The sequence below is a fragment of the Heterodontus francisci genome, chromosome 39 (genome assembly GCF_036365525.1).
Source record: "Heterodontus francisci isolate sHetFra1 chromosome 39, sHetFra1.hap1, whole genome shotgun sequence".
NCBI classification, from domain to species: Eukaryota; Metazoa; Chordata; class Chondrichthyes; order Heterodontiformes; family Heterodontidae; genus Heterodontus; species Heterodontus francisci.
In genome coordinates this window covers 17,156,796-17,300,974 of record NC_090409.1, presented here as the reverse complement: position 1 = coordinate 17,300,974, position 144,179 = coordinate 17,156,796, and the positions used below count along the sequence as shown (strand labels likewise).

The 144,179-nt window shown below is 43.5% G+C and overlaps 1 protein-coding gene across 1 annotated transcript; it reads left to right on the top strand.

Moving 5' to 3' along the window:
- Positions 1 to 63,432: 63,432 nt before the first annotated feature.
- LOC137352825 (probable G-protein coupled receptor 139) lies at positions 63,433 to 122,263 on the top strand. The gene is made up of 2 exons (XM_068018680.1): positions 63,433 to 63,445; positions 121,332 to 122,263. The coding sequence occupies exons 1-2, from the start codon at positions 63,433 to 63,435 to the stop codon at positions 122,261 to 122,263; spliced, it is 945 nt and encodes a 314-aa protein (XP_067874781.1).
- Positions 122,264 to 144,179: the final 21,916 nt, after the last annotated feature.

The window sequence follows — 144,179 nt, the reverse complement described above, 5'->3', positions numbered from 1 at the left end:
GCTGCAGCTCGACGTGTACCTCACCACTCCACCTGCTGCAAATTTATCTCACCATTGAGCCTGCAGTAGCTCTAGGTGTTCCTCGCCATTCTATCTGCTTCAGACCAAAATGACACTCACCATTCTATATGCTGTAGTTCGACGAGTGCCTTGTCATTCTTTTTGCTGCAATTACCTCTGCCCCTCACCATTCTGGCTGTTGACATCTTCAATCATTCAGTTTCTTGCAACACTATCCATCCCTCACTATTTTGCCTGCTGCAGTCCAATCTTCCCCTCACGATTTTACTTCCTGCAACACCTCACCAGTCTACCTTCTCCAAATGTATGTGTCCCTCGCCATTCTACCTGCTGAATATCATACATTTATACGCGTCCTGACAATTCTGCCTGCTGCCAATGTAGCTATCCTTCAAAATCTGGCATGCTGCATGTCGAATTTCACATAACGTTCTACATGTTGCAGAACTATCTGTTCCTCACTCTACCGCCAGCTGTATTCCATCTGCTCCACGCCATTCTAAGTGCGGCTGATTCATCTGTCTTTCAACCATCTACCTTCTCTAGACCTGCCTGCCCCACACCATTCTACTGCTGCAGTTCTATCTTTCCCTCATCTTTCTATCTGCTGCAGTGCATCCTGTCCTTCACCATTCCGGATGCTGCAGCTCTAATTGTCCCACACCATTCTACCTTCTACAGTTCCACCTGTTCCTCACTATATCTGCTGCTGCAGCTCTATCCGTTCCTCTTCTTCCTATTTGTTCCTGCTATATCTGTTCCTCGCCATTCTACCTGTCTCAGATCCAGCTCTCCCTGACCATTCTACCTGGTGCATATCTATCTGTCCCTCGCCATTCTACCTGCCGCAGTTCTATCAGTGCTTCAAGATATTGCCTGCAGCAGTTCTATGTGTCCCAAACCATTGTCCCAGAAGAAGAGTGGCCTGTGCCTCATTATTCTGCCTGCTGGACAGTTATCTCAACTCTCATAATTTTAACTGCCGTGGATCCTCCTGTCCCTCAATATTCTACCTTTGTAAATCTACCTGTACTATGTCAATTTCCCTACTGAAGCTAGGCCTGTCCTTCACAATTCTGCCTTGTGCAGATTTACGAGACCCTTACCATTCTCCCCCTGCAGACAAACCTGCCCCTCCCATTCCCCCAGCTGCAGTTAAACATTTTCATTACCATTGCCTCAGCTGCAGTTCCATCTGCCCTGCACCACACCTCCAGCTGCAATACTACCGGTACCTTAAATGCTACTTGCAGCAGTTCTATCTGTACCATATTACATCAGCATTGCTGCAGCTCGATTTATTCCTCACCACTCTACCTGGTTCCATTATATCTGTTCTTCACGATTGCACTTACTGCAAGTCCATCTGCCCATCAGCATTCCATCTGCTGCCTCTGTGTCTTCTGTCCCTCAACATTCTACCTGCTGCTGTTCTATTTGTCCACAACTATTCTGCCTGCAGCAATTCTATCTCTGCCTTTGCTGTTTGTAGTATATATAAATGATTTGGAGGAAAATGTAGCTGGTCTGATTAGTTAGTTTGCGGATGACACAAAGGTTGGCGGAGTTGTGGAAAGTGATGAGGATTGTCAGAGGATACAGGAGGATATAGATCGGTTGGAGACTTGGGCAGAGAAATGGCAGATGGAGTTTAATCCGGACAAATGTGAAGTAATGCATTTTGGAAGGTCGAATGCAGGTGGGAGGTATACAGTAAATGGCAGAACCCTTAGGAGTATTGTCAGGCAGAGAGATCTGGGCATACAGGTCCACAGGTCACTGAAGGTGGCAAAGCTGGTGTTTAAGGTAGTCAAGAAGGCATACGGCATGCTTGCCTTCATCGGTCGGAGCATAGAGTATAAAAACATGCAAGTTATGCTGCAGCTGTACATAACTTTAGTATGGCCACATTTAGAATATTGCGTGCAATTCTGGTCGCCACACTACCAGAAGGACGTGGAGGCTTTGGAGAGGGTACAGAAGAGGTTTACCAGGATGTTGCCTGGTCTGGAGGGCATTAGCTATGAGGAGAGGTTGGTTAAACTGGAATTGTTTTCACTGGAACGACGGAGGTGGAGGGGCGACATGATAGAGGTTTACAAAGTCATGAGCGGCACGGACAGAGTGGATAGTCAGAAGCTTTTTCCCAGGGTGGAAGAGTCAGTTACTCGGGGGCATAGGTTTAAGGTGAGAGGGGCAAAGTTTAGAGGGGATGTTCATTACACAGAGGGTGTTGAGTGCCTGGAACTTGTTGCCGGGGGAGGTGTTAGAAGCAGGTACCATAGAGACGTTTAAGAGGCATCTTGACAAATACATGAATAGGATGGGAATAGAGGGGCACGGACCCCGGAAGTGCAGAAGGTTTTAGGTTAGGCAGGCATCAAAATCGGCGCAGGCTTGTAGGGCCGAATGGCCTTTTCCTGTGCTGTACTGTTCTTTGTACTTTGTTCTTTGTTCATCATTCTCCCTTTTGTAGTTCTATCTGCCCTTCACCTTTCTACAGCACGTCAGTCTGTCTCTTACCATTCTACCAGTATCAGATCTATGTGACCCTTACCAGATAACCTTCTGCAGAACTACCTTTTTTCTCCATGCTCCCTGTTAGGTAAAGCTTTCTCGAACCATTCTGCCGGCTGAAGAACTATTTCTCCCTCAAAATGCTGCTTCCAGTAGTTCTGCCAGGCCTTCATCATTTTAGCTATTGCCATTGAAACTATCCTTGACCATTCTGCCTGCTGCAATTATAGCATGCCTCACCATTCTACCTATTGCAGTTCTATCTGGCAATAATCATTCTGCATAGCTGTCGATCGATCTGTCTGCTACCATTCTATCTGGTGCAGTTCTATTTGTCCATCACTATTCTAGTTGCTGAAATTCTGCCAGTCCTTCACCATTCTACTATTGCATTTCTATCTGTCCATTATCATTGAATCTGCTGTAGCTGTCACTAAATCTTAAACACTATTTAGATAAACCTATGTCTAAGGACCGTTTGACTTCTTATTTTAATCTAATTTGCCCGCTCACACACATAAACTCATAAATAACAGAATTGAACAGGTTTTAAAAGTGGTCTTTTTAAAAATTAGCTGTTTCTTAAGAATAAATAAACAAGTAAGTCTTTGTGGGTTACCTTCCTAATGGATGAGATATTCCAATTGTGGAAATAATCAAATGCTACTCGAAGTAGCATTTGGATGTGCTGAAATTGTCTGTTATTAATAGGCACTCAAAACACTTCAGTTGCAACAGGAATCAACACCGATGAATTCCAGAAAACGCAATCAGCCAAGAGGGATGCAATCTTTAAGCAAATACTCCGAACATATATCCGTACAAACATACGAATTAGAAGCAAGAGTAGGCCCCTCGGCCCCTCGAGCCTGCTGCCCCCTTCAATAAGTTCATGGCTTGAACTGATTTCTCCATATTACCACCTACACCCTTGCTTAACAAGAATATAACTATCTCTGCCTTAAACATAGTCAAATACTCTGCTTCCACCGCCTTTTAAGGAACAGAGTTCCAAACTTCACAAACTTAGCAACCATACCTTTGGACTCTTCATCTAAGTCATTTATATAAATGAATAATATAATTATATCGTTATATCATTTATATAATATTCCTGCTTGGAAGTAAAGAAAGCGAGTTCTGTTCTGTTCAGCAACACAGAAGTGGTCTCTTTTTAAAAAAAGGCGTTTTCTTTCTTCAGGCCATTAACACGGTTGTGTTGTGTGGCACTACCACTGTGCAAAATGAGATAGATTTGGAACCGATCGAGCAACTCAAAACTGGGCATTCATGGGGTGCTGAGCGCCATCAGCCGCAGCAGCATTGTATTCAACCACAATCTGGAACCTCATGACCCAGCAGATCCCCCACTCTACCATTAACAACATGCCGGGGGAGGAATCCTTGTGCAATGACGAGTGCAAGAGGACAGTGCCAGGAGCAGCACAGGCATACCTAAAAATGAGACGTCAGCCTGGTGAAGCTACAACACAGGACTACTTACATGCCAAACAGCGGAGGTAGCATGCAATAGACCGGGTAAGCAATCGGATGAGATCTGAGCTCTGCAGTTCTGCGACATCCAGTCGTGAATGGTGGTGTAAAATTAAACAACTAACATGAGGAGGAGTCACCACAATTATCCCGATCCTCAATGACAGGAAGCCAAAAACGTCAGTGCAAAAGGCAAGCCTGAAGCATGTGCATCCATCTTCAGCCAGAAGTGCCGTGTGAATGATCCATCTTGGCCTCGTCCTGAGATCCCCAGCATGACAGATGCCACTCTTCAAACAATCCGATTCACTCCAGGTGATATCAAGAAACGACTGAAGGCACTGGACACTACATAGGCTATCAGTCCTGACAACATTATGGCAAAAGTACTGAAGACCTGTGATCTAGATCTAACCACACCCCTAGCCAAGCTGTTCCAACACAGCTACAACACTCGCGTCTACCCGGCAATTTGGAAAATTGCCCTGGTATGACCTGTGCACGAAAAGCAGGACAAATTCAACCTGGCCAATTACCATCCTCTCAGCCTTCTCTCGATGATCAGCAGAGTAATGGAAGGGGTCGTCGATATTGCTATGAATCCGAAATTGCTCAGCAATAATCTGTTCAAAGACTGGCAGTTTGGCTTCCGCCAGGGCCACTCAGCTCCTGCCCTCAGCAACGCCTTGGTCCAAACATAGAGACAAGAGCTGAACTCAGGAGGTGTGGTGGAGAGTGATTGATCTTGATATCAGGGCAGGATTTGACCGTGTGTGGCAGCAAGCGGCCCTAGCAAAACTGGAGTCAATGGGAATCTGGCGGGAAACGCTCCGCTGGGTGGAGTCATACTTAGCACAAAGGGAGATGGTTGTCATTGTTGGTGGTCAATCATCTTAGTCCCAACGCAGAAATGCCGGAGTTCCACAGAGTAGTGTACTCGGCCCAACCATCTTCAGCTGCTTCATCAATGACCTTCCTTCAATCATAAGGTTAGAAGTTGGGATGTTTACGGATTATTGCATAATGTTCAGCACCATTCACGCCTCCTCAGATACGGAAGCAGTCCATGTTGAAATTCAGCAAAACCTCGACAACATCCAGACCTGAGCTGATAAGTGGCAGGAGTCATTTGTGTCACACAACTGCCCGGCAATAACCATCTCAAACAACAGGGAATCCAACCATCTCCCCTTGAGTTTCAATGGCATTAACATTGCTGAATCCCCTACTATCGCCATCCTGGAGGTTTCCATTGACCCGAAACTGAACTGGACCTGTCACATAAATGACCTGACTACAAGAGCAGGTCAGAAATTGGGAATTCTGCGGCGGTTAATTCAACTCCTCTCTCCCCTAAGTCTATCCACTATCAACAAGGCACTCTTTGGGAGTGCGATGGACCTCTCTCCACTTGCCTGGATGGGTGCAGCTCCAAAAACACTCAAAAATGCTCGACACCAACCAGGAAAAAGCAACCCGCATGATTGGCAGCCCATCCACCACCTTCAACATTCACTCCATCCACCACTGACGCATTGCTGTGCAGCAACTCGCCAATGTTCCTTCGATAGCAGCTTTCAAGTTCTCTTCAAAGCCACGCACCATCCTGGCTCGGAACTATATCACTGTTCCTTCACTCTCGCTTGGTCAAAATCCTGGAACTTCCTTCCTATTAGCACGATGGGTGTACCTACACTGCAAAGACGGCAGGGGTTCAAAAAAGGCAACTCACTACCACATTCTCAAGGCCAATGAGGTGTGAGCAATAAATGCTGGCCGAGCCAGCGACGCTCACATCCTACGAATGAATATATCAAAAAACGTGGGTTTATGATATTATAGCTCTTACTGAGAGATAGCTGAAAAAAGAGTAGGAAGAACAACTCAATAATCGTGTTTACAAAGTATTTGGAGGAGATCGATAGTGGGATAAAAAAAAGAAGGAATCGCAATCGTGATTACGCAAGCGATTATCGCTCTTTGGAGGTAATGATATAGCAGAATGATCATCAAATCTAGCCATATGGGTTGAACTAAAGAGTAAACAAGGGGAAAATACATTACAGGGCGTTTACCAAAGACCCCAAACAGTTCGAGGAAGACAGGAGAGTGACCAAATGTCTGAGAAGTGCAAAAAGTAATGGAGCAGTGATAGTGGAGGATTTCAATAACCATAATATTAACAGGAATAAAATTAATGTTAAAGGAGCAGATCGAGAAGAATGTTTTCAATGTATTCAGAAAAACACTTATTTTAGCCAGTTAGTACCAAGCCCAACAATTCTGGGCTTAGTTTTGGTGAATGAAGCCAGGCAGGTGGAAGGCTTATCAGTTGGGGGAACTTTGGTGGAAGTGATCATAATTCAGTTAGATGAAGGGTAGTTTTGGAAAAGGACAAAGATGAACCAGGAATAAAGGTTTTCCGTGGCTGCAAACTTAATTTTACTCGGCTGTTATGTGATTTAGCTAATGTTGACTGGAAACAGCTACTTGAATTGAAATAAGTGCCAGATCAGTGGGAAGCATTCATGGAAGAGATAGTTCGAGTTCAGAGCAGGTATGTTACCTTAAAAAGACATGGACTAACAAATTAAGAGGCCACTTGATGTCATGGGGCTTAAACGGGAGGATCAAGAAACAAAGGAAAGCGTATGACTGATACTGAGGGCTCAATATTGCAAAGCAAAACCTGGAGGAGCATAAAACAGTGTTGGGGTGAATTTTAAAAAAGCACATTTAAAGAATTGCAAACAGAGGGCATGAAAACATTGTCAAGCAAAATCAAGGAAGCCCCAAACTCGTTTCTATATAAATACACAAAAAACAAGTGGATAATTAGAGAAAGAATGTCGTCTATCAGCGACCATGAGGGTAAAACGTATGTGGAGGCAGAGGGATTTGATATGGTTCTTAATGAATACTTTGCATGCATTTGCAGAAAAGAAAGGGACGATGCAAGTATTGTAATTTGGGAGGAGGCATGTGAAACATTAGATGAAATTATCATAGCAAGAGAGAAGTTATAAAGAGTGTTAAAATCTTTAAACGTGGACAAATCCCTCGGCCCGGACGAAACGTATCACAGGTTGTTTAGTGGAGAAGGAGAACAATAGCAGGATGCTGGTCATCATTTTCCAGTAGGCTCTGGCTGCAGATGTGGCGAAAGTGGAACGGAGGACAGTTAACGTTGTACTATTGTTTAAAAAAAAGATAGAAAGGGATAGACCATTAATTATAGTCCAATCTGCCTAATTTTGGTGGTGGAAGCATTATTGAAAAAATTCTGAGGCACAGAATAAATCATCATTTAGTAAGAAACGGGTTAATCAAAGACAGCCAGCACCCAGTCATAGAGTCATAGAAATATACAGCACAGAAACAGGCCCTCTGGCCCAACGTATCTGTGCCGGCCATCAAGTACCTATCAAGCATCCCATGTTCCAGCAGTTGATGCGTAGCCTTCGGTGTGATGGCGTTTTAATTGCTCATCTAAATACTTCTTAAATGTTATGAGGGTTCGTGCCTCTACCACCCCTTCAGGCAGTCAGGTTTCAGATTCCAAACACCCTCTGGGCGATTTTTTTCCCTCACGTGCCATTTAAACATCCTGCCCCTTAGCTTAAATCTATGCCCCATGGTTATTAACACCTCCGCTAAGGGAAAAAAGCTTCTTCCTATCAATGTCCCTCAGAATTTTGCATACCTAAATCTGGTCCCCCCTCAGCCTTCTCTGCTCTAAGGAAAACAGCCATAGCCTATCCAATCTGTCTTCATAGATGAAACGCACCAGCCCCAGGCAACACCCTGGTGAATGTCCTCTGCACCCTCTCCAGTGCGATCACATCCGTCCTATCTGTTAAGAAAAGGTGGTGTCTGACCAATATAACTGAATTCTCAGGTAATGGTTTTGGCAAAGGCTAACAAGACAATACAATACATGATAAATGGTAGGAGTCTGAGAAGTATAGACAAAAAGGGGACCTTCGAGGAAGCAGCGCTTCTTCTTTCTTGAATTGGTCTCCCAAACGGTTTCTGCAGCAACTACACAAAGACCAGTACTATATCGTGTAATGCAGACTTATTTAAGTATGAAAGTCTACTAATATAGTGCAATAAAATCTACAAGGTTTTTTAAAGCTTTTGAGATAATCTTAAATGCCAGTAACAATAACACTGATTCACCTGCAACAAACAGAATCACCAGCCCACTGAGATGTTACGGCTGATTTGAAAGATTCCTGTCTGTGCCTTAAGCATCACTATGTTTGAGAGCAGAGAGGAAAATATGGTAATGGAGGATTCCACTCTTTTAACAGAATATACCATTATTTTCATCGGATCAAAAGTCGTTCCTATGTCTTAAGGGATGAACGACCCTGCCTGGCACAATTTTCCCTCTGTGTTTTGGCCAGATGATGTGGAGTGCCAAGGCAGTAAGTTGGTAGATATAAACCAACTGTGCACCAATTTTATCCGACCAGAATTCCTTTCTGGAGCAAGACAGCTGGAAAGGGCAGAATTCTTTCAAAACCAAATTTGTAATTCGGTCCCTGACAGTGCTGCAACAGACAACGATGGTGTTCAATAAGATCAGCGCAGACTTGGAGGACCGAATGACCTGTTCCTGTGCTGTACTGTTCTTTGTTCTTTGACATTGTAAGTGAAATAATTACCCGAAAGTAAGAAGGAAATCTCAGTAGATTGTGCAAAATTAAAATGTGCCAGGATAATACTGAATTAAGTGAAATCCAAATGGCTATCGGGTTTCTCGGCACTGAATCTCTTGACGGAGGAGTGCCACTCGGTGCCCAGGAGTTCTGTTGATATTCTACAACGTCTCCATTGTGTGAATGCCCGAGCCCTCACAGATGGTTCGGAACTTATCTCGCTGACCTTGTAATAAACATGCCACAAAGTCAATCAAAGAACAAAGAACAGTACAGCACAGGAACAGGCCATTCGGCCCTCCAAGCCTGCGCCGAACTTGATGCCTGCAGAGACTAACACCTTCTGCACTTCCGGGGCCCATATCCCTTTATTCACTTCCTATTCATGTATTTGTCAAGATGTCTCTTAAACGTCGCTATCGTATCTGCTTCCACCACCTCTCCTGGCAGCAAATTCCAGGCACTCACCACCCTCTGTGTAAAAAACTTGCCTCGCACATCACCTCTAAACTTTGCCCCTCGCACCTTAAATCTATGTCCCCTAGTAATTGACTCTTCCACCTTCTGACTATCCACTCTGTCCATGCTGCTCATAACTTTGTAAACCTCTATCATGTCGCCCCTCCACCTCCGTCGTTCCAGTGAAAACAATCCGAGTTTTTCCAACCTCTCCTCATGGCTAAAGCCCTCCAGACCAGGCAACATCCTGGTAAACCTCCTCTTTATCCTCTCCAAAGCCTCCACGTCCTTCTGGTAGTGTGGCGACCAGAAGTGCACGCAATATTCCATGTGTGGTTTAAATCAATCGGCTTAAAATCTAATCATTACTCGGAGAATTTATACCAGAAGATCAATGGCAATGGAAGTGCAAAATTTCGAAAGCAACGTCGTTCCAGTGGACTTCCGTTAACTTGAAAAACTGCAGCATTTAAAAGATTTTGAATGCCTGTTAATAGTTCCCTTTTCAGAGGCGGTTATCAGCTCATCGAACTGTTACTTTTGGATGAACGGGTAACAGCTTAGAAGTAGCATCAGAGAAACAGGTGATGCCAGAGACACGGAGCCGGTAAAATTTTCCATTTCTGCGAGGCGAAACACAGTCAAAGCATTAACATTGATAGAAAGGTAAATCTGAAGGTTGAACAATGGGCGCTCGAAGACGTTGTGCCAAGATTAAGCACCAGTCCAGCTGAAAATATCCATTCCTGTTCCACCATAGCTGAAAGAAACATCTACTACTGAACACTCCAGGTGAACGACAAAGATGGCAGGTGTAAAAGATGGAAAACAATTTATCTTTGCGAGGGGATAAAGCAATCTCAAATACTGAAAACATTCCCGTGCTGCTCATGGCAAAGCTATATTGTTTCATTGGTTAAATGGGCGAACGAGAATATTGGCCTCTTTTCAGAACAATGTTCTGCAAATTGCATCAATACGCCAGGACCAGTATCTCCATTCCTCTATAATATCTAGACTAGTTTGTGCACTGTATATTTCCACATGTACAGCTCCAATTGTGGTAGTAAACTGTTATTTCCATGCCATCGACGATATTTCAAACGTTGACAAGGGGGGAGGGTGTGTTTGTGTGGGGGGGGTGGGGTTGGTGGGGGTGGTGGTGGTGGTGCGTGCGTCTTCACCCTTCGAAGATTTGGGTTCTATTGATGATCAGTTGTTCAATACTCTGACAAAACACGAGTCCGTTCACCTTCCTCCATTGCAACCTTTTATGTCCCTGTTTCCAGACATATTAAAATGTGATTGCATATGGGTTTCTTCCGATGAAAATTGACTTAGATGAAAGGCAATTGCGAGGCTAAAGAAGAACAAGATGTTCCTCAACGAATGCGACATTAGATTTGATGCTTCCTTCCAGGAGCATGAAAGAGTAAGATAAAATACAAAATGTATGGTGACTGAATAAAGACCTTGTGCATTTATATTTTGCATTCTTTCTCCTGGCCAGTGTTTTGAAATTGAGGACAACGTCTACCTAAAAATGAGGTCGTCGAGGAGGGTTTGTCTACTGAGTCAGTATGGGTGGAAGTCAGAAACAGGAAAGGAGCAGTCACTTTATTGGGAGTTTTCTATCGACCCCCCAATAGCAACAGAGACACGGGTGAACAGATTGGGAGGCAGATTTTGGAAAGATGCAGAAGTAACAGGGTTGTTGTCATGGGTGACTTCAACTTCCCTAACATTGATTGGAACCCCCTTAGTGCAAATAGTTTCGATGGAGCAGATTTTGTCAGGTGTGTCCAGGAAGGTTTCCGGACTCAATATGTAGGTAGGCCGACTAGAGGGGAGGCTATGTTGGATTTGGTGCTTGGCAACGAACCAGGCCAGGTGGCAGATCTCTCGGTGGGAGAGCATTTCGGTGATAGTGATCACAACTCCCTGACCTTTACTATAGTCATGGAGAGGTTTGGAGCAGACGGGATGGGAAAATATTTAATTGGGGGATGAGAAATTACAATGCTATTAGGCAGGAACTGGGGAGCTGAAATTGGGAACAGATGTTCTCAGGGAAAAGCACGACAGAAAGGTGGAGGTTGTTTAGGGAGCACTTGCTGCGACTGCAGGATAGGTTTTTCCTGATGAGGCAAGGAAGGTATGGTAGGGTGAAGGAACATTGGATGACTGGAGATGTGGAACAGCCAGTCAAGAGTAAGAAGGAAGCTTACTTAAGGTTGAGGAAGCAAGGATCAGACAGGGCTCTAGAGGGTTACAAGGTAGCCAGGAAGGAACTGAAGAATGGACTTAGGAAAGCTAGAAAGGGGCATGAAAAAGTCTTGGCGGGTAGGATTAAGGAAAATCCCAAGGTGTTCTACACTTATGTGAGGAACAAGAGGATGGCCAGAGTGAGGGTAGGGCTGATCAGGGATAGTGGAGGGAACTTATGACTGGAGTCGGAGGAGGTAGGGGAGGTCCTAAATGAATACTTTGCTTCAGTATTCATTAGTGAGAGGGACCTGGACGTTTGTGAGGACAGCGTCAAACAGACTGATATGCTCGAACAGGTTGATGTTAAGAAGGAGGATGTGCTGGAAATTTTGAAAGACATGAGGATAGATAAGTCCCCAGCGCCAGAATGGATATACCCAAGGTTATTCCGTGAAGTGATGGAAGAGATTGCCGCGCCTTTGGCGATGATGTTTGCGTCCTCACTGTGCACTGGAGTAGTACCAGATGATTGGAGGGTGGCAAATGTTATTCCCTTGTTCAAGAAAGGGAATAGGGATTACCCTGGAAATTACAGACCAGTTAGTCTTACGTCGGTGGTGGGTAAATTATTGGAGAGGATTCTGAGAGACAGGATTTATGATTATTTGGAAAAACATAGTTTGATTAGAGATAGTCAGCATGGCAATGTGAGGGGCAGGTCATGCCTCACAATCCTTCTTGAATTCATTGAGGATGTGAAAAGACACATTGATGAAGGAAGAGCAGTGGATGTGGTGTATATGGATTTTAGCAAGGCTTTTGATAAGTTTCCCCATGGTAGGCTTATTCGGAAAGTAAGGAGGCATGGGATACAGGGAAATTTGGCTGTCTGGCTACAGAATTGGCTGGCCCATAGAAGACAGAGGGTGGTAGGAGATGGGAAGCATTCAGCCTGTAGCTCGGTGGCCAGTTGTGTTCCGCAGGGATCTGTTCTGGGACCTCTGCTCTTTGTGATTTTTATTATTGACTTGGATGAGGAAGTGGAAGGCTGGGTTAGTAAGTTTGCCGATGACACAAAGGTTGCTGGAGTTGTGGATAATGTGGAAGGCTGTTGTAGGTTGCAACGGGACATTGACAGGATGCAGAGCTGGGCTGAGAAGTGGCAGATAGAGTTCAACCTGGAAAAGTGTGAAGTGATTCATTTTGGAAGGTCGAATTTGAATGCAGAATACAGGCTTAAAGACAGGATTCTTGGCAGTGTGGAGGAACAGGCGTATCTTGGTGTCCACGTCCATAGATCCCTCAACGTTGTCTCCCAAGTTGACAGGGTTGTTAAGAAGGCGTATGGTGTGTTGGCTTTCATTAACAGGGGGATTGAGTTTAAGAGCCGTGAGGTTATGCTGCAGCTCTATAAAGCCCTGTTTAGACCACACTTGGAATATTGGAATATTCATTTTTAGTTATTTTTTCTGCCTTTTTTTTACATTCCTTTTTACATTTTTTACAATCTTTTTTTGCATTTATCTCATTTCATCTTAGTTTGTTCAGTTTGTTTACCCACTATTTTTTTCAGGTTGTTTTTCTTCAGGTTTGCACTTGCTGCTGCTCAATATTCAGTGTATTCACACCTAATCTGTACTAATGCTTTGTCTTTCAACACACCATTGACATATTGTTTGCCTTTTCTCCGTGACCTTTTGGTCAGCTATGTGGCCCGGTCCAATCTGCACCTTCTCCTTTGTTATCTCTTGCCCCACCCCCACCTGACTTGTTTATAATCTGTGACTTTTCTAATATTTGTCAGTTCCGAAGAAGGGTCACTGACCCGAAACGTTAACTCTGCTTCTCTTTCCACAGATGCTGCCAGACCTGCTGAGTGATTCCAGTATTTCTTGTTTTTGTTTGTCTTGGAATATTGTGTTCAGTTCTGGTCGCCTCATTCCAGGAAGGATGTGGAAGCTTTAGAGAGGGTGCAGAGGAGATTTACCAAGATACTGCCTGGACTGGAGGGCATGTCTTATGAAGAAAGGATGAGGGAGCTAGGGCTTTTCTCATTGGAGCGAAGAAAGATGAGAGGTGACTTGATAGAGGTTTACAAGATGATGAGAGGCGTAGATAGAGTGGATAGCCAGAGACTTTTTCCCAGGTCCAAAAGAGCTATCACCAAGGGGCATAATTTTAAGGTGATTGGAGGAAGGTTTAGGGGAGATGTCAGAGGTAAGTTCTTTACACAGAGAGCGGTGGGTGCGTGGAATGCGCTGCCAGCGGTGGTAGTAGAAGCAGATCATTAGGTACATTTAAGCGACTCTTGGACAGGTACATGGATGATAGTAGTATGAAGGGTATGTAGGTAGTTTGATCTTAGAGTAGGTGAAAGGGTCGACACAACATCGTGGGCCGAAGGGCCTGTACTGTGCTGTACTGTTCTAAAAGGAAACACAGAGACGAATGCGCCACATTTTAAACACTTAAAACCTTTTGCTCTTTCACTAAGTAGTTTTATTCCTTTGGGCAGTCTCTCCTGCAGAAATAGTTTTATTAAATCACCATATGATGGGACACTCTATCTACTGACCCGAATCTTTAACTCTGCTTCTCTTTCCACAGATGCTGCCAGACCTGCTGAGTGGTTCCAGCATTTCTTGTTTTTATTTCTGGAATGGCTGGGTTGTCTTACGAGGAAAGATTGCACAGGCTAGGCGTGCATCCGCTAGAGTTTTGAAGAGCAAGAGGCGAATTGATTGAAACATAAAAGATCCTGAGGCATCTTGATAGGGTGGACGTGGAAAGGATGTTTCCTGTTGTGGGAGAATCTATAAATAGGGGTCACTAGTAAAAAAGAAGGGGTCTCCTATTTAAGACATAGATGAGGAGTCTTTTTATCTCAGAGGGTTGTGGGTCTTTGGAATTCTCTTCAGCAAAAGATAGTGGATGCAGAGTCTTTAAATATTTTAAGGCAGAGGTAGATACATTCTTGAAATCAAGGTGTGAAAGGCCATCAGCAGTATATTGTTAAGCTGAGGTTACAATCAGATCTGCCATGATTTCATTGAAGGGTGGAGCAGACTCGAGGGGCTAAATGGCCTACTCCTGCTCCTATTTCTTCTGTTCGTATGTTTCAAATTCCTCAAAATCTGATCCAAAATTGTCTCCTTCCTGGTTATATCAGAAAATACGTATGTAGCAAATTCTCCTGAGCACACTTCAGAAAACCCATCTGTCATATGATGCCTAACATTATCATCAATATGATGGAATCTACAGCTTGTGCAACGAGTGAAGAAGTGGGCGCCATCTCTTTTCTGAACAAGTAAATCAAAGAATCACAGAATCAAACAATTGTTAAAGCTAGTGGTGTTCCGCAGGGATCAGTGCTGGGACCTTTGCTGTTTGTAGTATATATAAATGATTTGGAGGAAAATGTAGCTGGTCTGATTAGTAAGTTTGCGGACGACACAAAGGTGGTGGAGTTGTGGATAGTGATGAGGATTGTCAAAGGATACAGCAGGATATAGATCCATTGGAGACTTGGGTGGAGAAATGGCAGATGGAGTTTAATCCGGACAAATGTGAGGTAATGCATTTTGGAAGATCTAATGCAGGTGGGAAGTATACAGTAAATGGCAGAACCCTGAGGAGTATTGACAGGCAGAGAGATCTGGGCGTACAGGTCCACAGGTCACTGAAAGTGGCAACGCAGGTGGATAAGGTAGTCAAGAAGGCATACGGCATGCTTGCCTTCATCGGTTGGGGCATAGAGTATAAAAATTGGCAAGTCATGCTGCAGCTGTACATAACTTTAGTCAGGCTACACTTAGAATATTGCGTGCAATTCTGGTCGCCACACTACCAGAAGGACATGGAGACTTTGGAGAGGGTACAGAAGAAGTTTACCAGGATGTTTTCCTGGTCTGGAGGGCATTAGCTATGAGGAGAGGTTGGATAAACTCGGATTGTTTTCACTAGAACGACGGAGATGGAGGGGCGACATGATGGAGGTTTACAAAGTCATGAGCGGCATGGACAGAGTGAATAGTCAGAAGCTTTGTCCCAGGGTGGAAGAGTCAGTTACTAGGGGACATAGGTTTAAGGTGAGAGGGGCCAAGTTTAGAGATGATGTACGAGGCAGGTTCTTTACACGGAGGGTGGTGAGTGCCTGGAACTTGCTGTCGGGGGAGGTGGTGGACGCAGGTACGATAGCGACGTTTAAGAGGCATTTTGAGAAATACATGAATAGAATAGGAATAGAGGGATGTGGTCCCCGGAAGTGCAGCAGCTTTTAGTTCAGGCAAGCATCAAGATCGGCGCAGGCTTGGAGGGCCGAATGGCCTGTTCCTGTACTGTACTGTTATTTGCTCTCTTTGTTCTTTGTTCAGAGAAGGAAACCAATCAGTCCAACAGTCTCTGCTAACTGATTGAAAGAGCAATATACCTAGTGCCACTTCCCCAGCTTCTCCCCTTAACCAAGGATATTATTCCTTTCCTGATAACAACCCAATTCCCTCTCGAATGCCACGATTGAGAAGGCCTCCACCATACTCTCAGGTACTCCCTTATGTTTTGATGACTGACAAGTTTCTTTTTCTTACCGACAAGATATGTTAAAAGTTAACACTCAGTCAGCTGCGGCTGTTACTTGCACTTTTTTTTATTCACGCATGGATGTGGACGTCGCTCCCTCGGCCAGCATTTGCGGCCCATCCTTAATTGCCCTTGAGAATGTGGTGTTGAGCTGCCTTCCTGAACTGCTGCCATCCTCGTGGGTTCGGTACACCCCCAGTGATGCTCGGGAGGGGGTTCCAGGTTTTTCAACAGCAACAATGATGGGCCAGCGATATAGTTTAATGCATGTGGCTTGGAGGGGATTTCGCAGGTGGTGCTGTTCTCATGCATCTGATGCTCTTGTCCTTCTACGTGGTAGAGGTCGAGCGTTTGGAAGATGCTGTCGAAGGAGCCTTGGTGTGTCGCTGCAGTGCATCGTCTAGATGGTACACACTGCTGACACTCTGTGCCGGTGGTGGATGGAGCGAATGTTTGTAGATGGTGCGCCAATCAAGTGGGCTGCTTTGACCTGGATGGTGCCGATTTTGTTGAGTGTTGTTGGAGCTGCAACCATCCAGGCAAGTGAAGATTATTCCATCACACTCCAGACTTGTGCATTGTTGATGGTGGACAGGTTTTGGGGAGTCAAGAGGTGAGTTACTCGCCGCAAGATTCCCAGCCTCTGACCTGCTCTTGTAACCACGGCTTTTGTATGGCACTCCAGGTCAGTTTTTGACCAATGGCAACCGCCAGGATGATGATTGTGGAGGATTCAGCGATGGTAATGCCATTGAATGTCAAGGGGAGATGGTTAGACACCCTGTTGTTGGTGATGGTCATTGCCTGGCACTTGTGTGGAACGAATGTTACTTGGCACTTAACAGCCCCAAGCCTGCATATTGTCCAGGTCTTGCTGCACTTCTACACGGACTGTTTCAGTATCATAAGAGTGCGGATAGTTCTGAACATTGTGCAGCCATTGGCGGACATCAATACGTCTCACCTTATGATGGAAGGAAGGTCATTGATGAAGCAGCTGAAGAAGGTTGGCACTAGGACTCTAATGTTCTGAGACTGAGATGGTTGATCAGGGAGAAGACTCAGAGAATGGAGTACTGGAGTGGTGAGTGTAAAAACCTTAACCTCGGGGATTCGCAGCCTAGTTCCAGGTAGAAGACTCAGAGGGCGGAATACCGGAGTGGTGAGTATAAAAACATTACCCCGGGGATTCGCGGCCAAGTACCAGGAAGAAGACTGACGGTGGAGTACCGGAGAGGTGAGTGTAAAAACCTTACCTCAGGGATTCGTGGCCTCATTCCATGGAGAAGACTCAGAGGGCGGAGCACCGGAACAGTGACTATATAGAGTAACTTACCTCGGGTGGAAAGAAAACCTGTAAACGTGACGTTACAGGAAAGCTGTGACCTGATCTGCTGGGAGGGAATCTGCACTCAATTTGAAAACAAAACATCGATAAACTAATTAACTCTAATTAACTAATTTATTAATAAGTAGAGGAGTAACTAAACCGGAGGGAGGAAATTACTGTATTTAGCGTTTAATATTTATAGTAGAAACCTAGCGCTCGGGACCATATAGTTAAGTATAACTTAATGTATTAAGGATTTAATAAACATTTATTTGAAATTATTTTATTAATTAGTGCTAGAAATGTCAGTGAGAGGGGTACAGTGCTTCACCTGTGAGATGTAGGAGGTCCTTGATGCTTCCAGCGTTCCGGACAACTACATCTGCATGAAGTGTATCCAATTGCATCTCCTCACAGACACATGGATCGGTTGGAGCAGCAATTGGATGCACTTAGGAGCATGCAGGTGGCAGAAAGCATCATAGGCAGGAGTTTTAGAGACGTGGATACACACAAGGTTCAGGCAGATAGATGGGTGACCGTTAGAATGGGCAGGCAGTCAGTGCAGGAATCACACCACCCCCCACTCCGCCCCGTGGCTGTCCCCCTCTCTAGCATGAATACCATTTTGGATGCTTTTGGTGGGGATGGCCTCCCAGGGGAAAACAACAGCAGCAGCCAGAGCAGTGGCACCACGGCTAGCTCTGTTGTTCGGCATGGAGGGACAACGCGCAGAAGAGCAATAGTTATAGGGGACTCTGTAGTCAGGGGCACAGATAGGTGCTTCTGTGGACGTGAAAGAGACTCCAAGATGGTATGTTGCCTCCCTGGAACCAAGGTCAAGGATGTCTCTGAACGGGCAGAAGGCATGCTGAAGGGGGAGGGTGAACAGCCAGAGGTTGTGGTGCATATTGTTACCAACGGCATAGTCAGTAAGAGTGACGAGGTCCTGCAGGGGGAGTTTAGGGAGTTAGGTAGAAGTTAAAATACAGGACCTCTAAGGTTGTACTCTCGGGATTACTCCCTGTGCCACTTGCCAGTGAGGCTGGAAATAGGAAGATAGTGCAGCTAAACACGTGGCTAATCAGCTGGTGTTGAAGGGAGGGTTTCAGATATCTGAATCAAAGAGATCTCTTCCGTGGCCGGAGGGACCTGTACAAGAAGGATGTGTTGCATCTAAACTGGAGGGGCACAAATATCCTGGCTGCCAGGTTTGCTACCCTCTCTCAGGAGGGTTTTAACTAGTGTGACAGGGGGGTGGGAACCAGAGCAATAGCCAGCAGGTGAAATAACTGATGGGAAAATAGTGAATAAGGCCAGTAAGACTGAGAGGAAGAGCAGGCAGGGAGATGTTGCTGAGCAAAGCGGGACTGGTGGTCTGAAGTGCATATATTTCAATGCGAGAAGTATAACAGGTAAGGCAGAGGAACATAGAGCTTGGATTAGTACTTGGAACTTTGATATTGTTGCTATTACAGAGACTTGGTTGAAGGAAGGACAGAATTGGCAGCTAAGCATTCCAGGATTACGATGCTTCAGGCAGGATACAGGGGGATGTAAAATGGGTGGTGAAGTTGAATTACTGGGTAAGGAGAATATCACAGCTGTACTGTGGGAGGACACCTCGGAGGGCTCATGCAGTGAAGCAATATGGGTAGAGCTCAGGAATAGGAAGGGTGCAGTCACGATGTTGGGGGTTTACTACAGGCCTCCCAACAGCCAGCAGGAGATAGAGGAATGAGATATGTAGACAGATTTTGGAAAGATGTAAAAACAACAAGGTTGTTGTGGTGGGTGATTTTAACCTTCCCTGTAGTGACTGGGACTCACGTAGTGCTAGGGGCTTGGATGGGGCAGAATTTGTAAGGAGCATCCAGGAGGGCTTCTTGAAACAATATGTAGATAGTCCAACTAGGCAAGGGGCCGTACTGGACCTGGTATTGGGAAATGAGCCCGGCCAGGTGGTCGAAGTTTTTGTAGGGGAGCATTTCGGGAACAGTGACCATAATTGGGCGGCACAGTAGTGCAGTGGTTAGCACTGCAACTTCACAACTCCAGTGACCCGGGTTCAATTTTGGGTACTGGCTGTGACCGTGTGGGTTTTCACTGGGTTCTCTGGTTTCCTTCCACAGCCAAAGACTTGTAGGTTGATAGGTAAATTGGTCATTATAAACTGCCCCTAGTGTAGGTAGGTGGTAGGAGAATGGTGGGGATGTAGTCGGAAAATAGGATTAGTATAAATGGGTGGTTGTTGGTCGGCAGAGACCCAGTGGGCCGAAGGGCCTGTATCTCTGAATAATTAAATAGAATAAATAAATTCTGTAGGTCTTCAGATACTTGTGGATCAGGATAAAAGTAATCCTTGGGTGAAGGTGCGAAATTGGGGGAAGGCTAGTTATAGCAATATTAGGCAGGAACTGAAGAATTTAGATGGGGGGGCGGCTGTCTGAGGATAAATCAACATCCGACATGTAAGAGTCTTTCAAACGTCAGTTGATTAGAATCCAGGACTGGCATGTTCCTGTGAGGAAGAAGGATAAGTTTGGCAAGTTTTGGAAATCTTGGATAACGAGGGATATTGTGAGCCGAGTCAAAGGGAAAAAAAGAAGCATTCATAAGGGCTAGAAGGCTGGGAACAGTCTAAGCCCTTGAGGGATATAAAGAAAGTAGGAAGAATAAAGTATAAGAATAAGTATAAAGAAAGCAAGGAGTCAGGAGGGCGAAAAGTGATCATGACAAGTCATTGGCAAACAGGATTAAGGAGAATCCCAAGGCTTTTTATACTTATATAAAGAGCTAGAGGGTGGCCAGGGAAAGGGTTGGCCCACTCAAGGACAGAGGATGGAATCTATGCGTGGAGCCAGCGGAAATTGGCGAGGTACTAAATGAGTACTTTGCATCAGTATTCACCAAAGAGAAGGACTTGGTGGATGATGAGTCTGGGGAAGGGTGTGGAAATAGTCTGGGTCCTGTCGCTATCAAAAAAGAGGAGGTGTTGGGCGTCTTGAAAAAAATTAAGGTAGATAAGTGCCCAGGGCCTGATGGGTTCTACCCCAGAATACTGAGGAAGGCGATGGAGGAAATTGCTGTGGCCTTGACAGAAATCTTTGTATGCTCATTGGCTATAGGTGAGGTCCCAGAGGACTGGAGAATAGCCACTGTTGCTCCTTTGTTTAAGAAGGGGAGCAAGGATACTCCAGGAAATTATGGGCTGGTGAGCCTTACGTCAGTGGTAGCGAAGTTATTGGAGAGGATTCTTCGGGACAGGATTTACTCCCATTTGGAAACAAATGGACTTATGAACGAGAGGCAACATGGTTTGGTAAAGGGGAGGTCGTGTCTCACTAAATTGATCGAGTTTTTTGAGGAAGTGCCGAAGATGATTGATGAAGGAAGGACAGTGGATGTTGTCCACATGGCATTCAATAAAGACTTTGACAAAGTCCCTCGTGGCAGACTGGTACAAAAGGTGAAGTCACACGGGATCAGAGGTGAGCTGGCAAGATGGATACAGAACTAGCTCGGTCATAGAAGACAGAGGGTAGCAGTGGAGGGGTGCTTTTCTGAATGGAGGGCTGTGACTGTTGGTGTTCCGCACCACTCAGTGATGTGACCTTTGCTGTTTGTAGTATATGCAAGTGCTTTGGAGGAAAATGTCGCTGGTCTGATTAGTAAGTTTGCGGATGGCACAAAGATTGGTGGAGCTGCGGATAGTGATGAGGATTGTCAAAGGATACAGCAGGATATAGATCGGTTGGTGACCTGGGCGGAGAAATGGAAGATGGAGTTTAATCCGGACAAATGTGAGGTAATGCATTTTGGAAGGTCGAATACAGGTGGAAAGTATACAGTAAATGGCAGAACCCTTAGGAGTGTTGGCAGGCAGAGAGGTCTGTGCCTACAGGTCCACAGATCAATGACAGTGGCAACGCAGGTGGATAAGGTTGTCAAGAAGGCATACGGCATTCTTCCCTTCATTGGTTGGGGCATAGACCATAAAAATTCGCAAGCTGTACAGAACCTTAGTTAGGCCACACTCGGAATATTGCATACAATTCTGGTCGCCACACTACTAGAAGGATGTCGAGTCTTTAGAGAGGTTACAGAAGAGGTTTTCCAGGATGTTGCCTGGTCTGGAGTGTGTTAGCTGTAAGGAGTGGTTGGATAAACTTGGATTGTTTTCACTGCAACGACGGAGGTGGAGGGGCGACATGATAGAGGTTTACAGAGTTATGAATGGCATGCATAGAGTGGGTAGTCAGAAGCTTTTTCCCAGGGTGGAAGAGTCAGTTACTAGGGAACATAGGTTTAAAGGGAAAAGTTTAGAGGGGATGCGTGAGGCACGTTTTTTACACAGAGGGTGGTGAGTTCCTGGAACTTGCTGTTGGGGGAAGTGGTGGAATCAGGTACGATAATGACGTTTAAGAGGCATCTTCACAAATACATGAGTAAGATGTGAATAGAGGGATACGGACCCCAGAAGTGCAGAAGATTTTAGTTTAGACAGGCATCATGACCGGCGCAGGCTAGGAGGGCCCAATGGCCTGTTCCTGTGCTGTACTGTTCTTTGTTCTTTTTTTGTTCTTTGACCTCCAACAACCACTATCTCCTTCATTTGTGCTTGGTACGACTCCAACCAGCTGAGTGTTTCCCCCCAGTTCCCATTGACTCCAGTTTTACTATTGCTCCTTGATCCACACTCGATCAAATGCTGTCCTGATATTAAGGGCAGTCACTGTAACCTCACTTCTTCTGTTCTGTTCTTTTTACCCAAGACTGTAATAATGTCAGGAGCTGAGTGACCCTGGTGGAACGCAAACTGAGCGTCACTGAGCACGTTATTGCTGAGCAGGTGCCACGTGCATGCACTTTCACCACCTTCCATCATTTTACTGATGGAGCAGTGATTGGCCGAGTTGGATCTGTTCCACTTTTTGTGTACAGGACATACCTGGGCAATTTTCCACATTGCCGGTAGTTGTCAGTGTTTGTAGCTATACTTGGACAGCATGGCTAGTGACACGGAAAGCTCTGGAGCACTGGTCTTCAGTGCTATTGCTGGAATATTGTCAGGGTCCATAGCCTATGCCAATGCCTTCAGTTGTTGCTTGCTGAGAATTTGAGTGAATCGAATTGGCTGAAGACTGGCATCTGTGATGCTGGGGCCTTCAGAAGGAGCCCGAGATGGATCATCCACTCGACACTTCTGGCTGATGATGGTTGCAAATGCTTTCGCCTTATCTTTTGCACTGATGTGCCGGGCTCCCCCATCATTGTCGAAGCTTTTTGTCTTTCACTCATCAGGACAATCTGAAAGAATACCAATGTAAGGGAAAACAATAACTTACACTGAATGAAAAGACAGTGCTAATTGTTGGCAAGTAAACTCTGATTGGTAGAGGTGTTGCCATGGAGACTGCTCCAGTTTACAGTGACTGACAGTTATGCGTCAAGCCCTGTTTGAAATTTAAACCAGGCAGCTTGACTTTGATTGATCAAGGCATTACACTGAAGAATGAACCAGCGAATGTATGCCACTTATTTTGTTCAGTTGAAAAATGAGCAATAATTGTACATATCATTTCTGTCTGCAAAGAACAGGGCTCTGAGTATTAATATATGTAGCTCCCAGTACACGCAAATGGTTGTCAGCTTAATTATTAGCACACTGAATTATTTAGCAAATGTTGTCAAATCATGGCATTACATCACATGTTGTGCACTGTGTTTTGATTGTTGCAAGCACGGGCTGGTTGGGTAAGGCCCGACTTTGCCTGTTGCGAACAGCAGAGGGGACATATAAACTGGTGCAGTCTCCTCTAATAATCAAAGTTCACTTGCCAACAAATCAGCACTCTCTTCTCTCTTGTTTTCCCTTACATTGGTTATTCTGACAGATGTCCTGATGAGTGCAAGACAAAAAAGCTTCGACAACATGTCTCTAATTTGAGCAATACTTAACTTTTATGTAACGATGGCTGACACATTTCAATTTCTTAACGACAAGATCATAAATCATTGAACCACAGTGTTAGACCGGCACATGAAAAGGCCATTAGAGCCATCGAGTCCATGCCAACCCTCTGTAGAACAATCAAATCTGTGCCATCCCCAGTATTATCCTGGTCGTATCCCCATGGCCCTGTAAGTTTATTTTCCTCAACTGCCCATCCAAGATTTTTTTTGGAAAACTTTTCTGATCTCTACTTCCACCATTCTGTTACGTAGAGAGTTCACCTGCTTGAAGGAGAACAATCCCAGAATCTCCAATCTAACCTTGGAGCTACATTCTCTGTATCGCTGGTCCTTCGCTGTCATTGGGTCAGCCATTGAACTCACTTTCTAACTGCACTATCGGCGTTCCTACACCACACAGATTGTGCAGTTCAAGAAGGCGGCTCACCAACACCTTCTCAAGGGCAATTAGGAATTGGCACTAAATTCTGGCCTAGCTAGCGACGCCATGAAATAATTAAACCAAAATATTTGTTTTTAATTTAGAGTCAGTTTTATACCTTTGAACAAACCGTCTTCATCCTGAACTTCTCGATGGCTGTGGTCAGGGGTGGAGAGTGCTGTTAAAGCAAGAATGGTGAATTACTGCAGTGCCTCTTGTATATGGGATATAATGCGACCACGTTGTATCAACTGGACTATCCTGCTCCCATCGGCAAGAATATTTTCTGTTTTTCAATAAATCATATACTGGTACAGCTGAAAATAGTTCTTTATGTCCCATCACGCCATAGACCAGTTCTATGAACAACTCCATAACATCATTAGCAGCATCCCCAACACCGAACACCTATTCCTGCTGGGGGACTTTAATGCCAGGGTTGGGGCCGACCATGACTCATGGCCCTCCTGCCTTGGGCGCTATGGCGTTGGAAGGATGAATGAGAACGGGCAGAGACTGCTTGAGTTGTGTACCTATCATAACCTCTGCATCACCAACTCGTTCTTTCACACTAAACCCTGTCACCAGGTTTCATGGAGGCACCCAAGATCACGTCGTTGGCACCAGCTAGACCTCATTGTCACAAGGCGAGCCGCCTTAAACAGTGTTCAAATCACACGCAGCTTCCACAGTGCGGACTGCGACACCGACCACTCCCTGGTGTGCAGCAAGGTTAGACTCAGACCAAAGAAGTTGCATCATTCCAAGCAGAAGGGCCACCCGCGCATCAACACGAGCAGAATTTCTCACCCACAGCTGTTACAAAAATTTCTAAATTCACTTGTAACAGCCCTTCAAAACACTCCCACAGGGGATGCTGAGACCAAGTGGGCCCACATCAGAGACGCCATCTATGAGTCAGCTTTGACCACCTACGGCAAAAGTGCGAAGAGAAATGCAGACTGGTTTCAATCTCATAATGAAGAGCTGGAACCTGTCATAGCCGCTAAGCGCATTGCACTTTTGAACTACAAGAAAGCCCCCAGCGATTTAACATCCGCAGCACTTAAAGCAGCCAGAAGTACTGCACAAAGAACAGCTAGGCGTTGCGCAAACGACTACTGGCAACACCTATGCAGTCATATTCAGCTGGCCTCAGACACCGGAAACATCAGAGGAATGTATGATGGCATGAAGAGAGCTCTTGGGCCAACCATCAAGAAGATCACCCCCCTCAAATCTAAATCGGGGGACATAATCACTGACCAACGCAAACAGATGGACCGCTGGGTTGAGCACTACCTAGAACTGTACTCCAGGGAGAATGCTGTCACTGAGACTGCCCTCAATGCAGCCCAGCCTCTACCAGTCATGGATGAGCTGGACATACAGCCAACCAAATCGGAACTCAGTGATGCCATTGATTCCCTAGCCAGCGGAAAAGCCCCTGGGAAGGACAGCATTACCCCTGAAATAATCAAGAGTGCCAAGCCTGCTATACTCTCAGCACTACATGAACTGCTATGCCTGTGCTGGGACGAGGGAGCAGTACCCCAGGACATGCGCGATGCCAACATCATCACCCTCTATAAAAACAAAGGTGACCGCGGTGACTGCAACAACTACCGTGGAATCTCCCTGCTCAGCATAGTGGGGAAAGTCTTTGCTCGAGTCGCTCTGAACAGGCTCCAGAAGCTGGCCGAGCGCGTCTACCCTGAGGCACAGTGTGGCTTTCGTGCAGAGAGATCGACTATTGACATGCTGTTCTCCCTTCGTCAGATACAGGAGAAATGCCGTGAACAACAGATGCCCCTCTACATTGCTTTCATTGATCTCACCAAAGCCTTTGACCTCGTCAGCAGACGTGGTCTCTTCAGACTACTAGAAAAGATCGGATGTCCACCAAAGCTACTAAGTATCATCACCTCATTCCATGACAATATGAAAGGCACAATTCAACATGGTGGCTCCTCATCAGAGCCCTTTCCTATCCTGAGTGGTGTGAAACAGGGCTGTGTTCTCGCACCCACACTTTTTGGGATTTTCTTCTCCCTGCTGCTTTCACATGCGTTCAAATCCTCTGAAGAAGGAATTTTCCTCCACACAAGATCAGGGGGCAGGTTGTTCAACCTTGCCCGTCTAAGAGCGAAGTCCAAAGTACGGAAAGTCCTCATCAGAGAACTCCTCTTTGCTGACGATGCTGCTTTAACATCTCACACTGAAGAATGCCTGCAGAGTCTCATCGACAGGTTTGCGTCTGCCTGCAATGAAATTGGCCTAACCATCAGCCTCAAGAAAACGAACATCATGGGGCAGGATGTCAGAAATGCTCCATCCATCAATATTGGCGACCACGCTCTGGAAGTGGTTCAAGAGTTCACCTACCTAGGCTCAACTATCACCAGTAACCTGTCTCTAGATGCAGAAATCAACAAGCGCATGGGTAAGGCTTCCACTGCTATGTTCAGACTGGCCAAGAGAGTGTGGGAAAATGGCGCACTGACACGGAACACAAAAGTCCGAGTGTATCAGGCCTGTGTCCTCAGTACCTTGCTCTACGGCAGCGAGGCCTGGACAACGTATGCCAGCCAAGAGCGACGTCTCAATTCATTCCATCTTCGCTGCCTTCGGAGAATACTTGGCATCAGGTGGCAGGACTATATCTCCAACACAGAAGTCCTTGAAGCGGCCAACATCCCCAGCTTATACACACTACTGAGTCAGCGGCGCTTGAGATGGCTTGGCCATGTGAGCCGCATGGAAGATGGCAGGATCCCCAAAGACACATTGTACAGTGAGCTCGCCACTGGTATCAGACCCACCGGCCGTCCATGTCTCCGTTATAAAGACGTCTGCAAACGCGACATGAAATCGTGTGACATTGATCACAAGTCGTGGGAGTCAGTTGCCAGCATTCGCCAGAGCTGGCGGGCAGCCATAAAGACAGGGCTAAATTGTGGCGAGTCGAAGAGACTTAGTAGTTGGCAGGAAAAAAGACAGAGGCGCAAGGGGAGAGCCAACTGTGCAACAGCCCCAACAAACAAATTTCTCTGCAGCACCTGTGGAAGAGCCTGTCACTCCAGAATTGGCCTTTATAGCCACTCCAGGCGCTGCTTCACAAACCACTGACCACCTCCAGGCGCGTATCCATTGTCTCTCGAGATAAGGAGGCCCAAAAGAAAGAAGACGCCTGTGCTGTTTTTGGGAGAGCTACTCAATTAATCCCCTTGTTCTGCTCCTTCCTTATACAGTGTAAGTCTTTATTCCTTTGCAGTATATACCAAATGCTCTTTTGAATGTTAACATTCAACTTCTGCCACCACTCTTTCAGGCAGTGAATTCAAAAGCACAACAACTCGCTTCCTCTGGTTAATTCATCTATCAGCTTAAATCGGTGCCCACTGGTTACAGTCCCTTTTTCCACTCGAAATAATTTCTCAATATTTACTATGCAAAAACGTTCATGATTTTTAACATCTCTATCCGTTAACCTTCTCTACTCAAAGAAGAACAATCCCGTGCAAATGTGCCAAATATTCTTTGTATTCTCATTGACATGATTCCTGAAGTGTGGAGCTGGTAACTGAAGCAGAGTTAACGTTTCGGGTCACTGACGTTAACACTGCTTCTCTTTCCACAGATGCTGCCAGACTTGCTGAGTGGTTCCAGCATTTCTTGTTTTTATTTCAGATTTCCAGCATCCGCAGTACGTTGCTTTTACTTTAAAGATTCTTGACCCTATCAGTTCACTCATGTCCTTCCGGGATAATAACTTTCCTCCCCTCCAGTCCCACACTAAATGGTTGATTTGTGACAGTACTCTGCAACTCCTCCATTCTTACAAAATATGGTTGATCCCTGAATGCAGTTTGCATTCTAGACATCGAGCAAGGCTCTGAAATGCATTTGTGCATTAGCGTAGTGGCTGGTGGCTGGAAACCAACTCTAATGCACGATATGCAGCAGATTAATTCCTCTATGTCAAGTGATCTCTTTGTACAATGGCAGCAGTCACAATTTGGAGCAGCTTTTTAATTTTTGATTTGCAAATAGGTTGCAGACCGACAATGGTATAAAGGCAATAATTGTTGGACATGTCAGTGATGCTCAACCACCCACACCCCAAAAAATACAAAAAGGTGTTCAATTTCGAGGGGAGGATGAATGTTGCGAATGATCAGGAATAATAGATATTTCGGAGTGCTAAATCTGTGCAAATCACCTGAGAACAAATGTCCTCCGTCCACCAATAAGGTCACATTTCCTATTCTAATCAGAACGGCTCTTTCAAAATGAACTGCAAGTACCTCTTCTCGCGTATTCCATTCTAACAGATGGACTGCAGCACTTCAAGTGAACAATTTACCACCAAATTCACAAGGCAAATTAGGGATGGGCATTAAATGCTGACGTTGCCAGCAGCGCCCACATCTCATGAAATGAATAAGAAATCCCTTGCTCTCACATATCCCATTCTAGTTTTCTATTCACAACTTGAGTTCTCTCTCTCTCCTCACATCCCAATGAATCCCTCTTCACATTCGTCCCATTCTACACAGACTGTTCGCCCTCTTTCCCAACAAAAAGTCTCACAATTTCAGGAGAGGTAATAATGTGAAAGGAGCAGAGGCTTCACACAATTTAAATGTTAGGGCTTCGCTTGTAAACGACCTTAAACATCCACTCATCTCACCAAATAGTGAAAGTAAATTATATGATAGGCTTCGCATCAATTATACATTAAGCACGGCGCTTCAATTAACCTGCAATTTTCAATCTGGTTCAGTTAATGACAAAGGAAGATTGTCATGCTCCGTTTGCATGATAAATAAACAAAGTTCCACTTTAAATCTGCCCTTCACAATGCATTAGATGATCATTAATGATGTATTAGATAAATCCATTAATTAAAACCCACAAGTCTATGTGTGTTGATCTGACTGTGATGCGTCATGCCCACATATTTTCCCTTTAATTGCTGTGGGCCTTTCTGGACCATTAGACTCCAGTTTGAACACTGGCCCATTGGGAGCTGTTTAAATGGGAGCGCTCCAGTCCTGCACTCGCGGCCAAGGTCAGCCATTAGATCCTCCACAGTCCCGATCATGTTCTTTTGGCTCAGCTCCTCTTTACTCCCCCATGGACCCGTCAGCCACAGGGAGCTTTTTTCTGAGGCTCAGCCCCCTCCTACGACCCTTGGCCGATGAATCCAGAGCTCAGTTTCTCCAGAGCTCTAAGTTATTGACTGGCTCCTCACCTCCTGCCTCCCTCGATCTGTATTGCTTAGTTCAGAATACGTCCTTCTTCCACCTGGTCGATTTCGCTACATGTCCAATAACAGCTTTGTATCTCTCCCTCGTACGCTGCTTCTCCAATAGCATCCGTATGTTCTCCACTCCCTCTCCAGATCCCTGCTCTTATGCTGGTAGCGTTTGACATTCAATCCCGCCCCGCCCCCGCCTCGCCCCCCCGCCCCCCCCCCACAATCGAATACCTTGTGAGCAAAAGGGTTATTTCAATGCGAAATACATTCCGAATTGCTAGGCAGCTGCATTGAAAGGATCATTTTGAAGCTAATAACCACCCATCAAAATTACCGAAGCAGATGAATAGTGGCAGAATGGCAAATTTCCAAATGTGGCGCCATTCCAGTGAGTGGTCGTTACTGGGATTTATTGCAGCAGACAGCCAGTTACCAGTTATATTTTTAGGTTCGTCCTTTGAAATGAAGCTGATATTGAACATTTTTATCTCATGGGGCAGCGGATTGTCAGGGGCAGCCATGTCGAAAGTACACTTTTTTACTTCTCACATCAGTGCTACTCTTCACTGTGGGTGTTGTTCAGTGATACAGTACATGAGTTGCTTGCATATCTCCAACATGTAAGCATCTTGAAATATTTGTGGAAAGGTTTGCTTGAACTCGCTTTACATTTACACAATGAAAAGGCAATACATCCTTTGCTTAACACTATGCACAGGACATAATTTCACTGAAGAACAAACGGGCTATTTGCATTGCTCCCTACTGCAGTTCGTCAAGGTGCTTTCAGTGAATTTAAATTTAATCACAGAACTCTATTCGCTGCACCCCTCATTAGCAAAAGGAAAACCTCTCTCTTGGCTTAGATCCATGGCATTTCGCTAGGTCTGCATTGAGAATGGATTCTGGTGTTGTGAAATGATGCTGTTGCATTTTGACAAACATTAAAGACACCCAACGTTGCCTTTACCTGCAAAACAAAGCCTATCACTCAGCCTAGCAGGTAACTCAATGGGAGGCGCAAGCATAACTTGAATTACTGGAAGTGCCTGCCTATCATGGCTTTTTAATCTTTCTCCGCAAAATCCAAGCTGGCTCGATTCTGCGTTCAGACTTTGTGAAATTAGATTGGATTACTCTCTATTTATCATGTTGCTTCTTTGCTCGTTCAAGGAATTATTCAGCGACTGCTGCCTAATGAAGCACACATTAAAAATCGCTGCACCTTTGGGTGATTTGGGATGACTGCTGTTTTGAAAACGAAGAGAACATTACCTAAACAGAGGAAAAAATCTACATTGGCAGTTACCATGTGCACAGAAGGCAGTTCAGTATCTCTATGAACAATAGGAAAAAAAGACGGAGGGAGCAGATCGTGGTTGCTAAAGACGAGATAAGTTTCTGGAGTGAATAGAATATCATCAGAGGGAAAGTAAAGAAGGACATGGGTTTCCTCCGTGTGCTCCTGTTTAATCCCACATCACAAAGACTTGCGGGTTGATAGGTAAATTGGCCATTGTAAAAAAAATTGTCCCTAGTGTAGGTAGGTGGTAAGAGAATTGAGGGAAGGTGGGGATGTGAGAGTGAAAAAATGGGATTAATGTAAGATCAGTACAAATGGGTGGTTGGTGGTCGGCGCGGACTCGTTGGGCCGAAGGGCCTGTTTCGGTGCTGTATCAATCTATGATTCTATTACTCGATGGGATTCAGATTAGGTTCGCCCTAGTGGGCAACGAGAATGCACAATTTGATGGACGTAGCGGATTGCTTCCATGTGTGTGGCAAAGATCAAAAGAAGCAATGGGATATTTTTGCTGTCCTCGATGATCACGGTGTGATGAATAGTTTGGGACATGAGAGCTCGGCCTGAAAGTGCTGATATAGTCCAGACAGATCTCCTAATGCATGCATAAATCAGTTTTGTGCTGAATGCGCTCCAGTATGTTCCACTTGAACGTGAGGAAGGTAAAATTGTGCAAAAGCTTCACAAAAACAGCATTTTGGTATTTGATTCCCCATTCAAATGCTTACTATTAATGGCTGCCACAAGTGTGAAGTCTCATTGCTACAGATTTAGCATTAATGTTGGGAATTTAAAATAATAAAATATGTAATGTGAACAGAAAGTGCCAGAAATTCTCAGCAGGTCTAGCAGTATCTGTGTGGAGGGAAACAGAGTTAACTTTGATGGTCTGCGACCCTTTATCAGAAATGGTGAAAGTTAGAAATGTAACAGTCTTTGAACAATTGAAAGAGGGAAGGAATCAGAAGGACAAGAAGGGAGGATTGTGATAGGACGGAGGTGGAGAGATTAAATGACAGACGTAATGGAACAGAATAGGGGGCTAAATAGTTGTTGCGAAAGACAAAGCACAAGGCCAGAGAGAGTGATAATTGCAGAATAATGAACAGATCTGTACGGAAGCAAAAATATGAAAACTAAGTTAGAGACCAGCACATGGTTAAAACTTGAATAAATATATAACAAAAATAATATATAAATAATAAAGAAACAAAAATAATAGCGGGACTCATGGTCTGAAATTATTGAACTCAATATTGGGCCCAGAAGGCTGTAGAGTGCCTAATAGGAAAATGAGGTGACGTTTCTCGAGCTTGTGTTGATGCCCACTGAAACACTGCAGCAAGCCGAGGACAGAAATATGGGCAAAGGAACAAGGTGAAGAAATAAAATGCCAAGCAATCGGATGTTCAGGATACTGCTTGTGGATCGAGCAGAGGTGTTGTGCAAAGCCGTCAGCCAACCTTCATTTGGCCTCGCCAATGTAGAGAAGACTGCACCGTGAGCAGCGAATAGAGTATAAGAAATTGAAAGAAGGACAAGTAAATCGCTGCTATATCTGGAAGGAGTGCTTGGGGCCTTGGATGTTGAGGAGAGAGGAAGTAAAAGTATTGCACTTCCTGCGATTGCATGGGAAGGTGCTGTGGAAAGGGAAGAAATGTCGTGGGTGCTGGAAGAGTGGACCAGGGTGTTGCAGAGGGAGGGTTCCCTTCGGAATGCTGATATGGAGGTGAGGGGAAGATGTGTTTGTCGGTGGCAGTACGCTGGAGGTGTCTGAAATGGCAGAGAATGCTTCTCCGTATTATTGTTTATTTATCATTGTATATATATATATATATATATGTATATATATTCTTTTAAAATTATTTATGCATTTAATTTTTAATTTTTTAATTTTTAAGAATGTGCCAGTCTCCAACTTAATTTTCATGTTGTTCCTTCGGTTTAGAGTTATTTATTATTCTGCCATTAGCACTCTGTCTGGACTCATGCTTTGTCTTTCACTACAAATATATTGTACTCCATTTGCATTCTGTTCCCTGACACCTGTCACTTAATCTCTCCCCCTCCCTCCTATCATAATCATTTCTTCTTGTTGTTATTCCCGTCTCCCCTTGCCCACTTGCTCAGAGGCTGTTATATTTCTAACCTTTGCCAGTTCTGCCGAATTGTTAACTCTGTTTCTCTCTCCACAGATGCTGGCAGACCTTTGATTATTTCTGCTGTTTTCTGTTCTCATTTCAGAGTTTCAGCCTCTGTAGTATTTTGTTCTTATTATAATAAAATATGTTTTTTTTTTTACCTTTCTGTCACTTTTATACCTCGATCTTAAGTCAGACTGTCTTTGCCACTAGCTAGTTCAATTTTTGTACCTACCTCGACACAGGCTCAACAACTATTCTTCAATCTAATTGATTCAGAAGATGCACAGTTTGTTATCCTGGTTACTGATGCCTTGCCGAAAGAGCTGTGCTTTTGGATGGTTAGCTGATAGGATCCTGCAGTACAAATCCCATAGAAAATCCCCGGGCAAGAAAAAGTGTACCACCACGCAGAATAATATCTGCCCCATTGCAAGTTCCTTCTTTATTCTTCGGAGGCAGAGGGATCAATTTTTTTGAATCACACAAACACACGTTGCAGAAACTCAATGAACAGTTGGACTGTGCCCATATTAGTCAGTAAAACTGCAAAACTTTTATTCAAAAGGTGCACTTATTCGAACTGTACAAATAAACAATCATTAATAGATAAAGGTTTAACACCTCTTTAAAGCCCAGTAGAAACAATTCTCGAGCAACAAGCAAACAAGCATCTTGAGGTGCATTTCTTCTTTCATCTCTGAGCTTGAACCATCACATGATGCAGCAGGAAAAAATAGTGGAAATGGGATGTCACTTTTTAATCAGAATAGAAGACAATTCTTTTCCATCGAAGGATAATCAATCTTGTTCCCACGGATTTTCCTTTCTGTGGTCCGATCAAGCGAATTTATGAAAGCTCAGGTGTTAAATTTGAAAATCTACCCCCGATATCCAAATTACCCTGAGCAGAATTTACTTTCTGAGAGAAAAGTAATTTGAAAGAACGGGACAAAGATGTTCAATGCAATTTCCTAATCTATTACAAGTCTGGATATATACCTCAAGTGCCATAAACTGCAGGGCTATGGACCAAATGCTGGAAGGTGGGATTAGAATAGGTGGATTTTTTTTTCGGCCGGCACAGACACTATGAACGAAATAGCCTCTTTCTGTGCCTTAGAATTTCCATGACTCTAAGTTTTCCACACGTAGATTTCGGTGTTAAATTGTTAGTTTATTAAGACAGTGTATTTTATCAAAACGGGCTTCTAACACTTTCGACAGGGTCTGGAGCCAATGACATTGCCCATCCCAAAATCGCTTGATCAATGGAACAGTAAGACTCATTGCCTGGGGCCGAATATTTCGATTTCTTCCTGGACTGCAAAGAAGTAGCAATTCATCCAAAACAAAGGCCATTTACGAAACAAAAAAAACAAAAAAAACGAGGAAGGTATCTCTATATAATCCTATTTGCAAACGTGCAGTCTATGTGGATAATGTTGAATTAGGTGAAATGTTAATAGCCATCATGTTCCTTGGCTTATTGAGATGGGCATGTACTGTGCCTGGTAGATGTGCAAGCGCTGTGCAGTGGCACCATTCCAAAGATGGTGATATCCTCATGGAAGGTCTGTAAGGTAGCTCGCTGGTCCTGAAATAAACGGTGAAATTGGTCAGGTAGTCTAACATTCGGCTTAAATCAAGTCACAGATCAGCGAAATTATTGCAACAGATAAACTGTCACAGAAGGGCCTAATTCCAAATATGATAGCATTCCAGTAGGTGCTGGTTAATAGGCGATATTGCAAAGCACGAAAGGATTTTGAAACCTGCTAAGCTATATTCTCACCTCAAGATACTTTTTGTTTAAAAAAAGGAGTGTCCTGTCACAGCCTTCATAGGGAAGCAAAACGTACAGGAAACATAGGAAGATAATTTCAATTCAGTATATACTTAAAACTGTCATTTCCCACCCATCTATAGAGAAAAGACAGCTAAATATTCCAGGCAGAATGCAAATTTGATGGGTGTAAGACATGGAAAACGTGCTCTGCTTCAATAAGGGATGAAAATATGGTTTATTTGCCGAACATTGTTCTACATATTCCACACATAATTCGACAGCTAAACCTTCACTGCGGTATGCTCTCGTGATTCGGCAGTAGATACTACCATATCTGCTATCATAGCGATTAGACTCTGATATTGCACTTAATTTCCTGTAGACAGATCAACTCTACACGTGTTCTAATGAGAATCTCTTCTTCAAACCGCTTTGCACACGTAGACACATTTATATCATTTTTTTATTTCCATTACAGTTCCAGGACATACTAAAATGTGATTGGAAATGTATTTTTCTCATTGATATTAAGTGACAGGACAAGACAATTGCACTGTTCAAAAAGGGTAAAGACATGCTGAGAGAATACAGCTAAACAATATGCAGTCTCCTCCCAGAAGTATGAATTGATGAGATAATGGACAGCATCGAAATAAATCCCAGGTCCCATTATAACTCACATTTCCTTTATTCGGAACTTGGAAGCTCTTTCCTCGGCTTTCTTAGCAGGTGACGGACAGCGCCTAAATAAACGAGAGAAAGAAAGTGCATTTATATTCAAATACGTAAGCAATCTCTATTTCACTAAAGGTTCTATTTCTATGGTTATTTTCTCATCCAGTGAAAGATTTATTAAACCATACGATTACATCATTATCTCTGCTACGCATATTGGAGAACAGCCAGTCCTTGACAACCACCAATATACCTCTGCCTTTCACTAGGACAGGAATGTACCTCCTATGCTAGGTTTCTTTCCCGTTTCCTCAATTTTCCTAGGAAAAGGATTGGATATCCAAGTTTTTTCGGGGAATCTGGAGCAGCTTTGCACGGTGTCACTTTGCTTTTAGAAATAGCAGTGTCAGTCTGCCAGGTTTTGAGTTGTTCAATGGCCGCAATCATTTTTTAAACTTATTACTTTCCACTTTCGTCTCTGAATGCATATTTAGCCATGATTAATATTGTTGGCATTTCCCTGGAAGTGTGTATTTCTTCCCTTTACCATGTGTCATTTCCATATGAGTTCAGTTATTTACTTCCTTTCCAAAAAATGAAATCTTCGGCTTGCATCCGTTTGTTATGATTTTCACTTTTTTTCCATTATATTATCTTGATTACTTACATATAACAACACACTGCTGATGGCTTATTTGCATACTGTAATTACACCCTCACACTTCAATATTCTTCTTCAACTCGTGCTGTAGAAAGCTGCAGTTCTCGAAGCAATTCTCCATGCTTCACAAATTGACAACTATACTGCTATTTAATTCTGAGTGTAGAACAAGAATCTTACATATACATAGGCTTCCTCTCCGCAAATCAAAAGAAATAAACAAGTAACGTGCATTTATATACCAAAATTCAAAATAGCGGTGAATGGTAACGTACTGGCCATGTTATGGGGCGAATAATCCAAAGGCCTGGATGAATAATCCTTAGACATGCTTTAAAATCCGACCATGAAAGTTCGTTAAATTCAGTTCAATTAAATGAATCTGGAATAAAACTCTGGCATTTGTTACGTTGACCATGAAGGTACTGGATTGCTGTAAAAGTTCAACTGATCCACTAATTTCCTTTAGGGAATGAACCTTGCCCTCCATATGTTGCCTTTCCTACATTTTACTCAAGGCCACGGTAATGTGAATTGTTCTCAACTGCCCTCTGGAATGGCCGAGCAAGTTGTCACCTCTATCTTCTCATTGTCAATTCGGGATAAGCTGTTGCCTTGAAACTGTGTCCCCACTCCATGAATAATAATAATAATAATAATAATAATAATAATAATAATAATAATAATAATAGTAATAGTAATAATAATAGAATATTTTAAGGATCTCATTACATTCCAGCATTGGAGTGCTTTTGAATATTAGCCACTGCTGTAATGTAATGTAACATTTTTTGAGCAGAGCAAGGGTCAGTAGGAGGTAATAAGTTAAATATTCAGTTCACCTATTTTATTTATGTTGGTTGAGAGATAATATTGTCCCGGAGACTGGGTCTAGTCCACTGCTGTTCTTGGAGTGGTTCCAATTTCAGCCTTTACATGTAAAACTGGGGATGTTGTGTTAATTGCAACTCAGATGAATTTAAATCCCCATAATGCAGTTATTCTTCAAAAAGTGCTTGCCTTGCCCAAGTTGGTATCAAGCTTGGCTCTAAATCAGAGCATCGTTGGCTTCAGGCTAGTTAATAATCTGGATTAGATAATTTAGGCTGGCCCTTCAGTACAGTTCTGTCCACGATGCTATCTTTCAGATGACATTAATCATATGCCATGTCATTCCTCGGAAATGGATATAAAAGTCCTGATGTCACTAGTTAAAGAAGTGTGGAAGATTTTTCAGGAGATCCTTACAAATAGTTATCATTACAACTGAATCGCTGGTTCCTGGCATCAATGTTGTGTATACAATCATGCTGTGCACAAAATTGCCGTGTTTGTTTCAGTTTTTGTGTGTTTCTGTCATAATATGTACATGTGTGATTGCATAGATGGTGTGAGTGTTTCATTCTGACATTGTTTGAGTGTCTGTATGTCTGGGTGTCTTGGAATGAGTGTATGTCTGTGTATGAGTCTGCTTGTGCGTGCTTTTGTATGCATCATGTGAGTATTCGAATGGAAAGTTCCTCTAAATTTTAAATGATACAATGCATACAAATGTATAGCATTGTGCTGATTTGTGTCTGCGAGTGTGTATGTGTTATTTTTCTATGCTTTGGTTAGCCACATATTCAGTGAATCAATGAACGAATAAATTGACACTTTGACACTTCATGCTCTTACGTAATTTCTTCGCACCGACTCGACCGTCCTGGGAGGAAATTATAAGTGTTAGAAATCCGGAGATAATTTGTGGCTTACAGCATAGGAATGGAAGAAAATGTCAATGAACAGAAAACACACTGAAATGTGCGCATCCAGTAAGATTACTCCACGTCGCAACAGTCATAAGTGTTATGAACAAATCCTGTAGGGACGATTTTAACCTCATCGACCAGCCTTCAAATGGGGTGGTTTAGCTAGTATTTTTCATGTCTCTAGATTTTAATCTCCTTTAACCAAATGCATGTTAAGTGACAATTCTCATTGTCTGAAATTATCTGACCATGACTTAGGCAGTTGGTCTTGTGGACAAAGAAGTCCATGAACTCTCACACATGTTGTTGGATCTTAAAGTAGAAGGTGCTAAAGACAGAGGGGTATCAGATTATTATTAGTCGAGAAAATAAATCGCGGGGTGGGGCGGTGCGGGTGTGGGGGTGCTACAATGGCCAGAGAGTATTGAGGAGTTTTAACACAGGAGAGGATGCCCAATCGTGTATAACGTGGTCCACTCATATGTGGTACTAAATGGTTTAACCAGTTGTGCACTCTAAGCGTTTATATCATCGTCCATTACACAAGACGGAGAGAAGTTATGGACCGTGAAAAGCAGAACAGCTATTATTGGAGAGGGTAAAAAAATTTCTAGGAACCAGTCTTTCAGAGGCGAGAGCATAACGTGACATTAGAGACAGGCAGCTGTATAATGACAAATGGAGATAGAAAATCCAAACAGTTGGAATTTGAATGTGCCTTTGTAAGTGAATAAGGGAGAGACATGTTTTTTATTCCCGGATGAACATAGAATGAAGTTAGATTGAAAGGGGGGAGGGGACTTGGCTGATAATAGATAAATAGAAATGCTCAGAGACAGGAAAACAAAAAAATATACTGCACATTCTGGAAATCTTAAATAAAAACAGAAAGTACTGGAAATATTCAGCAGGTCAAGCAGCATCTGTGGAGAGAGAAACAGCATTAACGTTTTAGGTTTCAATTTCTGATGAAAGGTTTCAAACCTGACAAGTTAGTTCTCCTTCTGTCTCTACAGATGCTGCCTGACCTGTTCAGTATGATCAGATGCAGTCCTGTATGTGGACTGAGGTGAAGGGAAGACAAAATGACGCAAGATATCAAGATAGAGATGTGATGTGGATCTAAGTAGAAGGGTATACATTGGGGGGAATTTGCAGAAGGACAGGATGGAATGAAACTGAGAAAAAAGAGGGTAAAGGTAGCTAATATAGAGCTTGAGGAACCGGACATGAGCATGCAAGAGTCGAAATGGATGGAAAATACCAGGTTTTCAAAGTAGCAGAATGATCCAGATGCGTATAAATGCAGTCGAAGATGGGATTTGGTGAAAACGCCACACCAAAGCGACTGAAGTGACGGTGGGTTTGCATCGTCCATAAGACAAGTTGCTATCAAGACCGTGACATTGATTCAATCACCCAGAATGACGTCATGAATTTCCATAACATTGTACACAATTGAACGGACATTCTGGAATAAAATGTGGTGACGGATAATGATTGCTGATCCTTTGGTAACCTTCAAGTGGCACTCGTGGCAGAGAGGGTAGGTGGGAAAGAATAACCCTGAACGGGCAGCCTCTGATCGTGGTCTGGCCAGAGACTTGTACAATTTGATCATGGCATTATTTGACATGAATTCGAGTGTCTTGGACGCTGCCATTCAATATTCTGTTGGTTTTATGAATTGTAACTCTGTATTGAATGGTCGTGTTCTGCGTCTCTTTCTACGAAGTCTTTAGGTCATTTCCGACTTCACTCTTCGTTTGTTCATCTTTCAATTCATGGTCTCCTTATACTTACTAGTAAGGTTAAAGATCCAGTGGCAGATGGTTGGGGGAGATGTTAGTAATGGAGAAGAATGAGAAAAATTAGCTTAGTCTATTTATTTCTAATAAGCTGATTGCACTATTGTTTAACCTACCTTTTTTCCATAAACACATACTCAACAGAGCAAGGAAGATGATTAAACCCACAGCAGAGCCAACACCAGCCTCCAACACACTGGATTCAGCTGAAGGAGATAAAGGGACACAATGGAACAAAGTTAGGCGACACTTTAAAAAAGGTCAGCGTTTCCAAAACCCTTTGTTGGTGACATTGGTTAAACTGGGCTTACTAAACACGTGGAATGACGTTTGCCACCTGTTATACCACACGTGCGATTTTCTGTTTTAATAGAGTCAAAGGAATGAACATTGGGAGTTCGTAAAACGAGAGAACTGCCTCACTTCTTGTTTCTTATCACAATAAATATCTCGCATTTAAGCCCTGCTGCAAAATCAGTGAATCAATAATAAATTTGCGTGACGTTTGGCACGCAGGTGACGTTGTACACTGACTAGGAGACATGAAAACACAGGCAGCTGAATTTTCATTTGGTGAGTATTAGTTCATTGATTCATTCGTTTGATAATAACTGTACCTGGAAACAAGTAAATGTCATTTCGTCCCTTCTAGAGCAAAAAATATTACCTGCACTGTGTAAAAGTTTCTGTAAACTTTGGAAAGATCATCGTGTCATAACTGTGTATGAGCGAACAAAACAGCTGAAGTAAGGTTTCAGGTTTGGTCAGGCCTCAGATTGTGATTACTGCTTTAGTTTAGTTTTTTAGTTTCGAGATACAGCACTGAAACAGGCCCTTCGGCCCACTGGGTCTGTGCCGACCATCAACCACCTATTTATACTAATCCTACACTATTCCCATATTCCTACCACATACCCACCTGTCCCTATATTTCCCGACCACCTACCTATACTAGCGGCAATTTATAATGGCCAATTTACCTATCAACCTGCAAGTATTTTGGCATGTGGGAGGAAACCGGAGCACCCAGAGGAAACCCACGCAGACACAGGGAGAACTTGCAAACTCCACACAGGCAGTACCCAGAATTGAACCCGGGTCGCTGGAGCTGTGAGGCTGCGGTGCTAACCAATGCATCACTGTGTTTAAAGTATCTTACTTTTTTTTGTTTGTTTGTTTGTTTTTTCCTGCGTGTGCATTTGGCTTATTGGTTTTTTTTAAAGTCCTAGCTTGGAGATATTTTTTGTCAGCTTCTATCTGCGGGACCCCTACTGTTAAACCATCTATGAGAAGCTACAGAATTGGAAATATGGAATAAAACATATAGCGATAGGTGTTTCTCTCCCCTCAACAACAAGAAAAATGTCCATGCCATTTTAAACGTTAAATAAAACATTGAAAGCAGACCGAAAACTAAAAAAAAACAGACATTTTACGACAGACAGATGAACATAAGTTAACAGTTATACGGAAGAACATAATAAATAGAAGTAGAAGTAGGCCATTTGGCCACCACAACCTGCTCTGCTATGCAATAAGATCATGGATGATTTGATTGTGGCCTTAACTGCAGTTTATTGCCTGCTCTACATAATCTTTTACTCCCTGGTTGATGAAATATATGCCTAGCCCAGCCTTGAACATATTCAATGATCCACCTCCACTGCTGTCTGGGGAAGCGAATTCCAAAGATCAACGAACCTTTGAGAGAATGATTTTTTTCTCATCTCTGTCTTAATTTCGAGACACCTTATTTTAAACTGTATCCACAAATTTCAGTGTCCCCCAAGAGGGCAAACATCCTCTCAGCATCTGTATTATCAAGACCCTCAAAATCTTACACGTTTCAATACGATCACCTCTCATTCTTCTAAAGTCCAATGAGTATAAAACCGACCTGTGTAGCCTTTCCTGTCTCAAAACGCCCTTCACAGTTGCAGCAAGACTTCCCGAGTTGTATTCTGCATACCCTGCATTAAAGACCAGAATTCCATTTGTCTTTCTAATTGCCTGTTGTACATGCATGCTAACTCTTTATTTTCATGTATGAGAACACCCAGTCCTCTCGGAACCGCAGCATTCTGCAGTTCCTCCCCATTCATAAAATATTCTTCTTTAACATACTTCCCACTAATATGAACAAGCTCATATTTTCCCACATTATACTCTACCTGCCATTTTTCCTCACACACTTAACCAATCTATATTCTTTGCAGACTCTTTGCATCCTCCTCCCAGCTTTCTTTCTTCTTATATTTGTATTGTCAGTAAATCTGGCGACAATACAATCTGCGCCTTCATCCGAGTCTTTAATATATATCATAAATAGCTGAGGCGCCAACACTGATCACTATGGAACCCAGTAGCAAAATCTTTTCCAACTGAAAAATTACCTAGTATATAGATTCTCTACATTCTGTTTGTTACTTTATTCTCTGTGCATGTTATTATATAACCACAGCATGATAAAATATTACCTTGTGCACTAACCTTTTATGTGGTGCATTATGAAATTTCATTTGATAATCCAAATATACTACATCTACTGGTTCATGTACATATATATCCTGCTTGTTACATCCTCAAAGAACTAGAAAACATTTGTCTAACCAAATATTATTTTCAGAAGAAAACAGGTTGCTACTTGATTGTACTCTGAAATTCTAATTGTCCCGCTATTAACATTTAGAATAAAAAATTCTGGAGTCCATTTTCAAAGATATTATAGCAGAGAATTTGGAGAACAGTGGTAGAATCGGGCAGAGTCAGCAAGAATTTACGAACAAAGAACAAAAATCAGTACAGCACAGGAACAGGCCAATCGGCCCTCCAAGCCTGCGCCGATCTTGATGCCTGCCTAACCTAACACATTCTGCATTTCCAGGGCCCATATCCCTCTATTCCCTTCCTATTCATATATTTGTCAAGCTGTCTCTTAAACGTCGCTATCGTACCTGCTCCACCACCTCTCCTGGCAGCAAGTTCCAGGCACTCACCACCCTCTGTGTAAAAAACTTGCCTCGCACATCCCCTCTAAACTTTGACCCAAGCACCTTAAACCTATGTCCCCTAGTAACTGACTCTTCCACCCTGGGAAAAAGCGTCTGACTATCCACTCTGTCCATGCCGCACATAACTTTGTAAACCTCTATCTTGTCCCCCTCCACCTCCGTCTTTCCAGTGAAAACAATACGGATTTTTCCAACCTCTCCTCATAGCTAATGCCCTCCAGACCAGGCAACATCCTGGTAAACCTCCTCTGCGCCCTCTCCAAAGTCTCCACGTCGTTCTGGTAATGTGGTGACCAGAATTGCACGCAATATTCTAAGTGTGGCCTAACTAAGGTTCTGTACAGCTGCAACATGACTTGCCAATTTTTATACTCTATGCCCCGACTGATGAAGGCAAGCATGCCGTATGCCTTCGTGACGACCTTATCCATCTGCGTTGCCACTTTCAGTGACCTGTGGACCTGTACGCCCAGATCTCTCTGCCTGTCAATACTCCAAAGGTTTCTGCCATTTACTGTATACCTCCCACCTGCCTTAGACCTTCCAAAATGCATTACCTCACATTTGTCTGGATTAAACGTCATCTGCCATTTCTCTGCCCAAGTCTCCAACCGATCTATATCCTGCTGTATCCTCTGAAAATCCTCATCATTATCCGCAACTCCACCAACATTTGTGTCATCCACAAACTTACTAATCAGACCCATTTATCCCTACTCTTTGTTTCCTGTCTCCCAACCAATTTTCGAACCATTGCAATACAATACCCCCAATCCCATGCGCTACACTTTCCTCCAAATCATTTATATATATTACAAACAGCAAAGGTCCCAGCACTGATCCCTGCGGAACACCACTGGTCACATTCCCCTCCATTCGGAAAAACACCCATCCTCTGATACCCTCTGTCTTCTATGACTGAGCCAGTTCTGTATCCATCTTGCCAGCTCACCTCTGATCCCGTGTGACTTCACCTTTTGCACTTGCCTGCCACGCGGGACCTTGTCAAAGACTTTACTAAAGTCCATATAGACAACATCCACCGCCCTTTCCTCATCAATCATCTTCGTCACTTCCTCAAAAAGCTCAATCAAATTAGTAAGACACGACCTCCACTTCACAAAACCATGCTCTCTCTCGCTAATAAGTTTGTTTGTTTCCAAATGGGAGTAAATCCTGTCCCGAAGAATCCTCTCTAATAATTTCCCTACCACTGACGTAAGGCTCACCGGCCTATAATTTCCTGGATTATCCTTGCCACCCTTCTTAAACAGAGGCACAACATTGGCTATTCTCCTGTCCTCTGGGACCTCACCTGCAGCCAATGAGGATGCAAAGATTTCTGTCAAGGCCCCAGCAATTTCTTCCCTTCTCCAAAGGGAAATAATGCTTGACAAATCTACTGGAATTCTTCGAGGTTATAGCTAGTAGAGTTGATGAGGGGGAGCCAGTGGACGTGTTTTATTCGGACTTTCAGAAGACTTTCAACAAAGTCCCACATAAGCAAATAGCATGTAAAATTAAAGCGCATGGGATTGGGGGTAATGTATTGCAATGGTTAGAAAAATGGTTGGGAAACAGGAAACAAAGTGTGGGGATAAATGGGTCTTTTTTCCGAATGGCAGGGTGTGACTAGTGGGGTACAGGAGGGATCGGTGCTCGGACCGAGCGAATCAAGAAATATATATATTAATAATTCAGGATGAGGGAACTAAATGTAATATCTCCAAATTTGCAGATGACACAAAACTGGGTGGGGGGGGGGCGTGAGTTATGAAGAGGATGCAGATAGGCTTCAGGGTGATTTTGACAAGTTGAGTGAGTGGGCAAATGAATGGCAGATGCAGTACAATGTGGATAAATGTGAGATTATCCACTTTGGTAGCAAAAACAGGAAGGAAGCGTATTATCTGAATGGCTATAAAATGAGAGGGGGAATATGCAACGAGACCTGGGTATTCTCGTACACCAGTCACTGAAGGAAAGCAGGAGGCGGTTAAAAAAAATGGCATGTTGGCCTTCATAGCGAGAGGATTCGAGTACAGCAGCACGGATGTCTTGCTGCAATTATACAGGGCTTTTGTGAGGCCACACCTGGAATATTACGTGCAGTTTTGGTCTCCTTATCTGAGGAAGGATGTTCTTGCAGTGAGTGCAGCGAAGGTTTACCAGACTCAATCCTAAAATGGCGGGACTGACATACGAGGGATGATTGAGTCGGTTCGGATTATATTCGCTTTAGTTCAGAAGAGTGAGGGGGGATCTCATGGAAACCGATAAAATTTTAACAGGACTTGACAGGGTAGTTGCAGGAAGGATTTGTTTGCACTGGAGCGCTGACTTGGATTGCATTAGAGTGCTACAGTGGAAGTTGGGTAACTGAGGATAATTAAGGGTTAATTTTATCTTAAATCTAATCTTCTTTTATCTAGCAGATTAGCTTAACAGTTGCTGTTAGGGTGTGGGAAGGTGAGTTTTAGACCAGATTTAAACAGGGTTCACTTAGGCTCTGCTTGCATCTGCACCGTGTTAATTAGAGAAGTGGCTTAAACCAGTTTTCAGGGGCTAGAGTCAGTCAGTATGAAAGTGAACCATCTTACAGTGCTGACTTTGTTTGCACTAGAGTGCTGACTTGGGTTGAATTAGAGTGCTACAGTCGAAGTTTGGGAACTGAGGAAGTTCGGTAAGGAGGGAGCGAGGAGCTCCTTTCATTTCCTACCTGTCCTCAGAGTGAGGGGAGCTGAAAGCTTCCAAAGAGCACAGCTGACTGGGAGAAGACTCGGAGGGCGGAGTTCTGGACTGGTAAGTATAAAAAACTTACCTCTGGTAAAAAAAAAGCTGAAAGTGACGTCACAAGTAAGCTGTGACCTGATTGGCGGGTAGTGAAATTTTGTGATAAATTTTAAAATGAAACATTGATAAAAAAATTGATAAAAACCCTAATTAACTAATTAGTAAGTAGAGTAACTAAACCAGAGGGAGGAGATTACTGTATTTAGTTAGGATGTAATATTTATAGTAGGAATCTAGCACTAGGGACCATATAGTTAATTATAACAATTTAGTAAGGATTGAAAAGTATTTATTTATTTGGTATTAATTAATTAATTAGTACTAAAAATGTCAGTTAGAGGGGTGAAGTGCTTCTCCTGTGAGATGTGGAACGCTTCCAGCGTTCCGGACGACGACATCTGCATGAAGTGTACCCAGTTGCAGCTCCTCACAGAACGCATAGATCGGTTGGAGCGGCAACTGGATGCACTTAGGAGCATGCACGTGGCAGAAAGCTTCAAAGACAGGAGTTTCAGAGAAGTGGTTACACCCAAGGTGTAGGCAGATAGATGGGTGACCGCGAGAAGCTGCAGGCAGTCAGTGCAGGAATCCCCTGTGGCTCTCCCCCTCTCTAATAAATATACCGTTTTGGATACTGTTGGGGGGGTGATGGCCTATCAGGGGAAAACAGCAGCAGCCAGAGCAGTGGCACCACGGCTGGCACTGTTGTTCAGCAGGGAGGGACAAAGCGCAGAAGAGCAATAGTTATCAGGGACTGGATAGTCAGGGGCACAGATAGGCGCTTCTGTGGACATAAAAGAGACTCCTGGATGGTATGTTGGCTCTCTGGTGCCAGGGTCAAGGATGTCTCTGAACGGACAGGGGGTATTCTGAAGGGGAAGGGTGAACAACCAGAGTCTGTGGTACACATCGGTACCAATGACATAGGCAGGAACAGTGACAAGGTCCTGCAGGGGGAGTTTAGGGAGTTAGGTAGTGCATTTGTTTAAATGCGAGAAAAGTATAACACTTAAGGCAGATGAACTTAGAGCTTGGATTAGTACTTGGAACTTTGATGTTGTTGCTATTACAGAGAATTGATTTAGGGAAGGACAGGATTGGCAGCTAAATGTTCCAGGATTTGGAAGCTTCAGGCGGGATAGAGGGGGATGTAAAAGGGGTGGAGGAGTTGCATTACTTGTTGAGGAGAATATCACAGCTGCTCTGTGGGAGGACACCTCGGAGGGGTCATGCAGCGAGGCAATATGTGTGGAGCTCAGAAACAGGAAAGGTGCAGTCACGATGCTGTGGGTTTTCTACAGGACTCACAACAGCCAGCGGGACGTAGAGGAGCAGATATGTATTCAGATTTTGGAAATATTTAAAGGTAACAGGGTTGTAGTGGTGGGTATTTGAACTTCCCCGATATTGACTGTGACTCATTTAGTGCAAGGGGCTTGTATTGGGCAGAATTTGTGAGGAGGCATCCAGGAGGGCTTCTTGAAACAATATGTAGATAGTCCAATTATGGATGGGGCCGTACGGGACCTGGTATTGGGGAATGAGCCCGGCCAGGTTGTCGAAGTTTCAGTAGGGGAGCTTTTCGAGAACAGTGATCATAATTCCATATGTTTTAAGGTACTTGTGGATAAGGATAAGAGTAGTCCTCGGGTGAAGGTGCTAAATTGGGGCAAGGCTAGTTATAATAATATGAGGCAGGAACTGAAGAATTTAGATTTGGGGCGGCTTTTGGAGGGTAAATCAACATCTGACATGTGGGAGTCTTTCAAACGTCATTTGATTAGAGTCCAGGACCGGCACGTTGCTGTGAGGAGGAAGGATAAATTTGGCAAGTTTTGGTAACCTGGGATAACGCGGGATATTGTGAGCCTAGTCAAAAAGAAAACGGAAGCATTCATAAGGGCTGGAAGGCCAGGAACAGACGAATCCCTTGAGGAATATAAAGACAGTAGAAAGGAACTTAAGCAACGGGTCAGGAGGGCTAAAAGGGGTCATGAAAAGTTATTGGCAAACAGGATTAAGGAACATCCCAAGGCTTTTATACATATATAATGAGCAAGAGGGTAACTAGGGAATGGGTTGGCCCACTCAAGGACAGAGAAGGGAATCTATGTGTGGAGCTAGAGGAAATGAGTGAGATGCTAAATGAGAACTTTGCATCAGTAGTCACCAAAGAGAAGGACTCAGTGGATGATGAGCCTGGGGAAGGGAGTGTAGATAGTCTCAGTCATCTCATTATCAATAAGGAGGAGGTGTTGGGTGTCTTGCAAAGCATTAAAGTAGATAGGTCCCCAACGCCTGATGGGATCTACCCCAGAATACTGAGGGAGACAAGGAAAGAAACTGCTGGGGCCTTGACAGAATTTTTTGCATCCTCTTTGGTTGCAGGTGAGGTCCCAGAGGACTGGAGAATAGCCAATGTTGTTCTTTTGTTTATGAAGGGTAGCAAAGGTAATCCAGGAAATTCTAGGCCGGTGAGCCTTACGTAAGTGGTAGGGAAATTAATAGAAAGGATTCTTCGGGACAGGATTTACTCCCATTTGGAAACAAACGAACTTATTAGCGAGAGGCAGCATGGTGTTGTGAAGTGGAAGGTCGTGTCTTACTAAAATACAAGCAAAATACTGCGGATGCTGGAAATCTGAAACAAAAACAAGAAATGCTAGAATCACTCAGCAGGTCTGGCAGCATCTGTGGAAAGAGAAGCAGAGTTAACGTTTCGGGTCAGTGACCCTTCTTCGGAACGGTTCCGAAGAAGGGTCACTGACCCGAAACGTTAACTCTGCTTCTCTTTCCACAGATGCTGCCAGACCTGCTGAGTGATTCCAACATTTCTTGTTTTTGTTTCGTGTCTTACTAATTTGATTGAGCTTTTTGAGGAAGTGACAAAGATGATTGATGAAGGAAGGCCAGTAGATGTTATCTATATGGACTTCAGTAAAGCCTTTGACAAGGTCCCTCATGGCAGATGATACAAAAGGTGAAGTCACACGGGATCACAGGTGAGCTGGCAAGATGGATAAAGATCTGGCTCAGTCATGGAAGACAGAGGGTAGCAGTGGAAGGGAGCTTTTCTGAATGGAGGTATATGACTAGTGGTGTTCCGCAGGGATCTGTGCTGGGACCTTTTTTCTTTGTAGAAGATTCAAATGATTTGGAGGAAAATGTAGCTGGTCTGATGAAAGTTTGCGGACGGCACAAAGGTTGGTGGAGTTGTGGATAGTGATGAAGATTGTCGGAGGAGACAGCAGGATATAGATCGGTTGGAGACTTGGGCAGAGAAATGGCAGATGGAATTTAATCCGGACAAATGTGAGAGAATGCATTTTGGAAGGACTAATGCAGGTGGAAAGTATACAGTAAATGGCAGAACCCTTCGGAGTATTGACAGGCCGAGAGATCTGGGCATACAGGTCCACAGGTCACTGAAAGTGGCAACGCAGGTGGATAAGGTAGTCAAAAAGGCATACGCATGCTTGCCTTCATCGGTCGAGGCGTTGAGTATAAAAATTGACAAGTCATGTTGCAGCTGTACAGAACCTTAGTTAGGCCACACTTTGAATATTGCGTCCAATTCTGGTTCCCACACTACCAAAAGGACGTGGAGGCTTTGGAAAGGGTACAGAAGAGGCTTACCAGGATGTTGCCTGGTCTGGAGGGCATTAGCTATGAGGAGAGGTTGGATAAACTCGTATTTTTTTCACTGGAACGACGGAGGTGGAGGGGCGTCATGACAGAGGTTTACAAAATTATGAGCGGCATGGACAGAGTGGATAGACAGAAGCTTTTTCCCAGGGTGGAAGAGTCAGTTACTAGTAGGCATAGGTTTAAGCTGCGAGGGGCAATGTTTAGAGGGGATGTGCGAGGCAAGTTCTTTACACAGAGGGTGGTGAGTGCCTGGAACCTGCTGCCGGGCGAGGTGGTGCAAGCACGTACGACAGAGACGTTTAACAGGCATCTTGACAAATCAATGAATAGGATGGGAAGAAAGTAATACCGACCCCGGAAGTGCAGAAGGTTTTAGTTTAGGAAGGCATCAAGTTCGGCGCAGATTTGGAGGGCCGAATGGCCTGTTCCTGTGCTGTACTGTTCTGTGTTCTTTGTTTTTTGCATAGACCATGTTTAGATGATACGTACGAGTACTGTAGACTGTTACGGTCTGCACATCACAAAAGGCTACAGATGAACTGGAGAAAGTGCAAGAAGATCTGCAAGACGTATCATACAAAAACTAAGAGCACGCTGCTTTCAGGGAAGACTGAACACACCAGAGTTGTTTTCAATGGACAGGGGTAGATTGAGTGATGAGCAGGGAGAGATCCTTCGCAATATTAATGCTTAGGTAGAAGAGCTGTAGTGAGTGTTACTTGTGAAGAGTGCACTAAAAGGCATGTGCATTTAGGACAGTCACTAATAAGGAATACAGGGAAAAAACCTTTAGTGGCCACTCGTTGTTGAGACATCTTGCATGGATGCGCTTCAAGGCTTTCCAGGCATGTATATGAGTGAGAATGAAATCTTGTGATACATTGATATGGTGAAATGAAGAACGGTAATAAGAGGCTCACTTGGAGCATAAAGACTGTCTTGGACCTCTTCGACCGAACGGACCTTTTCTATATGTAAAATCGTCCATGACCTGAATGAAAAGTGAAACATAGCCGAGGGAATGAATGGTGTAAAAGTGTTCCTCTATTTCTAAGTTCCAAAGTTGCATCTAACGCTAAGTAATACATTCACTGTGTGACTCTCACTTACCTCTTATGGTTACATTCACAGGTTCACTCTGCTCAGATGTTAGCTTTCCATCTACTTTATACAGGCAAGTGTAACTCCCTCCATCAGTGTGATCTATGTTCATGATGGTGAAAGTGGTAGATTTATTCCCGGCTGCAGCAGGCTGTACATCCGAGTAATTCGCTTGTCCATCTCTGTATAAGTAAAATATGAGGCCAGGCAGATCCTGGAAGCCTGTACAGTTAAAGATAACCTTTCCACCCCTTACCACAAGACTCGAATCCACTGATATGCTTGGTTTGTACAGACCTGCAATTCAAAAGGGACAAGCAGTGACGATCAATTGAAATGCAGTAAAGAGATATCTTGAGGAACGATCTTAATGCCATGAAATGAGAACAGAAAGTGCCGGAAATAGTCAGCAAGTCTGGAAGCATCTGTGGGGAGAGAAACAGAGTTCCCGCTTAAGGCCTGTGACCTTTCATCAGAACTCACAAATGTCAGAAATGTAAGAGTCTTTGAGCAAGTCAAAGGGGGAGGGGAAAGATGAACAAGAAGGAAGGAATGTGATAAGATGGAGGTGGAGAGATTAAATGACAGATGTCATGGAATGGAATGCAAATGAAGTATGAAAAGATGCAATGAAAGACAAAGCAGGAGTCCAGAGAGAGTGCTAATTGCAGAATAATAAACAGATCTGTACAAAAGGAAAACATGAAAAATAAGTTTAAGACTCGTAGATAGTTAATAAACAAAAAACGAACAAACGAATAAATACGTAAATAAATAAATAAGGAGAATATAAATATCTAAAATAAAATAAGACAAAAATAATACATCGACAAAAATAATGGGGCTCCAGCTCTGAAATTATTGAGCTCAATATTGAGTGCAAAAGCCGTAGAGTGCCTAATCGGAAAGTGAGGCTCTGTTCCTCGAGCTTGTATTTATGTTCACTGGAACAACAGGTCAAGGACAGAAATCTGGGCATGGGAACAATGTGGAGAATTAAAATGGCATGCAACCGGAAGCTCGGTATCATGCTTGCTGTTCTGAAAAGCAATCACCCAATCGGCCTTTGGTCTCCCAGTTGTAAAGTAGACCGCAATGTGAGCAGCGAACGCAGTATATTAAATTGTAAGAAGTATAACTAAATTGCTCCTTTACCTGGAAGAATATTTGGGACCTTGAATGGTGAGGCAAGAGGTAGGCAAGTATTACACCTCCTGTGATTGCACGGGAAGGTGCCATGAGAAAGGGAAGAGATGTTGTGCTGATGGAGGAATGAACCAGCGTGACGCAGAGGGAATGGTTCCTTCCAAATGCAGACAGGGGAGGGGTGTCACATGTGTTTGGTGTTGGCATCACGATGGAGATGGCAGAACGGGTGGAGGATGATCCTTTGGTGCTGTTGTTATCTGGTGCACCGACCTCTACCATGCCGAGGCAGGCACTCCTTCCTACCACCCATTGAAACATGACCCCACCAATAAACATCAAGCTACTGTCCCCAGGACTATCACTGATGTCATGTCCTCTGGAGGTCTTCCCTCTACAGCTTCCAACTACGTAGTTCCTCAACCCCGACAAGCCCGCTTCTATCTTTTTTCCCAATATCACCAAACAGTAGATACATCATTTAGGTCTGTTCTAGACCCACTGAACTTATTTCTCCGTATCTTGATTCCATCTTTTCTGCACTTGGCCTGTCTCTTCCCATCTACATCCATCACCCTTCTGAGGCCCAACGCTATTTTGATAGTGTCCAGTGTCCTGGCCCTAAATGTCCCCTCTTCACTATCGATGTCCAATTACTCTGCACCTCGCTCCCCCACCAAGAAGGTCTGAGGGCTCTCTGCTTCTTCCTGGAACAGCGGCCAAAAGAGTCTCCATCCACCAACACCCTCCTCCGAATGGATGAGCTTGTTTTCATATTGATCAACTTCCCCTTCAACTCCATTTACTACCTCCAAAAAAGGTCTTGCTATGGGTACCCGCATGGGTCCTAGTTATGTCTATCTTTTTTTGTGGGATATGTCGAACATTCCTTGTTCCAGTCCTACTCAGGCCCCCTTCACAACTCTTTTACTTCCACTTTGATGATTGTATTGGTGCTAATTCCTTCGCCCGCCCCGAACTCGAAAACGTAATCCACTTTTCTTCAAATTTCCATCCTTTTCTGATCTTCACATGGACAACCCCCCTTCCCTTCTCCGACATCTCTGTTTGCATCTCTGGGGATAATCTGTCCACTAGTATTCATTACAACCCCACTGACTCCTACTGCAACCCTGACTGCACTTCCTTACACCGAACCTCCTGTAAGGATTCCATTCCATTCTCCCAGTTTCTCCGTCTCCGACGCATCTGTTCTGATGATGCAACCATCCACAGCAGCACCTCTGATATGTGTTCATTTTTCCTCAGCACAGAATTCCCCCATATTATTATTTACAGGATCCTCTACCGTGCTATACCCACTTCTACCCGCACCCATTCCCCTCCCTCCCAGAAATACGACAGGGTTCCCCTTCATCCTCACTTTCAACCCCACCAGCCTCCACATCCAAAGGGTTATCCTCTGCCAGTTCCGCCGCCTCCCACTTGATGCCACTGCCAAGCATTTCTTATCCTCCTCTCTCCTGTCAGCATTTCGAAGGGACCATTCCCTCTGGTCCAGTCCTCCATCACCCCCGACACCTATTCTCTTTCCTATGGACCCTTCCCATGCAATCGCAGGAGGGGTAATAACTGCCCTTTTACCTGCTCTCTCCGCACCATTTAAGGCCCCAAACATTCCTTCCAGTTAAAGCAGCAATTTACTTGTACTTCATTGAACTTAGTAAACTGAATTCACTGCTCATCGCGCAGTCTCCACTACACTGGGAAAACCAAACATAGATTGGGTGACCACTTTGCAGAACACCTCTGCTCGGTCTGCAAGCATGATCATAAGCTTCTGGTTGCTTGCCATTTTAATTCTTCTCCTTGTTCCCATGCCCACATTTCCATCCTCGGCCTGCTGCAGGGTACCAGTGAATATCAACGCAAGCTCAACAAACAGCCCCTCTTTTCCCGATTCGGCAATCTACAGCCTTCTGTTCTCAATATTGCGCTCAATAATTTCAGACCATGAGCTTCATTATTGCTTGTGTATTTATTATTTTTATTTATGCTGATTTTTGCATATATATATTCCTATTTTAATTAATTTATTTATTTATCTACATATTCGTTTTAAGTATGTCCTAGTCTTAAACTTATTTTCGTGTTTTTGCTTTCATACAGATCTGTTCATCATTCTGCCATTAGCACCCTCTCTGGACGCGTGCTTTCTCTTTCGCTACAGCTATTTAGCACTCCATTTGCATTCTGGTCCATGACATGTGCCATTTAATCTCTACCCCCTCCTTCCTATCACAGTCCTTCCTTGTTGCACTTCTTCCCTCGCCCATCCCCAATTTCACTTGCTCAAATAATATTACATGCCTAACTGTTGCCAGTTGAGATGAAGGGTCACAGACCTGAAACATTAACTCTGTATCTCTCTCCACAGATGCTTCCAGACCTGCTGAGTATTTCCGGCACTTTCTGCTTTTGTTTCAGATTTCCAGAATCCGCAGTATTGTGCTCTAATCTAAACATCACCTTCAGGTTCTTCATCAATGCCATTTGCTCCATCATGAGGGCAGAAGTGTTCAATGTAACTGCACAATGTTCAGTTCAAGTCGTATTGCCTCAGTTAAGGAAGAAGTCTCTGCCCACATATAGCAAGACGTGGACAACATCGAGGCTTCAGCTGAGAATTAGCAATAACATTAGCACCACACAATAACCATCTTCAACAAGATCGGGTGTACCACCATCACTTGACGTTCAATGGATTTACCGTCAACATCCTGCCATTACCATCACGTTGTCTAGATATTTAATGGAACTAGTCATGTTTATAGTGGTTGCAACAGCAGGCCAGAGGCTATGCATTCTTCAGCAGGTGACTCATCCACTGACTTACCAAAGTATTTCGGTCACCGACAAGGCACAGTCAGAATATGATGGAATAGACTTGACTTGTTCGGATATGTACAGCTTCAGCATCCAAAACAAAGCAGTTTGCTTGATCTGCGCCCCATCCATCACTTTAACATTCACTCCCTCGACCCAGTGCACAAATGTTGCAGTATGAACTACATGCATGATCATTGAACGATGGACTCATCGAAAATTACAGAATAGAAGGAACCCATTAGTGCCATCCTGTCCATGACAGCTGACAAGTAGCCATCCAGCTAAATCCCACTTTCTGGCTCTTGCCCAGTAGCCTTGAACGTTATGACACTTCAAATAGATATCAAAGTACGCTTTTAAAATGTTATGCGGGATTCTGCTTCCACCACACTTTCAGGCAGTCAGTTACTAATCTCCACCAAGCTGTGGCTGAAAAATCCCTTTGAATCCCCTGCAACTCTCCTACCTCCTACACTAGATCTTTGCTACGTATTTATGGACCCCTCACTTAAACATAATGGGACATTCCTATCCATTCTATTCCCTCATATTTTAAGCACTTGGATTAGGTCTTCCCTCAACCTCCTCTCTTCCCAAGGAAACAATCCTTTCCTCAAAATTAAAATTTTCCACTCCAGGCAATGTCCTCGTAATTCAGCTCTGCATCTGTTCTACGTATGGTGTCTAGAACTGCACGCCGTGCTCCAGCTGTGGCTTCGCTAATGTCTACACAGGTCAGCATAAACTCACTGCTCTTATATCATATCCCTCAACTAATGAAAGCAAGTAGCTCACGCCTTCCCGACCATCATATCTACCTATCCAGCCAGCTTCAGGGATCTGTGGCTGTACACGCCAAGGTTTCTCTGTTCCTCTATACTTCTCAGAATCCTAGAAGTTTTTTTTATTCCCTTGCCTTCTTAGTCTTCGCCAAATGCATTACCACACATTTCTCCGGATTGAACTCTGCCTGTCATTCTTCTATCCACCAAACACATCGATTGATATCTTCCTGCAGTGTACAACTTTCTTCTTCATTATCAACCATAAGGCCAATTTGTGTATCTTCTGCAAACGACTTAATCGTACCCCTTACATTCAAGCCCAAATTATTTACATATTCCACAAAATGCAACGGACCTCATACTGAGCCCTGGAGAACTCCACTGGAAATGCTTTACCAGTTACAAAATCACTCATCGACCCTTTGCTTCCTGCCTCTGAGTCAATATTGGAACGAGTTGCCACTTTGGCATGAATCCCATGAGCTTTTACCTGTGTGACCAGCCTATATTGTGGGACCTTATCAACAGCCTTGTTAATATACATGTAAACTACATCAAATGCACTACCCTATTCGACTCTACTTTCAACTCCTCAAACGTTCAAGCATGTTAGTCAGACACGACCTTCCCTTGACAAATCCATGCTGATTTTCTTTGATTAATAGGGGATTTTCTACATGCATATTTATGGTATATGTCGGAATATTTGCCAGTAATATTGACACCATCGAATTTAGGCGAATTGGGCTGCAATTACACGGTCTATCCTTTTCTATCTTTTTAAGAAATGGTACAACATTAGATGTCCACTAGACCTCTGATACGACACCTGCAGCCAGAGAGGATTGGAAAAATGATGAAGCAGCCTCCGCTATTCCGTCTCTTGCTTCTCTTAGCAGCGTAACTGGGCCTGGGGATTTACTCATCTAATATTTCGCACCCCACTTCACTGATTATAATGATTGTATCGAGCAGAGTTCGAGGTTGCCAGCTTCTACAAAGTTTATGGAAATGAACCCTAAGCGTTGAAACGGGTTGGCCCTTGACGTTTTCCTTGTTTCTGGCTGCTTGTATATTGTTTCTGTCCTCCCTTTGAAATATGGACCATCGTGAAAACTGATATAATGTATTCATTAAAATCCATACAAACAACGTCCACCTCCATGCATAAGTTACCCTTAGAGTCACTGATAGGTCCGACACCTTCTTTACATGTCCGCTTGCTCTTTATGTATTTATTAAAAACCGTTGTTTTTTTCTTGATTTTATTGCCAATATATTTAATATCCTCTTTGATTTCCTTATTTTATCTTCCGTTCACCGCTTCACTTTTCATACTCCTTTTGCTTTTTGCATTTTTGAGCCCTTGGTATCTGCCATAAGATTCTTTCTTTTTTTATCCTCTATTTGATATTCAGGGTACGTTGGATTTGATAGTCCTGCCCGTTTTCTTTTAGGGAAAATACTTGCTCTGAAACTTAACTATCGCCACTTTGAATGCCTCCCACTGATCTGACACTGATTTACCTTCAATAGTTGTTTCCAGTCCACTTTAGCTCAATCACATCTCAGCTTAGTAAAATAAGCTTCCAAAGATGTCCTGATTTAATCGCTGGTGCTTCTTTAAGAGCGCCTGAAAAATCCACAATCTCTTCCACTGGGAAGAAGGTCCAGCTACATGCAACAGGCGCATGAGAACAGCACAACTTGCAGGTTCCCCTATAAGTCACGCACCACCCTGAATTGGAAATATATCACTACCCCTTTACATCTGCTGTGTGAATATTTTGGAGCTACGTATCTAATAGCACTGAGGAAGTACCTTAATCATACGGACTGCCCAGTTTCAAGAAAGCTAATCGTCATCATCGTCTCAAAGGCAACGAAGGATGGGCAATAAATGCTGCTCTTTGCATCTAAGCCTACATCCGGTGATTGAATTAAAATAGCTATCATACAACATTCTAGACTAATACCACCAAATGTCATTAGTTACAACAGTATTGGATCTGACCAATTTAAGGACCAATTTAACCCGATTTAACACTTATATTTGGTCCATAAGCCAGCTTCGAACAGTTAGGCAGCCATCTCAGGCACCGTTCAGTAGACGAACAACAGGGAGTTCATTTGTTTTAGATTCTTTCATGGGATGTGTCCTGAACCCCTGGATTAGTGGCTGAGGAGGCTGGACGGTTTTAATGCAGACAAAGTTAACGCAATGATTCTAATTTTGTGTTTGTAGATTTTATAAAGTCGATCGATGGTGCAAAGTTTCTGATACTTGAGTAGTATAAAATACTTTCCTTTCTAAGTTTACATTTTGTTTAAATAATTGTTTCACTCCCCTTGGAATTATCAGAGATGGAAATTTATAAGTTTCAAGATATACTTAACATTACTCTTGGTAAAAAGAAATCACGTGCCTTGCAAAACATATATCTCAAGGCATGATATCTTATTTTAACTTCATGTCATCTACCTACTTTTGAAAACGAACAAGTCTACTGGACAATGGTTGCTCAGATCTTCCAGACATTTGTGTCTAATATTGACAGCTGTAAGGCTGTTTATTACTGCCAGAAACGCTGTAGATGGCAATATGAGACAAGGCGGATGGCCCCGAGCAGCGTTCGAGGTTATCAGATTCTATAAAGTTTACGGAAATGAACCCTGACCATTGAAACGTGTTGGACTTTGATGTCTCCCTTTCTTCCAGCTGCTCACGTATTGTTTGCATCCTCTCATTGCAATCTAAACCATTGTTAAAGAGATGCTATCCACAAATGTTAAACAGTGGTACATTCAAATACTGAGGAGTTTTTGAAAGCACGAAGAAAATTGAATGGACGTTCCCCTTCACTCACCCTCTATGGTGACCATCACAGCCTCGCTAGGCTGGGATACCAACCACCTCCGACTGACAGCAGTTCCATATTGACATTGATACTGCCCTCCTTGGCTTCTACCGGTAACTGTGAATGTTACAATGCTGTGTTGTGTGAAGTCTCCATTAAAGGACAGTGGCTGTCTATCTCTGTAAAAGTAGAATGTACCAGTGAGGTATTCTTGGCTCACGTTGCACGTAATGGTAACCGTCTCTCCATCTAAATACAACCCGGCCTCTTGGTCAAGAGATATCCTCGGTGGTGTGAGCGGATCTGTGGTAAAGTAAATGGAAACAAGAATTTGGAATAGATTTATGGATTTACATGTAGAGTGGAAGGTTACTAACTGAATAACGGTTATGCTTTGTTGATGGGAAGTGTTGACATTCTCGGCTCCGATTCTGCAAAAGGCTTACTCAAAGCTCGTCATGGAAACCGAACAAAATAAGAGTGGAAGAACAACTGAGTGTTAGCTTGCAAAAATCGAGGGGTTTAGCCTTAAATCTGCACCGTGGGAAGCGATTAGACGGGAATAAATTAATCCGAATTAGTGGAGGAACAGACCTGTTGAAAAAGTATGACACCTTCTCATAAACCGTGGAGAAACAAATTTCCCATGAATACATTTTGTTGTTAGCTCGTATTTCGCAGAATAATTTCTGTGATACAATCATCAGCAGCCTAAAATGCACAACAGTTCTGCATCGTTCAATGATAAATTTCAGCATTAGGTCTCGCCCCACAGTGGTTTTAAACGCCAACTTTCTCGTTTTTTTCTATGTTTTTACCTATTTCACTCAGCAAAAAATATTGTTCCGTATATATACTTTACACTTGATTCATATTGCAGCTGCTGGTGAATACAAACATGGATAACACCCTGAACGATCAGATTCAGCACTTGATCCTCATTGTGAAGGGATATATGGGGTTTCTGAGGGCGAGGTGCACGTCTAAGAATAATAACGTCTGAATGATAAACATGTGGAACTTTAGTGATGACGTAGAAATATAGTAGCAATTTTTTTTGAATTTTTAAGCAATTGCTTCTTCTCTAATTTGACAATTTCCAAATGATCCACAGAGCGATTTGTAGATACGGACCAGGCTGTGCCTAACATTGGTTACTGATAACGTGGATTTCAATCTGCACTATCAATTCACCCAACCAGTAAATGACGAAATATGGAACGTGCTGTCCCATCCAAGCTTGCTCGTATACATCTCCAAATAGCACCGTCGGTTTCATTGAGTTTTAAAGTCACCGGATGAGTTCAACTTTATCAATTTCTCAAGTACATTTATTTAAAAGTCCTTTGCATTCTTCCATTGAATCAATGAGTTCGGTTGATTCAGTGGAAGGGAAAATTGGATGAAGTATATCATGGACCGTTTCAGTTTTACTTTATCATTGCCACAAGTTAAACTGACACCCAAACCATTCTGAGAGTTACATCCTAGCTTAAATTATCTTCTTTGACATTTAACATGCAGCATAGAGGCCTCATTAAACTTCTGGTTCGATACTTGACTGGAGGATTCTATTGTACTGTGATCTTAGTTTCTGATTGACTAAGATAAATGTTATATTAATTGTAGAGGAATTTGTAGTGCAAAAAGGAAACTTGTTACCTGTGTCACAGCAGAAGTGAATAAAGGAAACTTATTTTGATTGCAATGTTTACTTTGTGATGGTGAAAACCGGGCTATATCGATTTTTACACCCAATATTCATCTCCTTGATTTTACTTAACTCCATTGGCACTTGTCTGCGTCCTTCTGGTGACATCATTGCCTTTCAATCAGCTATTGTAAGTCTAAGTTTAACTCAAGAGACTTGAGCCTTAGATCTATTCTGCCAACTGATTGTAGTACTGAGGAAGTGCTGTATGTTGGAAGTGCCAAATTTTTGATACATCAAACCAATGCCACATTGGTATATTCCGGTGGACATAAATGATTCCTTGGAACAAGGGCAGTTCTGGTCTGGTAATATTTATTTACTTTTTATTTAGAGATACAGCACTGGAACAGGCACTTCGGCCCACCGAGTCTGTGCCGACCAAGAACCACCCATTTATACTAACCCTACAGTAATACCATATTCCCTGACACTGACCTACACTAGGGGCAATTTACAATGGCCAATTTGCCTATCAACCTGCAAGTTTTTGGCTCTGGGAGGAAACCGGAGCACCCAACGAAAACCCACGCGGACACAGGGAAACTCCACACAGGTGTAGCACCAAGAATTGAACGCGGGTCCCTGGAGCTGTGAGGCTGCGGTGCTAACCACTGCGCCACTGTGCCACCATCATCTCTCATCCAGGTGGTAAAACACACATCTGTTCATCAGCTCATTGCTGCTTGTGGGATCTTGCAGTCGGAAAATTTTCGCGTTTCATACATTAAAACAGTGACGACAGGTCAAAGCAAAAAGAGATGGTTGTAAAGTGTTCAGGGACGTCCTAAGTCATCCAAAGTGCAAATCCTTATTTCTTTGCATTTACCTATTACAGTTATTTCTACAGGAATGCTGGCCTGCGATTCCACGAGTCGTGCAGAAATGTTTTTTGTGTCTCGACAAGCGTATAACCCCCTGTTCCAATCAGTGATGTGATCAATGTGGAGCGTGGCCCAATGCCGCCTTTGATCTGTGCGGATCAGTAACTCGCTGTTTCTGTAGAAGGTGAATACGCCTCCACTATCCTGCCCGAGACTGGTACATGTTAGAGTAGCCGCCTCTCCCCTTACGTACACACCCGAGTGTTGATCCAGAGCAATCATTGGAGTAACTGGAGGATCTGAAACAATAGTTTAAATAATCGTTTAACCTAAAATACAGTATGATAGGATTGTACAAATTATGAAGATGAATACAAATCCCGATTACAACTCAGCAGGTACTATATATGTGTAAGGAATTTTAGTCCACGGCTTAGAATAGAGAGGAAATGCACAATTAATCTAAGAAACGTTCAATGAAATGTGGCTGACCTTCCCATCGAATCAAAAAATGATGCACATATAAATGCAGTAAACGTTACAAAAAGGAGGGACAATATCACGAGTGAGCCATTTGTTCCTTTGAGCCTGCTTAAGCATTCCATTAGATCATGGAGGATCCGTACTTCAACAGCATTTAACCACCTTTACTCCATATTCGTTGTTACCCTTATTTAATGAAACTCTATCTCTCAGTCTGGAAAACATTTATGTGATCCAACCGTCAGTGCATTTTGGGTGTGCAGAAAATTATATAGTTCCACGGTTCCCTGTGCCAAGAAGTACTTCCTGATTTCCCTCCTATAGGACCTAACTTTTGACCCTCGTCTTTTCTGTCTTCACGAGAGGAAATAAGTTATGTTCAACTAATCTATAAGAAATATGTATGAATAAAGAAATGTCTCTTAGCTCATCCATCAATTATATGTATTTAAGAGACAATCATCCAAGTTTATTTCATGTGGGCAAAAAAAAAACATTTATGCTCGGTATGACTCTGGCAAATCTGCGCTGTACATCCTCCAAGGCGAACCAATCTGACCTGAGATGGGTTGCTTAAAATTAAACACAGTCTTCCAGATAATGTCTACCCAAGGGTGTATTTAAAGGAAGGGCACATCCCTCTCATTTGTATTCCAGAGCCTTTTCTGATGGAGGTTGATGTCACGTTGCCGATTTTGTTTGCTCTTTGTTAGAATCTACTATCTATCAGTGATTTGTCTACATCTCGCTGCTCCTCTACAATTCTCTGTTTCTTACTAGATGCCAGTCTAACAGGTGGAAAGAATGGCAACAGATGTGTTTCTCGGACACGGAGTAGTTTGCGACGGATCCTTGGATGGGCCCTTATGAGGAAACTAAGAGAGTCAGAAAGGTCAGTTGTGGAGTATTCATGGAATACATGTCTTGGGAATTAGAAACTGAGAAGAATGGCAGACGTTGATACTGGGGAAACAGGAAGTGTTCAAGAGGGCAATAGAGATAACGCAAATTGTGAATGGTATCTTGGGGTGACCAGAGATGGGGTGCCTTCAGCACATCCAACCAATGCCTGGCTCATGCCAAATGGTAGTTGTTTATAAATGAACAGAAAAAAATACTAGTTTGGATGTTAAGAATTATTTTAATATTGAATTTGGAATTGCCTTGGCCCATCTGGAATGCTGTGTCTAGTTCTCAACTCACGACACGGAAATTAAATGGGTGAAATGTCAGGATCAACGATGCAGCCAATAGTGCCTTCACAATGATAGCTACCAAGATGCATACCTGGACTAGCGATACCAACATCAATGTAAATATATATAGAGCCATTAACATGAACATTATAAAACATAATATGACATCGAACATATAAAGAGGTATGAGGCCGAATGACCACATTTTTGGTCAAAAAAGATAGGCTTTAAAGATTGTCTTAAAGAAGGAAAGACAGGTAGAGAGACAGAGAGGTATAAGGAGGGAATTCTAGAGCATTGGGCCTAGGCAAATAAAACCAAGCGTGCAGTGATTAAAATCGGGAAGCTCAAATGGCCAAAATTAGATGAGCACAGACATATCACAGGACTGTGCCTCTGGAGGAGATTACAGAGATAGGGCGACACCATGGATGGATGGATTTGAAAACAGGGATGAGTATTTTAAAATTAAGATGCTGCTTCGCTGGGAACTAGTTTAAGCCAGCGAGCACAGGGGTGATAGATGAATGGGACTTGATGCATGTGAAGACACGGGCAGCATATTTTTGAATCACCTCAAGTTTACGGTAGGTAGAATGTGGGAGATCAGCCAGGATTGCATTGGATTATCAAGACTACAGGTAACAAAGGCATGAATGAAGGTTTGAGCAGCAAATGAGCTGACAGAGGGGCAAAGATTTTGAAGGTGTAAGTAGGTGGTTTTCGCAATAACGTGAATACGTGCCTAGAGGCATATTTTGGTTTCAAATATGTCTCTGAGCTTGTGAGCAGACTGGTTTACTCTCAAACAGTTACCAGAGAAAGGGATGGAGTCGGTAGCTTGGGAAATAGAATTTTGAGGGGGGACCATGTACAATTCTGCAAGAAGATTAGTAACTCCAATCAGCTTCATTTACATTTAAGTAAAGACAATAGATTTGCAGTATAGCACCTTGCTGTTCAATTACATTATTCTAAGGATATGACCTCGATACTAACCTTGAGAAACGCTCTGCTGCGTCACTAAAGACACTAAAAGAAGAAAATATGATTTAGCTACACGAAGATCAACATATTTAGAAGAGCAATATGCATACTTTTTCTGTGCATTTTGCATGAAGATGTCCCCGTGTTGTTGGTTGGTGGAATTCTAGCTCATTTTGGTTCAATTCGCACTCTTTAATCCCATAAAACACCAATCATGGCCCTGAGGGTGTGCCGCATTGGCTGAATTGCCGTTTTTTCAACGGACGTTTGTGCCCTAGGTGCAGTTTAAGTTTATGTTCATATGTTTTGGAATCCCCACTGCTCCTGTATGAATTTATTAAGCTTGAAGTCTGTTGACAAATACAATGTTCAAAATCATGTACAAAAAGGAGCTTTTAGTCCTGATAACACAGAACAGCGTGAACTATTGTAGAAAATAGGCCGAATGCCCATTTCCTTGCTGAGTGAAACAATCACTGAAGGACAAAAGAAAACAATGAGATGGAGAGCATATATACAGAAAGCATCTTCGCAGACCTGCACATTCGGCATCACCATGAAACTGAATTGCAATGCAACCATCAGAACTCCATTGTAAAATAGATTGATACATTAGTGTTTGGAATTGTAATGAGAACAATGCACATTAGAGCTATCTACTGAACACAGCAGGCAACTGCAGAACTGTGCTTCTCAAAAGGTTGTAGTCTCCAGCCACTGATATGTGACCAGCACAATAGACCGATCGGGAAAGCAGAGTTAAAATCAATTCATGGATCTTAATATTTCCTGAATTATTCATGAGAAATCTTGGTAAACTGACTATCAGGTGCAACACGTCATGGATGAACAATACCCGATTACTTGTTTGCGTCCCCACACGTGCTCAATTGTGCCTTCAAAATGACTGCAGAACGTACCAACAAAGACCCAGATAACGCCCTTAGCGGACATCCATTGAACAACACATTACAATGGGGCCAGGAGGTAAGAACAAAGAACAGTACAGCACAGGAAAAGGCCATTCGGCCCTCCAAGCCTGCGCCGATCTTGATGCCTGCCTAAACTAAAACCTTCTGCACTTCCGGGGCCCAGATCTTCTTTTCACTCAGCCTCAACGCAATACACTTTATCGAAAACTATAACAGATCCAATCCTCATCGTGAATCCTGCAGAGTCAAGAAAACACTCTGATAGCTTTCCAATTTAGTGTGCTGCAGACCAAACAAGGAGTCATTTTATAAATGAGCACTGGCGATCGAAAGCAGCCAGTCTCAGTCCCAACTTCTCTCTTACCTCTTCCCATTGAGCTTTACCAAAGTCTGGGAACCCTGTACTTTTGGTAAGAAATTGTTTCACGACTCACCAATTAGCAGCAACAAAGCGCCTTTGCCCATGTTATAGTAAGAGCTAATTTGAGACATAAGAAATGTAAGGAATAGCGACTGAGTCACTTGCTCCACCATAAAGTAGGAGGAACCAGGAAGTAGCTACAATGGAAACAGAGGTTGGGTGGAGCCGAGCTCTACGTTTTGTAGAACGTTGAATAAATTGAGATTGGAGCATTTCAACGTCAATCATATCAAGCTATTATGCACTGGATGATGGGGCTGGGCTGCACGCTGTACCCACAGGATCATGATAAATCATTTTCTATCGGCAACATTTTTGCTTTCATCATAGATAGGAATTGACCATTTCACACTCAAGCACTCAGTATCAGCATCAAGCACGCAAACATCAGGCATAGCTCGCTAAACTGCTACAACAAAGTGTCTCAGCCAAGTTTCAGAAGAGTGCTTCATATTATATTGATACATGTATTTCTTAGTTACCCAGAGCAGCATTCTAGTGGGTTCATTTAGTGAGACGCTAGGTGCATCAAAGTTGTTGTCAGTTCTGTGTTCCAACCAATTAAAGACATCTGAAACTGCCAGAAATTTAGTTACACGAATGTCTAGCCTTGGAATGTACACGGGCATACTTAACCTGAATCCGACATTGAGTTTGTTTACGTTGAATAAGAATTATTTGAATTTTACCCTCGTTGACTTTGTCATGATTGTATGAGTTAATCACTTAATTCTGGATATGCCTTTTATTGAGCAACACCAGCAAAATAATTATGTTGTACCATTGTAAACAGGTTGCAATTAGGAAAAAAGAAGTGTTGCGTCATTGGAAAAATTGTAGCTTCTCGAAATAGCAAGAACATCTAGGTGTACAGAGGTACTTTGTTGCAACAGAAATGAAAGTACACCTGAGTGCGGTCGCAGCGAAATGCAGGACTGGCTCGAGAATTTTCTTGAATAAAGATAACATTTATATGAATTGGCAAGTTAACTATCAATTTGTTTGAGCTAGCCAAAATATATTCTCACAAAGCTAGAAGGGAAGAGTTCCAGCACACCGCATTAGTTCCCCTGTACACTTAATTCTGTGATGACCTAGCCTGGGTAGGATTGAGTTCAGTTCAAAGGCGCATTAAAAATAGTTGGTCAAAGGGATTTGCTCATTTCAACCGTATCCCCGAAGGAGCAATGGGATGTAAAATTGATGACTCCTTGTGTTCGCTCCATTGTTACATATTAGGGAGAAGCGAATCAAATTTCAGAAAGCACATCAGCAGTTGTCACACTGCAGAGAATTGGAAGTCACTGTCCTAATATGAATTGATTTCCTCCAACTATATCCTTCATATATTCGATATGTTCGATACCTCTACCAATGGTAAAGCGTACAAGCTGAAGGACAACAAACACTGAATTGAAACACTGTGGGACGTTCCCTCTAAACTAATTTACATCTAATTGGAGAGTTGGATTAGGTGAAAAGATAATGATAATGCACAACAATGCATCCAAAACACTGTTGCCTATTTCCAAACCATGCCAACACCCTCTCCCACATGGCCCGCTGCTCGCAGATCTATATGGTCTCCCTGTTCATCAGTACTGTCACTTTAAGCACATTATGTTTGTTTTGAAATTTCTGCATGGTCACGCCACTCCACATTCTTGAAATGGCCCCTTTTACCAGAAAACTTCAGGAACTCTGAGTCCCTCCAACCTTTCTCCAGTATCTATTTCCCTTCGCTCTGCCATGGGGGTTGTGCTTTCATTCGCCCAAGTTCTGATCCATAAAAATACCGTCAGAAAGTTTGTGCCTCGCCATCTCTTTGTACTAACTTAATCCACTACTTTAAACATACTTATTGACCAAGAATTTTGTCATTTATTCTAATATGTTCTTATGTCCTTCGAGGGCTCTGCGCTAATTTCTGTTTGATTGCCCTCCTGCTCACAATTTCCACATAACTGGAACTTCTTCTTCTTGTTGCCAATCACACTAAAATTTTGTAGCCGAATTGTGGAATTCATAAACGAGAAAGGTTCTGGACTGAAAGATAGTGACGAATAGCTTCAAGGCCACTTTCGTGTAATGCTGAAGGATCTGTCGATGTTGCAGATTTCATAGACGTCATCTTTTTAGTTCATTTAAATAGATCCCTTCAGGTAACTGAGCTCTACCAACAAATATATTTCAGCAACCACCAACCCACTACATCTGCTGCAATCTCCTTAACAATGCATTATTAGCAAACTAGAGGATATTATACTAAGTCAGCAGATGAAACACGTGAATGGAGAACAAAACGACAGATAAATGTTCCAATTGATGATTGTGAGTGGAATCTTTCTTTTTTTTTTAGGTTTAGTCTCTCTATGCAGTTCTATTTAACTATTCCTGTCTCATTATCTTAGCACTTTAAAGTCAATTGGGTACTTTGCAAATGTAGTCACTGCTGCAATGTAGGAAAGAACGCAACTAAAAGTAATATATTGCACGAAATAGTACTAATCAACTGTAATCCGATAAAACAAATATGTCACCCCATTATATAAAGTGAAGACAAATTGCAATTTTAAAAAAAGGACTGAAATAATGTTTAAATAGAGCTTCAATTCTAGGAACTGTCTTTTACATTTAAGAAACCAATTCAAAATCAACAACAGAGATCCACTACAATGCAGATACACTTCAGCAGTAATAAAATCGTAGAATGGTTGAGGGCAGAAGAAGGTTACTCGGCCAGTACTGGCCACGCTGCCTCTCTGTCAGAGCATTGTAGGTTGTCCCATTCTCCTCCACTTCTCCATATGCATTTCTGTTCAAGAACCTATCCAATTTCTTCTTCAAAACCACGATTGAATCTGCCGCCACCACCCTCTCAGCCAGTAGATTGCAGATCGTGGAGAGCAGTGATAAACACAGTTGGGAACGGAACAGTGACAGCTTGTGAAAGGTCCCGCCAGAGTCGGTTTAAATGCAAGTCTGTAGCTTTTCCGGGGCTGATGTGCAGGAGATTTATTTTAAAGTTTTTTTTATTGTCAATTACCGAAACCCAAAGAGAGCGTTTCATTACCCACATCCACAGAAATGTAGAAGAGCATGCCAGCATTCGCAGCAGGCTTGAGAAAAACTCTTGATCGCACAGCACAGGGCTACAAAAATGCTAAACTGTGGGATCAACATGCTATATACAGAGCTAAGTGAAAACAAATCCAGTGGAAAATATCGCTGTCATGAATAGTGCTGGAGAGATAAAAAAAAAGAGGAGGATCTGCAAATATCCCATTCCTCATTGATGACGGACATGAGCAAATAAATGAATGCAAAAGACAAGGCTGAAGAGATGCAACCATCTTTATCCGGAAATGTCTCGTGGATGATTGCACTCAGCCTCCTCCTGAGGTGTCCAAAATCACAGACGCCAGTGTTCAACCAATTTGATTCACATCAGGTGATCCCAAAAAAATCCCTGAGCACACTGTACACAACAAGGCTATGGGTTCTGATCATATCCCGGCGGAAGTACAAAAGACTTGAGCTCCAGAACTATTGGTGACCACAGTTAAGCTGTTCCAGTACAGCAACAACGCTGGCATCTCCCAGAAATTTGGAAAATTGCTCAGCCGTTGCTCCAGTTGAAAAAGGAGGAAAATACAAATCAATTAATGTTCACCCCAAGTCTACTCTTAATCATCAGCAAAGTGATGGAAGGTGTCATCGACAGTGCTCTCAAGCAGAACGTAATCACCAATAACCTGCACACTGATGCTCACTTTGGGTTCCTGAGACCACTCGTGTTCAACCTCATGACAGCCTTCGTCCAAACATGGGCAAACGATCTGCATTCCTGCGTTGATGTGAGAAGCAACGAGGCAGCATTTCACCAAGACTGGTATAAACGAAACCCAGTAAAACTGAAGTCCATGTGAAACAGGATAAACTCTCGACTGGTGAAAGCCATGCCTTGGGCAAATGATGATGGTTCGTATTGTTAGAGGCCAATAACCTCAACTTAATGGTTATGTCTGTATGACCTGGACAACATTCAGCTGTGGCTGATAAGCGGAAAGTTAAATTTGCAGCAGGCAAGTGTCAGGCAATGACCCTCTTGAACAGGAGACAATTAAAACCTCTCACCTTGACATTTAACCTAATTACCATCACTGAAAACCATACCATTAACATCCTGGGGGAATGCGGGGGGGGGGGAGGGGTTTAGTACTGATTCGACATTAACTGGTACTGCCACAGAAATACTGTGGCTACAAAAGCCAGTCAGAGGCTGCAACGAGTAACTCACCCCATGAATCTCCAATTCTATCATTTCCAAAGCACAAGTCAAGAGTGTTATAGAATACTCACCACTTGCCTGAACGAGCACAGGTCCAAGAGCGTTCAAGAAGATCGACAACATCCAGGACAAAGGGGCCCGTTTTATTTGTCCTTCAGAAACCACCTTTAACATCCACCCGCTCCAGCACCAGCGCATGATGACAGCAGTGTGTTGATCGACAACATGCACTGCGGCAATTCGCAAAGGTTTCTTCGACAGCACATTCTAAAGCATCTGCCACCTAGAGGAATAACGGTAGTAAATGCAAGGGAACACCTTATGCAAGTTCCCCTTTGAGTCATTCACCGTCGTGATTTGGAAATGCAGTGCTGTTTCTTCACTGTCACTGGATCAAAATTCTGAAACTCGATCCCTAAAAGCACTGTGGGTGAACCAACAACCCAAAAGTGAAGCTGTTCAAGAAGGTGGCTCACCCAGTAAATTAGAGACACTGAACAAATGTTGGCATTTTCAGCGATGCCCACAACACATAAACAAATATTTAAAAAGAAACAGCATCCTGAGGGGATAGCAGTAACCAGCATGGAACACTTTTACACGGCAGAGAGGATTTATGAAGAACACGAGAACGGCTTTACACAAAAGGAATCACTTCTAAACAAGAGCAAACAAAGTTACAAAATAGATTTTTTTTTTACCAAACAGGGAACTTCGTTAAACATCAAGATTTTTACACACTGGAAGTAATACCTTTACACAGCAACGGTCAGATTTAAGTAGCAAAGTACACCTGTGTACTAAAGGGCACATAACACGAAATACACTTATGAAATGGGGAACATCTTTACACAAAAGGGGGCATTCATTTTAGAACACGATATAACTTTATGCAAGCAAAACATGCATAAACAATATGGATTATACTTATCGAGAAAAGAATATCTTTGCCCCACAGGTAACACCATTATATAAATCCTTTGCTTTTACATCACAGTTTTTTCCTTTTCTTGCTTTTGGAGTGTCATTTTTCACCTTCTCATTCTAAGTCTGTACACAAAGTTCTGAGAAAGGCATAAACAAAAGAGTAGTGTAACTATGAAATGGCAACTAACCTGGTATTAGCTAAAGACAGATTCAGTGTAGAAATATAGAATGCGCAGAGTTCTTAGAATGCATTTATGAAAACTTCTTTTCGCCATTACGAAGAAACCCTATAAAGAGAAGGGACAGTTCTGGAATTGTTTTTAGTGGATGAAATTGAGCGTGTGGAACGCATTACAGTGGAAGAGCATTTTGGCGATAGCGTTCATAATTCAAGGGAATGACGCTGGGCATGTGGGAGTGGTATCAACGGGAGAGCGATTTGGCGGTAGCGATCATAATTTAGTTAGCTTTAACATTGTTACAGAAAAGCACAAATACCAGCCAGAATTAAAATTTTGTAAGTGGGTAAGCCTGTTATTATGTGATTCAGCAGAAGTGGATTTGAAACAGCTATTTGAAGTCAATTCAGGGAAGTAGCAGCGGAAGACATTGAAGGAGGAGATCGTGAGAGATCAGAACATATAGGATCCCATTAAAAAGGGCTTCCACATATAGTGCCTGTCTGATGCAAAGCAGCATACAAGGTAGGAAAAGGCAAAAGGAGAAACTGATGACAGGTACCGAGAGTTCAATACTATAGAAAATCTAGAAGAATATAAAAACTGCAGGGATGAAATGCAAAAGGAATTAGGAAAGCAAAGAGAGGACATGAAATAAATATTGCTAGTATAATCGAGGAAAATCCAAAGATATTTTACAAATACACAAAGTGCAAGATAGAACCATAGAACCATAAAACAGTTATGGCACAGAAAGAGGCTATTCAGCCCACTGTATCTGCGCTGGCTGGAGAAAAAATTCTAGTCGCAGAATCGAATACCACCTTCCAGCACCTGGCCCGTAGCCTTGCTTGTTCCAGCACTTCAGGAGCAGATTCATGTAATTTTAAATGAATTTAACGTTCCTGCCTCCACCACCAATCTGATCAGTGAATTTCAGACACCCACCACCCTCTGGGATAAACATTTTATCCACATGTCCCCTATAATCATTCTACCAATCACTTTAACACTGTGCCCCTTGCTAATTCTGCAAGGGGAAACAGGTCCTACTCTATCTCGGCTCCTCATAATTTTGTACACTTCAATGAAGTCACTCCTCAGCCTCCTCTGTTCTAAGGAAAACAATCGAAGCCTATCCAATCTTTTCTCACAGCTGCAATTTTTTCAAGCCCTGGCAATGCTTTTGCAAATCTCCTCTGCACTCTCTCCAGAACAATTACATACTTCCTGTAATGTGGTGACCAAAACTCTACACAGTACTCCAGCTGTGACCTAACTAGCATTTTATACAGTTCAAGCATTACATCCCTGCTTTTGTATTCTATACCTCGGCCAAGAGGAAAGCATTCTAAACACTATTCTTCACCACTTTCTTTATCTGTTTTGTCACGTTCAGGGGCCTGTGGACATGTGGTCCAAGGTCTCTTCCTTCCTCTACCCCTCTCAATATCCTCCTGCGTGCTTATTGTGTATTCCCTTGCTTTGCTTGCCCTCCCCAAATTCATTACCTCACATTTCTCCGATTAAATTCCATTTGCCACTTTTCTGCCCACTCAGCCAAACAAATTGATATCATTCTGGAGTCTACAGCTACCCTCTTCACTATCAACTACACACACACGGCCAATTTATGTATCCTCTGTAAATTTCCACATTATGCCTCCCACATTTAAGCCCACATCATTAACATATGCCACAAACAGCCAGGGACACAGCACTCAGTCCTGTGGAACGCCACTGAAAACCACCTTCCATTCACGAAAACCTCCATCGAGCATTGCCCTTTGTTTCCTGCCAGTAAGCCAATTTTGGATGCAGCTCCCAAATACCCCTGCATCACATGGGCTTTTACTTTGCTGACCAGTCTTCCATGTGGGACCTTGTACTATGCCTTACAAAAAAGCTTGTTGACAGCATCAACTTCACTACCCTCATCAATCCTCCTTGTTGCTTACTCGAAAATTTCAATTGTTAGTAAGTCACGGCCTTCCCTTAACAAATCCATGCTGACCATCCCTGATTAATTCGTGCCTTTCTAAGTGAGAGTTTGCCCTATTCTTCAGAACTGATTCAAACAATTTGTCCACCTCCGAGGGCAGACTGAATGGCTTATGTTTATTTAGGCTATCGCTCGCACCCGTTTTAAACAACTGTACATTGTTTAAAGATATCCAATCCTCTGGTATCTCTCCTACATCTAGTGAGAATTTGAAATGATCCTCAAAGCATCCGTTATTTTCTCCCCGCTTTATTTAACAGCCTGGTTTACAATCCATCCTATCCTGGTGAATTATCCACTCTTAAGACTGTCAGACTCTTTGGTACTTTCTCTCTCATGCTTATCATACCGAATATTTCACACTACTTCTCTTTAACGACAATGTCTGCATCATCTCTCACCTTTGTGAAGACAGAGACAAAGTATTCATTAAGAACGCTGCCCACATCTTCTGCATCCACTTATAAGTTCCCTTATATATCTCTGATAGAGCTGCCCTACCCTTTCCTTAGTTATCCTCTTGCTCTTAATATAATTATAAATCATATTTGGGTTTTTCTTGATTTTCCCTGCCGATATTTTTCATGTTCTCACTTTGTTTTCCTTATTTCCTTTTTTACTTCACCCGTGCGCTTTCTATATTCTTCTAGGCTTTCTAAGGTATAACGATAATAAATAAGAAAAGGATAGGGCCTATTATGGACCAAAGGGAAGGAAAGATTAATGGTCGATTGTGTTTTGACTGGAAGGCTGTTTCCACTGGGGCGTGGCAGTGCTCAGTGTTTTGTCCCCTGCTGTGTGTGGTATATTTGAACGAGTTAGACTGAAATGTAGAGTGTATGATTAAGAAATTTACAGATGCTGCAGAAATGTACCGTCTATTTGATACTGTGGAAGACAGTTGTAGACTTCAGGGAGAGGACAATGGACTAGTCAAGTGAGGATACGAGTAGCAAATGGAATTTAATCCAGAGAAGTGTGAACTAACATTCAGGCCTTAGAGTAAATTGCCACGGATCCTGAAGGTAGCAGGACTGTTAGATAAGCTTCCTTTGTTAACCATGGCTTTGAATAAAAGAGCAGAATGCCCTAATTAAACCATGTAAAACAGATAGAGGACAGCACACAATTCTGTTCACTGCACTGTTGGAAGGATGTCATTGCATTAGAGAGGGTACAGAGGAGATTTATGAGGATGTTGCCAAGAATGCAGAACTTGAGCAAAGAGGAAAGATTTGATACGCTGACTTTGCATTATTTTAGAACAGGGAAGACTGAGAGGAGTTTAAATTGATGTGTATAATGTCAAGAGCTACTTTAGTAGATTGTATATGAAGGTAGTGCATCCTCAGCACAGAAGTAAATAAGCAGGGCTCGTGGAATTAAACCAATTTGGGGCGGCACAGTGGCGCAGTGGTTAGCACCGCAGCCTCACAGCTCCAGCGGCCCGCGTTCAATTCTGGGTACTGCCTGTGTGGAGTTTGCAAGTTATCCCTGTGTCTACGTGGGTTTCCTCTGGGTGCTCCGGTTTCTTCCCACATGCCAAAGACTTGCAAGTTGATAGGTTAATTTGCCATTATAAATTGCCCCTAGTGTAGGTAGGTGGTAGGGAAATATAGGGACAGGTGAGGATGTGGTAGGAATATGGGATTAGTGTAGGATTAGTATAAATGGGTGGCTGATGGTCGGCACAGACTCGGTGGGCCGAAGGGCCTGTTTCAGTTCTGTATCTCTAGACTAAACTAAATTGGTCGAAGGATATGGGTGGGGCGAGCGGAGAGTAATTTTGCCTACAGGTTGGTAGGGTCTGGTACTCTATCCCTAACAGGCAGAACGTCTTATCACATTTCCAAAGTACTTATAAATGCACTTGAAGTTTAACCTTTATGGATAGAAAACACGGGGACGTGGCAAATGCATGCTGTTTCAGATGGAAAGATGATAAACAGATAGACTCCTCTACTTTGGGGAGAGCAAGCACGGATTGGGTGACCACTTTGTTGAACACCTCTGTCAGTCCATAAGCATGACCCCGAGCTTCTGGTTGCTGGCCATTTCAACACCACCACCACCCTTGCCCCTGCTCTCATGCTCACATCTCTGTTCTGGAATTGTTGCAGTGTTCCAGTGAACATCAACGCAAACTCGAGGAACAGCATCTCATTTATCGATTAGGCACTCTACAGTCTGCCAGACTGAACATCGAGTTCAATAATTTCAGAACATGAAGCCCCCCCCCTTTTTATGTTTAGTTTTTAAAAAAATTATTATTAATTTTGTTATTTTATTTTAGTTTTGTTTTAGTTTTGTTAGTTTGTTTCTAATGTGCCCTTTTTGTAAAAAAAATAATGCTAGTGCTTGGAGTGTTTTGCTCTTACAGTCATATCACACCCTCTGTCTACTAACGCTTTGTCTTTCAGCACAACATGAAAATAACGTTTGCCTTTGTTCCATGACATTCTGGCCAGTTATTTTCTGTGAGCTTGTCCTATCCACAACTTCTCTTTTGTTATCTCTTGCCCCAACCCCCGCTTTACTTGCTTAAAATCGTTTACATTTCTAATATTTGTCAGTTTTGAAGAAGGGTCACTGTTAACACTTCTCTCTCCACAGATGTTGCTAGACCTGCTGAGTATTTCCAGCATTTCTTGTTTTTATTTATGCTAGACAGTGGTGTTCCCTGAGGGTCAGAGATTCGTTCATGTGATGCAGGCATCGCTGGCTAGGCCAGAATGTATTGCCCATTTCTAATTGCCCTTGAGAAGGTGGTAGTGAACTTCGTGAACCGCTGCAGTCGATGTGGGGTAGGTACACCAACAGTGCTATTAGGAAGGGAGTTATAGTATTTGGACCCAGCGACAGCAAAGGAACGGTGATATATTTCCAAGTCAGGATGGTGTGTGTCTTGGAGGGGAAGTTGCAGATGGCGGTGTTTTCGTGCATCTGCTGCCCTTGTCCTTCTAGGTGGTAGAGTTCGCGAGTTTGTAAGGTGCTGTCGAAGGAGACTTAGTGCGTTGCTGCAGTGCACCTTGCAGATGGTATACACTGCTGCCACTGTGCGTTGGTTCTGGAGGGAGTGAATGTTTGTGAATTGGGCGCCAATCAAGTGGGATGCTTTGTGCTGGTTGGTGTCAAGCATCCTCAGTGTTTTTGGTGCTGCACCCAGCCAGGCACATGGAGGATATTCCATCACACACGTGACTTTTACCTCGTAGATGGTTGACAGTCTTTGGGAGTAAGGAGATAGATGGCTTTGGGAGTTAGTAGGTGAGTTACTTGCCACAGGATTCAGAGCCTCTTCCTTGCTCTTGTAGCCATGACTTTTACATGGCTATAATAAAAGCAAAATGCTGCGGATGCTGGAAAACAGAAATAAAAACAAGAAATGCTGAAAATACTCAGCAGGTCTGGCAGCATTTGTGGAGAGAGAAGCAGAGTTAACGTTTCAGGTCAGTGACCCTTCATTAGAACTGGCAAATATTTGAAATGTCAAAGGTTATAAGCAAGTACAGTGGGGGGTGGGGCAAACGATAACAAAGGAGAAGGTGTTGATCGGACAAGGTCACAGAATACCTGACCAGAAGGTCGTGGAGCAAAGGCAAACAATGTGTTAATGGTGTGTTGAAAGACAAAGTATTAGTACAGATAGGGTACAGACTGAAGATTGAACAGCAGCAAGTACAAACATGAAGAAAAACAATGGGTAAGCAAACTGAACAAGCTAAGATGAAATAAAATAAACATACAAAAACATTTAAAGTTGTAAAAAAGAAAAAAATAACTGAAAATAAAAGTAAAATTGGGCCCCGTCATGCTCTGAAATTATTGAACTCAGTGTTCAGTCCGGCGTGCTGCAGTGTGCCTAATCGGTAAATGAGATGCTGTTCCTCGAGCTTGCATTGATGTTCACTGGAACACTGCAGCAATCCCGGGATAGAGATGTGAGCATGAGAACAGGGGGGAGTGTTGAAAAGGCAAGCCGCTGGAAGCTTAGGGTTCTGCTTGCGGACTGAGTGGAGGTGTTCCGCAAAGCGGTCACCCAGTCTGCGTTTGGTCTCCCTAATGTAGAGGAGACCACATTGTGAGCAGCGAATACAGTATACTACATTGAAAGAAGTACAATTAAATCGCTGCTTCACCTGAAAGGAGTCTTTGGAGCCTGGGATAGTGAGGAGAGAGCAGGTGAATGGGCAGGTATTACACCTTTTGCGATTGCAGGGGAAGGTGCCATGGGAAGGGGATGAGGTGGTGGGGGTAATGGAGGAGTGGACCAGGGTGTCGCAGAGGGAATGGTCCCTTTGGAATGCTGACAGGGGAAGGGATGGGAAGATGCGTTTGGTAGTGGCATCACGCTGGAGGTGGCAGAAATGGCAGAGGATGATCCTTTGGATATGGAGGCTGATGGGGTGGAACGTGAGGACTAGGGGAACCCTGACACGGTTTTGGGAGGGAGGTGAAGGGGTGAGGGTAGAGGTACGGGAAATGGGCCGCACACGGTTTAGGGCTCTGTCAACCACAGTGTGGGAGGGGGGGAATCCTCGTTTGAGGAAAAAAGAAGACATATCAGAAGCGCTGTCATGGAAGGTAGCATCATCAGAGCAGATGCATCAGAGGTGGAAAAACTTGGAGAATGAATGGAGTCCTTACAGGAGGCAGGGTGTGAAGAGGTGTAGTCAAGGTAACTGTGGGAGTCGGTGGGTTTATAATGGATATAAGTAGACAGCCTAACCCCAGAGATGGAGACAGAGAAGTCGAGGAAGGGAAGGGAAGTGTCAGAAATGGACCATGTAAAGGTGAGAGAAGGGTGGAAATTAGAAGCACAGTTGATAAAGCTTTCCAGTTCGGGGTGGGAGCAGGAACTAGCACCGATACAGTCATCAATGTTCCGTAAAAAGAGTTGGGGAAAGGTCCTGAGTAGGACTGGAACAAAGAATGCTCGACATATCCCACAAAAAGACAGTCGTAACTCGGACCCATGCGGGTACACATAGCAAGACCTATTACTTAAAGAAAGTGAGTGGGTTGAGAGATTGAGTGAGAGATTGGAGTGAGAGACTGAGAGATAAATGACAGATCTCCAAATTGTAAACAATCCCAAAGACTGGCAGTTACCGCAGGAAATTCAGTCACATACAGTACACTTTACAGTATCCATCATTTTCCTCTGAAATGGCCTAGCAAGCTATTCAGTGGCACCTAGTATAGGTAGGTGGTAGGGGCGGGGTGTGGTAGGAATATGGGATTTATGAAGGATTAGTATAAATGGGTGGTTGATGGTCGGCACAGACTTGGTGGGCCGAACAGCCTGTTTTAGTGCTGCACCTCTAAATAAATAAATCACATGTCGCCCTGTCTCGTCTGTTGAATCAATACCCCTCAATTTCAATATATCTGACAAGCACTGAGTGTGGCCAAGAGACAAAATATACGCTGGGTTGGGTTGGATTGGGTTGGGGGGGACATTACCGATCACGGAGTGGCTTGGTAGCACCACAGATCTGCCTGAGTCTTGAATGATATATCTGCCAGACTGGTGGTGAGTGTATCAAGAAGGCTGATAAAACCTACTAACCTCACCCTCACCAATTTACCTGTTGCAGATGCAGCTGCCCATGGCAGATACGTAAGAGTGACCACTGCACAGTCCCACGTTTCCATACGTGCCAAGGACTCACATATGCAATCTGAAACTCACACTTATATAGAAAAACAGAGACTGAAAGATAGAAAATTAATCTCGCGCCCACACAGCTCCATAAACTAGCGATACTGGATGCATTTTACACACACATACAGCACCACAAGATAGCAGATATCGAATGCTTCCCACACTCGAGTGCATTACCAGAGGCTAACAGGTGCAGAACAAATCTTAAACTCTTACACATTACCGATTGACGAATTGAGCATTAATCCCATATTCACACATTGTACCAGAGACTGCCAGAAAGGGAATGAATTTCACTCACGTTCGCTACTAGGAACTGACAGATTTAAAAAAATGAATTTCAGTCCTACTTTCTAAACAGCAGGCTGACTGATTTAGCGAAATATTATAGCTGCTATTTGGTCTAAAACATGTAATAATAACTTGTCTCCACTTCTCGTATTAATAAATACCACCCTTCCAGTATTAAATGAAGAATTATCTGTTGTGTCCTTCTCAGACCAATAAACGTCTGAGTATCCGAGTATGGTGACATCCACTGGAAAAAAGCGAGAACTGCAAGATAGTGGCTGCAAGCCACTTTCAGGGCTGAAGAATGTGCGCCAATACTTTATATCTACAAGTTTAACATTCATATTATTTCACATTATTTTACTGAAAGATGTTTAAATAATCAATCAATTTTGACTAAATATTGGTTTGTCTTCATTGATTCGATATTTGCACTTGGGTACCTTTATACATGAATCAAGGCAAGTTAACATGGAGGCACAGTAATCAATTAGGAAGGCAAACACTATGTTGGCTTTTGTTAAAAGGGGGACTGAATTCTAAGATTAAAGAAGCCTTGCTACAAATATACAGGACATCGGTGAGACCACACCTAGAATGCTGTATTCAGTGTTGTTTGCTTTACCTATACTTGTCCCAAGATAACGAGAAACAAAAAATTAACAGACTGCTTCCTGGAATAAAGGGATTGTCCTTTGATGAGTGATTGAGTAGACTCGGACTATATTCCCTGTAGGTTCGAAAGTGAGAGGTGATCCGATTGAAACATATAAAATTCTTAAAGGGGTTGACAGGACAGCTGCTGAGAAAATGTGTCACCTAACTGGAGAGTCTAGAAAATGGGATCACAATCTCTGGATAAGAGCTCTGTAATTTAGGACTGAGATAAGGAGAAATTTCTTCAGGGTTGTGAAATTTTGGAATGCTCTATTCTATAGAGCTGTGGATGCTCAGTCGTTGAGCATATTCAAGGCAGTGGTCCCATTTCGTTGAGTAATAAGTCAATGAAGGGATATGGGCTATGCGTGGGAAAGTGGAGTGAAGGTCGAGCACTGGTTCCCAGCCTCTGAGACACATACCCCTAGGGATGGGACGAACTCTTTAGGGGATGCGCGGGATACATTTTTTAATGGTGTATTTAAGGTGGAAAACAAAAATTTTAACTAGGTTTTCCGTTTTTAAATTGATTGATAATTCATTTTGTGTATATGTGTGCATATAAATGTGAAAGTATTTAAGTTGCTTCCCGATGGGTGTTTTTTTCCTTCCCGATGCATTTTTACCCAAGTACAAGGACATACGGTGTGGCCCAGGGACGGGTTGATGTGTTTGTCCCAGGGGACCAAGCTTGCATATAATTTGGCCAACGACCATTCAGCCCACGCTTAAAGTTTCCTGGCGTCGGTTGAAGGTCTCAACGGAGGACGTGTTCCTTTCTAAATTACTTGGAGTCAGCAGGGTCACCTAGTGCACAATCATGGAGGAGCAGATCATCGCCCAGACTTGCCTGGCCTTTTCCCTAGAGAAGTGAAACAACCCATCGACAGCTGGTAGGTTCCTGAGAACGTGGGACTCCTGGCTGTGGATGGACTTGCGAGTCTGGAGGAGCAGGGGTTGGGGGGAAGCCCACTAACCTTAACTGCTGACCGTGGGCTCCGGGAGATTCTGCGGTCTCCTGGCTGGAATGAGGAGTGCAGCATCTACCCCCGCAGGGAGTCACTTACACCAGGAGGGGAAACGGGTTGCCCAAGGATCCCACAGCATTATCAGTGCTATGGAGCTAGGTGGAGCCAGCGAGTCTGGAAGGTTCCCAGTGCCATATGGCGCAGGGCGGGGGAATCTGCTGAAAATGTTGCTGATTTAGATAACAAATTTGGACTTTTCATTGCCAGTTTTCTTTAAGAAAAATCTCGACATCACAGAATCAGGAATTATGCATCTCATTTAACGCTCCAGTGAAAGAACTTATAATTTACAACTTCTGTGCATGATGCGACCAGGATTCAGATGGCTATTGTCTCGATGAAAGTAAAGTTCAGTTGATTGGTCTGCAGATATAACACAGTAACCAGAATAGCAAATTCAAATTAAAGCTTGCATTCATACAGCGCCTCTAATGTAAAGGAAAATGTCCCACGCAATTTCACAACTGGAAGTTGACAGGAAAGTAATGCGAGCCAAGGCAGGATATAGTAAAAGGGGAAGGTCAAATCATGCCTAAAAAGATGGTTTTAAGGAAGAATTTTAAAGGAGCAGAGAATAGTGGGCAATGTTCCTTCGAATTTTCTTTGCACAGACTGGCTGCAAACTTCACTGAGCAATGCTGTTCTGTCAATGGGCAGCCTACATATGAAAATTTATTGCGATTCCCTAAACATGTCCTGACATGGTTATGCCAGTACACAGCATGTTGCAGATTAATGCACGGCCACGGGTGCAAGCACCTTCGAGGACACATTACTTACCTCTCACTGGTCGATTCTGCCTTCCGAAGCCCCCATTCCAACTTCATCTTTCCACTCACAGATCACATGATACTTCTATTCTCATATTTCCCACTCCACCTTTCTTCTCGTGTATCATTCGATATCTGTGCCTTTCCCCTTCTTTTAGCGAGAAGGATAGCTGCAGGCTGCAGGAAGATGTTAACGGTTCGGTCAGATGGGCAGAAAAGTAGCAAGTTGAATTCAACTTGGAGAAGTGTGAGGTGATGCATTTGGCGAGGTTAAGCAATGCAAAAGAATACACGATTGATGGGAAAATACAGAGAAGTGTATAGGAAGTGAGGGACATTCGAGTGAAGCCCAAAGATACCTGAAGTTAGCAGGACAAGTCGATAAGTTGGTTAAGAAGGCACATGGGATCCTTTCCTTTATTTGCCGAGGTATAGAAGAAAGAGCAGGGAGGTTATGCTGGAACTGTATAACTCATTGGTTAGCCACAGCTTAAGTACTGTGTGCAGTTCTGGTCAACTCATAACAGAAAGGATGAAATTGCACCAGAGAGGGTACAGAGGAGGAGATTAACGAGGATGTTCCCAGGACTCGAAAAAAGCAGCTATAAGGAAAGATTTGATCGGCTGCCTGAAAGGGTAGTTGAGGCACAGACCCTCAACTCATTTAAAAGGAGTCTAGATATGCACCTTCAGTTCCATAAGCTGCAAGGCTACGGACCAAAGGCTGGAAGGTGGGATTAGAATAGGTGGATCGTTTTTACGGCTGACAAAGACACATAGAAACATAGAAAATAGGAGCAGGAGTATGCCATTAGGCCCTTCGAGCCTGCTCCGCCATTCATTATGATCATGGCTGACATTCCAAATCAGAAGCCTGTTCCCACTTTCGCCCTTTGATCCCTTTGATCCCTTTAGACCCATCTAACTCCTTCTTGAAAACATACAATGTTTTGGCCTCAACTGCTTTCTGCGGTAGTGAATTCCACAGGCTCACCACTCTCTGGGTGAATTAATTTCTCCTCATCTCAGTCCTGAAAGGTTTGCCCCGTATCCTTAGACTATGATCCTGGTTCTGGACTCCCACCATCGTAATATCCTTCCTGCAAATACCCTGCCAATTCCTGTTCGAAATTTATAGGTTTCTATTTGACCCACCCTCACTCTTCTGAACACCAGCGAATATAATCCGAACCGCCTCAATCTCTCCACATACAACAGTCTCACCATCCCAGGAATCAGTCTGGTAAACCTTCGCTGCACTCCCTCTATAGCAAGAACATCCTTCCTCAAATAAGGAAACCAGAACTGCACACAATATTCCAGGTGTGGCCTCACCAAGGCCCTGTATAATTGCAACAAGAAATCCCTGCACCTGTACTCGAATCCTCTCACTATGAAGGCAAACATACCATTTGCCTTTTTAACCATCTGTTGCACCTGCATGCTTACCTTCAGCGAGTGGTATACGTGAACAACCAGGTCTCGCTCTATATTCCCCTCTCTCAGTTTATAGCCATTCAGATAATAATCTACCTTCCTGTTTTTGCAACCAAAGTTGATAACCTCACATTTATCCACATTATACTGCTTTTTCCACTCACTCACCTTGTACAAATCACCCTGAAGCCTCTCTGCATTCGCCTCACAATGCACCCTCCCACCCAATTTTGTGTCATCTGCAGATTTGGAGATATTGCATTTAGTTCCCTCATCTAAATCATTAATGTATATTATGAATAGCTGGGGTCCTAGCACAGATCCCTACGGTTCCCCAATAGTCACTGCCTGCCAGTCGGAAAAGGACCCATTTATCCCTACTCTTTGATTCCTGTCCGCCAACCAATTTTCTATCCATCGCAATACACTGCCCCAATCCCCTGCACTTTAACTTTACATGCTAACCACTTATGTGGGACTTTGTCGAAAGCTTTCTGAAAGTCCAAATAAACCACATCCACTGGTTCCCCCTCATCAACTCTACTGGTTGCATCCTCGAAGAATTCTGGTAGATTTGTCAAGCATGATTTCCCTTTCATAAATCCATGCTGAATCTGCCCGATTCTACCACTGTTCTCTCCGTGCTCTGCTATCAAATCTTTGATAATGGACTCCAGAATTTTCCCCACTACCGACGTCAGGCTGACTGGTCTATAATTCCCTGCTTCCTCTCTACCTCCCTTTTTAAATAGTCGGGTTACATCAGCTACCCTCCATCTGTAGGAAATGTTCCAGTGTCTATAGAATCTTGGAAGATGACCACCAATGCATCCACTATTTCTAGGGCCACTTCGTTAAGTACTCTGGGATGCATGCCATCAGGCCTTGGGGATTCATCAGCCTTCAATCCCATCAATTTCCCCAACATCATTTCTCTACTAATACTGATTTCTTTCAGTCCCTCTCTCTCACTAAGGCCTGTTTTCCCCAACATTTCTGGTATGATCTTTTTGTCCTCCTTTGTGAAGACAGAACCAAAGTATGCATTTAGTTGGTCAACCATTTCTTTGTTCCCCATAATAAGTTCCCCATAATAAATTTCTGACTGCAAGGGACCTACATTTGCCTTCACCAATCTTTTTCTCTTCACATACCGAGAGAAACTTTTACAATCAGTTTTTATGTTCCCACAAGCTTGCTCTTGTAATCTATTTTCCCTTCTTAATCAATCCCTTGGACCTTCTTTGCTGTATTCTAAACTGCTCCCAATCCTCAGGTCGTTGATTTTCCTAACATATTTATATGCTTCTTCCTTGGATATAATGCCATCTCTAATTTCCCTTGTAAGCCATTGTTTGGCTACCTTTCCCGTTTTACCTTTGCATCAGACAGAGAACAACAATTGTTGCAGTTCATCCATTCGCTCCTTAAATGATTGCCGTTGCCTATCCACCGTCATCCCTTTAAGTAACGTTTCCCAATCCGTCATAGCCAACTCGCACCTCATACCTTCGCAGTTTCCTTTACTAAGATTCAGGACCCTTGTCTAAGAATCAACTATGTCAGTCTCCAACTTGATGAAGAATTATATCATTTAATGGTGGCTCGTTCCCAATGGGTCTCACACCACTAGATAGTCAATTATTCCTCTCACATTGCACAATACCCAGTCTAGGGTGGCCTGTTCTCTGGTTGGTTCCTCAACGTATTGGTCGTGAAAACAATCCTGTGTGCACTCCAGGAATTCCTTTTCTACGGTATTGTGACTAATTTGATTTGCCCAATCTATATGCAGATTAAATTCATCCATAATTACAGATGTTCCTTTATCGCAAGCATCTCTAATTTCCTGTTTAATGGCATTCCCAACATCACCACTACAGTCTGGGGGTCTATATACAACTCCAACTAACGTTTTTTGCCCCGTAGTGTTTCTCAGCTCTACCCATAAAGATTCCACAGCGTCAAAGCAAATATCTTTCCTCACTGTTGTGTGACTTTCCTCTTTCACCAGCAGTGCAACACCACCACCTTTGGCTTTTTGTCTGTCCTTCCTAAATACTGACTATCCGTGGATGTTCATTTTTCATCCCTGGTTACCTTGCAGCCATGTCTCCATAATCCTGACTGTATCATAGCCGTTTGCATCTATTTGTGTGATTAAGTCATCCACTTTATTGTGAACGCTCCACGCGTTAAGGCACAAAGCCCGAAGGCTTGTCTTTTTAACATTACTGGTCCCCTTCCCACTATTTTTCACTGTGGTCCTGTTTGATTCCGGCCCATCATTTCTCTGCCTATCACTTTTCTTATTCCACTTATTGTCTTTGGTTCTTGTCTTTGATTCCGCCCCCCCCCCCTCCTCTGACTCATCGCAAAGGTTCCCCTCCCCCTGCCATTTTAGTTTAAACTTTCCCCAATCACTCCAGCAAATACACCCCCTATGACATCAGTCCCGGTGCGGCCCAGGTGTAACCCATTCATTTCGTACTGGTCCCACCTCCCCCAGAACCGGCCCGAATGCCCCAAGAATCTAAAATCCTCCCCCACACATCATCCGCGTATTCATCCGACACGATGGGCCATGTGGCCTCATTTTGTGACTTAAATTTTCTAAGATTCTATGTCCCGGTCTCCCTCTCCCAACGGCGGCTGAAGAAAGACGAAGCTTTGGAGGAATATCGGGAATGTAGGACCAATCTGAAACGAGGAATTAAGAGGGCTAAAAGGGGTCATGAAATATCTTTAGCAAACAGGGTTAAGGAAAATCCCAAAGTCTTTTAGTCATATATAAGGAGCAAGAGGGTAACTAGAGAAAGGATTGGCCCACACAAGGACAAAGGAGGAAAACTATGGGTGGAGTCAGAGAAAATGGGTGAGATTCTAAACGAGTACTTTGCATCGGTATTCACTGAGGAGAGGGACATGACGGATGTTGAGGTTAGGGACAGATGTTTGATTACTCTGGGTCAAGTCGGCATAAGGAGGGAGGAGGTGTTGGGTATTCTAAAAGGCGTTAAGGTGGACAAGTCCCCAGGTCCGGATGGGATCTATGCCAAGTTACTGAGGGAAGTGAGAGAGGAAATAGCTGGGGCCTTAACAGACATCATTGCAGCATCCTTAAACACGGGTGAAGTCGCAGAGGACTGGAGAATTGCTAATGTTGTCCCCTTGTTTAAGAAGGGTAGCAGCGATAATCCAGGTAATTATAGACTGGTGAGCCTGACGTCAGTGGTAGGGAAGCTGCTGGAGAAGATACTGAGGGATAGGATATATTCCCATTTGGAAGAAAATGGGCTTATCAGTGATAGGCAACATGGTTTTGTGCAGGGAAGGTCATGTCTTACCAACTTAAGAGAATTCTTTGAGGAAGTGACAAAGTTGATTGATGAGTGAAGGGCTGTAGATTTCAAATACATGGACTTCAGTAAGGCGTTTGATAAGGTTCCCCATGGTAGGTTGATCGAGAAAGTGAAGTCGCATGGGGTCCAGGGTGTACTAGCCAGATGGATAAACAACTGGCTGGGCAACAGGAGACAGAGAATAGCAGTGGAAGGGAGTTTCTCAAAATGGTGACTTGTGACCAGTGGTGTTCCACAGGGATCCGTGCTGGGACCACTGTTGTTTGTGATATACATAAATGATTTGGAGGAAAGTATTCTTTTGGGCCTCCTTATCTCGAGAGACAATGGATACGCGCCTGGAGGTGGTCAGTGGTTTGTGAAGCAGCGCCTGGAGTGGCTATAAAGGCCAATTCTGGAGTGACAGGCTCTTCCACAGGTGCTGCAGAGAAATTTGTTTGTTGGGGCTGTTACGCAGTTGGCTCTCCCCTTGCGCCTCTGTCTTTTTTCCTGCCAACTACTAAGTCTCTTCGACTCGCCACAATTTAGCCCTGTCTTTATGGCTGCCCGCCAGCTCTGGTGAATGCTGGCAACTGACTCCCACGACTTGTGATCAATGTCACACGATTTCATGTCGCGTTTGCAGACGTCTTTATAACGGAGACATGGACGGCCGGTGGGTCTGATACCAGTGGCGAGCTCGCTGTACAATGTGTCTTTGGGGATCCTGCCATCTTCCATGCGGCTCACATGGCCAAGCCATCTCAAGCGCCGCTGACTCAGTAGTGTGTATAAGCTGGGGATGTTGGCCGCTTCAAGGACTTCTGTGTTGGAGATATAGTCCTGCCACCTGATGCCAAGTATTCTCCGAAGGCAGCGAAGATGGAATGAATTGAGACGTCGCTCTTGGCTGGCATACGTTGTCCAGGCCTCGCTGCCGTAGAGCAAGGTACTGAGGACACAGGCCTGATACACTCGGACTTTTGTGTTCCGTGTCAGTGCGCCATTTTCCCACACTCTCTTGGCCAGTCTGAACATAGCAGTGGAAGCCTTACCCATGCGCTTGTTGATTTCTGCATCTAGAGACAGGTTACTGGTGATAGTTGAGCCTAGGTAGGTGAACTCTTGAACCACTTCCAGAGCGTGGTCGCCAATATTGATGGATGGAGCATTTCTGACATCCTGCCCCATGATGTTCGTTTTCTTGAGGCTGATGGTTAGGCCCAATTCATTGCAGGCAGACGCAAACCTGTCGATGAAACTCTGCAGGCATTCTTCAGTGTGAGATGTTAAAGCAGCATCGTCAGCAAAGAGGAGTTCTCTGATGAGGACTTTCCGTACTTTGGACTTCGCTCTTAGACGGGCAAGGTTGAACAACCTGCCCCCTGATCTTGTGTGGAGGAAAATTCCTTCTTCAGAGGATTTGAACGCATGTGAAAGCAGCAGGGAGAAGAAAATCCCAAAAAGTGTGGGTGCGAGAACACAGCCCTGTTTCACACCACTCAGGATAGGAAAGGGCTCTGATGAGGAGCCACCATGTTGAATTGTGCCTTTCATATTGTCATGGAATGAGGTGATGATACTTAGTAGCTTTGGTGGACATCCGATCTTTTCTAGTAGTCTGAAGAGACCACGTCTGCTGACGAGGTCAAAGGCTTTGGTGAGATCAATGAAAGCAATGTAGAGGGGCATCTGTTGTTCACGGCATTTCTCCTGTATCTGACGAAGGGAGAACAGCATGTCAATAGTCGATCTCTCTGCACGAAAGCCACACTGTGCCTCAGGGTAGACGCGCTCGGCCAGCTTCTGGAGCCTGTTCAGAGCGACTCGAGCAAAGACTTTCCCCACTATGCTGAGCAGGGAGATTCCACGGTAGTTGTTGCAGTCACCGCGGTCACCTTTGTTTTTATAGAGGGTGATGATGTTGGCATCGCGCATGTCCTGGGGTACTGCTCCCTCGTCCCAGCACAGGCATAGCAGTTCATGTAGTGCTGAGAGTATAGCAGGCTTGGCACTCTTGATTATTTCAGGGGTAATGCTGTCCTTCCCAGGGGCTTTTCCGCTGGCTAGGGAATCAATGGCATCACTGAGTTCCGATTTGGTTGGCTGTATGTCCAGCTCATCCATGACTGGTAGAGGCTGGGCTGCATTGAGGGCAGTCTCAGTGACAGCATTCTCCCTGGAGTACAGTTCTAGGTAGTGCTCAACCCAGCGGTCCATCTGTTTGCGTTGGTCAGTGATTATGTCCCCCGATTTAGATTTGAGGGGGGTGATCTTCTTGATGGTTGGCCCAAGAGCTCTCTTCATGCCATCATACATTCCTCTGATGTTTCCGGTGTCTGAGGCCAGCTGAATATGACTGCATAGGTGTTGCCAGTAGTCGTTTGCGCAACGCCTAGCTGTTCTTTGTGCAGTACTTCTGGCTGCTTTAAGTGCTGCGGATGTTAAATCGCTGGGGGCTTTCTTGTAGTTCAAAAGTGCAATGCGCTTAGCGGCTATGACAGGTTCCAGCTCTTCATTATGAGATTGAAACCAGTCTGCATTTCTCTTCGCACTTTTGCCGTAGGTGGTCAAAGCTGACTCATAGATGGCGTCTCTGATGTGGGCCCACTTGGTCTCAGCATCCCCTGTGGGAGTGTTTTGAAGGGCTGTTACAAGTGAATTTAGAAATTTTTGTAACAGCTGTGGGTGAGAAATTCTGCTCGTGTTGATGCGTGGGTGGCCCTTCTGCTTGGAATGATGCAACTTCTTTGGTCTGAGTCTAACCTTGCTGCACACCAGGGAGTGGTCGGTGTCGCAGTCCGCACTGTGGAAGCTGCGTGTGATTTGAACACTGTTTAAGGCGGCTCGCCTTGTGACAATGAGGTCTAGCTGGTGCCAACGACGTGATCTTGGGTGCCTCCATGAAACCTGGTGACAGGGTTTAGTGTGAAAGAACGAGTTGGTGATGCAGAGGTTATGATAGGTACACAACTCAAGCAGTCTCTGCCCGTTCTCATTCATCCTTCCAACGCCATAGCGCCCAAGGCAGGATGGCCATGAGTCATGGTCGGCCCCAACCCTGGCATTAAAGTCCCCCAGCAGGAATAGGTGTTCGGTGTTGGGGATGCTGCTAATGATGTTATGGAGTTGTTCATAGAACTGGTCTTTAGCTTCAGGTGCGGAACAGAGTGTTGGAGCATAGATGCTGAGTAGGTGTACTGGACCAGAGGTGGTGAGCAGTCGGATGGACAGTATGCGTTCCGAGCCATTTGAGGGAGGCTCTATCATGCTGAGCAAGGAGTTTCTGATGGCGAAGCCCACTCCATGCTGTCTTGGTTCTTCAGGATCCCTGCCCTGCCAGAAGAAGGTGTAGTCTTGCTCTGCCAGAGAGCCACTCGCGGGGAGGCGAGTCTCCTGAAGTGCTGCAATGTCCACATTGAGTCTACTGAGCTCGTTGTTAATGATGGCGGTCTTCCGAGAATCGTTGATTTGTGTAAGGTCTTCCGACAGGCCAGGACACATAGTTCTGACGTTCCAGCTTGCAAAGCGAAGGGCTGGTACCTTCTTTCCTTTTTTCACGTTGTTTGGTGCGGTGTATCAGTCCACCTTTTGGGCAATGACCCTGAGCTCCAAGCACCCATTGAAGCAGGCAGACTGTGGCGGGACAGAACCTTATTGACCGGGGGCTGCCCGGTTTGAGGCGGGCGGTAGCTGTCCAGTGAGGTGCAATGACCTCTCCCACCGACAAAGGCAACCCGTGGCGCCCAGTTTCTACGCCAATTTATCTGGACTTATAACCCGTAACTGCTGCCTTCCGTGTTGTTTCAGTCGCTGTGAGGCAACTATGGAGTGACCTCTCCATGGCGCATGCCTGGGCAAATTTATGGAGGTTGAGAGTTGCCCAGTCGACAAAACCCCCCTCTCGGCCTTTCTGGTGGGGTCCAAAGGAGTGCAGGACACGACGTTTGGCACCAGTATGGCTGCAGGAACTGCCGGAAACATGCCAAAGGTGACACATGACCGCCTACGGGGTTCCGCTCCGGATTTTCTGTTAGGGTTTACTCCCTTAGCCTTGGTCTCTCCCGAGACGCCCACAGGGCAGTGGGGTTGTTGGGGCCCCTACACAGGTGTAGGATGGTGCCGGTGGGAGGAGGGGATGCAAGGGGGAGGGGTAGAGGGAGGGGGTGGGGGGGTGCAGGGGAAGGGGGTGCGGGGTGAAGATGGTGCGAGGGGGCGCGGGCTGGGACGGGGTTGTGAGGGGGTGAGCTGAGAGGGTGGAGCAGGGAAGGGGACGGGGGTGGGTGGGGTGGAAGGGGGGTAAAGGGGGGGGGAGGGGGGGTGGAATCTGGTGCAGGTAATAAGCCATTTCCTCTGTGCCCACCATCGACGTCCGGAAAGCTCATCCACGTCCTTCGGGAGGTGAAGCATCATTTGGCAGACTTAGAGGTGATTACATTTGCTAAGGGTTTTTTCTTTTGCAGTGGTTTAAATAAAGGCATGCAGCATTGCCGACAGTGCGCTGCAGATGCTCTCCGAGCCATCTCCCGCGGGCGCTTTGAAGTTGCGGCCGGGGGGGCCGTTCGTGGATGTTTTGGGTGTTCGGGGCACCTTTTCCCAGGACTTCTCTCGGGTCCCGCAGCTCCTTCTTCACCTCAATGGACTTACCGCATGCCGTGGCTGCAGACACTCTGGACTGTGAAGACAGCAGGATCGGAGATTAAAGTATCGGCAGCTGTTCTCGTCAGTTTCATCCGGATCAATTTCATTGAGAAAACAAAGAGCAGGTGTGGCTGGGGGAGAGCAGTGGGCCCAGGTAACATACACTAAACTAACTGTTAACTTTTAGATAGGGCTAAAATGAACTGATTTAAAGAGCCAGGGGAATTTAAACAGTTTAAGAGGGCAGATTGGGGGAGAAAGCGTTAGGGATGGGAGCAGATGGCCATGGATAGAGTTGAACAGCAAGGGAGCTTCCTAGGGAGCTTCCAGCCCAGGAGCCATCTTGAAAAAAAAAAAAAAAGTATAGGTGGTCTGATTAGCAAGTTTGCAGACGACACTAAGATTGGTGGAGTAGCAGATAGTGAAGGGGACTGTCAGAGAATACAGCAGAATATAGATAGATTGGAGAGTTGGGCAGAGAAATGGCAGATGGAGTTCAATCCTGGCAAATGCGAGGTGATGCATTTTGGAAGATCCAATTCAAGAGTGAACTATACAATAAATGGAAAAGTCCTGGGGAAAGTTGATGTACAGAGAGATTTCGGTGTTCAGGTCCATTGTTCCCTGAAGGTGACAACGCAGGTCAATAGAGTGGTCAAGAAGGCATACGGCATGCTTTCCTTCATCGGACGGGGTATTGAGTGCAAGAGTTGGCAGGTCATGTTACAGTTGTATAAGACTTTGGTTCGGCCACATTTGGAATACTGCGTGCAGTTCTGGTCGCCACATTACCAAAAGGATGTAGATGCTTTGGACAGGGTGCAGAGGAGGTTCACCATGATGTTGCCTGGTATGGAGGGCGCTAGCTATGAAGAGAGGTTGAGTACATTAGGATTATTTTCATTAGAAAGACGGAGGTTGAGGAGGGACCTGATTGAAGTGTACAAAATCATGAGAGGTATAGACAGGGTGGATAGCAAGAAGCTTTTTTCCCAGAGTGGGGGATTCAATTACTAGGGGTCACTAGTTCAAAGTGACAGGGGAAAGGTTTAGGGGGGATATGCATGGAAAGTTCTTTATGCAGAGGGTGGTGGGTGCCAGGAACGCGTTGCCAGCGGAGGTGGTAGACGCGGGCACGATAGCATCTTTTAAGATGTATCTAGACAGATACATGAATGGGCAGGAAGCAAAGAGATACAGAGCCTTAGAAAATAGGCGCCAGCTTTCGATAGAGGATCTGGATCGGCGCAGGCTTGGAGGGCCGAAGGGCCTCTTCCTGTGCTGTAATTTTCTTTGTTCTTTGAACACGTCTCAGTCACTCTCTCACAATCCAAGCCTTCACCAAAGTCCCATTCTAGATCTCATCACAGGATCTACTCCCCATCTGCTCTCACTAGCCCTTCTCCCTGTCCTCACACTTAGCAGTTTACCTCTACATGCACATCCCACTCTATTTCTCCTTATGCTTCCCATTCTAACTCTCCTCATGTGTTCTATTCTACCTCTACTCTTGCACATTTCATTCCAACTCGAACTCACTGATTGAACTCTGCATCTATTCATACATAACATTCTCCGCCCTCACCTCACCTCACATATACCACTCTTCACACATTCTAGTTGCTCGTTCTCCATTCCCAACACACAAGTTCACACATTCGCGAAGTGTCGAAACGTGAATGCAGAGGAGAGGATGCAAATAACTTGAAAGTCTCGGCAAACATTACAGTCAAATATTAAAAGCCATTCATCACATCAAACAATGGAACGAAGCTCACATAATCTTGTCTCTCATCGTTATTTATTAATCTGAACTGCTTCAGTTAACTTGTGATTCCAGGCTCGATATCTCCGTCATTGGCTTACCACTAAATGTAGGTGTTCAGTGGCCATGCTCCACATGTATGATCAATAACTCAATCGCCATCATAAAGCTGTCCATCAGAAAGCATTAGATGCTCACTGGGACTAAACCAATTTGTCAAATACATTCCAGACTGAGTTAGTTTATTGGCAATGATAGGCCATGCTCACTGCACTTGTGACTTCTAGCTGTTGTCGCCCTTTCTGCGCCAATCCACTCCAAGCTGAGTCGTGTGTGATTGAAAACTGTTGTAAGGGGACATTGGATAGTAGGACCATAGGAAGTACAAACGGTCAGAGGGACCGTTGTGTACGTGTCCATAGATCACTGAATTTATCAGCACAGGTAGATAAGGTAGCTAGGAAGACATATGGGAACTTACCTTTATTACCCAAGCACAGAATATAAGAGCAGGGAGGTAATGGTGGAGCTGTATAAAATGCTACTTCGGCCACAGTTGGAGTATTGTATACAGCTCTGGTCGCACACGTTAGGAACGATATGATTGCACCGGAGAAGGTGCAGAGGAGATTGACCAAGGTGTTGCCTGGCTGGCGTATTTCAGTTATGAAGCGAGAGTGGATAGGCTAGGGTTGTTTTCCTTCGAGCAGAGAAGGCTGAGGGAGGACATGATTGAGATATTACAAATGATGAATGCCATAGGTAGGGTAGGTAGGAAGAAACATTTTCCATTAGTGGATGTGTCAATAACCAGCGGGCATAGATTTAAATGGAGGGGCAAGAGTTTTGAGGGGATTTGAGGATTTTTTTTTTTACCCAGATGGTGGTTGAAATCTGATACACACTGCCCGACGGGGTGGTAGAAGCAGGAACCCTCACAACATTTAAGAAATATTTAGATGAGGACTTGAAACGTATTGGCATACGAGGCTACGCGCCAAGTGTTGGAAAATGGGATTGGAATAGATAGGTGCTTACTGGCCAGCATGGAGACGATGGGCATAAGGGCCTGTTTCTGTGCTGTATAACTCTATTACTCGATGAGATGAGCACTTGAAACGCCGTAGCATACAAGTCTATGTCCCAAGTGCTGGAATACGGGATTAGAGTAGATAGGCTTGATGGCCAGCACAGACACGGTGGGCCGAAGGGCCTGTATAACTCTATGAACCTATGACACCCCCGACCTTCTTATGACTGCTCATTTCCAGTCAAACCTACCTGCCCTGCCACCCTCTCACTCGACGTAGCTGATCCTCCAGCCAGAGATTGTCTCCCTTCCATGCTTCCTTCTTATCGATACTACTGATTTTTACCACTTTCTCACTATCTGCTCATGTTTTTTTGTGGCATAGTTTTATGTTCAGCCCCGCCACCCCTCCTCTATCGAGATCGCTGTTGTCATCATCCTGTTTATTACAATATGTGGAACATTCCAGATTGCTCTGCATCTGTACACGTGCACCTGGGAGGGAATATTACTCGTGGACATACAAAGGAGGTTAGGTGAAGAATGGAGCCAATGCATCAAAAGGATACGCCACAGTAAGGTGAATGGGGGGAAATTTGGGTATAAGAAAATATTAGAAACAGTGGATTGAAGAATATGGCACAGCATGATGTAACGTTTGGAGGAAGTTGTCGAGACTGAATGTATTTGATAAGAATCATTAGTTCAAATTAATTTTCACAGAAGTCATACTATGTTAATGATCAGCAACTGGGCCTTAGTATAGACCAAAATACAGGCTGTTGTGTATTGGGCTAGTGGGAGCTTGTGGGGATGGGAGGGATTTAAATAATCGAGTTCAGAGGGGACAGAGAATGGGTAAGGGTTTCGGTGGCAGAGAGGTGACAATGTTGCTCAGATGTAACTAAGTAGTGCTGGTGATGGTTAGGTCATACTTGGAGAAGAATGTCATGGGGTGCCTTAGGTCTCTGTACAGCAGTCGTTGCTTTTCATGTTGTACAGAAATGACCTGGACTTGGCTATATACTCCTTCTATGTTTTCAGCCCGTATGATTCCAAGAAAGTGGAGTTTTTGGAGGTCACTTTAATATTTATGTGCCCCCACAGCATGCATTCAGTTATCGCGGACATTGAGAGATTGTTCATATAATCTGACCATTGGCAGCAATTCAGAAAGAAAAAATGCCTGAAAGAAATCAAAGAGCAGGGAAAGTCTGAGGCGTAATAGGCATGGGATGATTACTAGATGATGTAGAAGTATTGCTCAGCCAAATGTGGAGTAAGCAGAAAATTTGATTCCATGCATCAGTGCCCAATTTACTGAGCAACGTATGACTCAAAGTGTTCCTTAACACTCCAAAGATTATGCATCTATGCTTCGAACCAATTGCCTCATCCATCATGCCAATAACAAGTAGTACTATTAAGCTACTGTTTAAGTTGTATATCTGTATTATAATTTGATCATTTTAAACAATTAATGCTTGGGCATCAAAGGGGTTAAATATTAAACATGTCTGCCAATAGGGATACGTAGGCAGCTGCTAGATCTGGAAGTGGGTACACCATAAGCAAAGCTTGCGAAATTCTACTGCAGACAGTAGAACCTTGCATGTTCAAATCCCAGGCCTGCCCATCTCGCAACCATGTCTCAGTGATGGCTACCATGTCTTACCCTCCTAGTTCAATTCGCACTTGAAATTCATTCAATTTGTTTTTTATGTGGCGTACGTCTGTACCAACAATGTTTCTTCTTTCTTTGGCTTCCCTATCTCGAGAGACAATGGGTAAGCGCGTGGAGGTGGTCAGTGGTGTATGGAGCAGCGCCTGGAGTGGCGATAAAGGCCAATTCTAGAGTGACAGGCTCTTCCACAGGTGTTGCAGAAACATTTGTTTGTCGGGGCTGTTACACAATGTTTAACAATGTGTAACAACAATGTTTAATGTGCCATAAAGCCCGAATCTGTGATTCTGCACTCCGATTTTACTCAAATGGACATATTTTTTCTCTCTCCTGATTTAATTATTTTACATTTTTTGTTTTTCTCGTTGCTTGTATTGCCTAAATTACAATTTCAGAGTTTGCGCTACTCTATTTCCTTTCATTTTTTGAACTATTATCAGTATGATATCGGGAATCTACTTTGTCCACCCATTGCTTTCTTTTTCATTTTCCGTATATCTCTGATATGTGATCCAGAACCTTAACCAATCAGACTGTTGCAAAGTGACGATATAGTTTACCTTCCACTTCTGGCTTTGAGTGTTGTATGCATTTAATGTGTAAAAAGGTTTACATCTTTGTTACTTTGGACATTTCCATTCTACCACATTGGAACTTTGATGTCACACTTTGATGTTGGGTAGGTAAATGGTTCTCATATGCTTCATTTTACGCTGCAAAAATAAAATCCATGTATCTTCTACATTTCTTTCATCATGGCCGGGTTAGGTTAAGCAATTAACCTGTTCCAAATCCTCTCCCAATTTGGTAACGTTAGATTCTGTAGTTTGGAATGAATGTAGCTTTCAGGACGTTTTGTTTTAGAACAGGGGAGACTGAGAGGAGTTTAAATTGATGTATATATTGTTATGAGCTACTTTAGTAGATTGGATATGAAGGTAGTGCATCCTCAGCAGAGAGGCAAGTAAGCAGGGCTCATGGAATTAAAATAATTGGTCGAAGGATGTGGGTGGGGCGAGCGGAGAGTAATTTCGCCCACAGGTTAGTAGGGTCTGGTATTCACTCCCTAACAGGCAGAACGTCTCATCACATTTACAAAGTACTTATAAATGCACTTGAAGTTTAACCTTTGTGGATATAAAATACGGCGTCGTGGCACATGCATGCTGTTTCTGATGGAAAAATGATAGACAGATAGACTCCTCTACAATGGGGAGAGCAAACGCAGATTGGGTGACCGCTTTACAGAACACCTCTTCTCAGTCCCCGAGTTTCTGGTTGCTGGCCATTTCAACACCACCACCCGCCCCCCCCCCCCGCACCCTCGCACCGCCTCGAACCGCCCCCTCCACCATCCCCTCGCCCCTGCTCTCATGCTCACATCTCTGTTCTGGAATTGCTGCTTTGTTCCAGTGAACATCAATGCAAGCTCGAGGAACAGAATCTCATTTACCTATTAGGCACACTACAGCCTGCTAGACTGAATATCGAGTTCAATAATTTCAGAACATGACGCCCCCCTCCCTTTTTATGTTTAGTTTTTTTAAATTTTATTTTTAATTTGGTAATTTTATTTTAGTTTCTTTTTTTAATATGGTTAGTTTGTTTCTACTGTTCCCTTTTTGTAAAATAAAATAATACTTGTGCTTGGAGTGTTTTTCTCTTTCAGTCATATCACACCCTCTCTCTACTAACGCTTTGCCTTACAGTACACCATTAAAATAACGTTTGCCTTTGTTCCATGACATTCTGGTCAGTTATTGTCTGTGATCTTGTTCTATCAACACCTTCTCTTTTGTTATCTCTTGCCCCAATCCCCGGATTACTTGCTTAATCGGTTACATTTCTAATATTTGTCAGTTTTGAAGAAGAGTCACTGTTAACTCTTCTCTCTCCACAGCTGTTGCCAGACCTGCTGAGTATTTCCAGAATTAATTATTGAACTCAATGTTCAGTCTGGGAGGCTACAGTGTGCCTAATCGGCAAATGAGATGCTGTTCCTCGAGCTTGCGTTGATGTTCACTGGAACACTGCAGCAATCCCAGGATAGAGATGTGAGCATGAGAGCAGGGGGGAGTGTTGAAATGGCAAGCAACCGGAAGCTTAGGGTCCTGCTTGCGGACTGAGCAGAGGTAGTCTGCAAAGCGGTCACCCAGTCTGCGTTTGGTCTCCTCTATAGGCTGTCTATATTGCTCACATTGTGAGCAGCGAATACAGTATACTACATTGAAAGAAGTACATGCAAATCGCTGCTTCACCTGAAAGGAGTGTTTGGGGCCTGGGATAGTGAGGAGAGAGGAGGTAATTGGGCTGGTATTACATCTTCTGCGATTGCAGGGGAAGTTGCCATGGGAAGGGGATGAGGTGGTGGGGGTAATGGAGGAGTGGACCAGGGTGTCACGGAGGGAGCAGTCCCTTCGGAATGCTGACAAGGGAAGGGAGGGGTAGATGCGTTTGGTAGTGGCATCACGCTGGAGGCGGCAGAAATGGCAGAGGGTGATCGTTTGGATATGGAGGCTGATGGGGTAGAAAGTGAGGACTAGGGGAGCCCTGTAACGGTTTTGGGAGGGATGTAAAGGTATGAGGGTAGAGGTGCGGGAAATGGGCCAGACACGGTTGAGGGCCCTGTCAACCACAGTGTGGGGGTGGGGGGGGAGTCCTCTGTTGAGGGAAAAGGAAGACATATCAGAAGCGCTGTTATACAAGGTCGCATCATCAGAGCAGATGCGTCGGAAATTGAAAATCTGGGAGAACGAATGGAGTCCTTGCAGGAGACAGGGTGTGAAGAGGTGCAGTCGAGCTGTGGGAGTCGGTGGGCTTATAATGGATATGAGTAGACAGCCTATACCCAGAGATGGAGACAGAGAAGTCGAGGAAGGGAAGGGAAGTGTCAGAGATGGACCATGTAAAGGTGATAGAAGGGTGGAAATTGGAAGCACAGTTGATAAAGTTTTCCAGTTCGGGGTGGGAGCAGGAAACTGCACCGATACAGTCATCAATGTACCGGAAGAAGGGTTGGGGGAGGGCGGCTGAGTACGACTGGAACAAAGAATGCTCAACATATCCCACAATAGACAGGCATAACTAGGACCCATACGGGTACCCATAGCAAGATCTTTTACTTGAAGGAAGTGAGTGGAGTGAGAGATTGAGTTAAAGATTGGAGTGAGAGACTGAGAGATAAATAACAAATCTCCAAATCGCATACAATCCCAAAGACTGGCAGTTACTGCAGGAAATGCAGTCACATACAGGACACTGTACAGTATCCATCATTTTCCATCCATCCATCCATCAGGTTAGGTTAAGCAATTAACCTGTTCCAAATCCTCTGCCAATTAGTTAAAGTTAAATTCTGTAGTTTGGAATTAATGTAGCTTTCAGGACCTTAGCTCCAACCAACGCACCTGAAGTATAGTGCACAGTTTTTGTTTTCTCATCTAAGGAAGGATATACTTTCCATCAAGGGTGTGCAAAGGAGGTACACCAAACTATTCCCCAGGAATGCATGATTGTCATGAGTGAAATCAGGAGGCATTTGTTCGAACAAACAGAAGTGGGAATTTGTAACTCGCTCCCAAAAAAAGCTATGGATACTGGGACAATTTAAATATTGAAGACTGATATTGAGAGATCTTCATTAGGTGAATGAGGTGGTTAAATAGAGCTGTGGTATGGATCCACCGTAATATACCTTAATTATAGAACAGGCTCGAAGGGCTGAAAAGCTTAATCCTGTTTCTTTGTTTTCTTGCACAAACACGTGCTAGTGAGGCTAGAAACAGAGAGCGAGTGCAGCTGAACACGTGGCTACAGAGCTGGTGCAGGAGGGAGGACTTCAGATATGTGGATCATTGGGATACCTTCTGGGGACCTGTACAAGAAGGACGGGTTGCATCTGACCTGGAGGGGCACCAATATCCTGAGTGGGAGGTTTGCGAGAGCTCTTCGGGAGGGTTTAAACGAGTTTGGCAGGGGGATGGGAACCGGAGCTACGGATCAGTGGATGGGGTAGCTGTTGAACTGGCAGATACAGAGTTCAGAGAGTCTGTGAGGAAGGTTAGACAGTTGTCAGGGCACAGTTGCACCAGTGTGATGGGTTGAAGTGTGCCTATTTTAACGCAATAAGTGTCAGGAATAATGGTGATGAACTTAGAGCATGGATCAGTACTTGGAGCTAAGATGTTGTGGCCATTACAGAGACTTGGATATCACAGGGGCAGGAATGGATGTTGGATGTTCCGGGGTTTAGATGTTTCAAAATGAATAGGGAGGGAGGTAAAAGAGGTGGGGGAGTGGCATTGCTAATCAGGGATAGTATCACAGCTGCAGAAAGGGAGGTCGCCGAGGAGGGTTGGTCTACTGAGTCAGTATGGGTGGAAGTCAGAAACAGGAAAGGAGCAGTCACTTTATTGGGAGTTTTCTATAGACCCCCCAATAGCAACAGAGACACGGAGGAACAGAAGTAACAGGGTTGCTGTCATGTGTGACTTCAACTTCCCTAATATTGATTGGAACCTCCTTGGTGCAAATCGTTTGGATGGAGCAACTTTTGTCAGGTGTGTCCAGGAAGGTTTCCTGACTCAATATGAAGATAGGCGGATGAGAGGGGAGGCTATGTTGGATTTGGTGCTTGGCAACGAACCAGGCCAGGTGGCAGATCTCTCTGTGGGAGAGCATTTCGGTGATAGTGATCACAACTCCCTGACCTTTACTATCGTCATGGAGAGGCATAGGAGCAGACGGGATGGGAAAATATTTAATTGGGGGAGGGGAAATTACAATGCTATTAGGCAGGAATTGGGGAGCTTAAATTGGGAACAGATGTTCTCAGGGAAATGCACGACAGAAATGTGGAGGTTGTTTAGGAAGCACTTGCTGTGACTGCTGGATAGGTTTGTCCCGATGAGGCAGGGAAGGGATGGTAGGGTGAAGGAACCTTGGATGACAAGAGATGTTGAACAGCTAGTGAAGAGGAAGAAGGAAGCTTACTTAAGGTTGATGAAGCAAGGATCAGAAAGGGCTCTCGAGGGTTACAAGGTCGCCAGGAAGGAACTGAAGAATGGACTTAGGAGAGCTAGAAGGTGACATGAAAAAGTCTTGGCGGGTAGGATTAAGGAAAATCCCAAGGCGTTCTACAGTTATGTGAGGAACAAGAGTGAGGGTAGGGCCGATCAGGGATAGTGGAGAGAACCTGTGCCTGGAGTCGGAGGAGGTAGGGGAGGTCCTTAATGAATACTTTGCTACAGTATTCACTGGTGAGAGGGACCTTGTCGTTTGTGAGAACAGCGTGAAACAGGCTGATATGTTCGAACAGGCTTATGTTAAGAGGGAGGATGTGCTGGAAATTCTGAAGGACATGAAGATAGATAAGTCCCCGGGGCCAGACGGGATATACCCAAGGTTTTAACGAGAAGCGAGGGAAGAGATTGACGCGCCTTAGGCGATGATCTTTGCGTCCTCTCTGTCCACTGGAGTAGTACCAGATGATTGGAGGGTGGCAAATGTTACTCCATTGTTCAAGAAAGGGAATAGGGATAACCCTGGGAATTATAAACCAGTCAGTCTTACGTTGGTAGTGGGCAAATTATTGGAGAGGATTCTGAGAGACAGGATTTATGATTATTTGGAAAAACATAGTTTGATTAGAGATAGTCAGCATGGCTTTGTGAGCGGCAGGTCATGCCTCACAATCCTTATTGAATTCTTTGAAGAAGTGACAAAACACATTGATGAAGTAAGAGCAGTGGATGTGGTGTATATGGATTTTAGCAAGGCGTTTGATAAGGTTCACCATGGTAGGCTCATTCAGAAAGTAAGGAGGCATGGGATAACATGGAAATTTGGCTGTCTGGATACAGAACTGGCTGGCCTCTCGAAGACAGAGGGTGGTAGGAGATGGAAAGTATTCAGCCTGGAGCTCGGTGACCAGTGGTGTTCCGCAGGGATCTGTTCTGGGACCTCTGCTCTTTGTGATTTTTATAAATGACTTGGATGAGGAAGTGGAAGGCTGGGTTAGTAAATTTGCCGATGACACAAAGGTTGCTGAAGTTGTGGATAGTGTGGAGAGCTGTTGCAGGTTGCAACGGGACATTGAAAGGATGCAGAGCTGGGCTGAGAAGTGGTAGATGGAGTTCAAAATGGAAAAGTGTGAGGTGATTCATTTTGGAAGGTCGAATTTGAATGCAGAATACAAGCTTAAGGACAGGATTCTTGGCAGTGTGGAGGAACAGAAGGATCTTGGGGTCCACGTCCATAGATCCCTCAAATTTGCCACCCAAGTTGATAGGGTTGTTAAAAAGGTTAAGTATGGTGTGTTGGCTTTCATTAACAGGGGAATTGAGTTTCAGAGCCACGAGGTTATGCTGCAGCTCTATAAAGCCCTGGCTAGACCACACTTGGAATATTGTGTTCAGTTCTGGTCGCCTCATTATAGGAATGATGTGGAAGCTTTAGAGAGGGTGCAGAGGAGATTTACCAGGATGCTGCCTGGACTGGAGGGCATGTCTTCTGAAGAAAGGTTGACGGAGCTAATGCTTTTCTCATTGGAGCAAAGAACGACGAGAGGTGACTTGATAGAGGTGTACAAGATGATGAGAGGCATAGATAGAGTGGATAGCCAGAGACCTTTTCCCAGGGTGGAAAGGGCTATCACCAGGGGGCATAATTTTAAGGTGATTGGAGGAAGGTTTCGGGGAGATGTCAGAGGTAGGTTCTTTACACAGAGAGTGGTGGGTGCGTGGAATGCACTGCCAGCGGTGGTAGTAGAAGCAGATACATTAGGGACATTTAAGCGACTCTTGGATAGGTACATGGATGATAGTAGAATGAAGGGTATGTAGGTAGTTTGATCTTAGAGTAGGTTAAAGTGTCAGCACAACATCGTGGGCCGAAGGGCATGTACTGTGCTGTACTGTTCTATGTTCTATAATTTTGGAAATATATTAAAGAGCAGGAATTAAGGTAGTAGGAATACAATGGCATATATAGGTGTCTGAATGTGGAATTCAGCCCTCACACTGACCGACACAGAACATGAAAACAACAAGTCAGACAGTGAGAACGATCATGTCCTGAAATGGATTCAGTGGATTAGGATAGAGGCAGGAAAAAGCTGCATGTTGTGCATTGCAAAAGACCGAAAGAGAACAACAAATCTCTGTGATATGTTCTAAATTCTGAAAAATTCTATGTGAAAATGAAAAATACCAAGGATTGTAATTAAATTTCAAAGAATTTAGATTAGGTCGACAGCACTTTGAGTGAGACAGCTCCAGTGCTAAGGGCCGTATGGTCCCTTCCTGTGCTGAAAGATGTTATTGTTCAGTCTGTTTTGCTAATGTGCTTTGTGAATTATAATTTTCTTTACTACTCAGAATGGAGATTTGATCTTATTTTTTCAAAGACATGTTTCAAAAAGACCAGCTAAAAGGGTTACTTTGCTGGCAGTTTAAGATGGCTACATAATTTTAACGCTGTATCCTACAGTGCAATGCATGTGAGGAGGGATACAACATGTATGCTCATAACCCAGGAAGAACCAAGTTCCAGGCCGTTTACAGGAACTACCTGTTCTCTTTAGCAAGAGAAAATTACTGCTCACTGCTATGTTTTGAATGACTGAGTGACTGTCATGTGGCAAGCCCTTCCCTATCTGTGGTTTTAAATTTGTGTCCTTCTGATGAAGAGAGAAAAGAAGCAACTGGACTTTGCCACGTGCAGACCCATTTGGGCGCTCGCTCTCTCTCTCTCTCTCTCGCTATCCCAGCCTGAAAGCATTCAAATTCTTCCTGTTGACTGACAACCTTTGCATACTCCAGCTACAATCACAAACCCTGTTGGAAGAAATCATCTGCATCACAGTCGCCAAGGGAACCAGTAAACAATCTTCTACGTCATCAAACTAAAGCACTCAGGTCCATAGAATTCAGCGAGAAACCAACCGAATGAGCAAACACCACCGACTGTATACCCATTTTTATCCATGGACTCTAAATTAAGCAATCTATCTTTCCCCACGCTGTAACCTATGCGTATGAGCGAGTGCGTGTGTATAAATCTCCAGAATGTGTGAGTGAAAGTTGGCGTAATCTTTGTTTTTTTTGTGTTCAGTTTAGGTACAATAAAGTTAACCTCTTTCTTTGTTAACTCAAGAAAACCCGTCTGATTGTTTCCTGTTATGATCATAGCAAGTAAGTCATCAAGCAACTACCGAATTGGCCAGTACATCCACTTTAAGAAAGAATTATAATTTGTGTGGTCAAAAAGAAGAGGGAACAGGGGGGAATAAAAGCAAAATACTGCAGATGCTGGAAACCTGAAATTAAAACAAGAAATGCTCGTAAAACAAGAAATGCTGGTAAAACTCAACAGGTCTGGCAGCATCTGTGGAGAGAGAAGCAGAGATAACGTTTCAGGTCAGTGACCTTTCTTCAGAACGGACAAATATTAGAAATGTAAAAGAATTTAGGTAAGTAAAGCAGGGGTGGGGCAAGAGATCACAAAAGAGAAGGTGTTGATAAGGCAAGATCACAGAAAATAAATGACCAGAAGGTCATGGAACAAAGGCAAACCGTATGTTGATGGTGTGCTGAAAGACAAAGCGTTAGTACAGAGAGGGCGTGAATAGATGATAAAGCACAAAACACTCCAAGCACCAATATCAATTAATAAAAACAAAAACCATGGGTAGGCACAGTAGAAACAAACTAAACATACGAAAAATCCTGACATGAAATAACTCAAAAAAGTGGGGAAAATAACTAAACATGAAGGGGGGCGTCATTGTCTGAAATTATTAAATTCAGTGTTCAGTCCGGCAGGCCGTAGTGTGCATAATCGGTAAATGAGATGCTGTTTCTCGAGCTTACGTTGATGTTTGCTGGAACGCTGCAGCAATCCCAGGACTGAGATGTGAGCATGCAAGCGGCGTTGGTGGGGGGCGGGGGGGGGGGGGGGGGGGCGGGTGGGGGTGGTGGGAGTGGGGGAGCACAGGAAAGCCCTTCGACACCTCCTCACTTGACCAAAGCATTGTCCATATAAGCAAGCTGTAACTGTGACAACTGCAAATGAGCCTGTGCTCGCCGACACCTGTGATGAATATATCCTTCTGATTCGTGGATTTAACTAAAGTAGGAAGATGCACGAAACCTGCAATATGGTTTAATCCAACCAGCCTTTGACTTCACTTTTGAGTAGTAAAACCCTTCAAGACTGGTTTGCAAATCATATCTTTCCAATGAATGAAATCCCCAATTCTATTCTGGAAACGATATGCCTTTTATGCAGTTTCATGTCCATGTGCTGCATGTATTTTGTAAGTGAAAATTCTTTAAATATGTTTATTAAATTCACAGTACTGTGCACGTGACAAATGGTAACCATCACAATAAAGAGACTATTACACAGTTCAAACGAATTGCAGGAGAAATAAAACTTGCAATTTTATCTTTTGAAGGATTTTTCAAACATTACTTAAACAAGTGTTTGTAATATCTCTCGAGAAGAGAATTGTATTACATAATCAACCTTTGAATAAAACAAAGCTTGTAATGTGTTTATTCATTAGCATTCAGCGTTGTGACAACTGAGTCATGCACACTAATTTCCTCAGTGGAGCTATCCCTCTGCTATAAATAAGCAGTTTGTAAACGAATTACCACCACTTGCAGGCAGTTAGAACATTGTTTGCATAGTCAAAAGCCTTTTCTGCTTCACACAGAACATGGAATATCCAGCAATTTACCTCATAATACGCATTTACTATCCTCTGCTTGCAGCTGTTGGTGTTCCTGGTAAGATACTGATATTTGTGGCTAATTGTGTAGCTTTCAATTTTACTCTTCCTGTTATGTATGCTATTTGTCTTGATCTGTTTGCTATCCAGTTCCTTATTCAATAGTATGTGTTCTTTAAATGGTAATTTCAATAATATTCATGTTATTGTTTATTTTCAACTGTACTAAATTCCCAAAGTCATTATAAATAACTAATGTTTCATGCCAGAGTTTACAGCAATGCAGAATCATCGACTCAAACAGCACAGCATGAGGCAATTTTGCCTGTTGCCAACGTGTCCGTTCTTTCAATCTGCTTTTCAATGTATTCCCTCAGCCCAGCTCCTTCCCCATAACCCTTCAAACTATTCCTCTTAAAGCACACTTTTATCTTTGGAAACCTCCTGGTAAAGTTCGGCTATATCGTCTCCAAGGCTTTGGCGTCCTTACTGTTATGCAGTGCGCAAACTTTTACACCAGCAGCAGCTAGGGCCTAACCAAGGATGTTTTTAAAAGTCTTAACATAACTTCTTTGTTTTCAGGGCTACATTCTGCTTTCTATCCCTTTGCCAATTACGTACCCAAGTTGCCACCCTTCAATAAAAGCACAATACTGCGGATGCTGGAAATCTGAACTAAAAGCAAGAAATGTTGGAAATGCACAGCAGGTCCGGTAGCATCTGTGGAGAGAGAAGCAGAGTTAACGTTTCGGGTCAGTGACCCTTCTTCAGAACTGGCAAATATTAGAAATGTAAAGGGTTATAAGCAAGTAAAGCCCGGGTGGGACAAGAGATAACAAAGGAGAAGGTGTAGATTGGACAAGGCCACAGAATAGCTGACCAGAAGGTCATGGAGCAAAGGCATACAATATGTTAATGGTGTGTTGAAAGACAAAGCATTTGTACAGATAGGGTGTTAACGGACTGAAACTTGAAAAGCAGCAAGTACAAACATGTACAAAAACAGTGGGTAAGCAAACTGAACAAACTAAGATCAAATAAAATAAACATACAAATAAATGTAAAAAAGAAAAAAGAAAAAATAACTAAAATTGAAAGTAAAATGGGGGGCCCGTCATGCTCTGAAATTATTAAACTCAATGGTCAGTCCAGCAAGCTGTAGTGTGCCTAATCGGTAAATGAGATGCTGCTCCTCGAGCTAGCCTCAGGTGCAACACCGACATGTCATCAAACCTGCAGACAAGTGTGGTGCTGCTGTTGTATGGCATACCTCTACCTTGCAGAGACTCGGCGCCAACTCACAGACACTTCTTCCTACCTCCCTATGGACCCGGACCCCACCATCGAAAATCAAGCTACTGTCCACAGGACTGCTACTGACCTCTTCTCCTCTGGAGATCTTCCCTCTACAGCTTACAACCTCATAGTTCCACAACCCGGGCAGCCCGTTTCTACCTCCTTCCCAAAATCCACAAACAGGACTGTTCCGGCAGCCCTATTGTTTCAGACTGCTCCTGCCCCACTGAACCTATTTCTTCCGATCTTGACACTATCTTTTCTCCGCTGGTCCAGTCTCTTCCCAACTACATCCGTGACTGTTCTGACACCCTACGTCTTTTTGACAATTTCCAATTTCCTGGCCCCAACCGCCTCCTCTTCACTATGGACGTCCAATCTCTCTACAACTCCATCCCCCACCAGGACGGTTTGAGGGCTGTCCGCGTCTTCCTTGAATAGAGGCCCAACCAGTCCCCATCCACCACCACCCTCCTCCAACTGGCTGAACTTGTTCTCACATTGAACAACTTCTCCTTCAACAACACTCACTTCCTTCAAGTAAAAGGTGTTGCTATGGGTGCCCGCATGGGTACTAGTTATGGTTGTCTTTTTGTGGGATATGTCGAGCATTCTTTGCTCCAGTCCTACTCAGGCCCCCTCCCCCAACTCTTTTTCCAATACATTGATGACTGTATCAGTGCCGTTTCCTGCTCCCGCCCGGAACTAGAAAACTTTATCAACTTTGCTTCCAATTTCCACTCTTCTCTCACCTTTACATGGTCCAGCTCTGACACTTCCCTTCCCTTTCTCGAGTTCTCTGTCTCCATCTCTGGGGATTTGTTGTCCACTAATATCCATGATAAGCCCACCAACTCTCATAGTTACCTCGACTACGCTTCTTCATACCCTGCCTCCTGAAAGGACTCCATTCCATTCTCCCAGTTTCTCTGTCTCCGACGCATAATGATGCTACCTTCCATGACAGCGCTTCTGATATGTCTCCCTTTTTCCTCAACCGAGGATTCCCCCCCAACCGTGTCCGGCCCATTTCCCGTACCTCTACCCTCACACCTTCCCCTCCCTTCCAGAACCGTAACAGGGTACCCCTTGTCCTCACTTTCAACCCCATCAGCCTCAATATCCAAAGGATTATCCTCCATCATTTCTGCCACCTCCAGCGTGATGCCACTACCAAACGCATCTTCCCCTATCTTCCCCTGTCAACATTCCGAAGGGATCATTCCCTCCGCGACACCCTGGTCCACTCCTCCATTAACCCACCACCTCGTCCCCTTCCCATCGCACCTTCTCCTGCAATCGCAGGAGGTGTAATACCTGCCCATTTACCTCCTCTCTCCTCACTATCCCAGGCTCCAAACACTCCTTTTCGGTGAAGCAGCGATTTACTTGTACTTATTCAATGTAGTGTATTGCATTCGCTGCTCACAATGTGGTCTCCTCTACATTGGGGAGACCAAACGCAGACTAGGTGACCGCTTTGCAGAACACCTCTGCTCAGTCCTCAAGCAGGACCCTGAGTTTCCGGTTGCTTGCACTTTCAACACTCCCCCCTGCTCTTATGCTCACATTTCTATCATGGGCTTGCTGCAGTGTTCCAGTGAACATCAACGCAAACTCGAGGAACAGCGTCTCATTTACCGATTAGGCACACTTCAGCTTGCCGGACTGAACACTGAGTTCACTAATTTCAGAGTATGACGGGCCCCCAATTTTACTTTCATTTTTATTTATTTTTTCTTTAATACATTTTTTGTATGTTTATTTTATTTCATCTTAGTTTGTTCTGTTTGCTTACCCACTGTTTTTTTTCATGTTTGTAATTGCTGCTGTTCAATTTTCAGTCCGCTAACACCCTATCTGTACTAATGCTTTGTCATTCAACACACCATGAACATATTGTTTCCCTTTGCTCCATGACCTTCTGGTCAGCTATTCTGTGGCCTTGTCCAATCTACACCTTCTCCTTTGTTATCTCTTGCCCCACCCCCGCTTTACTTGCTTATAATCTAATTACATTTCTAATATTTGCCAGTTCCGAAACATTAACTCTGCTTCTCTCTCCACAGATGCTGCCAGACCTGTTGAGTATTTCTAGCATTTCTTGTTTTTATTACCACCCTTTAAGTTCTGGTATTCGCTGGAATTACAGGAAGGATGAGATCACATTCGGAGGGGTACAGAGAGACTTATGAAGGTGCTGCCAGGAATGGAGAACTTCGGCTATGCAGAATGAGTGGATAGGCTTGTGCAAACCTGTCAGAACTCTTAACGTTTGTTGATGAAAGGTGTTCAACCTCTCTTTAAACAGATACTGCCCGACCTGCTGAATATTCATAACATTTTCTGATTTAATAGGCTGGGGTTGTTTCCTTTGGGACAGAGAAAGTTGAGGGGACATTTAATTGAGGTGCATAACATTATGAGGGACCTAGAGTGGATAGGGAACCTATATCCCTTGTCAGAGAAATCAACATCCATGGGGCATGGATTTCAGGTATTTGAAAAAATGATTAGAGGAACGTTAAGGAGTATATTTGTCACCCAATTTCTGAAAATCACTACCTGAAAGGTGCTACAGCTAAAACTAAAAATACATTTAAAAACACACACATATAGACTTGCATATGCATTTGAGGTTTTGCAACTTACAGGGCAACTAACAAATAGCTGGAAGGTGAATTTAGGCTGCATTACTCTCGTTCGGACGGCAAAAAGGGGCCGCAGGGGCTCCTTCTGTGTTGCAAATTTACTATGTTTCTATTGTTCTCTGCTTCATATCAGGTGCCTCAATTTTCTGAACAGGTCTGTCATGAGGTATCTTATCAAATACTTTTGGAAATTTACATGTAGAAGAATCTAAAGCCCTCTCTACATAAACTGTCCCTGTTGTTTTAGCGAAGAACTCAATCAAGTTAGTTAGAATGGATTTCCCTTTAATAATTCCATGTTGACTGGCTCTTATTAATTCATACTTCTCTAAGTGAGAATTAATTTATTCCTTGACAATAGTCTCCAGCAGTTTCACCAGCACTGTTGTTAGACGTGTTGTCCGACAGTTACCAGGTTAATCGTTCTCACTTTTTGAGTAAGGATGTAGCACTTGCAATCCTCCAGTTCTATGACCTCGTTCCAATCTCCAAGGATGATTGAATAAATTGTGATCAGAGCTTCCGCTATCTCCATCCTTGCATGGCTCAGCAAACTAGGATGCATCCCATCTGGTCCAGCGAATGGTTTAACTTTGAGTAGATACAAACTAACTAACGCCCCTTTTCTTATCCTATACACGATATATCCTCCTTCTCCTTCGCTGTAACATTAACTTCATTCTCTTCTATTGTGATGACATTAAGCATTAATCTTTGGTGTTGTTTTTAATGGTGTTTTTAAATCACAATTCAATATCGGCATGTATTTGTTTTATTGCCCGAAATGTCCAGGGATGGACAATAAATTCTGGCCGAGCCAGCGACGCCCACATCCTATGAAAGAATAAAAAAATGCAATATCGTAATTCTTTACTGCTTTTCGATGTGTAATTTCAGGCCTATTCTATTTATAATTTCTGTTATTTGTTCACTTCCTGCCATCACCTAAATCGTCTTTCAGCGATGACACTTTTATAGTTTCCATTGAATTAACTTCTCCATCACTTTGTTATTCCTGAATTTTATTTAGTCATGGAACATTATTAGCTTTGTTCCTTCATTATAATTTTGAATTCAGTGTTGATTTATTCACTTCCTTTCTATGTGTAGCAATAACAACACTGTTAAGCATAGTTACCTTTTTCATCCTTTTCTACTTTTACCCTTTAATTTATAATTTATGTTGTTTCTCTTCCCTTATTCTAATGTCTACAGCCCATTGTTACGTATTACTTATGCATTCTCATTTTACTGAGTTCTCATGCATTCTTATTGATCCTATGTTTAATTTTGACTTATTATATCTCACTTTGCATAAAATATTTTTATTCTGTTACTTTCCACGTTCTTGACATCTCTCATTTCGTTGTCAGTGTATCTTATGCTTTTCTGAAAACCAATCAATTGACAAATTTTCTATTCATTTTTTTCTGACATTTGCTGAATAATCTCCATTCATCATTGACTCTTCAGTTTTATTACTCCTTTAAAGTTCATTTGCAATCCCGTTTTTTTTCGGTTGATAACTGCCCTCTTTATTAAAGCAGACAATTGTTTGCTTATTTGTTCCATACCGATCATGATTGTTTTAGCGCTACCATTTATATCAGTCTTCCAATATGCAGTTGATGTTTAAAGTTCTCTTTACAATTTCGGCCAAACTCCAAACTCACGACTGATGTAATTGTTATATTAACTCATCAGATGTAATCACGAACTTTATGGTGTATATTTATACGTTGTATTTTCACCTATTATTACCTCTCAATGTACTATCGTTACTTCCCCTTGGTGTAACCACGAAATTCATGGTTTCCGTTTATGTGCTTCACCTTCACCTATCATTACCTCTTGATCAATTATTGATCTTTCCCCTTACTGTAAACACTCAATTCCTGATTTATGCATATGTGTTGTACTAGCACTTATTATTAGTTCTCGATATGTTATTGTTCTTTTCCCTTACTGTAGTCAATCATGGTTGATATTTGTGCGTGCTATTGTCACCTAGTATTGCCGAACGATGCAGAACTGGTCTTTCCCCTTATTGTAATCTCTCATTCGCTGTTTATAATTCTGCGATTTTATGTCAGTGGTTATTACCTTTCTATGGATTGCTGACTTTTCTCCTTAAATCAAATAATGCTCCCATTCTCCAACCTAACCTTGTAGCTAAAATTCCTCATCAGTGGTACCAATCTGTTAAATCGCCTCATCAACCTCTCAAGGACCTCACATCCTTCCACAAATGTGTTGACTATAACTGTGCGAAAGACTCTACTTGTGGTCTAACTCGAGCTTCATAAAAGTTGGACATAGCTTCCAAGCTTTTGTTCTCAATTCATCTCAATTTATGAAGCCCGAGATCCAATATGCTATGCTAAATAAACTCTCAATATATCCTCCCACAATGAAGGATCAGGGCAGATTGGCCCCAAAGTACTTCAATCCTGCACACTATTTAGACCTGTGCCATTTAGTCATTATTTACTATCCGCATCTCGTCTGCCAAAATGCACCACCTCACATTTCCCAGTATTGAATTCAACTTCCACCGATTAAGCACACTAGAGCCTGCCGGACTGAACACTGACGGGCCCCCCATTTTACTTTTATTTTCAGTATTCCTCTTTTTCCTTTTTTTATATTTGTTTGTGTTTATTTTATTTCATCATAGTTTGTTCAGTCTTCTTACCCACAGTTTTTTTTTCATGTTTGTACTTCCGGCTGTTCAACCTTAAGTCCATTAGCACCCTATCTGTACTAATGCTTTGTCTTTCAACACACCATTTGCATATTGTTTGCCTTTGCTCCATGACCATATGGTTAGCTATCCTGTGACCTTGTACTATCAACACCTTCTCATTTGTTATCTCTTGCCCCACCCCTGCTTTACTTGCTTATAACCTTTTACATTTCTAATATTTGCTAGTTCTGAAGAAGGGTTACTGACCTGAAAAGTCAACTCTGCTTCTCTCTCCACAGATGCTGCCATACCTGTTGAATATTTCCAGCATTTCTTGTTTTTATTTCAGATTTCCAGCAGCCGCAGTATTTTGCTTTTATCCATTGTGTTCGCATTCTGCGAACCTATCTATGCCGTTTTCAGTCAATTTGTATCTTCATACTGTATGACGTTTGGTAACATGGGAAAATTTTGAGTATAACCAAAAAAAAATCGTGTTCACCACAATGAACTTTGAGGAACGTTACTATCTACCATCCTCCAGTCTGACAAAAAAAACTTTCGGTTTTCTATCTTTAAGCAAATTATTTATCCAAGCCGATAGTGGCCCTACTTTTTAATAAGCCTCATTTTTGTTAACCAGTCATTTATCGAGCCATAGAGTCATGAAGTCGTACAGCATAGAAATAGGCCCTTTGGCCCACCGCGTCCATGCTGACCATAATGCCTATCTATACTAATCCCACCTGCCTGCATTAATTCCATATCCTTCGATGCCTTGCTCATTCAAGTACCTGTCCAGGTGCCTCTTAAAAGTCGCTACTGTTCCTGCCTCCACTACTTTTTTTTTTAGAACATTACAGCGCAGTACAGGCGCTTCGGACCTCGATGTTGCGCCGACCTGTGAAACCATCTGACCTACACTATTCAATTTTCATCCATGTGTCTATCCAATGTCCACTTAAATGCCCTTAAAGTTGGCGAATCTACTACTGCTGCAGGCAGGGCGTTCCACGCCCTTACTACTCTCTGAGTAAAGAAACTACCTCTCACATCTGTCCTATATCTATCACCCCTCAACTTGAAGCTATGTCCCCTCGTGTTTGCCATCACCATCCGAGGAAAAAGACGCTCACTATCCACCCTGTCTAACCCTCTGATTATCTTATATGTCTCTATTAAGTCACCTCTCCTCCTCCTTCTCTCCAACGAAAACAACCTCAAGTCCCTCAGCCTTTCCTCGTAAGACCTTCCCTCCATACCAGGCAACATCCTAGTAAATCTCCTCTGCACCCTTTCCATAGCTTCCACATCCTTCCTATAATGCGGTGACCAGAACTGCACGCAATACTCCAGGTGCGGTCTCACCAGAGTTTTGTACAGCTGCAGCATGACCTCGTGGCTCCGAAACTCGACCCCCCTACTAATAAAAGCTAACACACCATATGCCTTCTTAACAGCCCTATTAACCTGGTTAGCAACCTTCAGGGATTTATGCACCTGGACACCAAGATCTCTCTGTTCATCTACACTACCAAGAATCTTCCCATTAGCCCAGTACTCTGCATTCCTGTTACTCCTTCCAAAGTGAATCACCTCACACTTTTCCGCATTAAACTCCATTTGCCATCTCTCAGCCCAGCTCTGCAGCCTATCTATGTCTCTCTGTACCCGACAACATCCTTCGGCACTATCCACAACTCCACCGACCTTAGTGTCGTCTGCAAATTTACTAACCCACCCTTATACACCCTCTTCCAGGTCATTTATAAAAATGACAAACAGCAGTGGCCCCAAAACAGATCCTTGCGGTACACCACTAGTAACTACCTCCTCTGGCAGCTCATTCCAGATACCCACTATTCTTTGTTTAAACAATTTACGCCTTTAATCCCCATTAAATCGCCTCCATCTCACCTTAAATCTATGCCCTCTAGTTTTATTCACTCCTACCATGGGAAACAGACTCTGGCTAATAATCCCATCTATGCCTCTCATAATTTTATATACCTCTATCATGTCCCCGCTCAGCCTCCTTCGCTCCAGGGAAAACAGACCCAGCCTATCCAATCTCTTTATAAATTAAGCCCTTAAAACCAGGCAACATCCTTGTGAATCTTTTCTGCACCCGCTCTATCTTAATCACATCTTTCCTGTAGTGTGGCGACCAGAACTGCACACAGTACTCTAAATGCGGCCTGATCAACGTTTCTGTGCAACTGTAACATGACGTCTCAACTCTTGTACTCAATGCCTCGGCCGATGAAGGCAAGCATGTCATATGCCGTCTTCACCACCCTGATTACCTGTGTTGTCACTTTCAGGAAACTATGGACTTGCACCCCAAGGTCTCTCTGCTCAACAACACTCCCCAGGGCCCTGCCATTCACTGCCCTGGTTTAACTTCGCAAAATGCATCACTTCACACTTTTCTGCGTTAACTTCCATTTTCCACTCCCTTCCCCACTTTCCCAGTTGCATCATGTTGTAACCTGAGACAGCCTTCTTCACTTTCCTCTCTAACCACCAATTTTGGTGATATTTGCAAACATACTAATCAAGCCCCTTACATTCACATCCAGGTCATTAATATATATGACAAACAACAGAGGGCCCAGCACTGATCCCTGCGGCATACCACTGGTCAGCGGCCTCCAATCTGAAGAACAACCCTCCACTACCACCCTCTGCCTCATATGACCAAGCCAATTTTCATCCAATTTGTTAGCGCACCCTGGATCCCCTGTGTTCGAACCTTCTGGACCTGTCTACTATGCGGGATCTTGTCAAAGGACTTGCTAAAGTCCATGTAGACAACGTCCATCGCCCTGCCCTGGTCAACCCTCTTGGTCACCTCCTCGAAATACTCAATCAAATTCGTGAGACATGAATTCCCACGCACAATGTCATGTTGACTATCCCTAATCAGACCATGCATTTCCAGCTGCATATAAATCCTGTCTCTCAGAATCCCTTCCAATAACTTTCCCACCACTGATGTAAGATCTCACCGGCCTGTAGTTCCCTGGTTTAGGCCTGCTGCCCTTCTTAAATAAAGGCATCACATGCGCTATCCTCCAGTCTTCCGGTACCTCACCTATGGTTAACGATGATACAAAAATCTCTGCCAGGGCCCCAGTTATCTCCTCCCTTGCTTCCCATAGCATCCTCGGATACACCTAGTCAGGCCCTGGGGATTCATCTACCTTAATGTGCATCAAAACCTCGAACACCTCCTTCTTTCTAATGTTGATATGCTGCTTGAACTCACTAGCTTCCATGACCTTCCCCACGGTAAATATGGACGAGAAATATTCATTAAAGAACTCTCCTGTTTCCCGTGGCTCCACACATAGATTGCCACACTAATCCTTAAGGGCACCTACTCTCTCCCTAGCTACCCTTTTCTTCTTAATCTACTTATCGAATCCTCCTTTATTTTATCTGCCAGGGAAATCTCATGGCCCCTTTTCACCCTCATAATTTCCTTCTTCAGTGTAGTCTTACATCCCTTATACTCCTCGAGGGACTCGCTCAATCCCAGCTGCCTGTACCTGACATAGACCTACTTCTTTGTCCGGACCAGACCCTCAATATCCCTCGTCAACCACATTTCCCTAAACTTGCCAGCCTTGCCCTTCCATATAACAGGAACTTGACAGCCCTGAACTCTTCCTATCTCACTTTTAAAAGGCTCCCGCTTGCCAGTCGTCCCTTTACCTGTAAACAGCTTCTCCCATTCAAATTATGAGAGTTCCTGTTTTTATTTTATTTGGAGATACAGCACTGAAACAGGCCCTTCGGCCCACCAAGTCTGTGCCGACCAGCAACCACCCATTTATACTCATCCTACATTAGCCCCATATTCTCCACTACATCACCACCATTCTCCTACCTCCACTAGGGGAAATTTACAGTGGCCAATTTACTTATCAAACTGCAGTTCTTTGGCTATGGGAGAAAACCTGAGCACCCGGCGAAAACGCACACAGACACAGGACCAACATGCAAACTCCACACAGGCAGTACCTAAAACTGAACCCGGGTTTACTGGTGCTGTGAGGCTGCGGTGCTAGCCACAGCGCCAGTGTCTGATCCCTTCGACGTTAAGAACAAAGAACAAAGAACAGTACAGCACAGGAACAGGCCATTCGGCCAGCCATGCCAGCGCCGATCTTGATGCCTGCCTAAACTAAAACCCTCTACACTTCCGGGGTCCGTATCCCTCTATTCCTATTCTATTCATGTATTTGTCAAGATGCCTCTTAAACGTCTCTATGGTACCTGCTTCCACCACCTCCCCCGGCAACAGGTTCCAGGCACTCACCACCCTCTATGTAAAGAACTTGCCTCGCAAATCCCCTCTAAACATTATCGCTCTCACCTTAAACCTATGTCCCCTAGAAACTGACTCTTTCACCCTGGGAAAATGCTTCTGACTATGTAACTCTGTCCATGCCGCTTATAACTTTGTAAACCTCTACCATGTCGCACCTCCAGCTCCGTCGTTCCAGTGAAAACAATCCGAGTTTATCCAACCTCTCCTCATAGCTAATGCACTCCGAACCAGGCAACATCCCACTCAACCTCTTCTGTACCCTTTCCAAAGCATCCACGTCCATCTGGTTGTGTGGCGAACAGAATTGCATGCAATATTATAAGTGTGGCCTAACTAAAGTTATGTACAGCTGCAGCAGGAATTGCCTATTTTTATACTCTATGCCCCGACCTATGAAGGCAAGCATGCCATATGCCTTCTTGACTACCTTATCCACCTGCGTTGCCACTTTCAGTGACCTGTGGACCTGTACGCCAGGATCTCTCTGCCTGTCAATACGTCTAAGGGTTATGCCATTTGCTGTATACCTCCCACCTGCATTAGACCTTCCAAAATGCATTACCTCACATTTGTCCGAATTAAACTCCATCTGCCATTTCTCTGCCCAAGTCTCCAACCGATCTATATCCTGCTGTATCCTCTGACAATCCTCATCACTGTCCGCAACCCCACAAACCTTTGTGTCGGCCGCAAATTTACTAATCAGACCAAATACATTTTCCTCCAAATCATTTATATATTCTACAAACAGCAAAGTTCCCAGCACTGATCCCTGCAGAACACCACTGGTCACAGCTCTCCATTCAGAAAAGCACCCTTCCACTGCTACCCTCTGTCTTCTATGACCGAGCCAGTTTTGTATCCATCTTGCCAGATCACCTCTGATCCCATGTGACTTCACATTTTGTATCAGTCTGCCATGAGGGACCTTGTCAAAGGCGTTACTGAAGACCATATAGATAACATCCACTGCCCTTCCTTCATCAATCATCTTTGTCACTTCCTCAGAAAACTCAATCAAATTAGTGAGACACGATCTCCCGTTCACAAAACCATGCTGCCTCTCGCTAATAAGTTCGTTTGTTCCCAAATGGGAGTAAATCCTCTCTAATAATTTCCCTTCCACTGACGTAAGGCTCACCGGCCTATAATTTCCTGGATTATCATTGCTACCCTTCTTAAACAAAGGAACAAGATTGGCTATTCTCCAGTCGTTTTTTTTAGAGATACAGCACTGAAACAGGCCCTTCGGCCCACCGAGTCTGCGCCGACCATCAACTACCCATTCATACTAACCCTACACTAATCCCATATTCCTACCACATCCCCACCTGTCCCTATATATTTCCCTACCACCTACCTATACTAGGGGCAATTTATAATGGTCAATTAACCTATCAACCTGCAAGTCTTTGGCATGTGGGAGGAAACCGGAGCACTCGGAGGAAACCCACGCAGACACAGGGAGAACTTGCAAACTCCACACAGGCAGTACCCAGAATTGAACCCGGGTCGCTGGAGCTGTGAGGCTGCGGTGCTAACCACTGCGCCACTGTTCCGCCATTCTGGGACCTTACCTGTAGCCAATGAGGATGCAAAGATTTCTGTCAAGGCCCCAGAAATTTCTTCTGGCACATTGTCAAACAATTGCTTTAATCAATATAGAAAATGTCCACCACATTCCCTTCATCAACCTCCTCTGTGATTTCATCAAAAATTCAATTATGTTAGTCAAGCATTATCCACCTTTTACAAATCAGTGTTGATTTTCCTTAATTAGCTGAAATGTCTCCAAATGCCAGTTGACTGTATCTCTGATTGTTGTTTCTAAAACCATACCCACAACTGATGTTAAACTGACAGACCTGTAATTACTGAGAATGACTTTGCACCCTTTCTAAATTAAAAGGGTCACGTTTTACCACTCTCCAATCCTCTGGCACATCCCCTGTATCCAGAGAAAATTCGAAGATTACGGAGCTCTTCTGCTATCACCACTACCATTTTCTTCAGCAACCTGGGATGCAACCTACCTGGTCAAACGACCTATCTGCTCTAAGAATAGTAGCCTGAACAGTACGATAAAAGCAAAATACTGTGGATGCTGGAAATCTGAAACAAAAACAAGAAATGCTGGATTCACTCAGCAGGTCTGGCAGCATCTGTGGAAAGAGAAGCAGAGTTAACGTTTCGGGTCAGTGACCCTTCTTCGGAACTGACAAATATTAGAAAAGTCACAGATTATAAACAAGTGAGGTGGGGGTTGGGCAAGAGATAACAAAGGAGAAGGTGCAGATTGGACCAGGCCACATAGCTGACCAAAAGGTCACGGAGCAAAGGCAAACAATATGTTAATGGTGTGTTGAAAGACAAAGCATTAGTACAGATTAGGTGTGAATATACTGAATATTGAACATCAGCAAGTGCAAACCTGAAGAAAAACAACCTGAAAAAAACAGTGGGTAAGCAAACTGAACAAACGAAGATGAAATGAAATAAATGCAAAAAAAGATTGTAAAAAATGTAAAAAGGAATGCAAACAAAAGGAAGAAAAAATAACTAAAAATGACTGAAAAAGAACCGTGACAGGGTTCCCCTTGTCCTCACTTTTCATCCCACCAGCCTCCATATCCAAAGGATCATCCTCCGCCATTTTCGCCACCTCCAGCGTGATGCCACTACCAGTCGCATCTTCCCCTCCCTTCCCCTGTCAGCATTCCGAAGGGATCGTTCCCTCCGCGACACCCTGGTCCACTCCTCCATTACCCCCACCACCTCGTCCCCGTCCCAGGGCACCTTCCCTTGCAATCGCAGGAGGTGTAATACCTGCCCATTTACCTCCTCTCTCCTCACTATCCCAGGCCCCAAACACTCCTTTCAGGTGAAGCAGCGATTTACTTGTACTTCTTTCAATGTAGTATACTGTATTCGCTGCTCACAGTGTGGTCTCCTCTACATTGGGGAGACCAAGCGCAGACTGGGTGACCGCTTTGCGGAACATCTCCGCTCAGTCCGCAAGCAGGACCCTGAGCTTCCGGTTGCTTGCCATTTCAACACTCCCCCCTGCTCTCATGCTCACATCTCTGTCCTGGGATTGCTGCAGTGTTCCAGTGAACATCAACGCAAGCTCGAGGAACAGCATCTCATCTACCGATTAGGCACACCACAGCCTGCTGGACTGAACATTGAGTTCAATAATAATTTCAGAGCATGACAGCCCCCCACTTTACTTTGTTTTTCAGTCATTTTTAGTTATTTTTTCTTCCTTTTGTTTGCATTCCTTTTTACATTTTTTACAATCTTTTTTTGCATTTATTTCATTTCATCTTCGTTTGTTCAGTTTGCTTACCCACTGTTTTTTTCAGGTTGTTTTTCTTCAGGTTTGCACTTGCTGATGTTCAATATTCAGTATATTCACACCTAATCTGTACTAATGCTTTGTCTTTCAACACACCATTAACATATTGTTTGCCTTTGCTCCGTGACCTTTTGGTCAGCTATGTGGCCTGGTCCAATCTGCACCTTCTCCTTTGTTATCTCTTGCCCAACCCCCACCTCACTTGTTTATAATCTGTGACTTTTCTAATATTTGTCAGTTCCGAAGAAGGGTCACTGACCCGAAACGTTAACTCTGCTTCTCTTTCCACAGATGCTGCCAGACCTGCTGAGTGAATCCAGCATTTCTTGTTTTTGTTTGAGCCTGAACAGTACGTCCTGCTTATCAATTTTCATCCCATCCATTCACCCCTACCATCTCCGCTTCAACCAAACTTTAATCAGCATCCTACCCCTTAGCAAACATCGATGCAAAGTACTAAGTATATATGTTAGCATTTCCCTTCACCTCGAAGCATTTTTCGCCTTCCTTGTCAGTAATGGGCCCCACACTGCCTCTTACTACCTCTTACTATTTACATGCTGGTGAAAGAGTTTCAGTTCCATTTTATGCTAACTGCCATTATATTCTCATATCCCCTCTTTTTTAAGTGGTATTTTCCTCTACATTTCCCATTTTCCTTTTATATTAATCACTCATGAATTTCATGCATTGTTTTAAATCGTAAGTTGACAGTTGACTTGACCTAAGTTGTGTGTTTTTTTAATCTTTGATCTAATCTATTGATTCACTGGGATTTTTGTTGTACTTTGCTTTAGAGACAAAATGCAGCATAGAAGAATGATGTGCTTACCATATTGTCTGGGTTGGCTGTTTTAAAGAGCTGTTAAATGTATTGCACGTTACTGCTCATAAATCTCATTCAATCAGTATTCAATTACCTTTAAAAAGTTGCATCAGTTATTGTTTTGCCGATCATAACAACTTGCAATGTGTAAAAAAATTACTTCCTCATGCAGCTTCTGTTTCCTTTGCCAATTCCGATAGTTATTGAAACATCTGCCACGAGAAACAATCCTTCATGATTTTGAACCTCTCAATGAAATTTCCCCTTCAGCATGTTTTTGTTGTTGCAAACAGCTCGAGTGTTGTTGTCTCGCAACATACTAATAGGAATAAAAACAAGAAACGCTGACAATACTCAGTAGGTCTGGCAGTATCTGTGGAGAGAAAACAAAGTTAACGGTTCAGGTCAGTGACCCTTCTTCAGCGCTGGAAGACATGTCAGAAGCGCTGTCATGGAAGGTAGCATCATCAAAGCAGATACGTCAGAGACAGAGAAACTTGGAGCATGGAATGGACTCCTTGCAGGAGTCAGGATGTGAAGAAGTGTAGTCGAGGTAGCTATGTGAGTCGGTGGGCTTATAATGAATATTAGTAGACAGACTATCCCCAGAGATAGCTACAGAGAAATCGAGGAAGGGGAGGGAAGTATCGGAGGTGAGCCATGTAAAGGTGAGAGGAGGGTGGAAAATGGAAGTAAATTTGATAAAGTTTTCCAGTTCGGGGCGGGAGAAGGAAATGGCACCGATACAGTCATCAGTGTACCAGAAAAAGAGTTGGGGTAGGGAGCCCTGAGTAGGGCTGGAAAAAGGAATGTTCGACACATCCCACAAAAAGACAGGCATAACTGGGACCCATGTGGATACCCATTGCAACACCTTTCACTTGAAGGATGTGAGTAGAGTTGAAGGAGAAGTTGTTCAATGTGAGAACAAGCTCAGCCACGTGGAGGAGGGTGGTGCTAGATGGGGACCGGTTGGCCTCTGCACAAGGAAGAAGCGAAGATCCCTCAAACTGTCCTGTTGGGTTTGGGGGTGTAGAGAGATTGGCTGTCCATAGTGAAGAGGATGCGGTTATGACCATGAAACTGGAAATCGTCAAAAACACGTCGGGCGTCAGAAGAGTCACAGATGTAGGTTGGAAGAGACTGGACCAGTGGAGAAAAGATAGAGTCAACATGGGACAAAATAATTTCAGGGGGGCAGGAACAGGCTGAAACAATGGGCCAGCCAGGACAGTCTCGCTTGTGGATTCTGGGAAGGAAGTAGAAGCGGGCTGTCTAGGGTGTGGAACTATAAGGTTGGAAACTCTAGACTGAACATCTCCAGAGGAGATGAGGTCAGTGACAGCCCTGTGGACATTCACTTGATGTTTGGTGGTGGGGTCCTTATCCAGGGGGAAGTAGGAAGCAGTGTCTGAGAGCTGGCGCTGAGCCTCTACAAGGTAGAGGTCGGTACGCCATACAACAACAGCACCACCCTTGTCTGCAGGTTTGGAAGAAGTGTCTGAGCGTTGGCACTGAGCCTCTAAAAGGTAGTAATAGAAATTTTGCAATCATGTCGTGAATATGCCATTATAAAATCCTACAAGGCGCTTCAAAGGAATGTAATCAAATAATGTTGGCACCAAATCACATAGGGTGATCTTGGGGCAGAACAGCTTGCCAAGGAGGTAGGTTTTTGTGAGTGCCTTAAAGAAGGAAAGAAAGGGACAGTGTTAGAGATTTTAAGGGAGCATTTCCAAATTTTATGTTCGAAATTTCCAAATTCGGCCAGGAAATGCACATTCATCAGAATTGGAGTAGTGCACCTTTCACGTTCGGATATATGGCTGGAGGAGGTTTCAAAGATAAGGGCGAGGCAATTGCTATATTTGAAAACAACCATGATAACTTTAATATCGACACGTTGCTCAACAAGGAGCCAATGTACATTATTGTGCACAGAGCATAATGGATAAATAGGACTTGATGCGAGTTATGATACAGGAAGCAAAGTTTTGTATCAACATCAGTTTATAGATTTTGAAAGATGATATTCCAACGAGAGGAGTTGGAATATTTCATTCTATTGCTAAGCAAGGAAGTAAAGTCTTTCATCCTGGCACCATTCGCGTCAAATGGCTGTGCTCTGTCTCTGCAGCCTTCGGTTCTTTCATATAATGTAGTGCCCAGAATTGGTCTCAATATTCCAGTTGGGACCTAACCAGTAATTTAACAAGATTTAGCATAACTTTAGTTTTTTTGTTTCCTTTCCCAATTTCATTCTTCTCTCTATCTGTGGTTTCTTAACTTATCAATGTTGTGATATTTTAATGTTACCATATTTTTTACATTCATGAATAATTCTGCCGTTTGTATGGTAGCTTATTATAATTTGTGAATACGCTCTGATCGTTTTCACATTGTCTTCCAGTGTGCATTAACCTTTTTTTCCTCAGTTATTAAGTTTGCTGTCTTTTTTTACTGCAGCATTTAAATCGATTATTTTCAATTTGCTGTTATCTGCCATTCCTTTGCTGAATTTTACTATTTCATTTCCCTTTTAGCGTAATTTTCTAGCTTAATATTAATTTCAATAGTTTTATTTTTCTTAACTCCATTTATTGCATCTTTCATTCCTTATCAGCCTTCATTGTTTTGTTCTGTCCCCCATTAATATCCCAGTGTATTGGATACTTTCTTTTTCATTTCCTGCATTACTGTGAAGCCCTAATTGATAACTAATTTTGTGAGCATTATTTCATGGCATTACTTTCAATTTATTATAGATTTCATATGAATATGTTTAGTTTCATCCACAAGTAACGCGAAGTGTGAATGAATCACATACATTGCCACAGAAAGCAGAACATTATAGTTTTCATACAAAATCCCTCTAAGCATTTCTCGTGGCATTTTTCATTCGTCTTATTTCTTGCAGTTAACCTGGTGGTGATAGTGATCCTTTACCGAGGAAGGTGCGGTCTCTCCAAATGCATCACTCGTTACCTGGTGGCGATGGCAGCTGCTGATCTAATGGTGGTGTTCTTTGCTGTTATATTGGAGCAGATTAACAAAATGTATTTCCTATTTAGCTTCTTGTTCATTACACCGATATGCTCTCTCAGCCTTGTTATGACAGTAGCAGCCTTGGACTGTTCGGTTTGGCTTACAGTCACATTCACTTTTGATCGCTTTATAACAATTTGCTGTCAGAAGCTGAAAAGAAAATATTGCACAGAAAGAACAGCGACGGTGGTTATAATAATAGTATTTTTGGTGAGCTTTGTGAGGAGCATTCCATTTTACTTTGCAATTGATCCTTACATTATAATTGACGATGTACAATGGTACTGTACTGGAAAAGCAGAATACTTTACTTCAACAGCATGGAAGGCATATGAGTTAGTTGACAGTATTATAACACCTTTACTACCGATCCTTTTAATTATGTTGTTCAATGCTTTAACTGTCAGAGATATTATAGTCGCAAATAGGGCCCGCAGGAGGTTGTGGAACATTATTGATAATCATAATGATCCAGATAGTGCAAACCGTAGAAAATCAATGATTTTGCTCTTTACTGTATCCGCCAATTTCATATTACTGTGGATGACATATGTTGTGCATTCTTTAAACTGGCAAGTGCAAAACTTCTATTACAGAGACAAATATTTGAATAACCCGATATACATCGCACAACAATTTGGATTTATGTTGCAGCTTCTCAGCTCCTGCACAAACACGTGTATCTATGGACTGACACAAAGGAAATTCAGGGAGGAGCTAAGTAATGGAGTGAAATATTTATTTACACTAAATGGGAAATTATGCAAATATCAAACAACTGGAAGTAACTTGAGTCATAATTAATAAATCTGGACTATGAAACTATCGGATTGTTGTAAAAACCCATCTGCTTCACTCATGTCCTTACATGGTCTGGCCTACATTTGACTTCAGACCCACAGCAACGTGGTTGACTCTAAACTGCCCAATGAAGTGGCCTAGAAACCATTCAGTTTTATAGTGTACTTCACTACAGAAAAGTCAAAAAAGAATAAAACTGACAGAACACCCAGCATCGAACAAGGCAAAAGAAACGATAATGGCACACCCAGCCCAGTTGATGCTGAAGAGTCTTCCTTACTAAAATATATCGATTATTGACAGAATTGCGAAAGAAGTCACACACTCCAGACAAGAAACATCCCGACAGCCAATGTCCCAGTCTCCTCTATGACCATTAGCCGCAGGAGCGACCCATCAGAGGTGGTGACTCAGTGATATACAGATATACGGGAGAGAATTGCCCTCGAAGACCTCAACATTGACTGCAGACCCCATGAAGGAAGAATGTGCAGGTTTCTGGGGAGAATGCAAGGTAACGGCGTTCGGTGAATTCCTCAATTAGCCAGCTGGTGCAGACACGATTGAATGAATGGCCTCCTTCTGTGCTGTAACAATTCAGTGATTCCGTGATTATGTGGTTCTGTGAAGTCTCATGGCATCAGGTCAAACATGAGCAATGCAACATCCTGCTGATGACCACCTGCCGTCCTCCCACAGCTGATGAATAAATATTCCTCCGTGTTGAACACCACTTAGAAGAAGCACTGAGGTAGTAATGGCATGGAAGGTACTCTGGGCGGAATGCCTCAGTGTCCAATATTAAAAGAGGCTCTGTTGTTGACAGAGCTAGCCAAGCCCTGAAAAACATATCGGCCATAATGGGCCTGCGCCAGATGGTGATGTAACCAACAAGAGGGTAAAACCTGCTTAACCTCACCCTCAGCGAAGTACCTGTTGCAAACGCTGAAAAGTAGGAGTGGCCAAATTTCAGTCCATATGTAGATCACGTCCCTTCTATACACTGAGAATTCCATCTATTGTGTTGTGTGGTACTACCAATATGCAAAATAGGATAGATTAAGAGCAGACCTTCATCTCAACTTGGCATCAATGAGGCGCTGTAGGGCATCAGCAGAATTGTATTCAGCCATAATCTGTAACCTCGTGGTCCAGCATATCCCTCACTGTACCATTACCATCAACCCAGGGGATCAATACTGGTTCAATGAAGACTGCAGCAGAGCATTCCAGGATCAGCACGAGGAATACCTAAAAATGCAGTTCCATCCTGGTGGAACTTCAACACAGGACTGTATGCATGCTAAACAGCAGAATCAGCATCAGATAGACAGAGATAAGCGATCCCACAACTAATGCACCAGACCGAATCTCTCCAGTGCTGCTGTAACCAGTCGTGATTGATGATGGACAAGTAGACCATTAAACCCCGAACCAGAGGAGGAGGCCGCACCGCATCCACAAGCTCAATGATGGGGCAGTCCAGCACACCAGTGCAAAATGCATTTTCAACCATATTCTGCGAGAAATGCCGAGTGGATGATCCTTCTCGGCCTCCTCTTGAGGTCCCCAGCATCACAGTTGCCAGTCTTCAGTCAATTCGATGCACTCCACGTGATATCAAGATACAGCAGAAAGAACTGCAGACAGCAAAGGCCATGGGCCTTGACAACATGCGGACAGGATTATTGAGGACTTGCTCTCCAGAACTAGCTGCGCCCCTAATTACGTTGTTAAGTACAGCTGCAGCACTGTATTTACCTAGCAATGTGGAAAATTCCCAAGTATGACCTGTCAACAAAAATAGGAAAAATCTAATCCGGCCAATTACTGCCCCGTCAGTCTAATGTCATTCATCAGTAAAGTGATGGAAAGTGTTGTCAATAGTGCTACCAAATGGCACTTGCTCAGCAATAACCTACTTAAGTAGGTTCAGTTTCTGTTCTGCCAGGGACACCCGGCTCCAGACCTCATTATAGTCTTTGTCTAAACATGGACAAAATATCTTAGTTCAAGAAGTGAAGTGAGAATGAGTGACCTTGAACCAAGGCAGCACTTGAGAGATTGTGGCATCAAGGAGCCTTGGTCAAACTAAGGTCAGTGGAACTCAGGGGCCAAACACTCTATTGGTTGGAATCATATCTAGTGCAAGGAAAGACGGTTGTGGTTGTTGGAGGCCAAACATCTAAGGCCCAGGACATCACTGCAGGAGTTACTCGGGGTAGTGTCAAATGCCCACCCATCTTCAGCTGCTTCATCAATGGTTTGCCCTCCATAATAACGTCGAAAGTGGTGATATTTTCCGATGATTTCACAGTGATCAGAAACATTCCCACCTCCTCAGTTACTAAAGCCACCCGTGTCCATAAGCAGCAAGACTTGGACAACACTGAGGCTTGGGCCGATGAGTAGCAAGTGACATAGTTGCCTCACAAGTGCCAAACAATGAACATTTCCAGCAAGAAATAATCTAGTCAGTTCCCCTTGACATTCAATGGAATACCGTCCCTGAATCCACCACCATAAACATGCTGGGGGTTGCCATTAACCAGAAATTCAACTGGACCAGCTATATGAACACAGTAGCGACAAGAGCAAGTCATGGGCTAGCATTTATATGCGAGTAACTCATTTCCTGACTCTATTATCTACAAGGCGCACGTCAGGAGTGTGAAGGGGTACTGTCCACATGACTGGATGAGTCTAGCTTCAACAACACTGAAGAAGACCAACACCATCCAGGACAAAGCAAGTTACTTCACTGGCTCGCCATTCACCACCTGAATCATTCACTCCGTCCGCCGGAGCGGCACAATGGCAGCAATGTGTACCATATACAAGATGCAGTGCAGAAACTTGCCAAGCTTCATTCGACAGCACCTTCCAAACCTGTGACCTCTACCACCTAGAGGAACTAGGACAGCAGACACATGGGAACTCCACCGCCTGCAAGTTCCTCTGAAAGGCACACAACATATTGATATGGAGCGATATCACCGTTGCTGAGTCAAAAACCTGGAACGCTGTACATAATCGCACTGTGGGTGTACCTGGACCAGATGGAATTCAGCGGTTCGAGAAGATAACTCACCACCACCTTCTCAAGGACAATTAGGAATGGAAAATAAATGCCGACCTTGCCAGCGATGCTCAGATCCCATGAACGCAATAAAAAAATGTAAACCTAAAGAAGACTTTATAAGTTTAAACATCAGTTCTTTAATATCTGAGTATTGCTGAACATAGAGACGTGTTGTTGAAGCTTTTCATCAGGACAATACGCAAGAATAACCAATGCAAAGGAAAACAACAACGTATACTGCAAGAGAAGATCGTGATAATTGGTTGGCAAGTGAACTTTGATTAGTAGAGGCATTGCCATGGAGAATGCACCAGTTTACACTGACTGACAGTTCACTGCTAAGCTTTGTTTGAAATTTAAACCAGGCAGCGTGACTCTGATTGGTCGCGGTATTGCCCTGAGGAATGAACCAGCGAATGGCTGTCACTTTAGTTTGTTCAACTGAAACAGGTGCAATGTGTGTACATATTCTTTCTGTCTGCAAATATCAAGGCCCTGTGTATTAATATATGTAGCTTCCAGTACGTGCAAATCCGCCACATTGCGAGCCCGACTGACAATCTTAAATTGGCTGTCAGTGCAATTCTCAGCACACTTCGGCCAAAATAAGTGACATCCATTCGCTGTTTCATTCCTCAGGGCAGTGCCTTGAACATTTGTCATCCAGGGAGTTCTGAATTTCTTTCTCCTACCTTTCCCCTTCATGGGAGCATAGCTTTAGTTGATAGGACTATCTCTTCTTTAAAAGACAGTCCATTGTTCAGTTACTATTTTGCCGCCAACCTGTGATTCCTGTTTATCTGGGTCGGATCCATTCTTTTCCCATGAAAGCTGTGTTTCCACCAATTAATTATTCTTACTGTGTTCTGATTCTTGTCCTTTTCCAGAGCCAACAATAACATTGTGATACAATGAATACTGTCCCGGAAATGCTCTCCTATTCACATTGATCCAATTTGTCCACCTCATTCCCAAGAACGAGGTCTAGAAATGCCTCCATTCTCGTTGAACTGGAAACACACTGCTGTAGAAAATTACTCTGAGCACACTCCAGAAATTCTGCTCCTCTCTACCCTTTACACCACTAATATTTCAGTCTATATTAGGATAACTAAGTCCCCATTATAACTGTTCTATAATGCATGCACCCCTCTGTACTTTCCTTGCAGATTTGTTGCTCTGTCTCTCCCACTAGTTGGTGAATGCACTCAGCAATATAATTGCTCTTATTTTGTTCCTCAGCTCTGCCCAAATTGATTCTGTCCTTGGCCCCTCTGGACATGCTGTCTCTCTAATGCTGCAGTCTTCTCCTTAATCAGTACTGCCTTCCCTCCCCCTTTCCTTCCTTTGCTATCTTTCCTCAAAACCTTGAATCCAACAATATTTTATATCCAGTCCTGCCTTTCCTTGACCCAGGGCTCAGTTATAGCAACAGCATCATATATTCACGTGGCTATCTGCGTCTGCAGCTCACCAATCTTATTAAATACAATACACACAATCACATACATGCTCAGTAAACCTGATTTGAAATATATTACTTTCTCACTTACTCTGAACCCACCTAATAACTTATCATTTCCTACTCTAATGTTATCTGTCTCTCTCAGTACCCTGTGTAGCTTATTACTCTCTAGAATTACCTGCTGGTTCCCACACCCTGCCAAGTTAATTTAGACCCTCCCCAATAGCACACACAAATCCTGCCAAATTGAAATTGGCCCCAGCTCTGTTTAGTTTAAACCATTCAGCCTGTAATGTTCCCATTGCCTCAGAGCTGGTCCCAATTTCTCTTGAATGTAAAACCTTCCCCTCTGCACCATCTTTCGAGCCATGCATCATCTGCTTTGTCCTCCTATTTCTATACTCACATGCCTGTAGTACCTTGAGTAATTTCGAGATTACCAATTTTGAGGTCCTGCTTGTTAATTTCCTGCTAACCCATAAGTTTTCATTGCAGGACCACGTCCCTCTTTTAACCGATGTTGTTGGTACCAATGTGAACCACGACTTCTGGTTTTTCACCACTCTCCCTTAGGGTGGTGTACAGCCATTCTGTGACATCCTTCACTCTGATGCCAGAGAGGCGACATACCATCCTGGATCCAGATTTGTTGCCGCAGAAACATCTCTACTCTAACTATTGATTCTCCTATCGCTATTGCTCTTCCAGTCTTTCTAGTGCCCCCTGTTCAACTGAGCCAACCGTAATGCCATGGAGTTGGCTCTGGTTGCACTTCCAGAAGCGATTGGAGAGTGGGATACACACAGGGGACTCCTGCATTACCTGCCTGCTTTTATCTTGAGTGTCTGGTGGCCACGCATTCCCACTGTCCCCGCATACTCTTATGCTGCAGTGTGACCACATCCATAAACATACTATCTACGGAGCTTTCAAACTCATGGATGCGTGGTTTTGATGCCATCTGCTGCTCAAGTTCTGAAACCTGCCGCTCGAATTGCTACAACGGATGACATATCCTGCACATATGGTTATCCAAGACACGGGAAGCATCCCTGAGTTTCCACATAGCACAAGATGTGCACCCAGGATGACGGAGCTGCCCCGCTATGCATCTGTCTATTGGATAATAAACTGTATAACTATTAATATTCCTTAGTACTTACAAAAAGAAAGGCTCACTTACCTGCTGTTGACGTCACCAAAATATAGGGAAGCTAACTGAATATTCTACTTACCCTTACATTTTGCTTTTAAATGTGATTTTTAATTTCCCAGCTCCTTGGACTAACTTCTGAACTTTTGAGAAAGGGAAACAAAGCTACAATAATGATCAATCAATTAACGCACGGCCTTTCTGTGATGTCACAGTTTGTTTGTTTTTTTTTCTCATTTTTTCAAACTAAAGCCACCTTTTCTGCTCCCTTTGCCGAGTCGCTCCTCAGGTAAATAATAGGCCTGAGCCTGGACCTCAATGCATCGTCTCCCCCGTGCTCTTACTTATAATTATCTCCTTAATGCAATGGGGCTCACAACATTGCATATTAACTATTCACAGAATTATGAAAAAGAAAACAATATGCATTGGATTTATTATTAAAGATAATTGAACACGCTCCTAACGGCAATACTTACACCAAAACGTTCTTTATTGTTAGTCGGAGAATCCACAGCATTTTGCAGTTCCAAGTTCAAAGTCTTACACTGCTCAGACTTTGCAAGAATTCAGGAATATCTGCCTTAAAGCCACTTCTCGTAGAACACCTCTAACCTTCTACATGGAAAATATTACGTCTTTACACAATCCAATACAATATGCCACATCTATTGACTTTTATCAATAACTTGTATATACACATGAAGTGGAAAGAAAAAGGGATATGGGGAAAAAACAAGGGCATGGGACCAATTGTGCAGCTATTTTCAAGAGATGGCGCAGATAAGATGGACTGCAGTATCAACGCTGTATAATTCTAGAATTATTTTACTACAAACAAGCAGTCTTTCCACAAACCAGTAAAATAACACTGTATTGTTCTGATATTGATAGTTTCACTCTGGTTCGATGTGCCAACCAGTCACTGGCCTGAAAGACAGTTACAAAGCACAACGAAAAGAATGGCATTAATGAATAAAAATCTAACAGGTTGCAGACAGTGTTTTCACATGTCTGCATTCAATAAGCAGAGGTAGCCAAATAGGAAATCACTGCCTCATGAATATCATGTTATCCTTCTACAGAATGCTTCCTTGGTACCAATGTGGACCCACGATCTCTGGCTGTTCACCATCCCTCAAAAGAATGCACTGCTGATGAACGTCCTGCAGCTGCTCTCTGACATCCTTGTCTCTGACATCAGGGAGGCAACATAGCTTCCTGGTGTCACGTCTGTGGCCGCCGAAACGACTGTCTGTTCCCAACGCATGAATCCCCTATGACTGTTGCTGTTCCAGTCTTGTTACTCACCTCTGGTGAAATTGAGTCACACGTGGTGCCACTTCAAATACATCGGGCAGGTGGAGAAGAAAGAGCAGGGATAGTTTAGTACAGCTACAGTCACATAGGATGCCAATTCTGACTTTGCTAAGGATCGTTTTAGTACACTGACAGGGTGGCAAACTAATTCCAGTGGTTTAAACATGGAGAAGCAATTGCGAAGTGATAGGAATTTCAAGGAATTTGGCATGGAAAAGGAGGTTGGAAATTAGGGAGCAGTGTGTAAGGGGTGAGGAACCAATGATTATTTTATTTTTTACCGGAGTGATGGTAACTGTAAACTTGATGGTGAAGGGGACGATGCTTGAGGAGAGGGAGTAATTAATAATATTAACTGTCATGAGACTAGAAAGAGAACATATGGTCAGCAGTTTTATGGGAAAATGTTTTCATGATCAGAAGTTGCGTTTCTTGAAAAGCGGAGCTCGGAGAAGGTAGGAGTTGAACTAAAAGCAGAAGTGGAGGAAATACGAGGTCAAGACTGGTGCAGGACTGAACGTAAGCCCAGTGAACGTAAGAAAGGAAGATAATTGTCAGAGGCAATTGTTAGGAAGGTCCCAATCTTACTTATAAAGACATCCATGAACACCCCGCTGTTTTCTTTTGGAGATAAGGGTGGAACAGTGAAGGGTGAAGGGCTTACGAAAATGGTTTGAAGTTGAGAAAAGATTTAGCGATTAAGTGTGCTTTCCAAGATGATCTTCGAATAATGAACAATTTTGGAAGAGGTTAGCAATACCAAATAGTGCTTTCTTGTCCAGCCAGAGCGGACGAAGTGTCTAATCCAGACACCAGCCATTAACATAAAAGCAAAATACTGCGGATGCTGGAAATCTGAAACAAAAACAAGAAATGCTGGATTCACTCAGCAGGTCTGGCAGTATCTGTGGAAAGAGAAGCAGAGTTAACGTTTCGGGTCAGTGACCCTTCTTCGGAACTGACAAATATTAGAAAAGTCACAGATTATAAACAAGTGAGGTGGGGGTTGGGCAAGAGATAAATAGAAAGCAATGAAGGTGAACAAGGGAAAAGAGACAAACGAAAATCCCGTCGGAGAGAAGAGCAGAACGTCTTCGAGGTAGGCATTCCTGGAAGAGAAGTGGCAGTGAATTAAACACTAAAATAAAAGCAAAATACTGCGGATGCTGGAAATCTGAAACAAAAACAAGAAATGCTGGATTCACTCAGCAGGTCTGGCAGCATCTGTGGAAAGAGAAGCAGAGTTAACGTTTCGGGTCAGTGACCCTTCTTCGTTCCGAAGAAGGGTCACTGACCCGAAACGTTAACTCTGCTTATCTTTCCACAGATGCTGCCAGACCTGCTGAGTGAATCCAGCATTTCTTGTTTTTGCACCAGCCATTAACGTTCAAGTCGACATCTCTTGGACATAAGGAAGCGGAGATGAAGGCCACACCCGAGTGATAGGTCGGGTGAGAGCGAGGGAGAGTAATGTTTTTTGATGATGCCGAAGGCATCGATGAGGTTATGATTAAACAGGTCGTTTCAGCCACAGACAGCTACCTCGGATGGTTATGGCACTTCTGAATCTTTAATTCGTGGATTTCATTAGAATGGAGTAAGAATTGGTTAATGCACTGAAAATGTAGGCGAGGGTGCGATTAAACAGATCGGTAGTTCAAAGAATGTGGTTAATGGAGGGCCAAAGACAAAACTTTTGGCAATTTGAAAGTGCAGGTGTAAGTGAATTTATGCAACGTTTTTGCATATTTTATTTCAGATAATTCAAACTCTCAGTTTGGTTATATTGCTTTTAGATCATTAACAATAATTCTCATTTCATTTTTGATTTCCATACATTCGATTTCCCATGACTGTCAACTCTTCTATTTTCTTGCCCCCTCCCCAATTCAGCGCAATTTTTTAAAGCATTTGTATGTGTTGTTGCATTCCCCTTTAAGTCTGTTACTGATTTTAAAATTTATTGTAATTCTTCAAATAATTATTCACGTTCACTGTTTACCTTTCCCCATTTCTATTTCTACGATATGTCAATTAATAATAATAATTTTTAAAAAAAGAAAATGCTGGAAAGGATCAGCATGGAGACAACATATTTGGAGGGAGAAGAGAGTTAACTTTTCAGGTCAAAAACATTTCATCAGAACTTTAACATGCCCCTTAAGTATTTTGTTTTTCAATGAGATCACCTGCCAGTTTTCTAAACACGAGGGAATTTAGGCTCCTCATAAATTAAATTCATCATCCTCGGTATCAGTTTGGTGAACCTTCACTGCACTCGCTCTAAGGCAAGTATATCCTTCCTTAAGTAAGGAAACCAAAACTCTACATGTACTCCAGACGTGGCCTCACCAAGAATCTGTGCAATTGCAGAAAGACGTCTTTGCTCATAAGTTCCGATACCATTACAGTAAAGGCTAGAATACAATTTCTTATGTGAATTGCGTTCTGTACCTGTATGATAACTTTATTTGATACGTCTACAAGGGCACTTAGATCCCTCCGAAAACCATTATTTCCCAGTCTCTCACCAATTGTTTTTTCAAAATCTGATTTTCTATTTTCTTACAAAACAGTTTAACCACACATTTCTTCCCAATCTATTCCATCTACCACATTCTTGCACACTCACTTCATCTGTAGCAATCTTTCGGCAACCTCTTTGTGCCCTCGTCGCAGTTTACTTTTCCATTTAACTTTGGAACATGAGCAAACCTGCATCCAACACACTCAGGCCCTCATCTAATTCATTAATATATATTGTAAAAAGCTGAGGGCAAGCGCCGATCCTTGTGGTGCACCACTAGTTAAAGCTGCCAGCATTGTAACAATACGCTTATTACTACTCTATATTTGTTACTGTTTGTCAACCAAATCTTAATCTATGCTAATTAAATTAACCGATTAAATGTTGGGAAGAGTGACAAACTCTGCTTCATTAGCTAATGCATCTATCCCTCTCCTTGGCATCTGTCTGTAGTTCAAACAGACTATTTAGAGTCATAGAGTCATTTACGGCATGGAGGGAAGCCATTCGGCCTTTCATGTCCATGCCTCTCCACGGAGCTATGCAATCAGTCCCTCTCCCCAGCACGATTCCCGTAGCCCTGCAAGTCCATTTCTGTCAGGTGGCTATCCAACTTCCCTTTGAAGTCATTTGTCATCTTCGTTTCCACCACCCTTGTGAGCACCGAGTTCTAGGTTATTACCACCTGCTGCAAAAAAGTGCTTCCTCATATTTCTCCTGAACCATTTGTCCAAAACGCTCACTCTGTATCTGCGAGTCCTTTTACCATCAGCTAAAGGGAACAGCCTTTCTTTGTGTAACTTAACTAAGCCTATCATAATCTTGTACACTTTTATTAATTCTCCCCTCAATCTCCTTTTTCCTAAGGAGAACAAACCCAACTTGTCCAACCTAACCTTGTCCCAAACATTCTCCATCCCTGGAACCATTCTGAGGTGTGGGGACCAGACTGGATGCAATGCTCCAGTTGGGTCCTAACCAGAGCATTATAAATATTCAGCATAACTTCCCTGTTTTTGTACTCAATACCTCTATTTATGAATCCCAAGATCCCAGATGCTCTCTCAATATGTCCTGCCATCTTCAAAGATCAATGTGTATGCACCTCCAGGTCCCGCTGTTCCTGCACAATCTGCAGAACTGTTCCATTAAGTATATATTGCCTCTCCCTATGCCTTCTGCCAAAATGCATCACCTCGCATTTGTCAATACTAAATTCTATCTGCTACCTGTCTGCCCATTCTGCTACCATAGCTATGTCCTGTTGTAGGATGTTTACAACATCCTCATTGTTTTCCGCAATTCCAAATTTGTGTTGTCAACATTTTTCTTTTCAGATTCTACTCTGCATTCCACCATCCAAGCCATTTATGTATCTCAAAAAAGCAATGGTCCCAGCACTGACCCTTAGAGAACACCACTGTCTACCATCATCCAGTCTGAAAAACAACCGTTTATTATGGCTCACTGTTTTCTGTCCTTAATCAATTTAACAAAAGAAATCCAATTGGATATTGACCTTCGTATTCCATGAGCTACAATTTTCTTAACCGGCCTTTTATGTGGTAATTTATCAAATGCTTTCTTAAGGTCCACCTAAACAACATCCACTGCATTCCCTTCATCAATCTTCTCTGGTACTTCATAAAAACATTTAATTAGATTTGGCAAGCATGATCTGCCTTTAACAAATTCATGCTGGCTATCCTCAATTAAGCCAAAGCTCTCTAAGTGTCCGTTGATATTTTCCATGATTATCGTTTCTAAAACTTTCCCCACCACTGTTGTTAAACTAATTGGCCTGTAGATGCAAGGATGGTCCTTGCACATTTTCTTGAATAACGGTTTCACACTTGCCACTCTCCAATCCTCTGGCACCTTCCCCCTATCCAGGGAAGATTGGAAGATGATGGAATGCCCTTCCACTATCTACATTCCCACTTTCTTTAGCAACCTGGTATGCAAGCCATCCGGACCAGTTTACTTAACTACCCTAAGGATAACCAACCTTTTTAGTATTCCCGCTTTCTCACGTTTTATCATAAACTTTACCTCTATTCTCACTGCTTCTACTGATATTTTGCAGCCTCCATATCCTTAATAAACTTGGATACAGAATACTTATTCATTAAATTAGCTTTGCCCTGTGCCTGTATGCAAATATTGCCTTCATTGTCCCTATTTGGTCCCATTCCACCTCTTACTACTTGCTTATCATCTATATACCAGTACAAGATCTTTGGGCTCCCTTTTATGTTGACGGCTATTCTGTTTTCATATTCTGTCTTCGCCAGTCTTATTTTCCTCTTCACCACCCTCTCACCCTATTGTATATGAACGTATTCTCACCTGATTATACATCATACACATTATTTTTTGTCTCATCATCATCCCAATCTTTTTCATCAGCCAAGGAGCCCTGTTCTTGGTTCCCCTACTTTTCAGCCTTGTTGGAATATTCCATGTCTGTACCTGAAGTATCACTTCTATAAAGATAATCCATTGTGCTGATACAGCTCTTCCTTGTGACTTTTGGTTCCATTCTACCATGGCCCAATCTCTTCATATTACATTGACTTATGCAACCTTGGTATCATATTTGAACCCGGGATGATCTTCTGCCCACATTTCTGTTCCATTACTAAAGCCACCTATTTCTTCCTCCGTAACAAAACCTGGCTTCATCCCTCCTCAGTGCATCTGCTGCTGAAGCCCTCATGCACGCCTTTGTAATCTCTAGGCCTGGCTATTGCAATGCAATGATGTGCGTTCTCCCAAATTCGATATCCTAATACACACCAAGTTCACTTCAACCATCATCTCTGTGCTTGCCAACATATATTGCCTCCCAGTTAAGCAATACCACGATTTCAAATACCTCATCGTCGATTCAAGCCCTTCCATGGCCTTTGCTTTCCTTATTCCTGTAATCTGCTCCAATCTGACTACCATCTGATATATCTGTACTCCTCTATTTCTGGCCTCTTGAGCATGGCCGATTTAAATATGTTCACCCTTTGATTGTTGTGTCTTCAGTTATCTTTGGTCTGGAATTCCTTCCCGAAACTTCTTCACCGCTCCACCTCTATTTCCTGCTTTAATATGCTACTTAAAACAGATCTCTTTGACCACACTTTTGACAATCTGACCTCTCACCATTTTCTCCTGGCATGGTTTGATTTCATGTTTTCTAAAATAATACTCCTACGAATCGTCGGGAAACGTTTCAGTGCGTTAAGTGATTAAGATATAAATGAATTTTTATCATAATATATTTTCCCCAATGTCAGTAAACCCACTTTTTCCCCAATAACTCCTTGTGTGGTACCTTATCTTTTTTTCTTGAAAGTCCAAAAACACCACATGAACTGCCTCCCTCTTATAAATTCTATCAGTTGCAACCCAACAAGAGCTAAACGATTTGTCAAACACACTTCTGTTCATAAATTCCGTATTTACTCTCCCCAATCATTTGACATGGCAGCAAGAATGGGGCTTGTGGGGTGGGGGGGGGGAGGGGGGGCGGTTGGAAACAGAAGGATAGAAATTACTACTGACAAAGAAGTGTGACTGAAAATCGTGACAATTAAAATACACTTTGTGCGCTGGAACTTTGCATTTTATCGAACATTTACAATAAGTGGAATAAGGTTACAATAATTTTTTTCCTGCAGCAGTGAGTCTAAATCGAGCACGCAGGTCATGTTTCTTGTGCTTGTAAAAGTCATAGAGTTATACAGCACAGAAACAGGCCCTACAGCTCATCCTGTCTGTGCCAACCATCAAGCACATATCTATTCTAATTGCATTTTCCAGCACTTGGCCAGTCGCATTGTATGCTATGGCGTTTCAAGTGCTCATCTAAATACTTCTTAAATATTGTGAGGGTTCCTGTCTCTACCAGCCCTTCAGGCAGTGTAATCGAGATTCCCACCTGCGTCTGTGTGATTTTTTGCCTCAAATCCCCTCTAAACCATCTGCTCATTACCTTAAATCTATGCCTCCTGGTTATTGTCCCCTTCACTATGGGAAAACAGCTTCTTCCTATCTATTTTATCAATGCCCCTCAAAATCTTGTCCCCCCACCCCCAACCAGCCTTCTCTGCTCTAAGGAAAAGAACCCTAGCCTATTTAGCAATAAAAATAAGAAATGCTGGAAATTCTTAGCAGGTCTGGCAGCATCTGTGGAGATAGAAGCTGAGTTAACGTTTCAGGTCAGTGACCATTCTTCAGAACTAGCAGATATTAGAAATGTGAAATATATTAAGCAAGTAAAGCGGGGATGGGGCAAGAGGTAACAAAGGAGAAGATGTAGACAGGACAAGGTCACATAGAATAACCGACCATGGAGTAAAAACCATGCAACCATGGTTGCAGCAGCTTTTTCAGAAGCGGAGAGTGCGGAGCGAACTATCAGCTGGGAGGTCTGTTTCAGTTTAAAGTTAAAGTTAATTCCCTTTTGTTTCGGAGGACCAGGGGACTGCTGGGTAAGTCTAAACCTATATATTTGGGCAGTTTAAAATAACTTTCTTTTGGTTGCAACAGCTTTTTCAGAAGCGGGGAGTGCGGAGCGAACTATCAGCTGGGAGGTCAGTTTCAGTTTAAAGTTAACCTTAATTCCCTTTTGTTTCAGAGGACCAGGGGACTGCTGGGTAAGTCTAAATGTATATATTTGGGCAGTGGCTGTACCCGAGACACTACACACGTAGTGTCTCCCACCCGCCCTCCTCCTGTAACCAAAATAAAGGACTCTGGTGTGTTGATAAGGTAAGCTTTTTATTTTATTTCTTCTGTATCGTGTGATTGGTAAAAATTTACTTTCTTCTTTTACTTTTTTGACTAATCTATTAATTGATTATTTGAAAAAGACCACAGCAGAGAAGTATCAAAGTATTTAGCTCATAAATTTATATAAATTAATAAAGTAATTAACTAAGTAGAGATGGCTGGGCAGGTGATGTGCTGTACCTGTATGATGTGGGAGCTAGCTGTCCCCATTGTGAACGGCAGTGACCACATCTGCAGCAAGTGTTGGTTGCTGGAAGAACTCCAGCTCAGAGTTGATGATCTGGAGTCTGAGCTTCAAACACTGTGGCACATCCGGGAGGGGGAGAGTTACCTGGACGTTTTGTTTCAGGAGGCAGTCACACCTGGTAGATTAAGTGATTCAAATTCAGTTAGTGATCAGGGACAACAGGGTGTGATTGCAAGTGAGGCAGGTAGGGGGATCCTGAGTTCAGGAGTGGAGGAGCCTCAGCCTTTGACCTTATCCAACAGGTACGAGATACTTGCTCTCTGTGTGGATGAGGAAAAGGGCTGCGGGGAAGATGAGCCAACTGACCATGGCACCATGGTTCAGAAGGCCATTCAAGAGGGGGGAGCAAAAAGACAAGTGGTAGTTATAGGGGATTCTATAATTAGGGGGGTAGATAGTATCCTTTGCAAGCCGGATCGGGAGTCCCGCATGGTGTGTTGCTTGCCCGGTGCCAGGGTGCAGGACATCTCTGACCGGCTTGAAAGGATATTGGAGCGGGAGGGGGAGGATCCAGTTGTTGTGGTACACGTTGGGACTAACAACATAGGCAAGGCTGGATGGAGGACCTGTTTGGGGATTATAAAGCACTAGGAACGGAATTAAGGAACAGGTCCTCGAGGGTCATAATCTCCGGATTACTGCCCGGGCCGCGAGCAGATTGGCTTAGGGATAAGAATATTAGGGAAGTAAACACGTGGCTAAGGGAGTGGTGTGGGAAAGAGGGGTTCCATTTCATGGGGCATTGGTATCAGTTTTGGAAACGGGGGGATCTGTACCGATGGGACAGTCTCCACCTGAACCGATCTGGAACCAGTGTCCTCGCGAAACGGATAAATAGGGTGTTCTGTAGGACTTTAAACTAGTGACTCGGGGGGAAGGGAAAGGCAAAACGACAGGGAGTATGATGGTAAATAAAATGGTAAGCAGCAGGTTAACATGTGTGCAGGAGGGTTTAGGTTCAAGGCAGACTATGAAAGAATTAGAAAGGAAGAATAACTCAGGACATATTAGAGATGTTGGAAATCATGAGGGTACGAAAGCTAGCATAAAGGCACTTTACCTGAATGCTCGTAGCATTTGTAATAAGGTTGATGAGTTAACGGCACAAATCATCGTGAATGAATATGATTTGGTACCCATTACGGAGACATGTTTACAGGTTGGTCACGACTAGGAGTTAAATATCCAGGGGTACCAGACTATTCGGAAGGACAGACAGGAAGGTAACGGAGGTCGTGCAGCTCTGATATTCAAGGACGACATCAGGGCGGTGCTGAGAGATGATATAGGTTCTATGGAGAATGAGGTTAAATCCATTTGGGTGGAAATTAGAAACTCTAAGAAGAAAAAGTCATTGATAGGCGTAGTCTATAGGCCACCAAATATTAACATCACATTGGGGCGGGCAATAAACAAAGAAATAACTAATGCCTGTAAAAATGGTACGGCAATTATCATGGGGGATTTTAACCTACATATAGATTGGTCGAACCAGCTCAGTCAGGGTAGCCTTGAGGAGGAGGTCGTTGAGTGTATCCATGATAGTTTTCTTGAGCAGTATGTAATGGAACCGACGAGGGAGCGAGCTATCCTAGATCTAGTCCTGTGTAATGAGACAGGAATAATTAATGTCCTCATAGTTAGGGATCCTCTTGGAAGGAGTGATCACAGGATGGTTGAATTTAGAATACAGATGGAGAATGTGAAGATAAAATCCAATACCAGGGCCCTGTGCTTGAACAAAGGGGACTGCAATAGAATGAGGGAGGACTTGGCTAGAGTAGACTGGAAACAAAGATTTTATGGTGGGACAGTTGACGAGCAGTGGAGGACTTTCAAAGCAATTTTTCAAAGTGCTCAGCAAAAGTATATTCCAGTGAAAAGGAAGGACTGGAAGAAAAGGGGTAATCTGTCATGGGTGTCTAAGGAAATAAGGAAGGCTATCAAATTGAAAAAGAAGGCGTACAAAGTGGCCAGAAACAGCATGAAACTAGAAGATTGGTAAAACGGTAAAGGTCAACAGAGAGCCACAAAAAGGGCTATAAAGACAAGTAAGATAGAACATAAGAAAAAACTAGCACAGAATATAAAGACAGATAGCAAAAGTTTCTATAAATATATAAAACGAAAAAGAGTGGCTAAAGTAAACGTTGGTCCTTTAGAGGATGAGAAGGGGAATTTAGTTATGGGATATGATGAATTTGCCGAGGCATTGAACAGGAATTGGTATCGGTCTTCACAGTGGAGGACATTAATAACATGCCAGTAATTGACAAAGAGACGAACGAAGGTGAGGACCTGGAAACAATCATTATTACGGAAGAGGTAGTGTTGGCAAGTTAATGGAGCTAAGGATAAGTCTCCTGGCCCTGATGGAATGCATCCTAGGGTACTAAAAGAGATGGCGGGAGAGATAGCAGGTGCACTGGCGATAATTTTCCAAAATTCACTGGACTCTGGGGTAGTCCCAGCAGATTGGAAAACAGCAGATGTGATGCCACTGTTTAAAAAGGGAGGTAGACAAAGGATGGGGAATTATAGATCGGTTAGCTTAACCTCTGTAGTGGGGAAGATGCTTGAGTCTATTATCAAGGAAGAAATAGCAGGGCATCTCGATAGAAATTGTCCCGTTGGGCAGACGCAGCATGGGTTCATGAAGGGCAGGTCATGCTTGACAAATCTTTTGGAATTCTATGATGACATTACGAGCAAGGTGGACAATGGGGACCCAGTGGATGTGGTGTACCTAGATTTCCAAAAAACCTTCGACAAGGTGCCGCACAAGAGGCTGCTGTATAAAATAAGGATGCATGGCGTTAGGGGTAAAGCATTAGCATGGATAGATGATTGGTTGACTGACAGGAAGCAGAGAGTGGGGATAAATGAGTGCTATTCTGGTTGGCAATCAGTCACTAGTGGTGTGCCTCAGGGATCGGTGTTGGGTCCGCAATTATTTACAATTTATACAGATGATTTGGAGTTTGGGACCACTTGTAGGGTGTCAAAGTTTGCAGATGATACTAAGATGAGTGGCAGAGCAAAGTGTGCAGATGACTGTGAAACTTTGCAGAGGAACATAGATACATTGAGTGAGTGGGCAAAGGACTGGCAGATGGAATACAATGTTAAAAAAAGTGAAGTCATTCATTTCGGTAGGAGTAACAGTAAAAAGGATTATTACTTGAATGGTAAAAAGTTGCAGCATGCTGCTATGCAGAGGGACCTGGGTGTCCTTGTGCATGAATCGCAGAAGGTTGGTCTGCAGGTACAGCAAGTAATTAGGAAGGCAAATGGAATTTCGTCCTTCATTGCAAAAGGGATTGAGTTTAAAAGCAGAGAGGTTATGTTGCAGCTGTATAAGGTACTGGTGAGGCCGCACCTGGAGTACTGTGTGCGGTTTTGGTCTCCTTACTTGAGAAAGGATGTACTGGCACTGGAGAGGGTGCAGAGGAGTTTCACTAGGTTGATTCCGGAGTTGAGGGGGTTGGCTTATGAGGAGAGACTGAGTAGATTGGGATTATATTCGTTGGAATTCAGAAGAATGAGGGGGGATCTTATAGAAACATATAAAATCATGAAGGGAATAGATAAGATACAAGTGGAGAGTATGTTTCCACTGGCAGGTAAAGCTAGGACAAGAGGGCATAGCCTCAAGATTAGAGGGAGCAGATTTAGGACTGAATTAAGAAGGAACTTCTTCACCCAGAGGGTTGTTAATCTATGGAATTCCTTGCCCAGAGAAGTAGTTGATGCTTCTTCAGTAAACGTTTTTAAAGCTAAGGTAGATATCTTTTTGAATAATAAAGGAATTAAGGGATACGGTGAGAACGTGGGTAAGTGGATCTGATTCCACGAAAAATCAGCCATGATCTTATTGAATGGCGGAGCAGGCTCGAGGGGCCAGACGGCCTACTCCTGCTCCTACTTCTTATGATCTTATGATATTATGAAAAGCAAACAATATGTTAATAGTGTGTTGAAAGACAAAGCATTAGTATTGATAGGGTGTTAATGGACTGAAAACTGAACAGCCACAGCACAAACTTGAAAGAAACATAACCTTCAAGGATATGGGCCAAGTGCTGGCAAATGGGATTAGGTAGACAGGTCAGGTGTCTTTAATGCATCGGTGCAGACTCGATTTGCCGAAGGGCCTCTTCTGCACTGTATTATTCTGTGACTCTGAAACAGTGGGTAGGGAAACTGAACAAACTAAATAAAATAAAATAAAATAAACACAAAAATTTTTAAAAAGAAAAAAGGAAAAAAATAACTAAAAATAAAAGTAAAATGGAGGCCTGTCATGCACTGAAATTATTGAACTCATTGTTCATTCTGGCAGACTGTAGTGTGCCAAATCGTAAATGAGATGCTTTTTTTCAAGCTTGCGTTGATGTTCACTGGAACACTGTAGCAATCCCAGGACAGAGATGTGAAACTGAGAGCATGAGGGAGTGTTGAAATGGCAAGCAACTGGAAACTCGGGGCCATGCTTTCAGCATTTAGGCGTTCGGCCTATTTAGTCTTTCTTCATAGCTGAAATTCTCCAGCCGAGGCAACATCCTGGTAAACCTACTCTGCACCCTGTCCAGTGCAATCACATCCTCCCTATAGTGCGGTGTCCAGAACTGTACACAGGAGCTGTGCCCTAACTAGCATTTTATACAGCTCCATCATAACCTCCCTGATCTTATATTCTACTCCTGGACTAGTAAAGGCAAATATCCCATATCCCTTCATAAACTAAGGCTTTCTTCCTCACTGTTTACGACACCACCAATTTTTGTGCATCGGCGAACTTACTGATTATACCTCCTATATTCAAGTCTAAATCATTAATGTACACTACAAACAGCAATGGTCCCAGCGCCGATCCCTGTTGGACACCACCGGTCGCAGACTTCCACTCACAAAAACAACACTCGACCATCACCCTCTGCCTCCTGCCACTAAGACAATTTTGGTTCCAATTAGCAAAATTGCCCTGGATTCCATGGGCTCTTACCTTCTTAACCAATCTCCCACGTGGGACCTTGTCAAAAGCCTTACTGAAATCCATGTAGACTGCATCAACTGCTTTACCCTCATCTACACATCTAGTCACCTCCTCGAAAAATTCAATCAAGTTAGTTAGACACAATTTCCCCCTGACAAAGCCATGCTGACTATCCCTGATTAATCCCTGCCACTCCAAGTGGATATTAATCCTGTCCCTCAGAATTTTTTCCACTAGTTTCCCTACCATTGATGTTAGATTCACCGGCCTGCAATTATTTGGTTTCTCCCTGCTACCCTTCTTGAATAAGGGTACCACATTCGCTGTCCTCTATTCCGTTGGTACCTCTTCTGTGGGCAGAGAGGATTTGAAAGTTTGTATCAGAGCCCCTGCTACCTCCTCCCTTGCCTCACAGAACAGCCTGGGAAACATCTCATCTGGGCCTGGGGATTTATCCACTTTTACGCCCGATAAATCCGCTAATACCTCTTCCCTTCCAAAGCCAATTTGTTCAAGTATATCACAATCCCACTCCCTGCTCTCTACATCTACATTATCCTTCTTCATATAATAGAATCAAAATACTGCGGATGTTGGAAATCTGAAATAAAAACACGAAATGCTGGAACCACTCAGCAGGTCTGGCAGCATCTGTGAAAAGAGAAGCAGAGTTAACGTTTCGGATCAGTGACCCTTCATCAGAAGACTCTTCATCTAATGAAGGGTCGCTGACCCGAGCCGCTAACTCTGCTTCTCTTTCCACAGATGCTGCCAGACCTGCTGAGTGGTTCCAGCATTTCTTGTTTTTATTTCGTCCTTCTTCATAGTGAACACAGATGAAAAGTAATATTTTAAAAGCTCTCCTATGCCCTCCGACTCCACACACAGATTGCCACGTTGGTCCCTTATGGGCCCTATTGTTCTTGATTCGACAGTGCATTAAAACATACTTTGTGAAATTGGGCAAATATCTGAATGGTGCATGAATCAGTATAACATCTGTATTATGAATGGTGTGATACACTCTAACACTTGGTTTAGATGAGGTCAATATCATTCTAAAATGCAAGGATAGCCCGTACATAGCGGGTATTTTCACTCATTCGGAAACATTGATTTAAAATATGTCAGTTTAAGGCAAGTTAAGAAGGATTACAGGACGTGTGTAAATAGTTCTAGCCTAGTTTGCTGGGATAAATTATTGAGAGACAAAATTATCTCTGCTTCTACATTAACTAATTGCTGCAGACAGATTGGTTCTGAACCCGCCTCTGTGATGTCCTTGACGCCATCGTGAGAATGTCAATGCTTTGTATTTGAGGAATGGACAAGCAACATTTCTTAAGTTGGAGGCACTTCTTATTTGACTAAACTGTTGTGCTTTGTAATGTACTGTTCATCTGCCCTGCTCAAAGCTTAATGTGAAGATACGAGATACATATCAAGAAAGGAAGTGATGACTTAGTTATAACTGTCAGCTGTCCTTCCATTCTGAGCAGGTGCCGAAGCAAGTTTGGATTGAATAGTAAAGAATCAATTATTCAGAACTCGTGCTCTTCTCGCCAAATGAAGTCCTGGGATTCAACGTATTTCATACCTCAAAAACAAAGTCTCCTTTTTTTTATGTTTATCCTTTCACTTTTGTCCTCCTTGTCTCGAGAGACGATGGGTAAGTGCGTAGAGGTGGTCAGTAGTTTGTGGTGCAGCGCCTGGAGTGGCTCTAAAGGCCAATTCTAGAGTGACAGACTCTTCCACAGGCGTTGCTGGTAAAGTTGGTTGTCGGGGCTGTTACCCAGTTGGCACTATCCTTGCACTGCTGTTTCTTTTCCTGCCAACTTCTGAGTCTCTTTGACTCGCCTGTCTTTAACCCCACCTTTATAGCCGTCCACCAGCTCAGGCAATCGCTGGCACCTGGCTCCCACGACTTGTGGTCACTGTTGCAAGACTTCATGTCGCGATTGCAAAAGTCTTTAAAGCAGAGAAATGGACGGCCGGTGGGTCTGATACCACTGACGAGCTCACTGTACAATATGTCTTTGAGGATCCTGCCATCTTCTATGTAGCTCACATGGCCAAGCCACCTCATGTGCCATTGTCTCAGTACAGCATACATGCTGGGGATGTTGGCTGCCTCGAGGACTTCTGCGTTAGAGATACGGTCCTGCCACCTGATGCCAAGGATTCTCCAGAGAAAACGAAGATGGAATACATTGAGACATCGCTCTTGGCTGACATATGTTGTCCAGGCCTCACTGCCATAGAGTAAGATATTGAGGACACAGGCTTGAAACACTCGGACTTTGGTGTTCTGTGTCAGTGCGCCATTTTCCCACACCCCCTT